Consider the following 144,179-nt stretch of genomic DNA (forward strand, 5'->3'; position numbering starts at 1 on the left):
AGTAAACAATGCAGATGTAGAAGCACGGTGGCTAGGAAAAAACACCTAGAAAGGCCAAAGCCTAGGAAGAAACCTAGAGAGGAACCAGGCTCTGAGGGGTGGCCAATCCTCTTCTGGCTGTGCCGGGTGGAGATTATAACTGTACATAGTCAAGATATTCAAACGTTCATAGATGATCAGCAGGGTCAAATAAAAGTAATCACAGGGGTTGTAGAGGTGTAACAGAGGGTGCAACAGGTCAGCACCAGTAGTAAATGTCAGTTGGCTTTTCATAGCTGAGTATTCAGAGTTCGAAACAGCAGTTGTGGTAGAGAGAGAGAGAGTCGAAAACAGCAGGTCCGGGACAAGGTTGGCACATCCGGTGAACAGGTCAGGGTTCCATAGCCACAGGCAGAACAGTTGAAACTGGAGCAGCAGCATGATAAGCCTGACTGTGGACAGCAAGGAGTCATCGGGCCAGGTCATCCTGAGGGAGAGAGAATTAGCGGGAGCATACTTAAACTCACACAGGACACTGGATAAGACAGGAGAATTACACCAGATATAACAGACTGACACTAGCCCCCCGACACAAACTATTGCAGCATAGATACTGGTGGCTGAGAAAGGAGGGGTCGGGAGACAATGTGGCCCCGTCCAACAATACTCCCGGACAGGGCCAACCAGGCAGGATATGACCCCACCCACTTTGCCAAAGCACAATGCCCACACCACTAGAGGGATATCTGCAAACCACCAACTTACTACCCTGAGACAAGACTGAGTATAGCCCACAAAGTTTGTCCCACACGGCACAAACCTGAGGGGGTGCCAACCCGGACAGGAAGATCACGTCAGTGACTCAACCCACTTAAGTGACGCACCCTTCCTAGGGATGGCATGGAAGAGCACTAGTAAGCCAGTGACTCAGCCCTCGTGATAAGGTCAGATGCAGAGATTCCCAGTGGAGAGAGGGGAACCTGCCAGGCAGAAACTGCAAGGGTGGTTCGTCGCTCCAGTGCCTTTCCGTTCACCTTCGCTGAAGAGATGAGTCTTTAATAAAGACTTAAAGATGATGATACAGCATTGAAAAAGACCTACCACTGACCAAATGTCTCTTTGTTTTCCAGTCCAACAGGAGTGCATCTCTCAGACCATTCTGTGCATGGATATCCTGTGTCAGTGTGATCTGAGCGCGAGGACTACAACACCTCGAGCCCGTGAAGACAGGTCAGTAACTAATCAAATATGATACAATATTGTTCAAAACATTTAATTTGTAGATGCTTTTACCCATGTTTTAGACATAAGGCTTGACATGTGGAACATCAGGCTTACTCCACTTTGAAACAGTGAAGGATCAACGCTAGAGGTCGACCGATTTATGATTTTTCAACGCCGATACCGATTATTGGAGGACCAAAAAAAGCTGATACCGATTAAATCGGACGATTTTTAAAATGTTAATTTGTAATAATGACAATTACAACAATACTGAATTACACTATTTTTAACTTAATATAATACATCAATAAAATCAATTTAGCCTCAAATAAATAATGAAACATGTTCAATTTGGTTTAAATAATGCAAAAACAAAGTGTTGGAGAAGAAAGTAAAAGTGCAATATGTGCCATGTAAAGAAAGCTAACATTTAAGTTCCTTGCTCAGAACATGAGAACATATGAAAGCTGGTGGTTCCTTTTAACATGAGTCTTCAATATTCCCAGGTTAGAAGTTTTAGGTTGTATTTCATATACCTTTGACTATTGGATGTTCTTATAGGCACTTTAGTATTACCAGTGTAATAGTATAGCTTCCATCCCTGTCCTCGGCCCTACCTGGGCTCGAACCAGGAACACATCAACAACAGCAACCCTCGAAGCAGCGTTACCCATACAGAGCAAGGGGAATAACTACTCCAAGTCTCAGAGCGAGTGACGTTTGAAACGCTATTAGCGCACACCCCACTAACTAGCTAGCCATTTCACATCGGTTACACCAGCCTAATCTCGGGAGTTGATGGGCTTGAAGTCATAAACAGCGCAATGCTTGAAGCACAGCAAAGAGCTGCTGGCAAAACGCACGAAAGTGCTGTTTGAATGAATGCTTACGAGCCTGCTGGTGCCTACCATCGCTCAGTCAGACTACTCTATCAAATCATGGACTTAATTATAACATAATAACACACAGAAATCTGAGCCTTTGGTCATTAATATGGTCGAATCCCTTAACTATCATCTCGAAAACAAGACATTTATTCTTTCAGTGAATTACGGAACAGTTCCGTATTTTATCTAACGGGTGGCATCCATAAGTCTAAATATTCCTGTTACATTGCACAACCTTCAATGTTATGTCATAATTACGTAAAATTGTGGCAAATTAGGTGGCCCAAACTGTTGCATATACCCTGACTCTGCGTGCAAATGAACGCAAGAAAAGTGACACAATTACACCTGGTTAATTGTGACTAGGGGGCAGTATTTTCATTTTTGGAAAAATAACGTTCCCATAGTAAACAGGATATTTTGTCAGGACAAGATGCTAGAATATGCATATAATTGACAGCTTAGGATAGAAAACACTCTACAGTTTCCAAAACTGTAAAAATATTGTCTGTGAGTATAAGAGAACTGATGTTGCAGGCGAAAGCCTGAGAAAAATCCAATCCGGAAGTGCCTCATGTTTTGAAAGCGCTGCGTTCCAATGCTTCCCTATTGAGCAGTGAATGGGCTATCAACCAGATTACTCTTTCTCTGTATTCCCGAAGGTGTCTACAGCATTGTGACGTAGTTTTACGCATTTATGTTGAAGAATACCCGTAAGCGGCTACATTGCGCAAGTGGTCACCTGATGGCTCCCATAGTGACTCTCGCGTAAACTAATTGTTCCGACGGATATATTATCGAATAGATATTTGAAAAACACCTTGAGGATTGATTATAAACAACGTTTGCCATGTTTGTGTCTATTATGGAGCTAATTTGGAATATTTTTCGGGGTTTTCGTGACTGCAATTTCTGGGCGATTTCTCAGCCAAACATGAAGAACAAACGGAGCTATTACGCCTACAAAAATAATATTTTTAGAAAAAAGGAACATTTACTATCTAACTGGGAGTCCCGTGAGTGAAAACATCCGAAGCTCATCAAAGGTAAACGATTTAATTCGATTTGCTTTTCTGATTTCCGTGACCAAGTTACCTGTTGGACAAAATGCTATGCTAGGCTATCGATAAACTTACACAAATGCTTGTCTAGCTTTGGCTGTAAAGCATATTTAGAAAATCTGAGATGACAGGGTGATTAACGAAAGGCTAAACTGTGTCTCAATATATTTCGTTTGTGATTTTCATGAATAGGAATATTTTCTAGGAATATTTATGTCCGTTGCGTTATGCTAATTAGTGGCAGGCGATGATTAAGCTCCCGCATGCGGGATGGGTAGTCACTAGAGGTATTGCCTGCTAACCTGGATTTCTTTTAGCTAAATATGCAGGTTTAAAAATATATACTTCTGTGTATTGATTTTAAGAAAGGCATTGATGTTTATGGTTAGGTACACATTGGACAGGACAGTCCTTTTTTGCTAATACACACTGCATCGATTATATGCAACGCAGGACACTCTAGATAAACAAGTAATATTATCAACCATGTGTAGTTAACTAGTGATTATGATTGATTGATTGGTTGTTTTTTATAAGATTAAACCTAACTAGCAACTTACCTTGGCTTACTGCAATCGTGTAACAGGCAGGCTCCTCGTGTAGTGCAATGAGAGGTAGGTGGTTAGAGCGTTGGACTAGTTAACTGTAAGGTTGCAAGATTGAATCCCCGAGCTGACAAGGTAAAAATCTGTCGTTCTGCCCCTGAACAAGGCAGGTAACCCACCGTTCCTAGGCCGTCATTGAAAATAAGAATGTGTTCTTAACTGACTTGCCTAGTTAAATATAGATTACATTTAAAAAACGGCCAAAAATACCGATTTCCGATTGTTATGAAAACTTGAAAATCGGCACTAATTAATCGGCCATTCCGATTAATCGGTCGACCTCTAATCAATGCCACCCTCAGCTGAGATCTGCTGGAAGTGATGTACTCTCACGGTCTCTCACTCTGGGGGTAAGATACTATTTAAACATCAAGGAAATACATTCCCACTGTGCCCATGATAAAATGCAATGTGAATTGTGTTGTACTACTGAATGAAACTGAGGAGATGCACTCAGACCAGACTTTGTGATTGGCTGCTTTGAACAAAACTTGAATTTAATATAGCCTACTCTAGGAGCCTATTGTTTGTGTATGATTCATTGTTCACTTGTTTTTCATCAATGTCAGGTACAGACAGGGATGACTGGGACCTACAGCAAGTAAGACAGGGGGTAAGAAATAATTTGAACATCACAGATATCAATTCCCTCTGTGCCCATTCCAAAGTTAACTAAATTACATTAGTTGGCTGCTTTGACCAAAACTTGTATGTAATATAACCTATTCTGGGAGCCTAGTGTGTGTGTATGAACTATGTGGAATATTTTTAGACCTTAGGCTTCCCTGAAATCAGGTACTGACAGGAGGTCCACACAACGAAGAAGCAGGTGTCCCTTCCAGTGATGTGGAGCTAACCTTGGACCTAGTGCCAGTAAGGATGGTCTTGACAGAGGCGGTAAGACCCTCCTGCCTTGATATATAAATTCTTCGACTTCACTGCCTCATCAATTTATTTAATTTTTTGTATTTTTATTTAACTAGTCAGTTAAGAACAAATTCTTATTTACAATGACGGCCTACAAAAGGCCTCCTGCGGGGACGGGGGCCTGGGATTAAAGTAAATAAATACAATATAAATATAGGACAAAACACACATCACAACAAGAGACACAACACTACATGAAGAGAGACCTAAGACAACAACATAGCATTGCAGCAGCACATGACAATACAGCATGGTAGCAACATAACATCAACAACATAGTAGCAACACAACATGGCAGCAGCACAAAACATGGTACAAACATTATTGGGCACAGTCAACAGCACAAAGGTCAAGAAGGTAGACACAACAATACATCACACAAACCAGACAACTGTCCATAAGAGTGTCCATGATTGAGTCTTTGAATGAAGAGATTGAGATAAGTGTCCAGTTTGAGTGTTTGTTGCAGCTCGTTCCAGTCACTAGCTGCAGCGAACTGAAAAGAGGAGAGACCCAGGGATGTGTGCGCTTTGGGGAGCTTTAACTGAATGTAACTGGCAGAACGGGTGTTGTATGTGGAGGATGAAGGCTGCAGTAGATATCTCAGATAGAGGGGAGTGAGGCCTAAGAGGGTTTTATAAATAAGCAGCAACCAGTGGGTCTTGCAACAGGTATACAGAGATGACCAGTTTAAAGAGGAGTATAGAGTGCAGTGGTAAAGGTCCCTTGCGTCATAGGGACACTTGACCTCCACCACTGCTGTGGTGCCCACCAGACCATCTGGTGAGGCACCCAGGATCCCAGATGCTGTGACCCAAAGCCCTGACTCCTGCACATCAATACCTGTAGCCATTTTGGATGCCTTGATGCTTTCCTCTTCATTATCTGTGTCCCACTTTACAGACGACACTCTATCCAACAACTGTGATCTGAGGACCCTTTTTAGCAGCAATGGAGTAACACGCTTGGCCCTAACCACTGCTCCAGAATTGCTGACTGTTAACCTCCCTCTCCTCATGGTGTGCCAGTTGCGGTTGGTGCGCTGGCCAACTGTTGCCTCCTGTATAGCCTCCTGTTGCTTCCTCAACAGCGCTATGCCAGAATGCCTGCATGCCCCAGGTGCCCTTGTTTTTAACCATTTCTGGTACAGACAGGGAGGGTAGCGGTTGTTCTGGCTCAGGTTCAAGGAGACATGGCATTCCACTGAACCTGCCCCAGAGACGGTTCCTTAGCCACTGAAGATCCTCCTCTGTGGGCTCTCGGGACAGAGGGTTGTAGTCTTCGGCCGGGTACAGGTCCTCCACTGACGTCACCTGGTTGGGCAGGGCTGGCTTCCTCCACTCGCATTCCACATCCGTACAGCCGATACTGTGAACCGTCAAAATAGGCTGCATGGCTACACTTATGCAAATGCATCCGTGGAGCTCATGTGGTAAAGAGAATCCTCTGGTCACCTATAGAGACCTACCAATCATATAGTAGGAAAGATCCTATAAATCAAGACTGTGAATGCATGTACCACCCTGAATAAATAAATGCTGTGCCTTTGAATATTGTTCTCTGGTACAGGCTGGATGTCTAACAAAGTTCATTCAGAATATTAATAGATTTTCTCATTAATGACAACATTCTAGAACTGATATATCACTCATCTAAGTCTAGAATTCTTTCCTTGTAGAATGTTGACAGCTGTTGACAGCTGTATAGAACACATTGTATTACTAAGATGCTCAAACTTAACTTAATAGTTACACTCACCAACACAGGATAAACTTTATCCCTCATGCTGGCCCTGACCAAACCAGTAAGTCTCACTATAGCTGCACCTCTCCACGTTGCCAGATTTACAGTATAGTGGTCTTCTCCCCTTTTAATGCTCTTATGCTCATCCTTGGAAAAACACCATAAGGGCTGACAGACAAAGTCCACATACTGTACAAACAATTATCTAGGTTAAGTAATAAATATTTTTTATACAGTGGGGCAAAAAAGTATTTAGTCAGCCACCAATTGTGCAAGTTCTCCCACTTAAAAAGATGAGAGGTCTGTAATTTTCATCATAGGTACACTTGAGAGACAAAATTAGAAAAAAAATATATCCAGAAAATCACATTGTAGGATTTTTAATGAATTTATTTGCAAATTACAGTGGAAAATAAGTATTTGGTCAATAACAAAAGTTTATCAATACTTTGTTATATACCCTTTGATGGCAATGACAGAGGTCAAACGTTTTCTGTAAGTCTTCACAAGGTTCACACACACTGTTGCTGGTATTTTGGCACATTCCTCCATGCAGATCTCCTCTAGAGCAGTGATGTTTTGGGGCTGTTGCTGGGCAACACGGACTTTCAACTCCCTCCAAAGATTTTCTATGGGGTTGAGATCTGGAGACTGGCTAGGCCACTCCAGGACCTTGAAATGCTTCTTACGAAGCCACTCATTCGTTGCCCGGGCGGTGTGTTTGGGATCATTGTCATGCTGAAAGACCCAGCCACGTTTCATCTTCAATGCCCTTGCTGATGGAAGGAGGTTTTCACTCAAAATCTCACGATACATGGCCCCATTCATTCTTTCCTTTACACGGATCAGTCGTCCTGGTCCCTTTGCAGGAAAAACAGCCCCAAAGCATGATGTTTCCACCCCCATGCTTCACAGTAGGTATGGTGTTCTTTGGATGCAACTCAGCATTCTTTGTCCTCCAAACACGACGAGTTGAGTTTTTACCAAAAAGTTATATTTTGGTTTCATCTGACCATATGACATTCTCCCAATCTTCTTCTGGATCATCCAAATGCTCTCTAGCAAACTTCAGACGGGCCTGGACATGTACTGGCTTAAGCAGGGGGACACGTCTGGCACTGCAGGATTTGAGTCCCTGGCGGCGTAGTGTGTTACTGATGGTAGGCTTTGTTACTTTGGTCCCAGCTCTCTGCAGGTCATCCACTAGGTCCCCCCGTGTGGTTCTGGGATTTTTGCTCACCGTTCTTGTGATCATTTTGACCCCACGGGGTGAGATCTTGCGTGGAGCCCCAGATCGAGGGAGATTATCAGTGGTCTTGTATGTCTTCCATTTCTTCAAATCAAGCTGCTTACCTATTGCAGATTCAGTCTTCCCAGCCTGGTGCAGGTCGAAAATATTGTTTCTGGTGTCCTTTGACAGCTCTTTGGTCTTGGCCATAGTGGAGTTTGGAGTGTGACTGTTTGAGGTTTTGGACAGGTGTCTTTTATACTGATAACAAGTTCAAAGAGGTGCCATTAATACAGGTAACAGGTGGAGGACAGAGGAGTCTCTTAAAGAAGAAGTTACAGGTCTGTGAGAGCCAGAAATCTTGCTTGTTTATAGGTGACAAAATACTTATTTTCCACCATAATTTGCAAATAAATTCATTAAAAATCCTACAATGTGATTTTCTGGATTTTTTCATTTTGTTTGTCTCATTTTGTTTGTCATATGATGAAAATTACAGGCCTCTCTCATCTTTAAGTGGGAGAACTTGCACAATTGGTGGCTGACTAAATACTTTTTTGCCCCACTGTATACTGCTCTGCTAACTAGCTAGCTAAAGATTAGTCAGTGGCTAGCTAAGACAGAAAGGGGACGGAATAAGTTCAACACTTTATTCAAATAATTTTGATACAGCACGTGGATTCATCATGGATTGGGCACAGGTCTCTGATCGTGCTGGTGAACGGTTGCTGACAGAGTCAGAGTTGATGTGCAGGAGCTTCGGGCAGGAATTTGTAGTTTTGCTGAAGTCTTCTCTGTTAATTAGCGTTTCATTTTTTGTTGTAAATTGAGGCGTATATATTGATTAAACTCACCTTGTCCGAGAGATGGCTATACATGGCTATCAAAACGTGACTCCAAGGTTAGCCTACACCAGACACATACTTTGTTTAAAAATAAAACAAATTGTGGAAAAAAGATTGGAACAATTTCCGTGTTTGACCGCAAGGTTTTAAGGTTATTATGAAGCGTCCACTGTGCCGCACTATTGTCTATCACAGTATGAGTCATAAAAATCTAACCATAAATTGTAACTTTGCCCATTTTGTACTTGACCTCTATAGATGCAGACCCGAAGACATTCAAGCGGCACTTTGAGAGCAAGCATCCAAAGTCTCCAATGGTCCCAGTACTGGTAGATGTACAGGCCTAAGTCAATCAAATCAAATGTATTTATAAAGCCCTTCTTACATCAGCTGATGTCACAAAGTGCTATACATAAACCCAGCCTAAAACCCCAAACAGCAAGTAATGCAGGTGTAGAAGCACATGACCACACACATTCAAATGGACCTACAGCAGGGGTAAGATTCTTCCGTCATTTACACACAGTAGACACAATGTAAACCACCAAGTTGAGAACAAAATGCTGTCCTCAATGCTTATGTTGTATTATGTCGTGACTTTACTTTCATTAATCTGATTACTTATTTATCGAATCAATTAACTACGTTTAATTGTTACCTGATTTAAATGAATAATGTAACAATTAGCTCATGAGGAATTTGGCGCAACAGGAGAGCGGTTGTTTAAAGACTTACCATCTCCCAAATTAAACTCTGAAGGTCTTTACCTATCACATCCATAAAACAGTCAACGTATTAATCATAACCTCTTATCATATCATCATTCTGAACAGTCGTAACCTCCTTGCAACTGCAAAAAACCCAGCCTTACTTATGATTCAGCACTTCACAATTTGGTTGAATTATTTATTTACTAGCAAACTAAATGATAACGCAGGATAAACATACACACTTAATACATTACAAAAAGGAGAGGGAGGGAGAGAGAAAGACACTTATCATTGAAACATTTTACGAACTACTTCCACAGTAATCATATACTTTGCACACGAAACGCCTGAAGTAGTCCTGAATCTTCTACTCACTCTGGAAGATGCTTATTTGAAGATAGGCTAGCCAGCCATGTAGATGGTTCTCGGTGGTGATGAGAGTAGTTAAATACGTTGGTTTGAAGAGTAGTAGAATGGTCCCAATTCGATTTTCTAGATACTTTCCAGAGGACAGTTAAGTAGCGGTGCCAGTGTTTGTCCGGGAGGTGACGTTATTGTCTCTACCTCGTGTTGACACTTCAGAGTTCGAACCACTTTGGACGTGAGCTGCAGCTGCATGCCTCTCTGGTTTAAATGTTCATTTCTTTGCCCATCCTTTTATACACTCGGGTCGAAAGGGGCGGTTCCATCAGGCTGACACACTCTCTGACCTCACTCGTGTGTGGCTACTCACTGTGCAAAGTTTATAGAAAACAAATCTCTGATGGCTCCTAAAATCACAACCATATCTTAACAAAAATGCATGCATCATATTTAATGCACAATATAAAGGATGGAGACTTCGTACATGTAGTGTATATACTTTTAAAGTTACAGTAGTTCCTCTACAACATTTTTAATGACATCACAAAATAATATAAAATGAGTTTTCTATAGCTTGCCTCTGACCATTCCCCACGTTCTCTGTTAGAAATATTGTTAGAGTTTCGGCGGAACAACCCTCTTGAGACAAAGCACAATCCTTGGTGAATTTGGAGAGGGAGACCCTGGATCCCTCCTTTAACTTACAACAGGGCGTGAGGTATCAACAACCCCCCCCCCCCCCTTTTGGATACATTCATGCCAATTGTCTATGGCTCAATTTGTGGAGATCACTCATCGCCTTTAATGTTGTGATTCACTGGCACACGATGACCACGATTTGAATGCTGCAACTGAGACGGAACACACGCTGAGACCCCGAGTATGATTGGACTTGGGCCGGATATTTGTGACACCCACCTAAAAGGGGTGCAGAAGCACACCAGCTTCCCATTTTATGTTTATTCCATGGCCAACCATCTCTCTAGCTACTTCTTATTCCACACTATGCCTTTAATGTCTCATAGTCCCTCAACTTTGGAACTCTCCATCTTATCTCTATAAACCCATCCTACCTTAACCCATTTTCCCTGTGCTGCTTCCTCCACTTGATTTTCTCCTGATTTTGATATCATCTACACTCAGTAACACGTTTAAAAGTGTTGTTTTGAAAAAACAAAACTGTGCACTGCTGTCCTCCTGGTAAATGTGCTGCTCACAATTGACAGCAGAAACATGGACCTGTTAAATTGAAAAGAAGGGTGTTGATATAGCTGCGTTTAGGCATAGCTTCCTTGTTCTGAGTCTGTTAAGTGTGTTTCTCATTGTGCTGGAGTTGAACTAGTATTTTATATAAAACCTACCTTACGCATCCAGTTTTTCCATTTTCCACCAAAATCACAATATGCGGTTTACATTGTGTTATTTGTGCTGGTCTAATTCCTTAAAAGGAAAAGCAGAATCTCTCTTGGATAGTAATAATAGTTCATATGGTGCTCTTTGATGCCCCAGTTTTGGGGCATTTATGAATAAATGTTTACTTAAATTCAGATGTTTATATGTTATTGATTTCTTTACAACAATGTAATTGTTGGAGTTCAGGTGAAGGATGAGTGACTGGGTGCATTCTTGTCATATAAATATGCTTATTCATTCATGATGTTTGATACATTCTGCAATGAGTTAATCTGGCTTTGAATCTGCAACAGAACATGTCAACAAGTTAGGTCTGAATTTATTTAAAACAGCAGTGCATTCTGACACAATGAATTGAATCTTGTTCAAATAGTTGGCAGAAATGATAAGGTATTAAATAAAGCTCTCCACTGGTTGAAGGAGAAGAGGATCTGGTAAAATAAAATTTAAAAAATGCCTTTTTTCTAATGTGCTAATATCATTGTAGGTAGCTAGCTAGCTGTATTTGTATTTGTATTAATTATGGATCCCCATTAGCTGCTGCCAAAACAGCAGCTACTCTTCCTGGGGTCCAGCAAAATTAAGACAGTTTATATAATTTTTAAAACAATACATTCACAGATTTCACAACACACTGCGTGCCCTCAGGCACCACTACCACATATCTACAGTACTAAATCAATGTGTATGTATAGTGCGTATATAGGTTCTTTGCAAAAACCTATCCTAGTATTTGTGGATCATCATAAATATCTGACTGCTACTAGAATAGTATTTTGTACAAGACAAGACCAAATGCATAAATAAAACAACCAATATTAGTTAAATAAAATATGTAAGAGTAAATTAAAATGTTCAATATATCTTTCGATTTGGATCAAGGTAGCTAATGACTAGCTAGCCGACAGCAAAGGTTTCAGTTAGAGATGACCTGCAGGAGCTTGCAGGGATTTGTCATCTTGCATAATGTCTACTTTGATGCTAATTAACATTTACGAATCTATCAGTAAATCGAGCTGAATATTGATCACCTTTTTCCCAAGAGATTTGCATGGTTATCAAAACGTCACGCAACAGCCAACAATAAAAACACAACCCATGTTTGACGTATTTAAAAAAAAATCCACAATGGATAAAACGAATGGTGGAAAAATAATTGGAACCATTTCTGTTTTGACCGCTAGGTTTTATGGGTATTATGACACGCCCATAAAAATAATTGGAACCACAGTGGGCGTGTCATAATACCCATAAAACCTAGCGGTCAAAACAGAAATGGTTCCAATTATTTTTCCACCATTATTTTTCCTCAATTCTAGGGGTGTGCCGATCTCGTCGTACTTGTATTCTTAATCATATTCGTTTTATAAAACTTGATAATCATAATCAGATTTACTCGTGATTGGAACACCTGAAAGTGTGCTTTAAATGCCTGGTAAAGCCTATACTTTAAGTGTGCATTACTGCGCTATCACTCAGATTGTATCTTTATGTTCCTTCACTCATTCACACACATTGTTCAAAGCTAAATGACCCTGACAGATGAAAATGCACATAAGGGCTATTTACTTACTCAGTCCTATTCAATTATCAACAAATTAGGCCAATAAATACCCTGATGAATGACTGGCTACTACTGCCTGTGTTTATTCCAGACAGATTTAGATTAAGGTAGGCTAATTTGCTTGCCCCATATATTGTTTCACTTTAGAGAGGATACATTTTTTTCCTCTCTCGACATTTATGCCACAACATTTGTTAAATAAACATTCCTGGATGAGAATAAATAATAATAACAAGAAGAATGGTCTTGAATCACGACATAATTTTCAGCAATGGAAAAATTAAACCGACAGACTGATTGATTGAATTTATTTGACAATTTGTCAAATAAACTCAGTAAAAAAGTAAACATCCCTTTTTCAGGACCCTGTCTTTCAAAGATAATGCGTAGAAATCCAAATAACTTCACAGATCTTCATTGTAAAGGGATTAAACACTGTTACCCATGCTTGTTCAATGAACCATAAACAACGAATGAACATGCGCCTGTGGAACGGTCGTGAAGACACTAACAGCTTACCGACGGTAGGCAATTAAGGTCACAGTTATGAAAACTTAGGACACTAAAGAGGCCTTTCTACTGACTCTGAAACACACCAAAAGAAAGATGCCCAGGTTCCCTGCTCATCTGCGTGAACGTGCCTTAGGCATGCTGCAAGGAGGCATGAGGACTGCAGATGTGGCCAGGACAATAAATTGCAATGTCCGTACTGTGGGATTCCTAAGGCAGCGCTACAGGGACACAGGGCAGACAGCTGATCATCCTCGCAGTGGCAGACCACATGTAACAACACCTGCACAGGATCGGTACATCTGAACATCACACCTGTGGGACAGGTACAGGATGGCAACAACAACTGCCCAAGTTACACCAGGAACGCACAATCCCAGTGCTCAGACTGTCCGCAATAGGCTGAGAGACGCTGAACTGAGGGCTTGTAGGCCTGTTGTAAGACAGGTCCTCACCAGACATCAGCGGCAACAACGTCGCCTATGGGCACAAACCCACCATCGCTGGACCAGACAGGACTGGCAAAAAGTGCTCTTCAATGATGAGTTGCGGTTTTGTCTCACCAGTGGTGATGGTTGGATTCGCATTTATCGTCAAAAGAATGAGCGTTTACACCGAGGCCTGTACTCTGAAGCGGGATCGATTTGGAGGGGGAGGGTCCGTCATGGTCTGGGGCGGTGTGTCACAGCATCATCGGACTGAGCTTCTTGTCATTGCAGGCAATCTCAACGCTGTGCGTTACAGGGAAGACATCCTCCTCCCTCATGTGGTACCCTTCCTGCAGGCTCATCCTGACATGACCCTCCAGCATGACAATGCCACCAGCAATACTGCTCGTTCTGTGCGTGATTTCCTGCAAGACAGGAATGTCAGTGTTCTGCCATGGCCAGCGAAGAGCCCGGATCTCAATCCCATTGAGCACGTCTGGGACCTGTTGGATTGGAGGGTGAAGGCTAGGGCCATTCCCCCCAGAAATGTATGGGAACTTGCAGGTGCCTTGGTGGAAGAGTGGGGTAACATCTCACACCAAGAACTGGCAAATATGGTGCTGTCCATGAGGAGGAGATGCACTGCAGTGCTTAATGCAGCTGCCTTGTCTCCCTTGTCTCACATATCCTTCATACAGTGAGGCAAAAAGGTATTTAGTCAGCCACCAATTGTGCAAGTTCTCCCACTTAAAAAGATGAGAGGCCTGTAATTTTCATCATAGGTACACTTCAACTATGACAGACAAAATGAGAAAAGAAAATCCAGAAAATCACATTGTAGGATTTGTAATTAATTAATTTGAAAATTATGGTGGAAAATAAGTATTTGGTCACCTACAAACAAGCAAGATTTCTGGCTCTCACAGACCTGTAACTTCTTCTTTAAGAGGCTCCTCTGTCCTCCACTTGTTACCTGTATTAATGGCACCTGTTTGAACTTGTTATCAGTATAAAAGACACCTGTCCACAACCTCAAACAGTCACACTCCAAACTCCACTATGGACAAGACCAAAGAGCTGTCAAAGGACACCAGAAACAAAATTGTAGACCTGCACCAGGATGGGAAGACTGAATCTGCAATAGGTAAGCAGCTTGATTTGAAAAAATAAACTGTGGGAGCAATTATTAGGAAATGGAAGACATACAAGACCACTGATAATCTCCCTCGATCTGGGGCTCCACGCAAGATCTCACCCCGTGGGGTCAAAATTACCACAAGAACGGTGGGCAAAAATCTCAGAACCACACGGGGGGACCTAGTGAATTACCTGCAATTAGCTGGGACCAAAGTAACAAAGCCTACCATCAGTAACACACTACGCCGCCAGGGACTCAAATCCTGCAGTGCCACACGTGTCCCCCTGCTTAAGCAGGCCCGTCTGAAGTTTGCTAGAGAGCATTTGGATGATCCAGAAGAAGATTGGGAGAATGTCATATGGTCAGATGAAACCAAAATGTAACTTTTTGGTAAAAACTCAACTCGTCGTGTTTGGAGGACAAAGAATGCTGAGTTGCATCCAAAGAACACCATACCTACTGTGAAGCATGGGGGTGGAAACATCATGCTTTGGGGCTGTTTTTCTGCCAAGGGACCAGGACGACTGATCCGTGTAAAGGAAATAATGAATGGGGCCATGTATCGTGAAATTTTGAGTGAATACCTCCTTCCATCAGCAAGGGCATTGAAGATGAAACGTGGCTGGGTCTTTCAGCATGACAGTGATCCCAAACACACCGCCCGGGCAACGAAGGAGTGGCTTCGTAAGAAGCATTTCAAGGTCCTGGAGTGGCCTAGCCAGTCTCAGCCCCATAGAAAATCTTTGGAGGGAGTTGAAAGTCCGTGTTGCCCAGCAACAGCCCCAAAACATCACTGCTCTAGAGGAGATCTGCATGGAGGAATGGGCCAAAATACCAGCAACAGTGTGTGAAAACCTTGTGAAGACTTACAGAAACGTTTGACCTCTGTTATATACCCTTTGTTGGCAATGACAAAGTATTGAGATAAACTTTTGTATTGACCAAATATTTATTTTCCACCATAATTTGCAAATTCATTAAAAATCCTACAATGTGATTTTCTGGATTTTTTTAGTTGTAGTGTAGTTAAAAATAGTTGCAGTGTACCTATGATGAAAATTACAGGCCTCTCTCATCTTTTTAAGTGGGAGAACTTGCACAATTGGTGGCTGACTAAGTACTTTTTTGCCCCACTGTATATAAAACAATCAATCCCTAATATATACAAGAAAATCACAATATAATAAACAACAGGTAGCAAAAGGCAGACCATAAGCTAACCCGGGCATTTCCTTCTCAGCCACATACTATAATCTTATGACTCACTTTTGAGACATACTACTATTTAGCCATTTTTTCAGTGAGAACTTGAAACTACCTAATTATTTTAGAAGACTATTGCAAATAATGGCAGCTGAGTATGAAAAAGTTGATTTCCCCATACCACTTTTAAATCTAAAAGGAACAACGTCAGTTTCACTCCTTCTCGTGGAATAGTTATGGTTATCCCTTAATAATTTAAAGACAAAGTAGACCTACAAAACAACAAAAAAGTAGGCCAAAACAACCATACTGTATGGCCTCTGCAAGGTCTACAAAAAATAACTAGATTGAACAACAATGACAAGCTATAGATTCTGATTCATACATTATGTTTGGAGAAGGGTGAGACTTGTGCCCTGAGACAAGTGACAGAGTGAGTGAGTGAAAAGGCAGCGCGTGTCTGTCTGGGGAAATGAGAGCAGACGGAGAGTGGCTTGTTCTAATCCAATCATTGCAGCAGGTTCAACGGATACTCCACCAGTTTCTTTTCAGACAGAAGAACTAGACAATAGTTGTTTGGAGCACACAGTGCTTCACACTGTTTGAGTGAAAGAGAGATGCGTGCTGGCAGCTAAAAAATATATTTTTTCAGATTTGCGGATAATTACAAAAAATACTAATGTCATCATCTTATTTGGGAAATTCTCCATATCCGTTATGATACTTGTTTTGTCTGAGTACTCTGCAAACCCCTACTTAATTCCCCCTAGTTACGCTCACTTTTTTGGCAGAAACTAGCTACCACTCATTTGTTGCAAAGTTGTTATACTACACTCAGTGCATATTATAAAAAATGTCAGGTTTGAAGATAATCACTATTTAGCTAAAGTTTGTGATGTGAAACTCAGGCTTTCTGAAGCCTTTGGGGCTTTCACCAAATTGTGCCGAAAAACAGTTAATTACTCAGAGCTTTTAATACCCATATTCACATTAGTGACACCTGCTGGTCAGCAATGAAAAGCAGTATATGATGTTTACATGCAAGTGTAGAAAATGCTTGAATATTTCCTCACACTTTTTAGTTAACTGTTCCTTTAATTGCACTTTTAGTTAACGGTCCCACCAAGACACTCTAGACCCAAACTGCTACAGACCTGTATCTATCCAACCCTGCCTTTCTAAGGTCTTCGAAAGTCAAGTTAACAAACAGATTACCGACCATTTCGAATCCCCCGTACCTTCTCCGCTATGCAATCTGGTTTCAGAGCTGGTCATGGGTGCACCTCAGCCACGCTCAAGGTCCTAAATGATATCATAACCACCATCGATAAAAGACAATACTGTGCTGGCAGTATTCGTCTGTAGTCCGGACCTCTGGCAGTCTCTATGGGGGTGCCACAGGGTTCAATTCTTGGGCCGACTCTCTTCTCTGTATACACCAATGATGTCGCTCTTGCTGCTGGTGATTCTCTGATCCACCTCTACGCAGACGACACCATTCTGTATACTTCTGGCCCTTCTTTGGACACTGTTTTAACTAACCTCCAGACGAGCTTCAATGCCATACAACTCTCCAACTGCTCTTAAATGCAAGTAAATTCTTCCATTTAAAAATCTCCTTGCCAACAAAGAGGCTTCTCCTCTTGGCCTTTCGGTCCAAAATTCAAAACCGGATGAAGCCAACCCTCTCAGCACTCTTAGCACGGAGCGCCTTGACAAAATTGTCAAGAACAACTTTTGCACCTTTGACCCCATTCCAGGGAAGCCAAACAACACAGACATTCTTATCAGACATAAAATATGTATTGGATGGCTACCCAAACACTACGGGTACTGAAATGCTTTAACTGTTGAATCAAACATTGAATAGACACATGACAAGGTTCATCCGTCTACAACTATATTTTAACATTATAGATTACAGTTACAGTTTTTTGGTTATCCCTTACATGTAAAACCTGTTTTCAAAATGCCACCAGCTGTCCATCACTACTGTAAATAAAAACACAGCATCTTGTTTACATTCTTTATTGTAACCACAATGTCACAAATCATTTGCATCTACCTTTCCAATTACTTTTAGAGTTTGGGATTTACAAATGTGTGCTTTTCATGTCATTTTTCGTTAATTCCAGTTAGGATTTAAGTATAACATTTGAGTGGTGGCTTTAGTGAGAGGTGTAATGCTTTAATATTCAATCATATCTGCCCTCCGAATTCATATCGAAGGAGAATTTTTCACGCCCTTATTAGTTACATTGTTTAAGTTTGAACGTGCAGACTGGCACTAAGAACAGCGGGAAAGTTTCCCTAGTCAACGCCATTATTAGCGCAATGCCCTTCCCCATGGGCTAGGTCCGTCTTCTGTGCGCGGCTCTATCGCCCATCCCATGGCCCCTGCCTTGAACCTTGCGCGCCCACGGCTATTTCAGTGGATACAGCTGGAGAACTGCAAGGCAATCCCATTGTGCGCCACTCGGGAGCCACTCGGGAGCCATGACCTATATGTCCTGCTAATACTAGGGTTAATAATATATCTGTGAGAAGATCCAAGGGGCTTTTATATAATTCTAAATTAATAATAATAATAATCGCTTTGTTTAAAAAAATATATTTTGGAAATGATTTTGTTTTCAAATAACGTAAAATGAGCGAGAAAAAGGTCATTCTTGAACATGGGGTGAAACATTGTTATTCATTTGTAATTCAATTATTGTTACTAATTTGTAATTAAAGCCAGTTTGTTATTTAGAATTATTTATTTTGGTTTTTAGAGGGAGAGAAACCAAAAACCTTAAGTCATCTTATGGATCTGCCAGTCGAGGCCGGCATGTGTATTGAACCAGCATCTGTAGCAACACAGCTTGCACTGCGATGCAGTGTCACCGCTGCGCCACTAAGGTGCTGTACAATATAACCGGTCGGGAGAGGCCACAGTACTACAGAGACACAGTAGCGCCTTGGGACCCAAAAGCATAATCAGTGCTCTAACCCCCCCTTGGGCTGGGCTGGAGCAATGAAGTAGTGACTCAGGGTACAGTACTAAACCACAAATTACCTCTAAATCCCAGAGAATAGTCACAAAACTTTTAGTGGAGCAACCACTGTACCAAGCAGTCAAACAGGGAAATGGCTTCAATTTTTCCACCATTCATTTTTCCCATAGGGAATTTTAGAAACACTTAAAATAATTGTGTAAATTTACCCTGGCTTGACGTTTTGACAACCATGTAAATCTCTCTCGGACAATATTACATTTATTATTATATTCGGCTCGATTTACGTTCAGATTCGAAAATGCTAATTTACATCAAAGTAGACATCATGCAAGACTACAAATCCCTGCAATCTCCAGCACATCTTCTCTAGCTGACACCTTTGCTAACAGGTATTGTGTCAATTTAAAACTTGCACAAGACAGTTCAAATAATTGTCAATTTAATCCAATGAACCATTGCCTTTCTGTTCAAAATTATGTAACAAGACTGCCCAAATGTGTCTAATAAACTTTTCAAGTACACTCTCCTCAAACAATATCATGGTATTCTTTCACTGTAATAGTTACTGTAAATTGGACAGTGCAGTTAGCTTAAATTCGTGTTAATCGTTCTGCCAATATCAGATATGTCTATGTCCTGGGAAATGTTCTTGTTTACTTATAACCTCATGCTAATCGCATTAGCCTACATTAGCTCAACTGATCCTGAAGAAATTAAAGAAATGTAGCCAATTTCTTAATTACTACATTTGACTACCATTAGATAGTTAATCCAGAGATTCTTACCAGAATGATGGTCTCATCCAGACCATCATGGCATTTGTAGCTCTTCATGATAGCCGCATTAGCATCTAATTAGCGGTTCATTTTTTTGTGTGTGTGTGTGGGGGTGGGGGGGGGGGGTAAATACAGGCGAATATATCGCGATTTTAGAGATATACAAGGTTATCAAAACGTCTCGCCAGGGTAAGCGTACCTACACGAAACACAGCCCTTATTTTAAGAGTTTATAAAACCCCCTATGGGAAAAATGAATGGTGGAAAAACGATTGGAACCACTTCCTTGTTTGACCTCTGGGTTTTATGGGTATTATGACTCATACTGTGGTACTCTATTGAGTCTTAACATAGCAATCAATGGTTCAGTACAGTGTATTGATACATACTGTACCATAGATCTGGCAGACGACTGCGATGAAATTTCTCTGGACCGCGACCACAGATTATTTATAGCATGCGTCATTAGATGAGCACGGAAAAAAAGAAGCAACAACAGTGTTTCGCACTCATACATATTTCTCAGCACATCAAGGTTGTTTATATTATTGTCTGTTTACACGGTGTATACTGTTTTGGGATTTAAAAAGGTACCTTTGCAGTTACATGTAGCCATTGTTAGTTTGTATTAGCAACGTGGAAGAAAAGATATTCGGAGCTTCAAAACGAGAGGCCTGCTAGCTACTGTTTGCTTGTTGCAACAAGAACCAGCTACAAGAAACCCTCACGAGTTGGTCTTGTTTGAGCAGAAACGTTTTCCAAAAATTTCAGGTACGTTAATGTTCTCTACTTGTATATCTGAACGTTGTATTTCGTAACACGTTGTATAACTAGTTAATTAACTTGCATACAGTATCTTAGTACAGTAACTATCTACGTGTGTGGTCATAGATTGCTACAGTTGTTACCTCCCCTGTCCATCTGTGCTAGCTAGCTAACGTGGTCAAGTCAAATAGGGTCTTTGGTCAAATGAACAATCTTAGCTAACCAAGATCAGCCGGTGTGTCAAACACACAGGCCGGTCGGATTTAACTAACTAGTAATGTTATGTGGAGTAAACTGAAACGTAACTGTTCGCTAATTAACTAACTATGTTAGCAGCATGTGTTGGCTAGCTAATGTTAGCGTAGGCAGCAAGTTGTGGTACAATAAATGCAAACAAACTTGCATCAACGAAGTGGAAATCCACGGTTCTCGTAAGACTAACGCCGTTTATTATGACCATGTTTAAATTATCTTCCCCTTTAGTGCTCAATCATCATGGCTGATGACTTTGACATAGAAGCAATGCTTGAGGCTCCATATCGAAAGGTGGGTTTTGGCCTAAGGTATTGTTTGTGATTGTAATGCACTTTATTGTAAATACTGTGGTGGTCTATGTCACTTCTTTGCCCCAGACCCAAAATTTCTAGCCTATTCTATGTGTGTTTCTGATGTGATGCTGCAGTTCCTTTTCAGACTATGAATAAATGCCCATCTATCTCTTTTTGTAGACTTGCCTAACGATATCTCACCTCTACTTCCATGAATTCCAGTGTGATCTGTCAAAAAATGAAGGTAGTAATTGCCCAATGTATTGCTGTACTGTGGTCCCCTTGGTAACATAATTGTGGTCATTGAATGGCCAGTCTACAAGGCGAATGCAGTGGATGCACAATAACATTTAATTGAGGGACTGGGTTCTTGATCAGGCCTAGTTGGCATTCTCCTTTATCTCAACAACTGGGCTAATGTTTTGTGCATGGACTATGCCGAACCTGTCAACAAATGCCTAAACCATCTTCTGAGCATGTGGGTGTTAACCAAGAGTTTGACAGCTGTCAAACAATGTCTGTCACAAATCTGAGAAGTTTGTCAAAAAGTAGAAAAGTGTTCAGAATAGATTCCGTATTTTAGCCTACATGGCAGACGATTGTAGGCCAAACCATCTGACTGTTTCACCTCACATACAGCCTTTCTGCTTTGTGATAAACTGCAGAACTTTAGCCAGCTCGATTAGAAAAACACAAATGCCCATCGGGCCTGGTCGAGAAGCCAGTTCCTTTAATTTAAAAGACATACCATGGAGAGAGTATTCAAATATCTGTATGCATGGTGTGGTTGTTCCACATGATTGACTTTACCCTGCTATTGATTTAAGACCGATATAGTGAAATCGGCCTCTGTAAATGATAAAGGTTTGGTAATTTAATTTTACCTTTATTTAACCAGGCAAGTCAGTTAAGAACACATTCTTATTTTCAATGACGGCCTGGGTTAACTGCCTGTCCAGGGGCAGAACGACAGATTTGTACCTTGTCAGCTCTGGGGTTTGAACTTGCAACCTTCCGGTTACTAGTCCAACGCTCTAACCACTAGGCTACGCTGTCGCCCCGGTAAGCTGACACATTATAGAAAACATGATTGCATGGCCTTTACTTTCAGTACATGAGATGTGTATGGTTAAGTACAGGACGCAGGTATGTTAGTTCACAATGTTCACTCTCATTTCTCATTCCAGTGAGGAAGGAAGTGTGGATTTTGTCGTTACACTGCATTCACCAAAAAGTTATACATTTTACATAACCTGTATAACTGAAAATGGCTTTTTCTCCATGGTTGACCAGAATGTAATTTTTTTGCATGCTCATTCACGAGGAGTACATGTTTATTTATTCATAAGTCCATTATATTTGCCACACTTTGATGTAAGGCCTATATTTAATAGAGTACAAACAGTAGGAAACATGGAACTCTTCTATGCTGCTGGCGACAGTACCAACTAAGGAGTTTCATATACCTCATCTTATATTTAATCATGACTTTCCTTGGTAGTTGATATTACTAAGCAGTGTGAATCCCTGTTTGCTTCAGGGCGAGATGTGTGACAGAGGTGGCATCGAGCTCTTACAGTCCACGAACGAAAATTGGTGAAGATCACTGGAATGGCACCCCCCCACTGGAAATCGATCAGTTTTGGGTTGCTAGCATGGCCACATTGGTCTTAGGCAAAGAATAGCCTGGGAACTGATCTGGATGGGGCTGCTTAAGAAAAATGCACCAGAGATATGACTTTAGATATGGATAATTACTCATAGAACTTGACTAGATGCTAAATGTCTCATCGACAGTATGATTGGAGAGAGAGAGAACAAGTGAATAGACACTATTTTAAAGCCCCTAACTGTAGATCTCTGTCCCCATGTAAACTTTAGCATGAATACTTTTTTAAACAATTATTATATCTTCTCTTGTTCCCCCCCGTTTATCCTGACAACTTCAAATGTTGCCTCTTCGTCCTCGTGCTGTTCTTCTATCGACCCTGCTTAGGATGAGATCAAGCACAGTAGTCCAAATGGGCACAAGGAACACAGCAAGAAGTAAGTGAAACAGACATGGTGTAGTAACAAGCAACGCTCACCCAAATCTATTTATTATTTTGACAATTGTTCTAAAATGTTTATTGATCTTTACTTATTCACTGCCTCACATTGAGTCATTCTCTTTCCTCAGGAAAAAAAAGAGCAGGAGTCGAAGCAGAGACAGGAAGAGAAGCAAAAGCCGGGATCGCAAGAAGAGCCATGACCACAAGCGGAGCCGCAGCCACGAGCGAAAGCGGAGCCGCAGCAGGGAGAGGCGCCGGAGCAGAGAGCACAGCGGCCGCTACAGGGACCACAAGACCACCTTGTATGTATGCATGCCTCATCTGGTGTCAGTATTTCCCTTCAGTCTGCATCACCCTAGTTTTAGAGGCTGCTGCCCTATGTACATAGTCATGGAACACTGGTCACTTTAATAATGTTTACATTCTGTTTTACCAACTTCATGTATATACTATTCTAGTTGAGGCCTTTCCTATTTAACTATTGCTGTACATATACTATTCTTCAGATACACTACATATTCTATCCATGTTGTCTTTATATATATACAGTGGGGCAAAAAAATATTTAGTCAGCCACCAATTGTGCAAGTTATCCCACTTAAAAAGATGAGAGAGGCCTGTAATTTTCAGCATAAGTAGACAGACAAAATGAGAAAAAAAATCCAGAAAATCACATTGTAGGAATTTTAATGAATTTATTTGCAAATGATGGTGGAAAATAAGTATTTGCTCACAGACCTGTAAGTTCTTCTTTAAGAGGCTCCTCTGTCCTCCACTCGTTACCTGTATTAATGGCACCTGTTTGAACTTGTTATCATTATAAAAGACACCTGTCCACAACCTCAAACAGTCACACTCCAAACTCCACTATGGCCAAGACCAAAGAGCTGTCAAAGGACACCAGAAACAAAATTGTAGACCTGCACCAGGCTGGGAAGACTGAATCTGCAATAGGTAAGTAACTTGGTTTGAAGAAATCAACTGTGGGAGCAATTATTAGGAAATGGAAGACATACAAGACTGATAATCTCCCTCGATCTGGGGCTCCACGCAAGATCTCACCCCGTGGGGTCCAAATGATCACAAGAACGGTGAGCAAAAATCCCAGAACCACACGGGGGGACCTAGTAAATGACCTGCAGAGAGCTGGGACCAAAGTAACAAAGCCTACCATCAGTAACATACTACGCCGCGAGGGACTCAAATCCTGCAGTGCCAGACATGTCCCCCTGCTTAAGCCAGTACATGTCCAGGCCCGTCTGAAGTTTGCTAGAGAGCATTTGGATGATCCAGAAGAAGATTGGGAGAATGTCATATGGTCAGATGAAACCAAAATATAACTTTTTGGTAAAAACTCAACTCGTCGTGTTTGGAGGACAAAGAATGCTGAGTTGCATCCAAAGAACACCATACCTACTGTGAAGCATGGGGGTGGAAACATCATGCTTTGGGGCTGTTTTTCCTGCAAAGGGACCAGGACGACTGATCCGTGTAAAGGAAAGAATGAATGGGGCCATGTATCGTGAGATTTTGAGTGAAAACCTCCTTCCATCAACAAGAGCATTGAAGATGAAACGTGGCTGGGTCTTTCAGCATGACAATGATCCCAAACACACCGCCCGGGCAACGAATGAGTGGCTTCGTAAGAAGCATTTCAAGGTCCTGGAGTGGCCTAGCCAGTCTCCAGATCTCAACCCCATAGAAAATCTTTGGAGGGAGTTGAACGTCTGTGTTGCCCAGCAACAGCCCCAAAACATCACTGCTCTAGAGGAGATCTGCATGGAGCAATGTGCCAAAATACCAGCAACAGTGTGTGAAAACCTTGTGAAGACTTACAGAAAACGTTTGACCTCTGTTATATACCCTTTTGTTGGAAATGAGTATTGAGATAAACTTTTGACCTCTGTCATTGCCAACAAAGGGTATATAACAAAGTATTGAGATCAGTATTTGGTCAATAACTAAAGTTTATTTTCCACCATAATTTGCAAATAAAATCATAAAGAGTCCTACAATGTGATTTTCCTGATTTTTTTTTTCTCATTTTGTCTGTCATAGTTGAAGTGTGCCTATGATGAAAATTACAGGCCTCTCTCATCTTTTTAAGTGGGAGAACTTGCACAATTGGTGGCTGACTAAGTATTTTTTTGCCCCACTATACATACATGCATGCATACATTCATACATACATACATACATACATACATACATACATACACAGTTGAAGTCGGAAGTTTACATTCACTAAGTTGACTGTGCCTTTAAACAGATTGGAAAATTCCAGAAAATTATGTTGTGCCTTTAGAAGCTTCTGATAGGCTAATTGACATAATTTGAGTCAATTGGAGGAGTACCTGTGGATGTATTTCAAGGCCAACCTTCAAACTCAGTGCCTCTTTGCTTGACATCACGGTAAAGTCAAAAGAAATCATCCAAGACCTCAGAAAATATTGTAAACCTCCACAAGTCTGGTTCATCCTTGGAAGCAATTTCCAAATGCCTGAAGGTGCCATGTTAATCTGTACAAACAATAGTACGCAAGTATAAACACCATGGGACCACGCAGCCGACATACCGCTCAGGAAGGAGTCGCGTTCTGTCTCTTAGAGATGAACGTGCTTTGGTGCGAAAAGTGCAGCTCTATCCCAGAACAACAGCAAAGGACCTTGTGAAGATGCTGGAGTAAACAGGTACAAAAGTATCTATATCCACAGTAAAACAAGTCCTATATTGACCTAACCTGAAAGACCTCTCAGCAAGGAAGAAGCCACAGCTCCAAAACCGCCATAAAAAAGCCAGACTACAGTTTGCAACTGCACATTGGGACAAAGATTGTACTTTTTGGAGAAATGTACTCTGGTCTGATGAAACAAAAATAAGATTGTTGGCCATAATGACCATTGTTATGTTTGGTGGAAGAAGGGGGAGGCTTGCAAGCCGAAGGACACCATCCCAACCATAAAGCACGGGGGTGGCAGCATCATGTTGTGGGGGTGTTTTGCTGCAGGGGGGACTGGTGCACTTCACAAAATAGATGGCATGATGAGGATGGAAAAGTACGTGGATATATTGAAGCAACATCTCAAGACATCAGTCAGGAAGCAAAAGCTTGTTCACAAATTGGTCTTCCAAATGGACAATGACCCCAAGCATACTTACAAAGTTGTGGCAAAATGGCTTAAGGACAACAAAGTCAAGGTATTGGAGTGGCCATCACAAAGCCCTGACCTCAATCCCATAGAAAAGTTTTTGGCCGAACTGAAAAAGCGTGTGTGAGCAAGGAGGTCTCCAAACCTGATTCAGTTACACCAGCTCTGTCAGGAAGAATACGCCAAAATTCACCCAACTTATTGCGGGAAGCTTGTGGAAGGCTACTCAACACATTTGACCCAAGTTAAACAATTTATAGGCAATGCTACCAAATACTAATTGAGTGTATGTAAACTTCTGACCCACTGGGAATGTGATGAAAGAAATAAAAGCTGAAATAAGTAATTCTCTCTACTATTATCCTGACATTAAACATTCTTTAAAAAATGTGGTGATCCTAACTGACCTAGACAAGGGATTTTTACAAGTATTAAATATCAGGAATTGTAAATAACTGAGTTTAAATGTATTTGGATAAGGTGTATGTAAACTTCAGACTTCAACACTAATGTGTGTGTGTGTATATATATATATCTATTGTACCAGTCAAAAGTTTTAGAACACCTACTCATTCAAGGGATGGATTTTCTCCATCTTTGTCTCAGCCATTGATGGAAAGCTATGCCTTTCTGGTCAATTTAAAATCAAGCTGAATGTGAGTGAAACTCACATTACCTTGCACAATTTTATTGCTCGCATAAACTTATTTGGCAGATGTTGTTGCGGGTGTAGCAAAATGCTTGTGTTCCTAGCTTCAACCGTGCAGTAATATCTAACAATACACACATCTAAAAATGTTAAGCATGGAATTAAAAAAATAGAAATTTTAGGACGAGGAATGTCCAAGTCCGGAGTATGAATGTACGTCTCATTTAAGGGTTTTTCTTTATTTTTCATATTTTCTACATTGTAGAATAATAGTGAAGACATCAAAACTATGAAATAACACATATGGAATCATGTAGTAACCTAAAGTCTATTTATATTTGAGATTCTTCAAAGTAGCCACCCTTTGCCTTCACAGCTTTGCACACTCTTGGCATTCTCTCAACCAGCTTCACCTGGAATGCTTTTCCAAGTTCCCACATATGCTGAGCACTTGTTGACTGCTTTTCCTTCACTCTGTAGTCCAAACTCATCCCAAACCATCTCAATTGGGTTGAGATCAGATGATTGTGGAGGTCAGGTCATCTGATGCAGCACTCCATTAAGCTCCTTCTTGGTCAAATAGCCCTTACACAGCCTGGAAGTGTGCTGGGTCATTGGCCTGTTGAAAAACAAATTATAATCCCAGTAAGCGCAAGCCAGATGCAGCGTATCGCTGCAGAATGCTGTGGTAGCCATGCTGGTTAAGTGTGCCTTGAATTCTAAATCAATCACAGACAGTATCACAAGCAAAGCACCATCACACCTCCTGCTGGTAACTAATAAACATATCCTCTGCGGCAGAGGTAACTCTGGGTCTTCCTTTCCTGTGGCGGTCCTCATGAGAGCCAGTTTCATCAGTGTCCCTTGAATTCTAAATACAGTGCCTTGCGAAAGTATTCGGCCCCCTTGAACTTTGCGACCTTTTGCCACATTTCAGGCTTCAAACATAAAGATATAAAACTGTATTTTTTTGTGAAGAATCAACAACAAGTGGGACACAATCATGAAGTGGAACGACATTTATTGGATATTTCAAACTTTTTTAACAAATCAAAAGCTGAAAAATTGGGCGTGCAAAAAAGTGTATTAAGCCACTTTTGTTCATCACATTTGATATAGCAGTGGCTTCAACATTGAACGTGGCTACTGCCATACTGGTTGCTCCGTCAATGCGGCTTTTGCCCACGAAGACAGTTTTGGGGTATCGTGACCATATTACAGAGTTCAGACAGTCATTTGCATTCTGGGTTCCTCCGTGCTACATTCTTTTGAGGTTATCATTTGACATTCTATGATAAACAGTTACCATTTCTGTGCAACCTCTCACATTTTTTTAAATTATGCCCTCCAAGGTTTTTGTGACAGGGTGGATCTTCATTTCTATGGCTCTCTGGTACCAGCACAAATGCTCACAACTGTCCCGTTGTTGGAAGTGAATCCTCTCTTGTGCCAAGTGCCATCAAAGGATACATGAATGTCTATGATGGCATCCTCATCTTCCTTCAGCAACTCTGCTATGTCTGGGTCTATATCTGCATATGCTCTTCTAATTATCTTTGCAGCACTCTCCATTGACTGTAGCCCTCTCTGAATATCTGCAACTAAAGTGGGGGGGGACTTATGTCTGTCGACATTAGTCATAACTGCAGGACTAAATATCAGCATGTTACCCATTGTAAATATTAGCATATCTGCATGTAGTTACTTTATTTAAAACTAATTTCTCTCTAATCACATTAGGCTACAGCCCTATGACACTGTGGGCCTATGTGACAGTCTCATTGTATAGTTATGTTTTCCTATCACTCTGTTTTATTAACTTTGAATACATTTGCTGGAGCAAGGAAATAAATATTATTTATACACAGCAAGTCACCTGACAATATTGGTCTACTCTCCCTTTTTATTTACCTGTCATTCTCCTGTCATGTCTCCATGAGCTGAGATGCAAGGAAGGAATCCCTAGGACTTATTTTCTTGAGCTGCATAACCAAGTCCAAGTTCGTGGGCTAGAAGAACCATCCTCACATTTCTATCAAATGCCACATCTCCCCTGGAGCACTCCTGCAGCCTGGAGGAAGTGGAAACACACCTCAAAATTCATCACGAACACCTTCACAGTCTGCACATTCTATCACGACAGAATCCCTGGTTGGTGGGGTCTATGGTGATTTTTCAGTCCAGTGTTTAGACCCTTAGGGCAAATCAAATTGGTATATTTGTGATGTGGAATAAAATACACTGTTGGCTGGCTGATTGCTGCTAGTTGTCATCTTCATCTCGACTAATTTGCGTCTCTAAGTCTGTACTAAGTACACACCGCTGAGGTGCCCCAGTGTTGAGGATAAGCGTGGCAGACGTGCCTTACCACCTTGGGGCGGCCCGTTAAGAAGTCCAGGATCCAGTTGCAGAGGGAGTGTTGAACGCTGAGCTGTAGTCATTCATTGTTTTATTTAGCTAGGCAAGTCTGTTAACAAATTATTATTTACAATGACAGCCTACCGGGGAACAGTGGGTTAACTACCTTGTTCAGGGGCAGAACAACATATTTTTACCTTGTCAGTTTAGGGATTCGATCCAGCAACCTTTCAGTTACTGGCCCAACGCTCTAACCACCTAGGCTACCTGCCACCCCAAATGAACAGCATTCTCACGTGGGTGTTCCTTTTGTCCAGGTGGGAAAGGGCAGTGTGGAGTGTGATTGAGATTGCGTCATCTGTGGATCTTTTGGGGCAGTATGCCAATTGGAATGGGTCTAGGGTATCCGGGAGGATGGTGTTGATGTGAGCCATTTTCAGCCTTTCAAACCACTTCATGGCTACCGACGTGAGTGCTACGGGGCGGTAATCATTTAGGCAGGTTACCTTCGCTTCCATGGGCACAGGGACAATGGTGATCTGCTTGAAACATGTATGTATTACAGACTCAGTCAGGGATAGGTTGTCAGTAAAGACACTTGCCAGTAGGTCCACTCATGCTTTGAGTACACATCCTGGTAATCCATCTGGCCCAGCGGCTTTGTGAATGTTGACCTGTTTAAAGGTCTTGCTCACATCGGCTACTGAGAGCGTTCTCACACGGTCATCCAGAGCAGCTGGTGCTCTCGTGCATGCTTCAGTGTTGCTAGCCCCGAAGCTAGCATAAAAGGCATTTACCTCATCTAGTAAGCTTGCGTCACTGGGCAGCTCGCATCTGGGTTTCCCTTTGTTGTCCGTAATAGTTTTCAAGCCCTGCCACATCCAACGAGCTTCGGAGCCGATGTAGTAGGATTCAATCTTAATCCTTCATTGACTCTTTGCTTGTTTGATGGTTCATCTGAGGGCATAGCGGGATTTCTTATAAGCAGCCAGATTAGTGTCTAGCTCCTTGAAAGCTGTGGATGTTGCCTGTAATCCATGGCTGCTGATTGGGATATGTACGTATTGTATAAACTGCCTTAATTTTGCTGGACCCCAGGAAGAAAGCGGCAGCTAATGGGGATCCATAATAAATACAAATGCGTACGGTTTCTGTGGGGACGATGTTGTCGATGCACTTATTGATGAAGCCGATGACTGAGGTGGTATACTTCTCAATGCCATTGGATGAATCCCGGAACATATTCCAGTCTGTGCTAGCAAAACAGTCCTGTAGTGTAGCATCCATGTCATCTGACCACTTCCGCATTGAGCGACTCTTGTACTTCCTGCTTTAGTTTTGGCTTGTAAGCAGGAATCAGGAGGATAGAATTATGGTCAGAATTGCCAAATGGAGTGCAGGGGAGAGCTTTATATGCATCTCTGTGTGTTGAGTAAAGGTGGAATAGAGCTTTTATTTGATTTATTTTCCCCTCTGGTTGCACTGATTTAAGTTTGCCTGCATTAAAGTCCCTGGCCACTAGGAGTGCCACTTCTGGATGAGCATTTTCTTCTTTGCTTTTGACCTTATTGAGTGCGGTCTTCGTGCCAGCATCTGTCCGTGGTGGTAAATAGACAGCTACGAATAATATAGATGAGAGCTCTATTGGTAGATAGTGTGGTCTACAGTTTATCATAAGGTACTCTACCTCAGGCGAGCAATACCTCGAGACATCTTTATTATTAGACATCGCACACCAGCTGTTTTTGACAAAAAGACACACACCCCCCACCCCTCGTCTTACCAGATGTACAGTTTAAGTCGAAGGTTTACATACACCTTAGCCAAATACATATTAACTCAGTTTTTCACAATTCCTGACATTTAATCCAAGTAAAAAATCCCTGTCTTAGGTCAGTTAGGTCACCACTTTATTTTAAGAATATGAAATGTCAGAATAACAGTAGAGTGATTTATTTCGGCTTTTATTTCTTTCACCACATTCCCAGTGGGTCAGAAGTTTTACATACTGAATTAGTATATGGAAGCATTGCCTTTAAATTGTTTAACTTGGGTCAAACGTTTCGGGTAGCTTTCCACAAGCTTCCCACAATAAATTGGGTGAAATTTGGCCCATTCCTCCTGACAGAGCTGGTGTAACTGAGTCAGGTTTGTAGGCCTCCTTGCTCGCACACGATTTTTCAGTTCTGCCCACAAAATGTATACGGGATTGAGGTCAGGGCTTTGTGATGGCCACTCCAATACCTTGACTTTGTTGTCCTTAAGCCATTTTGCCACAACTATGCTTGGGGTCATTGTCCATTTGGAAGACCCATTTGCGACCAATCTTTAATATACCACACCATGATGCTGCCACCCCCGTGCTTCACGGTTGGGATGGTGTTCTTCGGCTTGCAAGCCTCCCCTTTTTCCACCAAACATAACGCTGGTCATTATGGCCAAACAGTTCTATTTTTGTTTCATCAGCTCCTTCCTGAGCGGTATGACAGCTGCGTGGTCCCATGGTGTTTATACGTGCGTACTATTGCTTGTACAGATGAACGTGGTACCTTCAGGCATTTGTAAATTGCTCCCAAGGATGAAACAGACTTGTGGAGGTCTACAATTGTTTTTTCTGAGGTCTTGGCTGATTTCTTTTGATTTTCCCATGATGTCAAGCAAAGAGACACTGAGCTTGAAGGTAGGCCTTGAAATACATCCACACCTCCAATTGACTCAAATGATGTCAATTAGCCTGTCAGAAGCTTCTAAAGCCATGACATCATATTCTGGAATTTTCCAAGCTGTTTAAAGGCACAGTCAACTTAGTGTATGTAAGCATCTGACCCACTGGAATTGTGATACAGTGAATTATAAGTGAAATAATCTATATGTAAACAATTGTTGGGAAAAATACTTGTGTCCTGCACGAAGTAGATGTCCTAACCGACTTGCCAAAACTATAGTTTGTTAACAAGAAATTTGTGGGGTGGTTGAAAAACGAGTTTTAATGACAACAACCTGAGTGTATGTAAACTTCCGACTTCAACTGTAGCGCCTCTGTTCTGCCGGTACATGGAAAATCCCGCCAGTTCTATATGATCTGTGTCGTCGTTCAGCAATGTCTCGGTGAAACCTAAGATATTACAGTTCTTAATGTCCCGTTGGTAGGATAATCGTAATCGTAGGTCATCAATTTTATTTTCCAATGATTGCATGTTAGCAAGTAGGACGGATGGTAGTGGAAGTTTACTCGCTCGCGGCGGATTCTCAGAAGGCAGCCCAATCTGCGTCCTCTTTTCCTTCGTCTTTTCTTCACGCAAATGACAGAGATTTGGGCCTGTTCCCAGGAGAGCAGTATATCCTTCTCGTCGGACTCGAAGGCACACCTGTTAATTGAAATTCATTCCTGGTGACTACCTCATGAAGCTGGTTGAGAGAATGTCAAAAGTGTGCAAAGATGTCATCATGGCAAAGGGTGGCTACTTTGAAGAAACTCAAATATAAAATGTATTTTGATTTGTTTAACACTTTTTTTTGGTTACTACATGATTCCATATGTGTTATTTCATAGTTTTGATGTCTTCATTATTATTCTACATAGTAGAAAATAGTAAAAATAAAGAAAAACCCTTGAATGAGTAGGTGTGACCAAACGTTTGACTGGTACTGTACTCCGGACTCGGACATTCCTCGTCCTTATATTTCTATTTTTTTTCTTCCATTCTTAACATTTTTAGATGTGTGTGTATTGTTAGATATTACTGCACTTACTTCAATAACATGTGCCAAATAAGTGTATGCGAGCAATACAATTGAACAGGGAAATGTGAGTCTCATTCACATTCAGCTTGATTTTAAATTGACCAGAAAGGCATAGCTTTTCGTCAATGGTTGAGACAAGTATGGGGAAAATCCATTTATCCTTGCAGGGTAAAGCCGGGTGTACACTACATGACTTTCAAAATCCTAACATCTCGTCGCCTCTCACATTAAACTATCTGTCCTGTAGTTTTTTGTCTTGTCAACGTAGTGGTGCACACACTAAACAATGTGGCACAGATCGGAGGAAGGGGGATGCCTAGTCAGTTGTAAAACTGAATGCATTCAACCCAAATGTGTCCTCCACATATAACCCAACCCCTCTGAATCAGAGAGGTGTTCGGGGCTGCCTTAATTGACATCCATGGCGCTAAGGGGCAGAATCACAGATGTTTACCTTGTCAGCTCTGGGATTCTATCCATCAACCTTTTGGTTACTGGCACAACGGCACAACCCTCCTACCCACCAGGCTACCGGCCGCCCCACACCCTTGGTCATGAGGATTCTTGACACTGCGCTGTCTCGCGAAAACAAATATGTAATTGTAAACATATTCAGTCAGACATTTGCTCTTGCCATGCGGAGTTGAAATATCTAGCCAATACCTTTAAAAAAATATATATTATTATTATTTATTTTTTGTGATATCCAATTGGTAGTTACAGTTTTGTCCCATCGCTGCAACTCCCGTATGGGCTCGGTCGAGAGCCGTGCATCCTCCGAAGCACGACCCCGCCAAGACGCACTGCTTCTTAACAATGCTTGCTTAACTCAGATGGTTGCATAACCCTTTCTCCGGGAACTGGGAGGTAGTGTGAAAACTACTGTGTTCCCTGGCGCTCGCAGTGCAATCCTTTAGCAATGGAGCCGGGTTGCAAATCTTCCCCAGCTAGTGGGGTGTGTAGGTGCTGAGACTTGTATGCCTCTGGCAAGAATGCCTTCTGTTGGCATGCAGTGTTTTCTACCAGCGCCGTCTGTCGGCTATACAGCAGACTAGTCATTTTTAGCCGGTTACTTTTTAGGCTTTTCTTCAAATCGCTAGTCAGAAAATAGTCTGCAGAGCCCTATCCTGCTAGAATGAACAATATGCATCTTCTAGCGATCTATTGATGGGACACAAAGTGTATTGCAGATAGCTGAGAATAATGCCAATGAAATGGAATCTTGAAAAAAAGTGCAACTGCCAACCCTACCACTGTGTAGTGAGGTCAAAAACAAGAGCCGCTGTATAGTGGATAGGTATAACAAACGTAGAGGAATTCTTCCTTATCAACCCGTTCTACCTAGAGAGATGTCTATGCTGAACTGGAGAGAGGGTAGGGCAAAGAGCATGGAGTTCTTTGTGAACTGCCTCTTATAGGCTAGGGTGCTACTCCTAGGCTTTCCAGTCCTCCAGCCTACCATGGGGCTTGAGAGGTCAGAATTTCACTGTGATAGCAGCAAAGGACTGTTTGTGTCTGTGTCTACCCTGGTTCTGGGACTTCGCCTGGGTATTAAAAGTCGGCTTTTCCGTTCTCCGTCCCCCTTGGTCCGGCGGGACATTGGACCACTCGATGCAGAGTTTGGCCGCGGCTTGCTTGCAGATGTCGATGAGCGTGTAACCTGGGAGGGGTTGGCAACCTTGTTACCGTCTGTGCCCTTGGCTAGGTGCCTGGGGACAGGTGCTGTGCTTGAGAGGGAGGTTGCGGGGGCTCCCCCTCACTTGCTCCATCCTCGGGCTCAAAGTTGGAGAAGCTGCTATTAGCTTTAGCCTCCTATCTCCCCTTCTCTCAAGATTGTGTCTTCGTTAAATGAGGGAAGAGAATTAAGGTTATCCATTTCCTCTGCCCAGCTTTGTACAGACGAGCACTTGTCCCTTATCCTGGGGGGTGGCTCGGATGTGGGGGTGCACAGAGCAGGAATAATCTTTTTTAGTCTCCTTCTCTTGCTAACCTTCGACAGTGTACTGCAGTGCAGACACGACTCTGGGTAGTCGACTGTTTCTTGAGTATGCTTGTGTCCTAAACAGGCAAAGCATAGAGATTGCTCTTTCTCTGAGATGCGAGAGCAACAGGGGGTAGAGCTGGGGCTCAGGTGCCTGTCTTGGGTCATCCTGGCAAGGGTAAGCGGTAGCAATGACTCTGTGGAGAGGTTAATGGCACCCAGTAAGCCGGAGAGCACCGCAAGGTGGAGTTGCTCTGTAGGCTAGCAGTGGTGTAAAGTGCTTAAGTTAAAATACTACGTATCAACTTCTTAGGGCTGAAATCCCATTAACGGGATCGATATGACAACAGCCAGTGGGCGCCAAATTCAAAACAACAGAAATCTCATAATTAAAATTCCTCAAACATACATGTATCTTATACCATTTTAAAGGTTATCTTGTTGTTAGTCCCACCACAGTGTCCGATTTCAAATAGGATTTACAGCGAAAGCACCACAAATGATTATGTTAGGTCAGAGCCAAGTCACAAAAACACTCAGAGCCATTTTTCCAGCCAAAGTGGAGTCACAAAAAGCAGAAATAGAGATATAATTCATCACTAACCTTTGATGATCTTCATCAGATGACACTCATAGGACTTCATGTTACACAATAAATGTATGTTTTGTTCGGTAAAGTTCACATTTATATTAAAAGAATCTCAGTATACATTGGGTGCGTTATGTTCAGTAGTTCCAAAAACATCTGGTCAATTTGCAGAGAGCTACATCAATTTATAGAAATACTCATCATAAATGTTGATGAAAATACAAGTATTATACATGGAATTAAAGATATACTTCTCCTTAATGCAACCGTTGTGTCAGATTTTAAAAAAGCAAATCATGCTATAATCTGAGAACGGTGCTCAGAGAACAAATATATATACCCGCCATTTTGGAGTCAACAGAAGTCAGAAATAACATTATAGATATTCACTTACCTTTGATGATCTTCATCAGAATGCACTCCCAGGAATCCCAGTACCACAATAAATGTTTGATTTGTTCGATAATGTCCATTTATGTCCAAATAGCTACTTTTGTTAGTGCGTTTGGTAAACAGATTAAAACTCACGAAGCGCGTTCACTAGTTGCAGACGAAATGTCAAAAAGTTCCATTACAGACCGTAGAAACTTGTCAAACGATGTATGGAATCAATCTTTAGGATGTTTTTAACATAAATCTTCAATAAAATTCCAATTGGAGAATTCCTTTGTCTTCAGAAAAGCAAAGGAACGGGAGATACCTCTCATGTGAAATGCGTGTGACCAGACCTCTGACTCATTCAGCTCTCATTCGGCCCCACTTCCCAGTAGAAGCATCAAACAAGTTTCTAAAGACGGTTGACATCTAGTAGAAGCCTTAGGAAGTGCAAGATGACCAATATCCCACTGTATCTTCGATAGGGGCTGAGTTGAAAATCGAAGAACCTCAGATTTCTCACTTCCTGGATGGATTATTTTAAGGTTTTTGCCTGCTATATGACTTCTGTTTTACTCACATTCAAACAGTTTTAGAAACTTCAGAGTGTTTTCTATACAAATATAATAATAATAATATGCATATATTAGCAACTGGGACTGAGGAGCAGGCAGTTTACTCTGGGCACCTTATTCATCCAAGCTACTCAATACTGCCCCCCAGCCATAAGAAGTTAAGTAGGTTTTTTTGGTATCTTTACTTTACTATTTATATTTTTGACAACGTACTTTTACCCCACTTACATTCCTACATTCCTATCCTACGCTCTGCGGTGGAGTCCTTGAACAGGTAAGTAGTAGAGCAGAGGTCCTAGTCAGTAGCTGAAGAGAATAGAGGCTCTTAATCATATACGTAAGGAAGCCAAAAAGAATGGAAGCTGGGAGCGGACTACGGACCCTAATGTGAAGTGTAGTGGTCCACTATTGGCCGTTGCTCCTGTCTCTCTACGAGAGATGTGTGATTGGATATTCATGGACTCCGCTCCTAAAAGCGGACGCTACCCATAATTGAGAGACCTAACGAGTAATTGAAATAGAATTCATTCTAGGTAATACAATACAACATCAACGTCACACTGGCTTCTTATCTGGTGAGCTCTCATTGGCTATTGCTTACCACCGTTGTCAAAACTTGTCGTTGCACATCTCACTACAAGAGCATTGCATATTTTGTGCTGATAAAATTAAAGGCTGGAAAATATCTGGACGGTTCAAGGACTGGATCAGTGGCACTCAGATTGTGTCTCTGAGGGAGGAGAATTGACGCTTACATTAAACGAGTATCAGTGACGGCCGCGTGCCTCGAGTAGGCAATGACATGGGGATTTTGTCTTCAATCTCTAAAATTGTGTAGTGTACATCTGGCTTAAGGGTTTTGTTCAAGAGAAGAGATACGGAATAAAGAGTTCCGACCTACAGTGTATTGACTGGCATACTTTAAGGTCTGGAGTGCCTTTTCCCTCTTATGAGATCAGTAGTAGTGGACTGAGATTAACCTTGTTTTCAATCGCAGCTCTGGGCCGAAATTTAATGGTGGTTCCAGAGGGAAGATTGGCCCCCCACCTGTCATCAAGCTAAGGTTTCTATTTCACAATTTTTCTGTTGTTTGTGTGGGTAGTTTTGTGCTGTGTATGTGTGAATGTGATGAAGCAACTCAAATAGATGCTAATGGAACCCTTTCTTTCAGCCGAAGACGTTCCAGAAGCCGAAGCCCTTTCAAGAAAGAGAAGAGTCCTGTGAGGCAAGTGTTCCTTGGGGAGATGACGCAAAAGAGCTCAATCAGGTTGACGTTCCACTTTTAAAGCTTGTGTACCCTTGTTCGACAAAGTAGGCTTACCATTTTGATAATACCTTGTTGACAGACATACAGTGGGGCAAAAAAAGTATTTTGTCAGCCAACAATTGTGCAAGTTCTCCCACTTAAAAAGATGAGAGAGGCCTGTAATTTTCATCATATGTACACTTCAACTATGACAGACAAAATTAGACATTTTTTTTCTCCAGAAAATTACATTGTAGGATTTTTTATCAATTTATTTGCAAATTATGGTGGAAAATAAGTATTTGGTCACCTACAAACAATCAAGATTTCTGGCTTCTTCTTTAAGAGGCTCCTCTGTCCTCCACTCGTTACCTGTATTAATGGCACCTGTTTGAACTTGTTATCAGTTTAAAAGACACCTGTCCACAACTTCAAACAGTCACACTCCAAACTCCACTATGGCCAAGACCAAAGAGCTGTCAAAGGACACCAGAAACAAAATTGTAGACCTGCACCAGGCTGGGAAGACCGAATCTGCAATAGGTAAGCAGCTTGGTTTGATCAAATGTGGGAGCAATTATTAGGAAATGGAAGACATACAAGACCACTGATAATCTCCCTCGATCTGGGGCTCCACGCAAGATCTCACCCTGCGGGGTCAAAATGATCACAAGAACGGTGAGCAAAAATCCCAGAACCACACGGGGGGACCTAGTGAATGACCTACAGAGAGCTGGGACCAAAGTAACAAAGCCTACCATCAACACACTACGCCGCCAGGGACTCAAATCCTGCAGTGCCAGACGTGTTCCCCTGCTTAAGCCAGTACATGTCCAGGCCCGTCTGAAGTTTGCTAGAGAGCATTTGGATGATCCAGAAGAAGATTGGGAGAATGTCATATGGTCAGATGAAACCAAAATAGAACTTTTTGGTAAAAACTCAACCCGTTGTGTTTGGAGGACAAAGAATGCTGAGTTGCACCATACCTACTGTGAAGCATGGGGGTGGAAACATCATGTATCGTGAGATTTTGAGTGAAAACCTCCTTCCATCAGCAAGGGCATTGAAGATGAAACATGGCTGGGTCTTTCAGCATGACAATGATCCCAAACACACTGCCCGGGCAACGAAGGAGTGGTTTCGTAAGAAGCATTTCAAGTTCCTGGAGTGGCCTAGCCAGTCTCCAGATCTCAACCCCATAGAAAATCTTTGGAGGCAGTTGAAAGTCCGTATTGCCCAGCAACAGCCCCAAAATATCACTGCTCTAGAGGAGATCTGCATGGAGGAATGGGCCAAAATACCAGCAACAGTGTGAGAACCTTGGGAAGACTTACAGAAAACGTTTGACCTCTGTCATTGCCAACAAAGGGTAAATAACAAAGTATTGAGAAACTTTTGTTATTGACCAAATACTTATTTTCCACCATAATTTGCAAATAAATTCATTAAAAATCCTACAATATGATTTTCTGGATTAATTTTTTTTTTTGGTCTGTCATAGTTGAAGTGTACCTAATTACAGGCCTCTCTCATCTTTTTAAGTGGGAGAACTTGCACAATTGGTGGCTGACTAAATACATAAAAACGGCTTTACCACATAAGAGTAATTCAATGCTTTGTTTCTACAGGCAGCCAATAGACAACCTGACTCCAGAGGAAAGGGACGCTCGCACAGTGTTCTGCATGCAGCTGGCAGCCAGAATCCGACCACGTGACCTGGAGGAGTTCTTCTCTGCAGTGGGAAAGGTGAGTGTCTTTACTTGTAATGTCATTGTCATTCTTGCCGAAAAAAAATGTGGCCACCGATTTGCTAAGCATTTGCACCAGGTGAGATGTTTGCTCCAGTTTTTTTCAGAAAGCTATTTAACACCAAAGTAAACATGAAACTTTGCAATTTACAATAGTTTTTTATTTATTTATTCTAACCTTTTAGTTCAAGCCTCAATGTTTTATTTAGAAAAGATGGGTGTTAAAAATGTAAATGTATTTAGGTGTTATTCACAGCCAACAAGAGCAATGGATTTAGCAATGTCTTCTCTTCTTATGCTCCATACATTCTAAAACAGATTATTTTGTTAATTTTCAAGGTGAGAGATGTGCGCATGATCTCTGACAGAAATTCGAGGAGGTCGAAGGGGATTGCTTACATCGAGTTTGTGGAGGCCAACTCGGTGCCACTGGCTATAGGATTGTCTGGCCAGCGACTTCTGGGGGTGCCAATAATTGTTCAGGCCTCACAGGTAATGGTTAGTAATCATCTCACAGAGATTTTATTCTTTCTATTTATTTTAACTAGGGCTGTCAATGTTAACGTGTTAATTACAGTTACATTTTGAAATCTTCATGCCGCAATTAAAAAATAACACATTTAAAGAGCAACTGCCCCTAAAAAACAAATTCTCATTTAGAAAACAGCCTATGTGTCATCAATATGAGTCAAACATTTATTCTATCAAAATTGACTACAAAGTGTAAATAGAATAATTATATTGAATTGAAAACCGTGGTCTTGACTGCTTCACAACATAAATGAAGGTTGTAATACCTGATCGTAATACCTGTGGTAAATTTGAGTTGACTTTGGATATCCTTATTGGGCTAGTTGGGAACCATTGGCAAATTACACAATGTACATGGGAAAATGTGTTAACTGTAAATTGTAGACATGCCTATACAAATATTAAAAGCATTTAATGAGAACTAAAAGGTGTACAACATGAAAAGATTGTCTCATATACATTGTAATTTATTGACAGTCCCTAGCACCGGAGATGATCTATCCAAAGTTCAATTAATTTTGCCACGGTCACACACCAACCGGCTGAAGCTAAGTGGCTAAATAATTTGGCTAACTTGTCCCACCTACAAACACACACATGAGTCACCCACATCAAACCACCCCCTGAATTCAGTCATGGCCACTAACTAGCATTTCTTAATTAACCAAATCTTAAACGAGGCCAAATCATGAAGTGCAGTCACCCTTTAATCGCATATCAATTTTTTTAGACCACAGTCTGTTTCCGCACACATTCCTTTGAGCTCACACACTCTTTGCTCTCGACAGCTAGCAACCTTTCTTGTGGTGGAGAGACCATCCACTATGCGTGCAGCTTTCAGCTACAAATGTTAAGGAAAACTTACAGAAAGTTCAACCATAAACACTTTCTCAGGTACTTCTTTAAATCACAGCAAAAACATATTTGCACAGAAGTAGCTCGTCAGTTATGCTAACATTAGCTAGCTGGCTAACCAAACAAGAATATTTAGAATGCCATGGCTGATTGCCTCTAGATTCAACACTAATTTCCCACAATGATTTGAATTAAAACAGAACTTCAATTCCATTTAGCTATTGTTTTTGTTGTCTCATTTCTAGTACAGTAGCAGCTTGTGACTAGTTCATGTTGGGCATGGATAAGAAGTAGCATAGGCTAGATCTAATAGCTGTATGATATTTTACATTTATATCACACCTGAGGCGAGTTCAACAAGGCTTCTGTTTGTGGTGAACATGTTGCCAGAGTAACAATTTCAGTTGAATGAACATTGCAAAATGTTATGGTGAAGCATCAAACATTTACTTTTTGTAAGGATTACTGTGACTTTTTAGCAACAATGTTCAAACTGAAAATGACTTCGCTATTCCTACTAAATATAGTGGAAAGTCTACATAGCCAATTAATATATTTTGCGCCAGTTAAGACCTGAAACACACACTTATGTTCGCGGCACACTACCTTCTCAGACTGTTAGCTAATGTTACGAACGGTCGCTGCTAACACAAAACAAATTGATTATGTTAACTATTTCCCTTGTTGAATGCACCTTGGCTGAGATGTTATTGTCTTAGAAAACAGTTTATTTTGAGGTTTCGGTGAGGTTCTGTTGACATGCATTGAAACGTGTGGCCTTTTCATGGATTTCTTTTCCAAATTACTACCAATGAACATACAAATTTCCTAAAACTTCCTAATACTAAACATAAAATACTTTAAATAAGGTTTGGGACATCATTGGTCTATTACATTTCAGCAAGTAGCAGGTCTATTACGCACCAGCAGCTAGAATTTGTCCATCCACAATTCAACTGTGGGAACATGGCAGCTATCAACAGCAGACAACTGAAAGAGCTGGCCGGTACTATACGAGAGATTGTTTGTGAGGAGATTACCTCTGCCCTCGATTTAAAATGAAAACCTGTAAATGAATCACTGGTAGTGCTCACTGCTAAATTGGATACCTGTTCAACCGAAGTGTAAAGTCTGGAGAAGACAGCCAATGCGACACAGGTGCGACTGAAAACAGCGCAAGCTATGTTTGAAGGGATAATCAAACTCTTAAAAGAGGAAACAAGTATCTGAAAGACTACAACTTGTGTTGGGTGGTACTTCCTGCTCTGGGCCACAGTCTCTTGGTGGGCTTTTTTGAAAAGGAGGCAGACACTAACAACACAATCCTTTGTTTAGGGACAATGAGGGGACATTGGGAGCTGCTTTTGAGAGGAAAGCTCAGTCAACATAGTGAATGGGTTGGGGGCCTAAAGTTTTAGGAGGGCAGTTCTTACACAGTATGAAATCAGAGTGTCTTGTTTGTAAATAATGCATGGGAAAGTATTGTAGGATTTGGCTATACCGACATCTATGGATAACATAATTGTGTTTGTCAAACAGGTAGGCCTACCACGTTTTTGAATAGGAAGAAATAGGCTCAAATTCTATATGTAATTCTATGATTAGGCCCATAACATTTTTTGGTGCGCGCGTGCACATATAGTGGGCATAAAGGAATTTTACTTTATCGGAAAGTTACAATGTTTCAATCACTGTGCAGCCAACTGCCTATAGTAGGTAACAGTTTATTTCCAATAAAGACACCTGTTATCACACATGGCACGACCCCACCATTGTTACAATTAGAATAAAAATAACATATTATCATTTATCATATTATCATTTAATAATCCTGTAGAACTGTAAAAAGAGTGAGATCATTTGAACTTTGGAAACAAGTGCTTTCGTAAATGCATGGCGGGCCTCGTTTTGCTGGAGCAGCGTAAAATAAGTTTTTTGTCAATGACCCAGCCTTAACTAATTTTGTTTATTTACATATCGAATTGGATTGTCCAACATTAAATTTCATAATTTCTTCATTTTGTGGCCCACATAGTGGCCTCTTCCCTCTGCTGTTGTGCTGCATTGCAGTCAGAAATGTTTTCTCTTGGTAGCTTCTCCATATCAAAGATACCCAGCATTTCCACATTCAGCCTGTCGGTGGTCCCATGTAGCGCAATGTTCTGGGTGGCCATTACGCGTATCAGGGCTATGAGCCTCTGCAGCACCTGCTGCCAATGGAGAGTCTCTCCGTCAATAGCCCGTTGGGATTGGGCATTGATAGTTTGCTTGGACACCAGCCTGTTCTCCAGCATTTTGCTTGGAATAAATGAGCCATGGTCTCTCCACTCTCACCCCGTTTCCCATCCTCCTATTGTAGTGGGCCACCGAAAATATTTGTCTCATCTCTTGGGAAATTCCACACCTTATTCTGATATTGCCCAGCATGCACTAAAATGTCCCGTAAAGATCCATTCATATCTTTTGGCCACTCCCCGGGATCGTTTATGTTTTTTGTCTGGGAGTTGGATTTAGCAATAGCAGCACCACTGTCATCGGGGACGTAGAAAGACAAATCTGAGTCCGTGTCCCAGATAGTAGGGTCTCCGCTGGCATTGTTTGGAGGTGTGGCTCAACTGGTGCGACAACCTATTCTTGTCCACCCAGAGAGCAGTCATCATAGGGGGAAATGGATGGCTCGGAATCCTCCTGTTCGCCCTCTTTGCTGCTAGAACTAGCGAACGGGGGCTCGTCTGTCTCTGAATTTATGTCCTTGGAGACTTGTTCTCCACAATGGCTTAATGGACATTGCTGCACGCTGATACATTTCAGCAGCGAATCTCTTAGACTTCTCTCATTATTTCTACAATATTTTTTATATATATTTGCTTCCTGATAGTTTTTGTCTCTTAGACATGGTAGTAAATTTGGTTGCAAATCTCTGAACTTCGGGAGAAGTGGGAATGGGGTGGGAATGGGAACTGCAGCAACAGCTATGAGCTTGGGTACCGCTGGCGGTGTAGTAGCCGATCAGGGGTACCGGAGGGCAGCAGCCAATTTCCAAATTGCCGCCCCAAATTCAAGTGACCGCTTCAAATCAAATTGTATTTGTCACGTGCTGAAAACAACCTTACAGTGAAATGCTTACTTTACAAGCCCTTAACCAACAATGCAGTTTTAAGAAAAATACTTAATAAAATAAGAAATGAAAGTAACAAATAATTAAAGAGCACCAGTAAAATAACAATAGCGAGGCTATATACAAGGGGTACTGGTACAGAGTCAATGTGTGAGGGCACCGGTTAGTCGAGGTAATATGTACATGTAGGTAGAGTATTTAAAGTCACAATGCATAGATAATAAACAGAGAGTAGCAGCAGCGTAAAAGAGGGGGTGGCAATGCAAATATTCTGGGTAGCCATTTGATTAGGTGTTCAGGAGTCTTGTGGCTTGGGGTTAGAAGCTGTTTTAGAAGCCTCTTGAACCTAGACTTGACGTTCTGGTACCGCTTGCCATGCGGTAGCAGAGAGAACAGTCTATGTCTAGGGTGGCTGGAGTCTTCGACAGTTTTTAGGTTCTTCCTCTGACACCGCCTAGTATAGAGGTCCTGGATGGCAGGAAGCTTGGCCCCAGTGATGTACTGAGCCGTACGCACTACCCTCTGTAGTGTCTTGCTGTCGAACCTTTTTAGGATCTATGCCAAATCTTTTCAGTCTTCTGAGGGGGAATAGGTTTTGTCGTGCCCTTTTCATGACTGTCTTGGTGTGCTTGGACCATGTTAGTTTGTTGGTGATGTAGACACCAAGGAACTTGAAACTCTTCACCTGCTCCACTACAGTCCAGTCGAGGAGAAATGGGACGTGCTCAACCCTCCTTTTCCTGTAGTCCACAATCATTTATTTTGTCTTGATCACGTTGAGGGAGAGGTTGTTGTCCTGGCACCACAAAGCTAGGTTTCTGTCTCGTTGTTGTCAGTGATTAGCCATTTGGCCACTGTTGTGGCCAACTTACATTTTTTACCTTTATTTAACTAGGCAAGTCGGTTAAGAACAAATTCTTATTTACAATGACTGCCTAGGAACAGTGGGTTAACTGCCTTGTTCAGGGACAGAACGACAGATTTTTACCTTGGCAGCTCGGGGATTCGATCTTGCAACGTTACGGTTACCGGCCCAACGCTCTAACCACTAGGCTACCTGCCGCCCCAACTTAATGATGGTGTTGGAGTCGTGCCTGGCTGTGCAGTCATGAGTGAACAGGGAGTACTGGAGGGGACTGAGCACGCACCCCTGAGCGGCCCCATCAGCGTGGCGGATGTGTTGTTACCATTACCACCTGGGGATGGCCCGTCAGGAAGTCCAGGATCCAGTATCCAGTTGCAGAGGGAGGTGTTTAGTCCCAGGGTCCTTAGCTTAGTGATGATCTTTGAGGGCACTATGGTGTTGAACGCTGAGCCGTAGTCAATGAATAGCATTCTCACGTAGGTGTTCCTTTTGTCCAGGTGTGAAAGGGCATTACGGAGTGCAATAGAGATTGCATCATCTGTGGATCTGTTGGGGCGGTATGCAAATTGTAGTGGGTCTAGGGTTTCTGGCATAATGGTGTTGATGTGAGCTATGACCAGCCTTGCAAAGCACTTCATGGCCACAGATATAAGTGCTAAGGGTCGGTAGTCATTTAGGCAGGCTACCTTAGTCCCTGTGCCCAATAACTTTATGGTGGCTGCTTGAAATATGTTGGTATTACAGACTCAGACATGGAGAGGTTGAAAATGTCAGTGAAGACACTTGCCAATTGGTCAGCGCATGCTTGGAGTACACGTCCTGGTAATCCATCTGGTCCTGCGGCCTTTTGAATGTTGACCTGTTTAATCAATAAAGTAAAAATTTGACGTACGTATCTGATCATCGTGCTTATTACTGGCAGATACAGATGTCAGAATCTCCTTTAAAGAGCCACAGGATGGCGCTTTAGTGGTTCCTTACTAGAAAATCAACCATTTTAAACTGAATTAAATGAATTAGTATTGATTAACAAAACATTTGTTGATGATCCTCTGATTCTATGGGGCGCCATCAAAGGTTTTAATAAAAACAACGCAACTGCATTTGCATCTGGGCTGAATAAATCACAGCTAAAGAAGATATCAGAATTGGAAAAGTTGTTAACAACGTTAGAGCGTTCTCAACAAACTTTTTTTGGATTAGGTAGCTACTACTCTCTTCAAATTCGTGTCAGAACTAACTCTATTAATAAGACAGAGCGAAATTGCTATCCATCGAGTTGGACTCGCAGTAATGGTCAGTTAGCGGATATTGCAACTATTGAATCTGATTCGGGTGAATTTTCAACCAAAGATTTTCCCGTTTCGATAAAGAATACACCTCTTGTAAATCCACACCAAGCCAGATATATCTTTTAAAAATAATTAAGAACTCCTCTTCTCTCAACTGATGAAGCCGGTGTGCTAGGAGCCCAAATCTCTCTCTATGAACTCAAAAGGGCATTTGATAACATGAATAAAGGTAAATCACCTGGTTGTGACTGTATTCCTCTTGAGGTCGATTTAAAATGTTGGGTTCAATTAGGTCCACTGTTACCTGAAATTATTATTATTATAGCAATCGGAAGAGAAGGGCCTTCATCAGGGAGGTGACCAAGATCCCAATGGTCACTCTGGCAGAGCTCCAGAGTTCCTCTGTGGAGATGGGAGAACCTTCCAGAAGGACAACCAACTCTGCAGCACTCCATCAATCAGGCCTTTAGGGTAGAGTGGCCAGACGGAAGCCACCCCTCAGTAAAAGGCACATGACAGCCTGCTTGGAATTTTCCAAAAGGCACCTAAAGACTCTCATACCATGAGAAACTAGATTCTTTGGTCTGATGAAACCAAGATTGAACTCTGACCTGAATGCCAAGCGCCACATCCCTTGGAAACCTGGCACCATCCCTGCGGATCAATGGAAAGATGAACGGAGCAAAGTAGATAGATCCTTGATGAAAACCTGCTCAGGACCTCAGACTGGGGCGAAGGTTCACCTTCCAACAGGACAATGACCTTAAGCACACAGCCAAGACAACGCAGGAGTGGCTTCGGGACAAGTCTCTAAATGTCCTTTAGTGGCCCAGCCAGAGCCCGGACTTGAACCCGATCGAACATCTCTGGAGAGACCTGAAAAAAGCTGTGCAGCAATGCTCTCCATGCAACCTGACAGAGCTTGAGAGGATCTGCAGAGAAGAATAGGAGAAACTCCTCAAATACAGGTGTGCAAAGCTTGTAGCGTCATACCCAAGAAGACTCGAGGCTTTACTCGCTGCCAAAGGTGCTTCAACAATGGGTCTCAATACTTATGCAAATGTGAAAACTACAAAGCAAATAAAAACGTGTTTTCTTCCCCTATAATCAAAATATATTATACCTAATTAGCTTCAAATTTGAACTTGAATTTCTTACATTTCTTATGATTAATTAATTAAGTTATGACTCATCTCTGCGGTTAACTCTTTTCATTCTTTTAAATAATTTGACAGCCTTTTATTTAAACAGCCTGAGGCAATCTGCACCGTTTCCCTACGTTCACTTTGTGTGTGCTTTCTCTAGGCTGAGAAAAACAGGGCTGCTGCCATGGCCAACAACCTGCAGAAGGGCAACGCTGGCCCAATGAGACTCTACGTCGGATCCTTACACTTTAACATCACAGAGGAGATGCTACGAGGAATATTTGAGCCCTTTGGAAAGGTAAGAGGCGTTGTACAATGTACCGTAGGCTTCGCATAAATGTCAACATTGGGGAAGCCGTTTTTTCACACACACCACAAAAATCACCTTTCTAATAACGCATTGCATGCATCCATCACATTTGCAGACTAACATAAGGTAAAATGCCTAATGTGATGAGTAGATTTGTGAACCGTAGGCCAAGTCATTGTTATAAGTATATATAACTCAATGAATGTTTGCAAAAATTACTGTTCTGAACAGAATGCAGGTGAGCGATTGCAGGGGTTAAAATTCTCCATCACTGCAATAAAAATCTCTGGGGGGTGGTTTAGAGATGACATAACCTAATCCAGAAGCATGACTGTTCTACGAAATATATTCCCAAATATTTATCTTCTCTGTTAAGCACTGTGCACTGAACTGACATGTGTGACTGTTACTGACGAACAGCTCTTTGCGCAATACCAAGTGTCGGCTGGAGTGGTGTAAATCTCACCGCCTTTGGACTCTGGAGCAGTGGAAACGCGTTCACTGGATGGTGATGAATCACGCTTCACCATCTGGCAGTCCGACAGAAGAATCTGGATTTGGCGGATGCCAGGAGAATGCTACCTGCCCCAATGCATAGTGCCAACTGTAAAGTTTGGCGGAGGAGGAATAGTGTTCTGGGGCTGTTTTTCATGGTTCGGGCTAGGCCCCCAGTGAAGGGAAATCTTTATGCAACAGCATACAATGAAATTCTAGACGATTCTGTGTTTCCAACTTTGTGGCAACAGTTTGGGGAAGGTCCGTTCCTGTTTTAGCATGACAATGCCCCCTTGTTCAAAGTGAGGTCCATACAGAACTGGCCTGCACAGAGCCCTTACCTCAATCCCATCGTACACCTTTGGAATGAATTGGAATGCCAGCTGCGAGCCAGGCCTTACTGACACCACGATGTTCAGAAGAAGGGAATGAAATAGTCTATAATGTGGCGCTCAACCCAACTGTGTAGCCTACTGCAGCTAATCGCAAAGCAAATCAAAGCCACTACTTTTAGCATTCAGGTAAGGATGTAACTTTCCAGTGCTACTATTTTTGCCATGTAATGCTGTTATTAAAACAAAATCAGACAACCCCATAGTAGAGTAGTTGACCTATTTACATAGTCGGCTTGTTGTGTGTTCTGTAAGATATATTCCTCTCGAGGCACATTCAAGTTGCGATAGGGAGGCGAACCTGCATTCTGACAAGCAGTTAATGCACAACAATTGTTAATAAATGTACAAAATGATCCTCTTTCCCTAAAAGCATGACAGTCATCATCACTTTCTTACATGGAAGGGGAGGTTAACCCTGCTCCGTGTGTTGCATTGAGCAAACCTAGAGCTGAGCAGAAGCGTTTATTAGGATATGCATGCAGGGCCTGGGAAAAATAAATATTTACCCATTTCATCCAATTCTATGTCATTTCACATGACTGGAGAAATTAGCATATTTTTTATACCACAACATGACCGAAAAGACAGGCTACCCGACAAACTGAGATAAATAAAAACAACATCGTCTTGAATGCAACCAATTGCGTAGTCCTTCAAAAAGAAGGGGGAGACAGATTGTAGGTCTACAACATATCAGTGCTATGTAGACTTTAATCTGTAATCCATTTCCTTCCACCAGATTGAGAGTATTCAGCTCATGATGGATAGTGAGACGGGGAGATCCAAAGGATATGGCTTCATCACTGTAAGTAGCACATTCAATCCAGTCAATGGATGCACACAATACTACGATTATTGTGAATACTCAGAATAATGAAATTGTTCGATTAAAATGTTTACATGCTTTGCAAGTAGAACAATTTCCCTTACAATCCGATTTCCATGGACATATATTATAATCTGATGGGAAATAAACGTTATATCACAACGACCATATTGTTAATGACTGGGAATTCCCAGGGATCTCATTATACGATGTTATCACGATAATTAGGTGCGGATACGATATATATTGTGATTCTATATGCATTTCAATTCTATATGTACACTATTTATACAAAAGTATGTGGACACCCCTTCAAATTAGTGTATTTGGCTATTTCAGCCGCACCCCTGGCTGACAGTTGCACACGTGCAATCTCCATAGACAAACATTGGCAAGTAGAATGGCCTTACTGAAGAGTTCATTGACTTCGAATAGGGCACCGTCATAGGATGCCACCTTTCCAACAAGTTAGTTCGTCAAATCTCTGCCCTGCTAGACCTTCCCCGGTCAACTGTAAGTGCTGTTATTCTGAAGTGGAAACCTCTAGGAGCAACAACAGCTCCGACCGCGAAGTGGGAGACCATACAAGCTCACAGAACGGGGGTGCTGAAGCGTGTAGCGCATACACATCGTATGACCTTAGTTGCAACACTCACTAACGAGTTCTCAGACTGCCTCTGGAAGCAATGTCAGCACAATTACTGTTCGTCAAGAGCTTAATGAAATGGGTTTCTATGGCCGAGCAGCCATACACAAGCCTAAGATCACCATGCGCAATGCCAAGTGTTGACTGGAGTGGAAACACGTTCTCTAGAGTGATGAATCACGCTTCACCATCTGGCAGTCCAACAGAAGAATCTGGGTTTGGCAGATGCCAGGAGAACGCTACATGCCCCAATGCATAGTGCCAACTGTAATGTTTGGTGGAGGAGGAATAATAGTCTGGGGGCTGTTCTTCATGGTTCGGGCTAGGCCGCCAGCAAAGGGAAATATTTAAGCTACAGAATACAACAACATTCTAGACTATTCTGTGCTTCCAACTTTGTGGCAACAGTTTGGGGAAGGCCCATTCCTGTTTAAGCATACCAATGCCCCTGTGCACAAAGCGAGGTCCATACAGAACTGGCCTGCACAGAGCCCTGACCTCAACCCCATCAAAGACCTTTGGAATGAATTGGAATGCCGGATGCGAGCCAGGCCTAATCGCCCAACATCAGTGCCGACCTCACTAATGCTTTTGTGGCTGAATGGAAGCAAATCCCCGCAGAATTGTTCCAACATCTAGTGGAAAGCCTCCCCAGAAGAGTGGAGGCCATTATAGCAGCAAAAGGGGACCAACTCCATATTAATGACCATGATTTTGGAATGAGATGTTCGACAAGCAGGTGTCCACATACCTTCGTCATTGCAATTCAATACTGCAGTTTTATTGCGATTCAGTGTTCCGAACATATTGCTTGTGCTCATTGCGGTTAAACCATGTGCCAACATTATAAGCAAGAAAACATTGAATGTTGGGTTCAACTTGGCTTTCCATGGAATGCGTTCTGTTATAACATGATTAGCTACAGTGTGTTTGTGTCAGGAGCACCTTCCAGTATAAATTTAAAAAACGCCAATAATGCATGTAGTCCATTTTTAGAGCCCACATTATTCTGACATATTTTAGAATGTAGTAATAATGTGGTTGTCAATGCTTAATGCCATTGGGAAGACAATTCATTATTGTTATTGTTAATGCATACTTTTTTGCATGCATTTTTTGGGGGGAGTGCTTTTTCTTTATTACTACAATTAAATATAAAATTGAGGTCCTTGAAAATGACAATTAAGTGCGTAAGAAACTCCTTGAATTTGACTCTTCAATGTCTTTATGAATCCTGATTGGTGTGCATGAAAACATAGTCAATTCATTTTCTCTCCAGTTCTCAGACACAGAGTGTGCCAAGAAGGCTTTGGATCAGTTGAACGGCTTTGAGCTGGCTGGCCGGCCGATGAAGGTGGGCAATGTGACTGAGCGCACAGACGCCTCCAACGCCAGCTCCTTCCTGGACAACGACGAGCTGGAGAGGACAGGCATTGACCTGGGCACCACTGGGCGCCTGCAGCTCATGGCCAGACTGGCTGAAGGTAAAGCCAGAGAGAGCCCAGGGCCTGTATTCACAAATAATTCTGAGGAATCATGTAAGGGATGGTTCATAATGTACAGAATGAGGATCTGCAAGGAAAGGGGGAGGGTCATGTCATTTGTAATTGATGAAAGCAATGTCAGCACAATAATAATTTCAACATTTCTCAGTGTTTTAGAATTAGTTGCTTATTAGGCCTGACGCTGCCCCTCATCTCTGATTCTGAGCTGAGCACGCAATATCAAGTGCGCCTTTAGGTATTTAGTGTGGTGTCAATCAAATGATCCATAGGCTGTACGAAGTGCATGCTCGGAGAAGCAGAGAGCAAAGTAATATTTTGATGAAAATGAACTTAATTGAGTCATTTGCACTGCTGGTAAATAAAACGAGGCTGCATTACACACTACAATGGATATTCCAACCCTGAGCCCGGACAGCTTTTTTTTTGTGCTGCCGAACCAGTGACTGTGCAGTGTAGGCAGTTCAGGAGGAGAGACAAAGGCTTTTTCCCCAAATATATAAAAAAAATAATTCTAAATGTAATATCGTGCGTGCGGACTAGCCTATATATTCTGTTCAGTTTGAGAAGGAGAGCGCTTTAGATGGTAAGTAGGACCGGAGGTAAACTTTGATAGCTTGCTACTACTATAATTGATATGATTAAAAACAATGTTTCTTGCTTATTGACCTCACAATAACCTCACAATAATCCAGATTCGAGTAACTTGCATTGTGGTGCTGAAACTTGCAGTGGCAGCGTGGCGAAATCTAGCGGAAATCGACAGCTCATCAAATCAAATTTTATTGGGCACATACACATATTTAGCAGATGTTATTGCTGGTGTAGGGAAATGCTTGTGTTCTAGCTCCAAAGGTGCAGTAATGTCTAACAATTCACAACAATACACACATCTAAAAGTAAAAGAATGGAATTAAGAAATATATAAATATTAGGACGAGCAATTTCAGAGGGCATTGAGTAGAATACAGTATATACATATGAAATTAGTAAACATTATTAAAGTGATCAATGATAACATGTCCTATGTACATTGCATTTGGAAAGTATTCAGACCCCTTGACTTTTTCCCAATTTTGTTACGTTGCAGCCTTATTATATGACAGACTGTTAGTGATCCCTCTAAATTACATAAAGGGGTGCCCCAATGTTTGATACTCGGCCCACTACTGTTTACAATGTATATCATATACAGTGCCTTCGGAAAGTATTCGGACCCCTTGACTTTTTTCACATTTTGTTACGTTACAGCCTTATTATAAAATTGATTAAACACACAATACCCCAATAGCTATTTTCAGGTCTCTCCAGAGAGGTTGGTTTGGGTTCAAGTCCGGGCTCTGGCTGGGCCACTCAAGGACATTTAGAGACTTGTCCCGAAGACACTCCTGCGTTGTCTTTGCTGTGTGCTTAGGGTCGTTGTACTATTGGAAGGTGAACCTTCGCCCCAGTCTGAGGTCCTGAGTGCTCTGTAGCAGGTTTTCATCAAGGATCTGTCTGTACTTTGCTCCGTTCATCTTTCCCTTGATCCTGACTAGTCCCCCAGTCCCTGCTGCTGAAAAACGCCCCTACAGCATGATGCTGCCACCACCATACTTCACCGTAGGGATGGTGCCAGGTTTCCTCCAGACGTGACACTTGGCATTCAGGCCAAAGAGTTCAATATTATTTCTCATGGTCTGAGAGTCTTTAGGTGCCTTTTGGCAAACTCCAGGAGGGTTTTCATGTGTCTCTTACTGATGAATGGCTTCCGTCTGGCCACTCTACCATAAAGGCCTGATTGGTAGAGTGCTGCAGAGATGGTTGTTCTTTTGGAATATTCTCCCATCTCCACAGAGGAAGTCTAGAGCTCTGTCAGAGTGACCGTCAGGTTCTTGGTCACGTCCCTGACAAAGGCCCTTCTCCCCTGATTGCTCAGCTTGGCCGGGTGGCCAGCTCGAGGAAGAGTCTTGGTGGTGCTGTCTCTGAGCTCTATGGACAATTCCTTTGACCTCATCGTTTGTTTTTTGCTCTGACATTTACTGTCAGCTGTGGGACATATGTGACCAACTGGCTCAAATCGGTGTTATGTAGAGCTACAAAATGGAATATCATACACTGTATTTTTGAGGAAGAATGGGAAAGTAATTCTGCTTTGAAAGCTGATAAACTCGTATAATCACTTTTGAGAAAATGGCCTTTGAATGTTGTTCACTGGTCTTTCTGAAGTGCTGCTTGATGAGGCCAAAGCACCAGTCAGGGGGCAAACTTGATGTGGCCTGTGATCAGGAAGTGAAGGTCCAGACTGATGGAGCTTGTGTGTGGTCCGCCAGGCCCAATACCAGAGCACAAACCTGTTCTTGTTTTGGCCACCACAGTTGCGAGGAGTTAAAAAGTAGATGGGACCTAGCGGCAGAAGGATAGTGCACCTGCAAACAAGAAAATTACATTAAGTTAATGAAAAGAAAATGTAATGTAAAACGTAATATTTTTTTATGCATCATTATCATGTTAGTTTCACTTACCTACAAATGTGCAGACCAGCAGCACTGCATACAGAAACATCTTGTAAACTGGAAGTAAAAATGATAACACACAGCCCGACTACACATACCTCTGGAACATACAGAAATAATGTGAGATCAATAAAAGTAGTGCCAATCATGTTGGAGGTCAATTAAATAATCAAAATGTGTTGTTTATGCTTTACATACCAAGTGTTGTCATCGATTCCTTGTAGAGACGCCACACTGCTGCTTTTGTCACATGGGATGGCAGCAGCTTTCCACCAAAGTGTTTGTGTCCTGGGAGGAGAGTCAGGCGGGTTCTACTAATGCTGAAAGATAAATTCCAGATACAAATATTTTGGCATTATTATACAATAGATAGCCGTAATCACCGTCAGACACACCTGGCTAACTTGGTGGGTGATCATCTGGCGAAGTGGAGTCTTTTGTTTAGACATGCTAGCTAAACAATGAACCATAATCCTAATCCATAGAGTACTAGCAAGACAAACCAATTGTCATAGCTGGCTACAGTTAAAGAAATTGGTTAAATTTTTTGGCGATGTTTACTGACACAGACCAAATTCAAACGGTGTTGAGCGTTCGTAAATTAATCGGTTATTCTACGCTCAGGTACACAGACGAGAGTGCTCTAAAACAGTTGTTGCAATGATGGTCTATTAAAATGCATACTGGAGTCTTTTGTTTGGCCCTAATATGTCTGTTACATCTTCTTTTTACCATCACCCACTCTCCTGGCACTACGTCATGTCCCCCCTCGGGTGTTATTCCCCATGCCTCTTTTACTTGTATGCCATAGTTAATAGTTAAGCATTGTGTCACTCATAAAGTGAACGTCTGCTTTTCTCAAATCTAGCGTGCCTGGTAGTGACATGGGAGGACCTGTGACGACCCCAAACAGACTCAACCCTGTGGTTTTGTTATGTGTTGCCCGTATACTAAATAATACAATGCATCCGGCCATGCAATCCCTCCTTGATGCATCTTTGAAAGTCTCTCTTTCAAAACTTAATTTGTGCGTTCTACCTGCCCTCTCGATCGAGGATGGTACGGGCAGTGTAGTTGCCAGTCTATGTTCAGAAGACAAGCTACGTCCTGACACACTTTTCCTGTGAAATGATAGCTATCCTTGGTTGGAATCTAATTGTTCCGGAAATCCCCATCTGGGAATGATTTCTCAGTCAGAATTTTAGCTGTGTGTTGTGCAGTTCCTTTTTTTGTAGTGTTGGCTTCAACCCATCATGAGAAACGATCAACAACAACCAGCACATCTTCATATGTCCTTTACATTTGGGCAGTGTGATTTTGTTAAGCTGTAGATGTCTGAAAGGTCCTGGTGGAGCAGGCGCTCGTCGTGTCTGTACTTTCCCTCGGCCCTTGGTGTTGTTTTCCATACAAATGTTGCAATTCGCCACAACATCCTCAGCCTCTTTCAGCACACCAGGATTCCACCATTTGCCCACAAAACAGTGAACTATCTTGTCCACACCAATGTGTGCCAAAGAGTAGATCTGTGTCACCAAGTAGGGTAAGAGTGCATTTGGCGCTACACATCTCAGGTTGTATTTCCACACACGTTCTTGAATGAGTTTGCACCCTGCAGCCATCCATTCCCACACTTTATCATTTGGTGCACTGCTTTGGATGTTTATAATGTGTTGCAATGTATCCAAGGTGTATTTCCTAATCAGTTTTATGTGACAGCCAAATCATTACCTTTACTCTCGTCTGTAAATATTTTTCCATGTGCTTTCATTTTCAAAATTGCAACTTGTCCAGGTAACTGGAGAGCATTCAGTAGAGCCATCACCTCTGGTCCATTCTTCACAGGAACTCCCAGTGATGTCATGAATCCTCAGTTTTTCCATATTTTTCCTAAATCCTGGGTAACGCTCAAAGCATACCTGGAGTCTGTGTAGATATTAGCTGTTTTTCCTTCAGCCGGTTTGCATGCGTCTGTCAAAGCCACCAATTCTGCCACCTGTGCAGGTAACGTGTCTGTCACTATCACATTGTTCACTGTAGTAACTGCCCAGCCTGCCTTCCTCACACCCCTCTCCACAATGCTTGAACCATCTTTGTAGAACGTAAACTCAGGGTTCTCCAACGGATGACTTTTAGTAAACCCATCGGAAAGCTGTTTCATATGTCTCCCCCCCCACTCCTGTTGCTCTCATCTTCTTGCCCGTGTACTGAGGACATATATGTTTTGCATAAGATATGGGCAATACAGTGACTTCAGTGCCCGTATCTACTAAACAATCTACTGCAAAGTTGTTAACCATCATGTTCACATATATTCCATCCGATTTCATATGTACACCAGCTGAGATGGGATGTAAGAGGGGGTCTGTTAGTTTACCTCCACGACATCCAGCAAACTCCCCTGCTGACTGCTAAGCCGGAGAGAGCTTCATAAATTTGCACATCAGCATTGTGTCATTGGGGCTGTTGTCCTGTGTACATTTTCCCTTAGACAGATCATGCTTCTCCTCGCCATTCCTCATAAATATTTTATTTTCCAACATTCTCGATGCCAGAAATCCAGCAATAATGACATACACCAGGTTTCTCTTCTGCTGAACGAATAATGTTGTTGGTTTCACTTAGAACCTGCACAACTCTGATGACAGCAGGTTTATTGTGTTGATTGATGTCTCTGTCCAGTTGTGACAGCCTGTCGATGATGTTGCCGTAGTTTTGTTCCTCCCAATCAGTAGTTGTGGGAAAAAAAGTTTTTTGCAAATCATTGTGTATGGATTGCACCATCTGATGTGTGATTGCCCATTTTTGGAGGAATTGAGTGCATCTTCATCTTCCATGTCAGGTAACCCTCTGTGTCTAACCACCTCTGCTTTGAACCTTTCTTCAAATTCAGCAAATGGTTGTTTCAGTGTTTGGACACATTTGGACCACCAATTGGTGGTTGCATTGGTCAGACCCTTAACTTATTGGTGACAGGGGGCAGTATTTTCACGTCCGGATGAAATGCATGCCCAAATTCAACTGCCTGCTACTCATCCCCAGAAGATAAGATATGCATATTAGTAGTATATTTGGATAGAAAACACTCTGAAGTTTCTAAAACTGTTTGAATCATGTCTGTGAGTATAACAAAACTTATGTAGCAGGCAAAACCCCGAGGACAAACCATTCAGATTCTTTTTTAGGTCACTTTCTTTTCAATGAGATTATATTGAGAATCCAGATTTCTAAGGGACCTTCTTGCAGTTCCTATTGCTTCCACTGGATGTCAACAGTCTTTAGAAATTGGTTGAGGTTTTTCCTTTGTGTAATGAAGAAGTATGGCCATCTTGGACGAGGATAACTTGAAGTGTACTGTTAGATAGAGACGCGTGACCAGAAAGCTAGCTACTGTTTGTTTTCCTCCTGTATTGAACACAGATCATCCCGTCTTCAATTCTATCAATTATTTACATTAAAAAATAACTAAAGTTGTATTACAAAAGTAGTTTCAAATGTTTTGGCAAAGTTTACAATTAACTTTTGAGATCTTTTGTAGTCACGTTGCTCAAGTTGGAACCGGTGTTTTTCTGGATCAAACGCGCCAAATAAATGGACATTTTGGATATATATCGACGGAATTAATCGAACAAAAGGACCATTTGTGATGTTTATGAGACATATTGGAGTGGCAACTAAAGAAGCTCGTCAAAGGTAAGGCATGAATTATATTTTTATTTCTGCGCTTTGTGTCGCGCCTGCAGGGTTGAAATATGCTTCTCTCTCTTTGTTTACTATGGTGCTATCCTCAGATAATAGCATCGTTTGCTTTTGCCGAAAATACTTTTTGAAATCTGACATGTTGGCTGGATTCACAACAAGTGTAGCTTGTGTCCCACATATCCCAGAGAGGTTAAGGAAATAATGTATGGCTCTCCATCCATCGGCCAGATCTTGCTCTCCACCACCCACAGCTCTATACAACTTTACGCCATGTTCACGGTTGTTCAAAACAAAGGCTAATAACTGTAACCCATCATAAGGATGTAAATTGTAGAGTTTCTTATCACTTCAAATGGTCCCACGTCTTCATACCCACGTCTCGTGGATGCTTCAAAGTCTTTGACAATTCGTCCAACTGTTTTGGAGATGCTGATTTATGTGTGATTACTGTCACTGGAGGTCTGTCTTCACTTCCTTTAACAGCCTGTGTTCTGGTTGGCCTAAGACATCGTTCCTCAACGCTGTCAGAATCTGTTGACTCAAAGCCAGGCAGTGCTGACCAGATGCCTGAAACCCGATCTGCCTTGCACAATTCAATGTGAGGGTAGATGGAGGGAACAGAGAACCCACAGGTGGGGTCAAATCTAGCCTTCAATATCGCTTGTTTCATAGTCTGCTAAGCATCATGATCTACTTTTACATAATGTTGTTCAGTGGCAAAGGTAATAATGCTCTCAAGAGAGCGGCCTTATGTGAGCTTAGGGAGGAGATAGTTGCTTTTCTCTGCGATTGCCGCCACAAGAAAGCCAACACATACAGAATCTAGCATCAGGAGGATTTCTAAGGGATGTGAAAGATTCAGCAGTTGCTTTTCTCTGCGATTGCCGCCACAAGAAAGCCAACACATACAGAATCTAGCATCAGGAGGATTTCTAAGGGATGTGAAAGATTCAGCAGTTGCTTTTCTCTGCGATTGCCGCCACAAGAAAGCCAACACATACAGAATCTAGCATCAGGAGGATTTCTAAGGGATGTGAAAGATTCAGCAGACTGCTGACATTACACCTCTGGCTAAAAGATTACTGTAGCTCTGCTGGAGTCACTTTTATTAATATCTTTGATACCTTCTTGAAATAGAAGATCCTCTCAAGGAATGACGGAGTCCATCCTAATCATCTTGGCTCCTGGACTCTGTCCACGCATTTCAAGGCTGTGTTGATACAATGACTGGTAAATGATCCAAGACCAGCTCAGTTAAACCCTACCATTGTGACAATGAGTCGTCATAATGCTGCATCAAATGTACATGATCTTAGGGGCATTGGCAAACACAATGTAAGTCATTTAATTTATGTACCCCTAATTGCACCTAATACATCTGTTTATCCTACAGCTATTGTAAGCAGTAATCATGAGCCTATAAACCAGAGTTACATTGTTAGCACTGAGGCGGTGTGCAATAGTAAGAAGACCACTTAGTGCAGGGTGAGCTGCATAATCACTCAAATGTAAATAACATGAGTAAGTCTACCTCTGATAAGCTTCCCAGTAAAGCATTAAAAGCAATCAAGCAACCCAGAAAAGTGCTAAAAAAAATGGCCCATATTATCATATGTAGCCTAAGAAACAAGGTCCATGAAGTCAATAACTTGCTTGTAACAGATGACATTCATATTCTGACTATCTCTGAAACTCACTTAGGTAATACATTTGATGATACAGTGGTAGCAATACATGGTTATAACATCTACCGAAAAGACAGTAATGCCGACGGTCTATATTCAGAACCACATTCCTGTAAAGCTTAGAGATGATCTAATGTTATATACTGTTGAAGTAATATGGCTACAGGTTCATTTGCCTTACCTAAAGCCCATTCTGGTGTGAAGCTACTATAGACCACGAAGTGCTAACAGTCAGTATCTGGATAATGTGTGTGAAATGCTTGATAATGTATGTGATATCAACAGAAGTATATTTTCTGGGTGATTTAAATATTGACTGGCTAACATCAAGCTGCCCACTCAGGAAAAAACTTCAAACTGTAACCATTGCCTGCAACCTGGATCAGGTTGTCAAGTCAACCTACCAGGGTAGTTACAAACAGCACAGGAATTCAATCATCAACATATATTTATCACATTTTTACTAACGCTGCAGGTATTTGCTTTAAAGCAGTATCCAAATCCATAGGATGTAGTGATCACAATATAATAGCCATATCTAGGAAAACCAAAGTTCCATAGGCTGGGCCTAATATAGAGAATAAGAGGTCATACAATAAGTTTTGTAGTGATTCATACACTGCTCAAAAAAATAAAGGGAACACTAAAATAACACATCCTAGATCTGAATTAATGAAATATTCTTATTAAATACTTTTTTATTTACATAGTTGAATGTGCTGACAACAAAATCACACAAAAATTATCAATGGAAATCAAATTTATCAACCCATGGAGGTCTGGATTTGGAGTCACACTCAAAAGTAAAGTGGAAAACCACACTACAGGAACTGAGAATGGTCTGTGGTCACCACCTGCAGAACCACTCCTTTATTGGGGGTGTCTTGCTAATTGCCTATAATTTCCACCTGTTGTCTATTCCATTTGCACAACAGCATGTGAAATTTATTGTCAATCAGTGTTGCTTCCTAAGTGGACAGTTTGATTTCACAGAAGTGTGATTGACTTGGAGTTACATTGTGTTGTTTAAGTGTTCCCTTTATTTTTTTGAGCAGTGTATGTTGATGATGTAAAGAATATTTGCTGGTCTGTGGTGTGTAATGAAGAGCAACCAGACACTGCACTTGACACATTTATGAAACTACTTATTCCAGTTACTAATAAGCACCCACCCATTAAGAAAATTACTGTAAAAACTGTTAAATCCCCCTGGATTGATAAGGACTTGAAAAATGGTATGGTTGAGAGGGATGAGGCAAAATGTATGGCAATTAAGTCTGGCAGCCCAACTGATTGGCAAACGTACTGTAAATTAAGAAATCATGTGACTAAACTAAAAAAAAGAAAGTACTCTATGAAACAAAGATAAATTATACAAAGAATGATAGTAAAACGCTTATGGGCATCTTGAATGAAATTTTGGGGGGGAAAGCCAACTCGGCTGCTTCATTCATTGAATCAGGTGGCTCATTCATCACAAATCCCACTGATATTGCAAACTACTTGAATGCCTTTTTCATTGGCAAGATAAGCAAACTTAGGGATGACATGCCAGCAACAAACGCAGACACTACACATCCAAGTATATCTGACCAAATTATGGAAGACAAGAATTGTACTTTTGAATTCCGTAAAGTCAGTGTGGAAGAGGTGAAAAAATTATTGTTGTCTATCAACAATGACAAGCCACCAGGGTCTGACAATCTGGATGGAAAATTCCTGAGGATGCTGGCAGACGATTTTGCCACTCCTATTTGCCACATCTTCAATTAACCTTTCTAGGGTAGGCGTTCCGCTAGCGGAACCCCTCTACAACATTCCGCTGAAAAGGCAGTGTGTGAAATTCAAAAATATTTTTGGGAAATATGTAACTTTCACACATTAACAAGTCTAATACAGCAAATGAAAGATAAACATCTTGTTCATCTACCCATCGTGTCCGATTTAAAAAATGCTTTACAGCGAAAGCACAACATATGATTGTTAGGTCAGAGCCAAGTTAAAAAAATATAAAAAAATATTTTTTTAAATCCAGCCAAAGATAGGAGTCACAAAAAGCAGATGACACTCATAGGACATCATGTTACACAATACATGTATGTTTTGTTTGATAATGTGCATATTTATATCCCAAAATCTCAGTTTACATTGGCATGTTACATGCAGTAATGTTTTGATTCCAAAATTCTGATTTTGCAGAAATACTCATAATAAACATTGATAAAAGATACAACTGTTATTCACAGAATTAAAGATAGACTTCTCCTTAACCTGTTAAGACTCTAGGGGCAGTATTTCATTTTTGGATAAAAAGACGTGCCCGTTTTAAGCGCAATATTTTGTCACGAAAAGATGCTCGAATATGCTTGGAATTGATAGTTTTGGAAAGAAGACAGTCTTATGTTTCCAGAAATGCAACGATTTTCACTGTGAGTCCCTTAGAACAAATGCTTCGGGCAAAACCAAGATGTATGACCGACCAGGAAATGCACAGGATTTCTGAGGCTACGTTTTCCATGATCGCCTTATATGGCTGTGAATGCGACAGGAATGAACGGACTCTTTCTCTTGTTTCCCCAAGGTCTTTGCAGCATTGTGACGTATTTGTAGGCATATCATTGGAAGATTGACCATAAGGGACTACATTTACCAGGTGTCCCGCTTGGTGTCTGCGTGGCAATCGGTGCGCAAAAGTCAGGTCCCGGTATTTTTCCATTCAAATCTCAGAACAAACCAGGCTACAAGGACGGTGCTTTCAATGGAGAGAAATATGACAAACCACCTTCAGGATTGATTCAAACAACGTTTTCCATGTTTCAGTCGATATTATGGAGTTAATTCGGAAAAAAGTTCGACATGTAGGTGACTGAATTTTCGGTTAGTTTCGGTAGCCATATGCATAGTAACAAAAGGGAACGATGTGTCCTACACAAGAATCTTTCAGGAAAAACTGGACATCTGCTATGTAACTGAGAGTCTCCTCATTGAAACATCTGAAGTTCTTCAAAGGTAAATTATTTTATTTGATTCCTTGGCTGGTTTTTGTGAATATGTTGCGTGCTAAATGCTAACGCTAATGCTAAGCTAGCTATCACCACTCTTACACAAATTAGTGATTTTCTCTGGTTCTAAAGCATATTTTGAAAATCTGAGACGACAGGATTGTTAAGAAAAGGATAAGCTTGAGAACAGGCATATTTATTTCATTTCATTTGCGATTTTTAGAAATCGCTAACGTTGCGTTATGCTAATGAGCTTGAGGCTGTAGTTACGCTACCGCATACGGGTTTGGTCGGACTATGAGGTTAATGCAACCGCTGTGTCAGATTTTTTTTTAACTTTACGGAGAAAGCATAATCTGAGAACGGCGCTCAGAGCCCAATCCAGCCAGAGAAATATCCGCCATCTTGGAGTCAACAGAAGTTAGAAATAACACCATAAATATTCACTTACCTTTGATGATCTTCATCAGAAGGCACTCCCAGGAATCCCAGTTTGACAATAAATGACTGATTTGTTCCATAAAGTCCATTATTTATGTCCAAATAGCCACTTGTTGTTAGCGTGTTCAGCACAGTAATCCATCTTCATGAGGTGCAGGCACTTCGTCCAGACAAAAACTTGAAAGGTTCTTTTACAGTCCTTTAGAAACATGTCAAACGATGTATGGAATCAATCTTTAGGATGTATTTAACATAAAACATCAATAATGTTTCAACCAGAGAATTTCTGTCTGAAGAAAAGCACTGGAAGGAGAGGTAACTCTGTCGGGAGCGCGCGTCATGAGACAAAGGCACTATGCCAGACCACTGACTCTAACAGGTCTCATGAGCCCCTCCTTTATAATAGAATCATCATTCAAGTTTCTAAAGACGGTTGACATCTAGTGGAAGCCGTAGGAAGTGCAACTTTATCCATATCCCACTGTGTGTTCGGTAGGCCAAGCTTTGAAAAACTACAAACCTCAGATGTCCCACTTCCTGGTTGGATTTTTCTCAGGTTTTCGCCTGCCATGTGAGTTCTGTTATACTCACAGACATCATTAAAACAGTTTTAGAAACTTCAGAGTGTTTTCTGTTAAATACTAATAATAATATGCATATATTAGCATCTGGGACAGAGTAGGAGGCAGTTCACTCTGGGAATGCTATTCATCCAATAGTGAAAATGCTGCCCCCTATCCCAAAAGAGACAGAATGGCCTTTCACAACCATCAGTCTTAGATTGTTGTCAATGCATTCAGTTTAGGATCACGGGATTTACATCTCTGTGCACTAGGCTAATCTATTGGGATCGTATGTCATCCATACTCAAAAGTAAATCCTGGGTAGTTAATTTTCCTTAACATTTTAGCTACATAGGTGCCTAGAATTAGAAGATGTTTACTTTATTATTAGGTACATTCTTGGCCAGCTGAAAATACAATGATGCTGTCTTTGCTAAAGTTTGTGCTTGCTGAACTGACTCTGCTCAAATACTAGAGAATAGTGGGCCTGGAAACACACACGATTGGTAGGCATTGATGTCGATAGATCCCTTTCATTACTGAAAAATAAGCAATATTTTAGTTCAAATATATTTTCTTTGTAGAGCTTTGTCGTCAAATAATGATCATGGCTATTCCTATCCTTTTTACTTTGGGAGACCTGTACACATTCAGCCCAATGTAGTGTGAAGTAGCTAGCTAGCTAATCAGATGCGTCAGAAATGTAACAGAAGGTCAATGATACATATAGTTAGGGCTGTTACCATGACTGTATTACAGCCACACCAGCGGTCACGAGTCAAGACTGCAGTCAAATTCCATGTGACCGTTTGCATCCTGCAACACTAACTCTGTGACACTGTAAAGTCCATGGAGAATAAGAACACCTCCTCCCAGCTGCCCACTGTACTGTAGATAGGAAACACTGTCACCACTGATAAATCCACTATAATTGAGAATTGCAATAAGCATTTTTCTACAGCTGGCCATGCTTTCCACCTGGCTACCCCTACCCCGGTCAACAGCACTGCACCCCCCACAGCAACTCGCCCAAGCCTTCCACATTTCTCCTTCTCACAAATCCAGTCAGATGATGTTCTGAAAGAGCTGCAAAATCTGGACCCCTACAAATCAGCCGGGCTAGACAATCTGGACCCTTTCTTTCTAAAATTATCTGCCGAAATTGTTGCCACCCCTATTACTAGCCTGTTCAACCTCTCTTTCGTGTCATCTGAGATTCCCAAAGATTGGAAAGCAGCTGCGGTCATCCCCCTCTTCAAAGGGGGGGGGCACTCTTGACCCAAACTGCTACAGACCTATATCTATCCTACCCTGCCTTTCTAAGGTCTTCGAAAGCCAAGTCAACAAACAGATTACCGACCATTTCGAATCTCACCATACCTTCTCTGCTATGCAATCTGGTTTCAGAGCTGGTCATGTGTGCACCTCAGCCACGCTCAAGGTCCTAAACGATATCTTAACCGCCATTGATAAGAAATATTACTGTGCAGCCGTATTCATTGATCTGGCCAAGGCTTTCGACTCTGTCAATCATCACATCCTCATCGGCAGACTCGACAGCCTTGGTTTCTCAAATGATTGCCTCGCCTGGTTTACCAACTACTTCTCTGATAGAGTTCAGTGTGTCAAATCGGAGGGTCTGCTGTCCTGACCTCTGGCAGTCTCTATGGGGGTGCCACAGGGTTAAATTCTTGGACCGACTCTCTTCTCTGTATACATCAATGATGTCACTCTTGCTGCTGGTGAGTCTCTGATCCACCTCTACGCAGACGACACCATTCTGTATACTTCTGGCCCTTCTTTGGACACTGTGTTAACAACCCTCCAGGCAAGCTTCAATGCCATACAACTCTCCTTCCGTGGCCTCCAATTGCTCTTAAATACAAGTAAAACTAAATGCATGCTCTTCAACCGATCGCTGCCTGCACCTGCTCGCCTGTCCAACATCACTACTCTGGACGGCTCTGACTTAGAATACGTGGACAACTACAAATACCTAGGTGTCTGGTTAGACTGTAAACTCTCTTTCCAGACCCACATCAAACATCTCCAATCCAAAGTTAAATCTAGAATTGGATCCTATTTCGCAACAAAGCATCCTTCACTCATGCTGCCAAACATACCCTTGTAAAACTGACCATCCTACCAATCCTCGACTTCGACGATGTCATTTACAAAATAGCCTCCAATACCCTACTCAACAAATTGGATGCAGTCTATCACAGTGCCATCCGTTTTGTCACCAAAGCCCCATATACTACCCACCATTGCGACCTGTACGCTCTCGTTGGCTGGCCCTCGCTTCATACTCGTCGCCAAACCCACTGGCTCCATGTCATCTACAAGACCCTGCTAGGTAAAGTCCCCCTTATCTCAGCTCGCTGGTCACCATAGCATCACCCACCTGTAGCACGCGCTCCAGCAGGTATATCTCTCTGGTCACCCCCAAAACCAAATCTTTCTTTGGCCGCCTCTCCTTCCAGTTCTCTGCTGCCAATGACTGGAACGAACTACAAAAATCTCTGAAACTGGAAACACTTATCTCCCCCACTAGCTTTAAGCACCAACTGTCAGAGCAGCTCACAGATTACTGCACCTGTACATAGCCCAGTTATAATTGAGCCCAAACAACTACCTCTTTCCCTACAGTATTTATTTTATTTATTTATTTATTTTGCTCCTTTGCACCCCATTATTTTTATTTTTATTGCACCCCATTTATTATTCTACTTTGCACATTCTTCCACTGCAAATCTATCATTCCAGTGTTTTACTTGCTATATTGTATTTACTTTGCCACCATGGCCTTTTTTTGCCTTTACCTCCCTTATCTCACCTTATTTGCTCACATCGTATATAGACTTGTTTATACTGTATTATTGACTGTATGTTTGTTTTACTCCATGTGTAACTCTGTGTCGTTGTATGTGTCGAACTGCTTTGCTTTATCTTGGCCAGGTCGCAATTGTAAATGAGAACTTGTTCTCAACTTGCCTACATGGTTAAATAAAGGTGAAATAAAATAAAATAAATTAAAAGGGTCACAGTAATTAGGCTTCTCCAAGCTCCTATGCTGCTGATTTTCACTAGTAGCCTTCCAAACTTGCTAACTGATTGGTACTCAGCACTCTATTGTCCCTCTAATCACTCTGACATCAATGCAATTGTAATCAAACACTTCATGAGAGCCCATGAGCTCATGTTGCGCAAAATGTCTACAGTCTATGCAATTGCCTCTGTTAAAAATAACCACCCTTGGCCTTGATGACAGCTTTGCACACTCTTGGCATTCTCTCAACCAGCTTGATAGAGTTCCCACATATGCAGAGCACTTGTTGGCTGCTTTTCCTTCACTCTGCGGTTCGACTCATCACAAATCATCTCAATTTGGTTGAGGTCGGGGAATTGTGGGGGCCAGGTCATCTGATCAGCACTCCATCACTCTCTTTCTTGGTCAAATGCACAGCCTGGAGGTGTGTTGGGTCATTGTCCTGTTGAAAAAAATGATATGCCATCCCATCTGGTTTGGGATTAGTGGGACTATCACTGCAGAATGCTATGGTAGCCATGCTGCTTAAGTGTGCATTGAATTCTAAATAAATCACAGACAGCGTCACCAGCAAAGCACCCCCACACCATAACACCACCTCCTCCATGCTTTACGGTGGGAAATACACATGCAGAGATCATCTGTTCACCCACACCGCGTCTCACAAAGACACAGCGGTTGTAACCAAAAATCTCAAATTTGGACACTATACCAAAGAACACATTTCCACCGGTCTAATGTCCATTGCTCTTGTTTCTTGGACCAAGGAAGTCTCTTAATATTGGTGTCCTTTAGTTGTGGTTTCTTTGCAGCAATTCGACCATGAAGGCCTAATTCACACAGTCTCCTCTGAACAGTTGATGTTTAGATGTGTCTGTTACTTGAACTCTGTTAAGCATTCATTTGGGATGCAATTTCTGAGGCTGGCAATGCTCATGAACGTATCCTCTACAGCAGCGGTAACTCTGGGTCTTCCATTTCTGTGGCGGTCCTCATGAGAGCCAGTTTCATCGTAGCACTTGATGGTTATTACGACTGCACTTGAAGAAACTTTCAAAGTTCTTGACATTTTCCGTATTGACTGACCTTCGTATCTTAAAGTAATGATGGACTGTCATTTCTCTTTGCTTATTTGAGCTGTTCTTGCCATAATATGGACTTGATCTTTTACCAAATAGGGCTTCTGTATACCATACCTACCTTGTCACAACACAACTGATTGTCTCAAACGCATTAAGACTGAAAGAAGGCACACCTGTTAATTGAAATGCATTCCAGGTGACTACCCCATGAAGCTGGTTGAGAGAATACCAAGAGTGCAAATCTGTCAAGGCAAAGGGTGGCTATATGAAGAATTTGTTTAACATTTTGGTTACTACATGATTCCATGTGTGTTATTTCATAGTTTTGATGAAGGTACCACATTCATCTGTACAAATAATAGTACGCAAGTATAAACACAGTGGGACCACGCAGCCGTCATACCGCTCAGGAAGGAGACGCGTTCTCTGCGAAAAAGTGCAAATCAATCCCAGAACAACAGCAAAGGACCTGGTGAAGATGCTGGAGGAAACGGGTACAAAAGTATCTATATCCACAGTAAAACGAGTCCGATATTGACATAACCTGAAAGGCCACTCAGCAAGGAAGAAGCCACTGGCCCAAGACCTCCATAAGAAAGCCAGACTACGGTTTGCAACTGCTCATGGGGACGAAGATTGTACATTTTGGAGAAATGTCCTCTGGTCTGATGAAACAAAAATAGAACTGTTTGGCCATAATGACCATCATTATGTTTGGAGGAAAAAGGGGGAGGCTTGCAAGCCGAAGAACACCATCCCAACCGTGAAGCACGGGGGTGGCAGCATCATGTTGTTGAGGTGCTTTGCTGCTGGATGGACTGGTGCACTTCACAAAATAGATGGCATCATGAGGGAGTAACATCTCAAGACATCAGTCAGGAAGTTAAAGCTTGGTAGCAAATGGGACAATGCCAAATGGACAATGCCCCCAGGCATACTTCCAAAGTTGTGGCAAAATGGCTTAAGGAGAACAAAGTCAAGGTATTGGAGTACCACCACAAAGCCCTGACCTCAATCCCATAGACAATTTGTGGGCAGAACTGAAAAAGTGTGTGCAAGCCAGGAGGCCTACAAACCTGACTCAGTTACACCAGCTCTGTCAGGAGGAATGGGCCAAAATTCAGCCAACTTCTTGTGGGAAGCTTGTGGAAGGTTACCCAAAACGTTTGACCCAAGTTAAACCATTTAAAGGCAATGCTACCAAATACTAATTGAGTGTATGTAAACCTCTGACCCAGTGGGAATGTGATGAAAGAAATACAGCTGAAATAAGTCATTCTCTCTACTATTATTCTGACATTTCACATTCTTAAAATAAAGTGGTGACCCCAACTGACCTAGACAGGGAATTTTTACGAGGATTAAATGTCAGGAATTGTGAATAACTGAGTTTAAATGTATTTGGCTAAGGTGTATGTAAACTTCCGACTTCAACTGTAGATATTCACGGTTTATTTTGTCTGGTTTAGCATCCCAGATGATTTGAAAAATGTATCATCAGGAGTAGGCAGCGCCATAAATAATTGAGTAAACTGAGATATGACTAAGGAGTTAATCAGGGCAATGATTCCATAACAGAAAGGTATTTAACTCTCCATGGACACCTTTGTTTTTAAGCCTTGCATTTCAAATCCTCTAATGTTGTTATTGGACCTGATTTTAATAGCTAGCATTTCAATGGCGGCAGGGTAGCCTAGTGGTTAGAGCGTTGGGACTAGTAACCGAAAGGTTGACAAGGTACAAATCTGTCGTTCTGCCCCTGAACAGGCAGTTAACCCACTGTTCCTAGGCCGTCATTGAAAATAAGAATTTGTTCTTAACTGACTTGCCTAGTAAAATAAAGGTAAAATACAAATAAAAATGGCCATAAAAAACAGATACGGTGACAGCGGACACCCTTGTTTAACTCCTCTTGACAATTCAAAACTCTCTGAGAAGTAGCCATTATTTACTATTTTATACCTGAGGTTACCATACATTTTTTTTACCCATTTTATAAGAGAATTACCTCAATTAAAAAAATCCAAGCATTTATAAATAAAATCAAGTCTTACTTTATCAAATGCCATTTCAAAATCCGCTATACATACCAGGCCTGGCTCCTTAGATGTTTCATGATGTTCTATTATTTCTGGTAGTTATTGTATATTATCTTCAATGTATTGTCCATGTATAAAACCTGTCTGATCAGGGTGAACAATACCTGGTAAAAACCCTTTTAATTCTGAGTGCTATGCATTTCGTTAGTATTTTTGCATCACAACATTGAAGTGTGAGGGGCCTCCAGATTTTTAGATAGACTGGGTCCTTATATTTGCCATCTGGGTCTTGTTTTAATTATAGAGAAATCAGACCTTCCTGCTGAGTACCAGACAGACTAATCCATATTTTATCACCATCATAATTACCTTTAACATCATCGAGAAACACATCCCAGCATTTCCATAGCAATTGACATTTCACATGATCATGAAAGAGACCTTGCATTACTCTAGAGATGGCTTCACTACTTACATCAGCTGATATCTCAAAGTGCTGTACAGAAACCCAGCCTTAAAACCACAAACAGCAAGAAATGCAGAGGTAGAAGCACAGTGGCTAGGAAAACTCCCTGAAAGGCCAAAACCTAGGAAGATACCTAGAGAACCAGGCTATGAAAGGTGGCCAGTCCTCTTCTGGCTGTGCCGGGTGGAGTACAAATGTATTCCCTACAATATGTTATTATTCCCCAATGCCCCTATTCTGATATCTTCCCCTTGTTTGTTGTAAATATATATAAGCTTGTAGACAAATGCATAAAAAAGATAGGCAAACAATAAACACATTAAATTATAAAACAGTTCTCGACAATAGAGAAAAGAGAGAGTGAGAGAAGAGAGCGAGATCAGGTGTGTGTATGTATAAGTCTGTATGTGTAAGCAAGCATGTAACTGAGTATGTGTGTGTTCATATCCACTTAATAATGTTCATATATTTTTACAGTTCCCATACTTTCTTTTTTTCGTAACCTGAAGTCCCTGTAGAATTTAGTACAGCCATGGTGATATGGAGCTGTCTCGGAATAGCTGTCCATCTATAAAGAGTTTGTCCACAATGAGAAAGGTATGCTTAGCCTTCTCCCTTTGTTGCCTTTGTACCGGATACAGTCTCTCATGGTGTTCGATTATCTCCCTTGGAAATTGGTCATTGAGACAAAAATGTGGTCCCTTTAAGCTCCCTTCCCCTGCTTTTGATCAGCTCCTTTTGTTGGTAGTGTTCAAATTTTGCGATGATCGGTCGGGGACCCTTGGTCTTGTTGCTCCGAGCTCCAAGTCTGTGTACTCGGTGGAAAGCCACCTTGTTTCAAGTCTCTATAGGAAGTTTCAAGGCTGATTGCATGAATTCTCTGATCCCGCCCCTCTGGATTATTGGATGCGTCCTCAGGAATCCCAGAAGAAGAAAAAAGATTTCAAGCATGCTACGACTTTGTATGTCTAGCGACTCCTTCATTAGCCTGTTTTCCTTGAGTAGACAATCCATGTTGGAATCGTGGATTTTTACCTTGGCTGTGAGTGCCTTGTTTTCTCCTTGGAGCGTGAGAATTTCACTCTGGCTGAACTCCAAACTCCCCCTCAGCCCTGCTACCTCCTCATACAACTTTTCCAGTGTTGCATGGATTCCAGCCAGAGCACTAGCCTCTACTTCAACGGGAAGTAAATCATCCTTGTCTGTAGATAAATCTGTTTTTCTTTTTTTTGCCAGGTTAAAGTTATTTTGTGAGGTAGTCGGATCTTTCCATGATGGGAGTATGTTGTTCCTCCATAGCGTAAAGCTGTTGGTTCTCGTCGATTTTCCTCAGGATCTCCTTAGTATCCAGATTGGCTCTTTACTGCAACCAGTTGTTTTATGAAAGATAACAATGAGTCTTTCCCACCACGACGACAGGTGCCTGTAGTACAGCCAGCTATCACTTGCGGTATTCATGCAAAAAAATGGAACACAAACTTGCAGTCCCAGCCGTAAAGGCTAACCACGTCGTGAAAACCTTAGCAACAAAATTTTATTTCTGATTAAAATCGATTTAATGAAACAATTTTAGTATAAACAACAAACCGAGTGTAGACAGTACAATGTTCTGTTGCGCACTCTGATGACATATCTGATGACGTATATCCGTCTCTCAAAATACCCAGATCATTTACAGGTGATGCTCAAAGACGATCTGGGCTTTATAATTCTCTAATGTACTTGTCCTCTTGCTTAGTTGTGCACCGGGGCCTCCCACTCCTCTTTCTATTCTGGTTAGAGCCCGTTTGCGCTGTTCTGTGAAGGGAGTAGTACACAGCATTGTACGAGATCTTCAGTTTCTTAGCAGTTTCTCGCATGGAATAGACTTCCTTTCTCAGAACAAGAATAGATTGACGAGTTTCAGAAGAAAGTTCTTTGTTTCTGGCCATTTTGAGCCTGTAATCGAACCAACAATTGCTGATGCTCCAGATACTCAACAAGTCTAAAGAAGGTCAGTTTTATTGCTTCTTTAATTAGCACAACAATTTTCAGCTGTGCTGTCATAATTGCAAAAGGGTTTTCTAATGATCAATTAGCCTTTTATAATGATAAACGTGGATTAGCTAACAGAACTTGCCATTGAAACACAGGAGTGATGGTTGCTGATAATGGGCCTCTGTACGCCTATGTAGATATTCAATACAAAAATCTGCCATTTCCAGCTACAATAGTTATTTACAACATTAACAAAGTCTACACTGTATTTCTGATCAATTTGATGTTATCTTAGTGGGAAAAAATTTGCTTTTCTTTAAAAATAAGGACATTTCTAAGTGACCCCAAACTTTTGAACAGTAGTGTATGTGGATACCAAAATTTGTTTCAATTTCAATAGTTTTCTGGAAGAAATTGTGCATTATTTGAAAAAAGTGCAAGGGTGCCAATATCTTTTCAACAGAAAATAAATCTTGTCTTGGTCAGATTTGAGTTGAGCTAGCTAGCCCAGTTTGAATGCAAATCCGAGGTTCAGTAATTTTGGGCTGGTTTCTAAGGTTATTTTGGTGTGGCAGGTATCCTAATGGTTAGAGCTTTGGGCCAGTAACCGTACGGTTGCTGGATCGAATCCCAGAGCTGACGAGGTAAAAATGTGTCATTCTGCACCTGAACAAGGCAGTTAACCCACTGTTACCCCAGTAGGCACTCATTGTAAATAATAATTTGTTCTTAACTGACTTGCCTAGTTCAATGAAGGTTAAAAAATATTAATAATGTTTTCCGTTTTTGCCTGTTGGCTCTCCAAAGTTCCCAATTTCTTTGGGTTTGATTGCGCAGCTGCCATAACTGTAAGCTATACACTAGCGAAAGCGAAGACTCTATGGCCCAAATATATTAAATTGTGTCAGCTGAGCTCATAGTGGAACTCATCATTCATTACATTATTCAGTATGTGCAGCACTAAATCTGGTGGGAATACTGACCCGACAGTGGAAATGAATGGAGCGGTTTCCAGGCAGGCTGGTGGGGCAAAATTATCACAGATGAATCACATTGGCGACTTATTATAGCTTTTGAGCATTAAAAAATACTAAAAGCTACATAATTCAGCTTTAAGAACCGTATCATAAAGTGTGAACAAGGACGAATGTCAAGCCCAATGTCTTCTGTCTTTCAGGCACGGGACTGCAGATTCCCCCAGCAGCACAGCAAGCCCTGCAGATGGGTGGGGCCATTGCTATTGGTGCCATGGCCGCTGTATCAGGTAATAAAATTATGATTAATTGGACAAGCCTATCTGACTGCCATTATTGCTTTTCTCTGAGCTATTTGGAGAAGGCTAATATCATCCAGCATTGATCAAATCTGTTGGTTTGCAAGTAAGACACTGATTGGTTGATTTGGTGTGAGGAGCTGGTCTGTTGTGAGACTCGTGTCAGAATTAGGCTGGATTGAACATAAATAAATAATAAGGAACATTAATAAATGTAACATTTCTAACACAGAGTTTAGTTATTTTAATGTGATATGATGCATTTTTACACTTTAAAAAAAAAACTTTTAGCTGCCATGAATCCTGCCATGAATATGAACATGAATACAGCTATGAACCTACCCTCACAGCCACTTGCTACACACTGTTTCCAGCTGTCTAACATGTTCAACCCTCGGTCGTAAGTATTTAACATTTAATCAAGTTGTTCAATCTAGCATATTCATATCCCAAGGAGGCCAGCTGATTTAAGTACACAAACTTAAGACTTCTTAGACCTTAAGATGTTATTTGTTCCCATAGACTGGTTCCCAATCACTAGTCCTTTATGGGTGATAATTTCCCATCTGATTTTACAGTGAAGATAACCCAGGCTGGGATGTTGACATTCAGCATGATGTCATTGAGGAATGCAACAAACATGGAGGAGTTGTGCACATATACGTTGACAAGAATTCCACTGACGTAAGACTTTTAAGTGTATTTGAATGGTTTTGAAATGGTTGCTGTCTTAAATAGCAACTCAATAAAGTTATTATAATTTTTTTAGGGCAACGTGTATGTGAAATGTCCATCCGTTCCTGCTGCCATGGCTGCAGTAAACGCATTACATGGTCGATATTTTGCAGGTAAGAGGGACTGACTAAAGAATGTGGTACTCAATTATGAATTGTCATTGACGCAGTCATTTAAAAATATATATGTTTTTTTCTAAACTGTCATAATATCCTTAACATTTTCTTCACAGGTAAAATGATCACAGCGGCATACGTCCCTCTCCCAACATATCACAACCTTTTCCCTGACTCTGTGAAGGCTACCCAGCTCCTGATCCCTCTTGCTCACTGATGATCTCTCACAGCAAGACACGAAAAACCCAGATTGGTGGGACACTGTATAATAGATTTTTTTCCCCTTCAATTTTCTCTCTTTAAAAGTTTGACATTTTACAGTCTGTGGTCGTTTTTTCATTCCTGCAAGTTATGGCAGTATGTTTTTATTTTATGTTAGTAGCTGAAGTAAAATCGTCTTCTTTTTTGGCTTTCCATATGCAAAAAATAATCATAGCTTTACTTGCATAGCCACGTCCAAACATGTGTTGGGCATTGAGGGTGGAGTTTCAGCCAGTCTAAGAGTTTATTGGTTAATCTGGACAATTTACCATTTTATATTTTGTGAAGCTTATTCTTGTTCATACATTCTTGTGCTTGAAAGCTTTGATGGGCATGTTTTCCCTGATGAAGTGTACAACTTACAGTTGAAATCGGAAGTTTACATACACTTAGATTGGAGTCATTAAAACTTGTTTTTCAACCACTCCACAAATTTCTTGTTAATTAACAAATGTAAAAATTATAGACCTCCACAAGTCTGGTTCATATTTGGGAGCAATTTCCAAACGCCTGAAGGTAACACGTAAATCTGTACAAACAATAGTACGCAAGTATAAACACCATGGGACCACGTAGCCATCATACCACTCAGGAAGGAGACGCGTTCTGTCTCCTAGAGATGAACGTACTTTGGTGCGAAAAGTGCAAATCAATCCCAGAACAACACCAAAGGACCTTGTGAAGATGCTGGAGGAAACGGGTACACAAATATCCACAGTAAAACGAGTCCTATATCGACATAACATGAAAGGCTGCTCAGCTAGGAAGAAGCCACTGCTCCAAAACCGCCATTGAAAAGCCAGACTACGGTTTGCAACTGCACATGGGGACAAAGATCATACATTTTGGAGAAATGTCCTCTGGTCTGATGAAGCAAAAATAGAACTGTTAGACCTTAATGAATATCGTTATGTTTGGAGAACAAAAGGGGGAGGCTTGCAAGCCGAAGAACACCATCCCAACTGTGAAGCACGGGGGTGGCAGCATCATGTTGTGGGGGTGCTTTGCTACAGGAGGGTCTTGTGCACTTCACAAAATAGATGGCACAATGAGGTAGGAAAAGTATGTGGATATATTGAAGCAACATCTCAAGACATCAGTCAGGAAGTTAATGATTGGATGCAAATGGGTCTTCCAAATGGACAATGACCCCAAGCATACTTCCAAAGTTGTGGCAAAATGGCTTAAGGACAACAAAGTATTGGAGTGGCCATCACAAAGCCCTGAACTCAACCCTATAGAAAATTTGTGGGCAGAACTGAAAAAGCGTGTGTGAGCAAGGAGAACTGCAAACCTGACTCCGTTACACCAGCTCTGTCAGGAGTAATGGGCCAAAATTCACCCAACTTCTTGTGGGAAGCTTGTGGGAGGCTACCTGAAACGTTTGACCCAAGTTAAACCATTTAAAGGCAATGCTACCAAATACTAATTGAGTGTATGTAAACTTCTCACCCACTGGGAATGTGATGAAAGAAATAAAGCAGAAATAAATCATTCTCTCTACTATTATTCTGACATTTCACATTCTTAAAATAAAGTGGTGATCATAACTGACCTAAAACAGGGATTTTTTACTAGGATTAAATGTCAGGAATTGTATAAACTGAGTTTAAATGTATTTGGCTAAGGTGTATGTAAACTTCCAACTTCAACTGTAGATACCCAGACATAAGAAAAGAGGATGTTGAATCTTTTTGGAAAGCAAAAATAAAATTCAAACATTGCAGTTTCGTTTATACATCAGAATATTTTTGGCCATTGTGGAGAGGTTGGAGTCTGTTTGATTGAGCTCCATGAGCTCTGGAAACGTAATGACTGATTTCATTTGTGGTCGTTTAGAGACCATTTGGTTTTTCAGTATATGTTTTCTAATCAAGATTAGATTTTATAAAGACCTTGATTAAAATGTATTTTAGTTACACTCAAGTAGTTTCTTTCCTTGCTCAATACTGTCTGTAGCACATCATTCTATGATCCTCCCATTTGGTATAAGCATATATAATATACCCACAAAATATATACACTTCTAAGAAAATCAAAAACTTAATTGGAAAAAATGTCAATGCTGATGAGACATAGAATCCCAAAACTCGGGAGTTACGGAGTTTACTGGTCAGCCGAACAGGCAATATCGATATGTTATTAAAAATCTTCTGTAGGCAACAGACTAGTGTAAAGGTTGCTTTAAAGGGGCAATCTGTGAATATAACTTAGCTTAGTTCAACTGTCATGCCCCATCCCTCATCTCTTTACCAAAACAGTGGTGGGGTGAAACATTTTGTGTGAGGGAAAAAAAACTTGTGAAAAAACAATATTCGGCTAAACAGTTAAAACATGTTTAAACAATTTAAGATTTTCCCACAAAATGTACTGTTTATTTCAAAGTAACAAACATTTAGGTATTACGAACAACGTCCATTACCAACTTATCTGAGATCCTACTGTAATTAAGCTTTGGTATGAATTTGGAGCAAAACTGGACTAAGAATTTGTTTTTAACTGAATTGCCTAGTTAAATAAAGGTTCAATAAATAATAATAATAATAAAAATATATTCAGTGGGGAGAACAAGTATTTGATACACTGCCGATTTTGCAGGTTTTTCAACTTACAAATCACGTATAGGTCTGTAATTTTTATCATAGGTGCACTTCAACTGTGAGAGACGGAATCTAAAACAAAAATCCAGAAAATCAGATTGTATGGTTTTTAAGTAATAATTTGCATTTTATTGCATGACATAAGTATTTGATCACCTACCAACCAGTAAGAATTCTGGCTCTCACAGACCTGTTAGTTTTTCTTTAAGAAGCCCACCTGTTCTCCACTCATTACCTGTATTAACTGCACCTGTTTGAACTCGTTACCTGTATAAAAGACACCTGTCCACACACTCAATCAAACAGACGCCAACCTCTCCACAATGGCCAAGACCAGAGAGCTGTGTAAGGACATCAGGGCTAAAATTGTAGACCTGCACAAGGCTGGGATGGGCTACAGGACAATAGGCAAGCAGCTTGGTGAGAAGGCAACAACTGTTGGTGCAATTATTAGAAAATGGAAGAAGTTCAAGATGACGGTCAATCACCCTCGGTCTGGGGCTCCATGCAAGATCTCACCTCGTGGGGCATCAATGATCATGAGGAAGGTGAGGGATCAGCCCAGAACTACACGGCAGGACCTGGTCAATGACCTGAAGAGAGCTGGGACCACAGTCTCAAAGAAAACCATTAGTAACACACTATTAAAATCCTGCATTTTACGCAAGGTCCCCCTGCTCAAGCCAGCGCATGTCCAGGCCCGTCTGAAGTTTGCCAATGACCATCTGGATGATCCAGAGGAGAAATGGGAGAAGGTCATTGATAGAGGAAAATATAGTTTAGATGATCAATTATGTATACATTAATGATTAGAACCCTTCTATGCTAATACTTATGTTATGATTTGAAAAGTATGGGTTCTTAATTGTACTGTTACTGAAAATGTAAGCAGAAATGAATTGTGTCTGTGTCTCCTGGGAAAGTTTGAGAAAAAGGGATAAGATCGTTTTTCAAACAGATAAGAATGTTTTGGTTGGATTCCATTAGGGGAGAGAAGTATATCCTTTAGACAGGTTGGAATGTAGATTTATGAGGGGAGTGAAACTATCTCCAAGACTGAATACTAAGCCATTGTAAGGCTGGGAGAGGGTGTGAAACTGATGACGTCATTTTATGTTCACTTTCTTTAAAATGTAATGTTCTTTGTATTTTGGGTCAGTACTCTCTCGTAATAAACGCTGTTACCTTTGGCTTTTAAGACTGGTCTCATTCTACTTCATGCATAATTAATGAACTTATAATTCATTAATGAATTAGAAATGAGTGCTAATTGATTTTGGCAATTAAAGAATAAAAGGAATTTAGAATTCCTCTATCAGTCATGTGGTCTGATGAGACAAAAATAGAGCTTTTTGGTCTAAACTCCACTCGCCGTGTTTGGAGGAAGAAGAAGGATGAGTACAACCCCAAGAACACCATCCCAACTGTGAAGCATGGAGGTGGAAACATCATTCTTTGGGGATGCTTTTCTGCAAAGGGGACAGTACGACTGCACTGTATTGAGGGGAGGATGGATGGGGCCATGTATCGCAAGATCTTGGCCAACAACCTCCTTCCCTCAGTAAGAGCATTGAAGATGGGTCATAGCTGGGTCTTCCAACATGACAACGACCCGAAACACAGCCAGGGCAACTAAGGAGTGGCTCCGTAAGAAGCATCTCAAGGTCCTGGAGTGGCCTAGCCAGTCTCCATACCTGAACCCAATAGAAAATCTTTGGAGGGAGCTGAAAGTCCATATTACCCAGTGACAGCCCCGAAACCTGAAGGATCTGGAGAAGGTCTGTATGGAGGAGTGGACTAAAATCCCTGCTGCAGTGTGTGCAAACCTGGTCAAGAACTACACGAAACGTATGATCTCTGTAATTGCAAACAAAGGTTTCCGTACCAAATATTAAGTTCTGCTTTTCTGATGTATCAAATACTTATGTCATGCAATAAAATGCAAATTAATCACTTAAATCATACAATGTGATTTTCTGGATTTTTGTTTTATATTCCGTCTCTCACAGTTGAAGTGTACCTATGATACAAATTAGAGACCTCTACATGCTTTGTAAGTAGGAAAACCTGAAAAATCAGCAGTGTATCAAATACTTGTTCTCCCCAATGTGTATATATTAACAAACCTAGCGCAATGGTCAATTTTTCTGCAGCACTGTCGAGTTGTGCGTGTCAAATATATTTGCTATTTTCAAAGCGGGTTAATGATGGGCGCAATAGTTAGTTTGACGATTGCTTGACCACTTCCAGGCCAATGAACGTCCTCTATGGCTTACAGTTTTTTTTATCACTTTGGTGCAATTTTCACAACCCTTAACAAAAACCTCAAAACAGATTATCGAAAAGGCAGTTGCTTAAAACTCTAAGCACATTTTCAATTGACTAAGTACATCAAACTAAATCATAGTCACTTTTTCACAATTTAATCAGTGTTTCATCTAGAAATACATGTTTCACATTGCAATACATGATCCTATAAAGTAATTGCCTCAAATGTACTACTATGATGATTGCTATGATGATTTAAGTTCACAGTAAATGTTTAAAAAAAATTGGATATTGAAAAGATTAGAGATGCACTGGATGTAACAAATTAAATCAAAGTTTATTGGTTACATAAAGATTAGCTGATGTTGCGAAATGCTTGTGTTTCTAGCTCATTCAGTGCAGTAACACAATATCAATACTCAAATAATCCAAAAAATCCACACTGCTTTCCTAAAATTGAATTGGCCGATACAGTACTGTAATACTGTAATATATGCAATTTACTTAGCAGACACATTTATCCAAATGACAACAATCCACCATTGTGGTATGTGACCCCAGTTGGATTCAAACCCACAACTCTGGTGTTGCTCGTGCCATGCTCTTATCAAGTGAGTCACAAACAGACCACAACAATACATGCAGTGTCTTCAGAAAGTATTCATACCCCTTGACTTATTCCACATTTTCTTGTGTTACAGCCTGAATTCAAAATGGATCAAATATATTTTTGTTTCTCCACCCGTCTACACACTACCCCATAATGACAAAGTGAAAACATGTTTTTATAAATGTTAGCAAATTTATTGAGAATGAAATAGAGAAATATCGAATTTACATAGAGTAACAGTCAAACGTTTTCTTTATTTTTTGTATTTTCTACATTGTAGAATAATAGTGAAGACATCCAAACTATGAAATAACACATATGGAATCATGTAGTAACCACAAAAGTGTTAAACAAATAAAAATATATTCAAAGTAGCCACCCTTTGCCTTGATGACAACTTTGTACACTCTTGGCATTCTCTCAACCAGCTTCAAGAGGAAGCTGGAATGCATTTTGATTAACAGTTGTGCCTTCTTAAAATTTCATTTGTAAAATGTATTTTGTTCTTAATGCGTTTGAGCCAATCAGTTGTGTCGTGACAAGGTAGAGATGGTATAGGGATAGTCCTATTTGGTAAAATACCAAGTCCATATTATAGCAAGAACAGCTCAAATAAGCAAAGAGAAATGACAGTCCATCATTACTTTAAGACATGTCAATCTGGAAAATTTCAAGAACTGTAAAAGTTTCTTCAAGTGCAGTCGCAAAAACCTTCAAGCACTATGATGAAACTGGCACCAATGAGAACTGCCACAGGAAAGGAAGACACAGAGTTACCTCTGCTGCAGAGGATAAGTTCATTAGAGTTACCAGCCTCAGAAATTTCAGCCAAATAAATGCCTCACAGAGTTCAAATAACAGACACATCTCAACATCAACTGTTCCAAGGAGACTGCGTGAATCAGGCCTTCATGGTCGAATTGCTGCAAAGAAACCACTACTAAAGGACACCAATAAGAAGAGACTTGCTTGGTCCAAGAAACACGAGTAATGGACATTATTCCCAAGGCAATCTGTCCTTGGGTCTGGAGTCCAAATTTGAGATATTTGGTTCCAACCGCCTTGTCTTTGTGAGACACAGAGTTGATGAATGGATGATCTCCACGTGTGTGGTTCCCACCGTGAAGCATGGTGTGATGGTGCTTTGCTGCTGACACTGTCAGTGATTCTATTTAGAATTCAAGGCACACTTCACCAGCATGGCTACCACAGCATTCTGCAGCGATATGCCACCCCATCTGGTTTGCGCTTAGTGGGACTATCATTTGTTTTTCAACAGGAAAAGAACCCAAAACACACCTCCAGGCTGTGTAAGGGCTATTTGACCAAGACAGAGAGTGATGGAGTGCTGCATCCGATGACCTGGCCTCCACAATCACCCGACCTCAACCCAATTGAGATGGTTTGGGATGAGTTGGACTGCAGAGTGAAGGAAAAGCAGCCAACAACTGCTCGGCATATGTGGGAACTCCTTCAAGACTGTTGGAAAAGCATTCCAGGTGACTACCTCATGAAGCTATTTGAGAGAATGCAAAGCTGTCATCAAGGCAAAGGGTGGCCACTTTGAAGAATCTAAAATAAATTTTAGTTTAATTTGTTTAACACTTTTTTTAACATGTGTAATGTGATAGTTTTGATGTATACTATTATCCAACAATGTGTAAAATAGTGAAAATAAAGAAAATCCCTTCAATGAGTAGTGGTATCAAAAATATTGACTGGTACTGTAAGTACTCACAACCCTAAGTCAATACTTTGTAGAACCACCTTTGGCAGCGATTACAGCTGCGAGTCTTTCTGCGTAAAGTGTCTAAAAGCTTTCCAAACCTGGATTGTGCAAGATTTTCCCATTATTATTTTCAAAATTCTTTCATAAACTCTGTTAAATTTGTTGTTGATCATAGCTAGACAACCATTTTCAGGTCTTGCCTTAGATTTGTAGGTAGATTTAAGTCAAAACTGTAACTCGGCCACTTAGGTACATTCACTGTCTTCTTGGTAAGCAACTCCAGTGTAGATTTGGCCTTGTGTTTTAGGTTGTTGTCCTGCTGAAAGATGAATTCATCTCCCAGTGTCTGGCAGACTGAACCAGGTTTTCCTCTAGGATTTTACATGTGCTTTGCTCCATTCTGTTTTTTTTTTAAATCCTGAAACACTCCCCAGTCCTTAACTAATACAAGCATACCCATAACATGATGCAGCCCCCAAACGAATGTGTTATGGCTTTACACCCCCTGCTATAATGTGGCTAATGAGTTACTTTTCTAACAGAACACAGAGGGTGTTCTTTAATGGAAGCCTCTCAAATATAATCCAGTTAGAATCAGGAATTCCCCAGGGTAGCTGTTTTAGGCCCCTTGCTTTTTTCAATGTTTACAAATGACATGCCACTGACTTTGAGCAAAGCCAGAGTTTCTATGTATGCGGATGACTTAGCACTATACACGTCAGCTACTACAGCAACTGAAATGTCTGCAACACTCAACAAAGAGCTGCATTTAGTTTCAGAATGGGTGGCAAGGAATAGGTTAGCCCTAAATATTTCCAAAACTAAAAGCATTGTATTTGGAACAAAACACTCACTACACCCTAAACCTCAATAAATCTTGTAATAAATAATGTGGAAATTGAGCAAGTTGAGATGACTAAACTGCTTGGAGTAACACCAGATTGTAAACTGTCATGGTCAAAAAATATTGATGCAGTAGTAGCTAAGATGGGAGAAGTCTGTCTATAATAAAGTGATGCTTTGCCTTCTTAACAACACTATCAACAAGGCAGGTCCTACAGGCCCTAGTTTTGTCGCACCTTGACTACTGTTCAGTCGTGTGGTCAGGTGCCGCAAAAAAGGACGTAGGGAAAATGCAATTGGCTCAGAACAGGACAGCACAGCAGGCCCTTGGGTGTACACAGAGAGCTAATATTAATAATATGCATGTCAATCTCTCCTGGCTGAAAGTGGAGGAGAGATTGACTTCATCACTACTTTTATTTATGAGAGGTATTGACATGTTGAGTGCACCGAGCTGTCTGTCTAAACTTCTAGCACATAGCTCGGACACCCATGCATACCCCACAAGACATGCCACAAGAACAGACTATTGGAGGCACATCGTACTACATAGAGCTATGATTACATGGAACTCTATTCCACATCAAGTAACTGACACAAGCAGTAAAATTTGATTTTAAAAAACAGATTAAAAAAACACCTTTTGAAACAGCGGGGACTGTGAAGCAACACACTCACTGGCACAGACACATGCATATACACACACACATAGTAACATATGCACTATACATACACATGGATTTAGTACTATAGATATATGGTAGTGGTGGAGTAGGGGCTTTGGCAGCAGCTAATGGGGATCCATAATAAATACAAATACAAATACAGATGAAGTAGTCATTCAAAAAGCATGTTAAACACTATTATTGCACACAGAGTGAGTCCATGGAATTAGTATGTGACTTGTTAAGCACGTTTTTACTCCTGAACTTATTTAGGCTTGCCATAACAACTTACTTATTGACTCGGGACATTTCAGCTTTAAATTTTTATTAATTTGTAAAAAGGAAAAACATAATTCCATGTTGGTATTGTATGTAGGCCATTGACAAAAAAAAACTCAATTTTATCCATTTTAAATTCAGGCTGTAACACAACAAATTGTGGAAAAAGTTTTAGGGGCTCCCGAGTGGCGCAGTGGTCTAAGGCACTGCATCTCAGTCCTAGAGGTGTCACTACAGACCCTGGTTTGATTCCAGGCTGTTTCACAACTGGCCGTGATTGGGAGTTCAATAGGACGGCACACAATTGTCCCAGCATCATCCGGGTTACGGTTTGGCCGTGGCAGGCCGTCCTTGTAAATAGGAATTTGTTCTTAACGTACTTGCCTAGTTAAAATAAAGGTTAAATAAACATTGTCTGAATACTTTCTGAAGGCACTGTAAGTACAATATTGTAAGATACAATACACGATTACAAGACGGAATGTATTCAGATCCCTTGACATTCTCCACATTTTGTTACATTACAGCCTTATTATAAAATTGATTATTAGAAATTTTTTAGAAATGTTTGCAAATGTTTTTTTTAAAACAGATACCTTATTTACATAAGTATTTAGACGCAAAATTGAGCTCAGGTGCATCCTGTTTCCATTGATCAGCTTTTTGATCAGCCTAGAAACATTCCATTGATGTTTCTAAAATTTGATTGGAGTCCACCTGTGATAAATTTGAATGATTAGACATGATTTGGAAAGGCACACACCTGTGTAAAAAGTTTTACAGAGTTGACCGTGCATGTCAGAGCAAAAAACAAGCTATGAGGTAAAAGGAATTGTCCGTAGAGCTCAGAGACAGAATTGTATCGAGGCACAGATCTGGGGAAGGGTATCAGAAAATGTCTGCAGCATTGAAAGTCCCCAAAAACACAGTGGCCTCCATCATTCTTAAATGGAAGATGTTTGGAACCACTAAAAAATACTCTTCCTAGAGCTGGCAACCCAGCCAAACTGAGCAATCGAGGGAGAAGCGCCAATAACCTGATGGTCACTCTGACAGAACTCTAGAGTTCCTCTGTGGAGATGGGAGAATCTTCCGGAAGGACAACCATCTCTGCAGGACTCCACCAATCAGGTCTTTATGGTAGTAGAGTGGTCAGACAGAAGCCGCTCCTCAGTAAAAGGCACATGACAGCCCACTTGGAGTTTGCCAAAAGGAAACCAAGATTGAACTCTTTGGCCTGAATGCCAGGGACTGGGAGATTAGTCAGGATCAAGGGAAAGATGAACGGAGCAAAGTACAGAGAGGTCCTTCATGAAAACCTTCTCCAGAGCACTCAGGACTTCAGACCGGGGCGAAGTTTCACCTTCCAACAGGACAATGACCCAGGAGTGGCTTCAAGAAAAGTCTCAATGTCCTTGAGTGGCCCAACCAGAGCCCGGACTTGAACCCGATCTAACATCTCTAGAGAGACCTGAAAATAGCTGTGCAGCAATGCTCCCCATCCAACCTGACAGAGCTTGAGAGGATCTGCAGAGAAGAATGGGAGAAACTCCCCAAATACAGGTGTGCCAAGGTTGTGGCGTCATACCCAAGAAGACTCGAGGCTGTAATCTCTTTCAAAAGTGTGTCAACAAAGTGCTGAGTAAAGGGTCTGAAAACGTACGTAAATGTGATATTTGCATTTCTAAAAACCTGTTTTTGCTTTGTCATTATGGGGTATTGTGTGTAGATTGATGGGGGGGGGGGGGCTGTTCAATCCATTTTATAATAAGGCTGTAACACAGCAGAATTTGGAAAAAGTCAAGAGGTCTGAATACTTTCCGAATGCACTGTATGATTGCCATCCCCATAAGTGTACCACCCTCCTTCAGGCCATGGATGAGGCATGCAATGACTTCAATCAAGATCTATCTCAGGCTTAGATTCACCAGGCCAAAATATTTTTTCCCAGGTGCATGAACAATGAGGATATTTTCTGTGATTTCAATAAGAACCTATGGCCAAAGGCTCGAGACAGGCTTGATTCAAACTAGTGCCTGTTAAACATAGTTTAATTTATTTAATTTGATTACATCGTGAAAGATGTCTTCAATGATCATTATGGAAATGTGATGCTCAGTAAATTTGTATGGGTAGTTTGTGTATTGCCTAATTTGAAAACGGTGTAATGTACTGTAATTTACAGTGCTGTAGCATACTACTTTCAAAGGTCAATATAGATTATGTTTTGCTGTTGGATTTACTGGTTATTACAATAACTTAATTCAAAATATCTAATATGTATTATTATTTATTACAAATGCCAATGCAGCATCTATTTTTCCTGTGGTCCATCAAAATTAAGGCAGTTAAAAATCAAATCAAAATCAAATCGAATTTTCTTTGTCACATACACATGGTTAGCAGATGTTAATGCGAGTGTAGCGAAATGCTTGTGCTTCTAGTTCCGACAATGCAGTAATAACCAACAAGTAATCTAACTAACAATTCCAAAACTACTGTCTTATACACAATGTAAGGGGATAAAGAATATGTACATAAGGATATATGAATGAGTGATGGTACAGAGCAGCATAGGCAAGATACAGTAGATGGTATCGAGTACAGTATATACATATGAGATGAGTATGTAAACAAAGTGGCATAGTTAAAGTGGCTAGTGATACATGTATTACATAAGGATGCAGTCGATGATATAGAGTACAGTATATACGTATGCATATGAGATTAATAATGTAGGGTAAGTAACATTATATAAGGTAGCATTGTTTAAAGTGGCTAGTGATATATTTACATCATTTCCCATCAATTCCCATTATTAAAGTGGCTGGAGTTGAGTCAGTGTCAGTGTGTTGGCAGCAGCCACTCAATGTTAGTGGTGGCTGTTTAACAGTCTGATGGCCTTGAGATAGAAGCTGTTTTTCAGTCTCTCGGTCCCAGCTTTGATGCACCTGTACTGACCTCGCCTTCTGGATGATAGCGAGGTGAACAGGCAGTGGCTCGGGTGGTTGATGTCCTTGATGATCTTTATGGCCTTATTATAGTTATATTCCATTTTAAAAACATTACAATACATTTCACAACAAATTTCACAACACATTAACTGTTTGCCCTCAGGCCACTACTCCGTCACATATCTGCAACACAGAATCCATGTCTACATGTGTGTATAGTGCGCATGTTGTCATACAGTGCCTTGCGAAAGTATTCGGCCCCCTTGAACTTTGCGACCTTTTGCCACATTTCAGGCTTCAAACATAAAGATATAAAACTGTATTTTTTTGTGAAGAATCAACAACAAGTGGGACACAATCATGAAGTGACATTTATTGGATATTTCAAACTTTTTTAACAAATCAAAAACTGAAAAATTGGGTGTGCAAAATTATTCAGCCCCTTTACTTTCAGTGCAGCAAACTCTCTCCAGAAGTTCAGTGAGGATCTCTGAATGATCCAATGTTGACCTAAATGACTAATGATGATAAATACAATCCACCTGTGTGTAATCAAGTCTCCGTATAAATGCACCTGCACTGTGGTAGTCTCAGAGGTCCGTTAAAAGCGCAGAGAGCATCATGAAGAACAAGGAACACACCAGGCAGGTCCGAGATACTGTTGTGAAGAAGTTTAAAGCCGGATTTGGATACAAAAAGATTTCCCAAGCTTTAAACATCCCAAGGAGCACTGTGCAAGCGATAATATTGAAATGGAAGGAGTATCAGACCACTGCAAATCTACCAATACCTGGGAAGATGGTTAAAATTGATGGGAAGATGGATGGAGCCAAATACAGGACCATTCTGGAAGAAAACCTGATGGAGTCTGCAAAAGACCTGAGACTGGGACAGAGATTTGTCTTCCAACAAGACAATGATCCAAAACATAAAGCAAAATCTACAATGGAATGGTTCAAAAATAAACATATCCAGGTGTTAGAATGGCCAAGTCAAAGTCCAGACCTGAATCCAATCGAGAATCTGTGGAAAGAACTGAAAACTGCTGTTCACAAATGCTCTCCATCCAACATCACTGAGCTCGAGCTGTTTTGCAAGGAGGAATGGGAAAAAATTTCAGTCTCTCGATGTGCAAAACTGATAGAGACATACCCCAAGAGACTTACAGCTGTAATCGCAGCAAAAGGTGGCGCTACAAAGTATTAACTTAAGGGGGCTGAATAATTTTGCACGCCCAATTTTTCAGTTTTTGATTTGTTAAAAAAGTTTGAAATATCCAATAAATGTCGTTCCACTTCATGATTGTGTCCCACTTGTTGTTGATTCTTCACAAAAAAATACAGTTTTATATCTTTGTTTGAAGCCTGAAATGTGGCAAAAGGTCGCAAAGTTCAAGGGGGCCGAATACTTTCGCAAGGCACTGTATGCGTGTGTCTGTGACTGTGTGTCTCTTCATATTCCCTGTTGTTCCATGAGGTGTATTTTTATCAGATTTTTTTATCAGATTTTACTGCTTGCATGATTTACTTGTGGAATAGAGGAATAGTGATGTGGAATAGATGTGATATGAGTAGAGTTCCATATACTGTGCACCTGTGTTCTGGACTTGGGGACAGTGAAAAGACCTCTGATGGCATTATATTCTGTTTTGGTGAATAAACCAATGTACTCATTATATTTCACAGTAAAAATATGTTTTGGATCAATAGATGTGTGGTGAAAGATGTCTACAAAGAAAATGAATGCACAATGAAAGGTTTTGAATGTAAGAGTGGCTAGTACAAGTGTTACCCGTTTGGAGTTTTGTACTAAGAGTTTTGAAAATTCACCACATACTTGAAAATAGTACCAAAGCGATAAAAAAAACTGTAATACTGATTCGCGGTTGTCTCAAGTTGTGTATGCTGTTGACGGTTTGCGTTATCATCAACTCCAATTTGGCTTGAGGGCACGGAATATTCACATATTAGTGGATTGATGCCTTTATTAAATAGCATACAGTAACGAATAATAGCAACAGTAGAATTGCATACAGTTTTGCTAAATATGTTTGGTGTTTGCAGTCCACACTGTTCTAGATGGCTTCATCATGTACTGTTGGTATTTTACACATTACATTCACGCATCTCCAAAAGTAAAAATATTATGCTTCTATAAATGGTATTGTATATGTGAGGTACATACTCAATAGGCAAGATATCTGCTGTTGATATGGTATTATAGGACTGAACAATGTAAATAAGTTGGATGAGCCCCAGCTATCAATGAGGTATCGGTCCAGAAGCCTCTTCGGGGGGGCTGGAACTGATTGAATCGGCCCGGAATCGGGTGTCGGACTCGGCCCGGAATCAAGATAAATGACTGCTCAGAATCAGCTAAGTACGTCGGGCCGTTTCCGTCTATCGGAATTCAGCTGACTTTGCCGGCATTTTACCAGAATCCCCTAGAAGCAGCCCGATGCAAATATAAAAAAATGTATACAAAATTACCTGATTTGTCATTTTAAATATTACTATTATACCTTTTATACATATAAATTATACCCATCCACAAAAAAAAAACATTTTGTCAGAGGAAACACCATACACCTGGTGACTGTGTCAGCGTGCATGCGCCTGGCCCGCCACAGGAGTCACTACAATGCGATGGAACAAGGACATACCGGCCTGCCAAACCCTCCCCTAACTCGGACGACGCTGGGTTAATTGTCCGTAGCCTCATGGGTCTCCCGGTCACGGCCAGCACGGGTCTTGAACCAGCATCTGTAGAAATGCAGTTTTCACTGCGATGCAGTGTCTTAGACCACTGCACCACTCGGGAGGCTCCATCCACAAAGTGTTTAATGCTTATCAATTGCCCTGCACAAAGTATCAAAATACTACCACAGGACTCTAAAAGAATTTCATTTAAATGTTAAAGGTATTTTTTGATCACAAAAACTGAGGAAATATGGAAAAATAAATAATGAAATGTTAATTATATAAAGCAGCACATGTAATTATCTGCCAGAGAGTAGCCCCAATCGTCCCGAGCCCCAAGTAATACATTTGGGCCAGATAATTCACACCGGAATCGGCCCGAGCCCCAAGTAAAATATACATTTGGGCCAGATAACTCTCACCGGAATCGGCCTGAGCTCAATCCCCACATCCTAGCCATAAGTAATACTGCCGAAGGCGGCCCAGACTCAGGGCCACATGACGTCAGCCGAGACTGACTCTCAGCCGAGTGCCCCGACTCTCAGCCGGAATCGGCCCAGATCCACTGTGCTAGCTGGGGTGTATATGTGAAAATGGGGATAGATACAGAAACACGCGAAATGAAGAAGGCTATGCAGGTGTGAAAATTGTTTAAACCTCCAAAACTGCACTCACGAGTAAAAAAAAATTAAAATCTTGATAGGCTGCTTGGCATATGCATAGCCTGGATAAAAAAGACGCAATGAAGCATTGCTGTTGAACTCGGCTTCGTTATAGTTGGTAAGCCTACAGAGGACTTTCTAATCAAATAGAACAGAAAACAACTGAAATATTTCAAAATATGAGGGTCACCGGCATCATCACATCTCTCTTGGAAAATGTCAGAGCCCCAGTTTGACAAGAGCGCCATTCTTAGCGCCAGCCAAAAATAGAGCCCCTTATCCCCCTTAATGTCTGATCTTTAATTGGCTTACATGTTGGCACTATTTAAACGGATTACAACAATTGTTATGTCATCCCTGTACATCCTTGCCAGGTCCTGAGGCAAGCTGAGCATTTTCGACAAGCGCCTTGGGTCCACAGTACCAAAGCCATCACTCCCTAAAGCATGTCGGATCAGATGTGTTGCAGAGTTCTCATCCTCTAAAGCAAAAATGGCTCTGCTTTTCCTCTCCTGGAGCAACCTGTGCATCTGTCCCAGTGTGAAAGACAGCCCAGATACAGGTTTCTGCCAGTGTAGACCAGTCAGATGTTCTCCTATGACCTGCACCACAGTTTGCCTGTGCATCAGCTCCCATAGTCCATCAGTTGCCATGATCAGAAACTTGTCCTTTGGCCTCAGTGTGTGGATTGTCACCTCTGGCTCAGCAATGAGATATGGTGGCGTGTGGTAGTTAGGTGGGGGCATCTTAAACTCATTGGCCGACAAGATGTCTGGTCTTGTTTCATACACCCGGTTCAACATTTCACCACTCCATTTAAACTTCATGTCTCCGAACCCTCTGAAGGGCATGAGGAGGCCCAGTAGCCTGTCGTGTTTGACTACCGTCTTGTGTTCGAGCGCAGGGTGCTCCGATAGAACCCTCTGCAACTCGTCTGCGTTTTGGGCATTGTGGTCGTTACTGATGGTGTGTGCTGACCAGGTCCCGTTCTCCTCTTGGACTCCCAGCACGGCCCTGCTATCCCCCAGGTTGGCCACATGCAGGTCATCTCCATCCACATGGACGACACATGCTGTGCACCCTGACAGAGCCACCCGAAGAGGGGTGAAGTGGGAAAAGGGGTCCCCAAAGTCCACCTGGGCCTCAAGTGAAATGTCATTGTCCAACCTCTTGAATGCATTCATCAAAGCCGTTTGGACGTCCCTGTCCTCATCCTCCTCTAGATCGATCCTCTCTTGCCAGTACGTTCTAAGGCTGTTGAAGTAAAGCTTCCCAGAGTCTCTGCTGGTATGGTCATTTGGGTGCTTGTGCCACTGTAGCATGGGTAACACCGGCCTTTCATTCTCAACTGCATCCTCAATGTCCATTAAGGTCTTCACTGGGAGTAGAGCCACAGCAATGTAGTAGAAGAGCCTTTCACTGACTGCCTGGGCGCACGCATAACCTGCATGTCCATCGAAAACCCCCAAAAGCATTCCCCTACTCTGGAGACAAGTCGCTGCACTCCTGCGGTCCTCATTCAGAGAATTTGATGCCAAGATGTTACTATCTAACCCTAAAATTGAGTTAACAGAGTTTCGTCCATCATATCCATTGACTTTATAACTGTACTCATTAGCTTTTAAGATGTGGTTTATTTTAGAAAGAGGCATCTGACTGCTCTGATGGTTGTCTCTGTATTTTCTCCCATTGATTGTTTCTGCTTCGTAGTTGATACCGATCAAATCTACTGGAGGTCTGGAGGAATGACACAGTCTAGTATCAAAGCCAAGTAATTTAATTTGGGTCAAGCAGCTTTTCCTTATCAGTCTTAACCTGTACATGGCCCAGTATTGTTTGAGGTGTTGAAAGCAGAGCGGAGGTACCATCTTTAGAACTTGGAGTTATCAAACGCCACCTGTCAATGAAGCAAGCATGTCAATAGAATTTAATTGAATGTGATTTACAGTACTCTGAGGGTTCACCTAAATTGAAAAATCCCCCCAGGATGCTTCTTCCCGAGAGCTAAAGAACCATATCACGTTCTGCACATCTGTTACGCACAAATCAGTCTACTGGCAGCCTATGTGGAATGTGCGGTATCCTTTGTGGAATGTATTTTAAGACATGATTTGTGTACATTGTTGTTGATTTTATGCTTTCTTACTTCCCATTAGTTGATGTAACCTATGAACCTTGATGTAATCGTCATATATATGCTGCCATATCCTACCCTGAAAAGATAATGTTGTTTATAGTTACAACAGACATGAGACAATTATAAGCGTCTGTGACAGCATGAGCAGTGCCATTGAGGCTACAACTCATACGAATCCCGACCCAGTTGACTACTTTGTCTACTTTAAAATGCCTGAAGCATGGTGGACGCCCTCAATGACACTGCCCATGCTAAAATGGCCACTCAAGGCCTCTATCATTCTCTGTGGTTACAGTAGACAAAGAAGTTTGAACAACATGCCTTTCACCGTAAAGTAGCACATGTGCAGAAGGTACAGTTGTTCAGCTATTGGGAAGAGGCTTCAACAAAATCAGGTCACACAGCCACTGCATTCTTCTTTTAAGTACACTCTTTCCAAAAGTTTTTTTCTATCCAAACTATTCGTTCTCAATCTTATTTCATTGAAAGAATGTGTTAATTATTGACAATGACCCTTGAGACATGATTAGACTATTACATACTAGACTACATGTAGACTGTAGTAGTAAACCGGTGCAACAGACAACAATTGACAGTTCTGTGTAGCGTTACAGCACTTTATTTTACTGTTTGAAGTTGAAGTTCTGTACCCATCCTCTCCACATAATTTTCAATTGACCACAGAGCTTGAACTTTCAAGACATTCAACTTTCATGTTTTAAATGTCCTTATACATTTAAAAGTATACACAAGAACACCTTTAGACATTTGGCTCATACTTGGTCACCTTACCTGCTGTAGCTGATGAGTTACTCTGAGCAGTTCTTGAGAACAGAACAGTTAGGTTATATTTTAACTTGGGTAGACTACTTTGTTCCCATGCTTAATATAATGTAGGATGAATCTGTTTTGGATGATTATAATGTGCTGTCAGAAGCTGATATTTCCTCCCCAAAATGTGACTGTAGACAGGCTCTCAATTGTAAGAATTGGTTTGAGTATACAGAACATCACATGTGCAATAAAGTGTGACCTTTGAAATGAGCATATTCATATCTGGTCTACAAATAGGTAATCTATAAACCAATGGGAGCTTGAAAGACATGTATTGTAAATATTGCATAAAATCCATGGGACAATGGATGAATGGCAGGTAAGGGAATATCATAATGAATTTTAAAAGCCTCATATCATCCCAAAGTTCTCTGACTTCTTTACTTCTCTTTTCTACTTCTGTACACATTTATTCCTTCACTCACACACACAAAATCAACAATTTGGCCAATATTTAAGGACGACCAAACAAACAAAGGGGTTTGCAAACTCTGGACGAATCCATATGACCTCTATTTCAATTGGTGGATATAATAAACTTCCGTTAAATGCCACGTCCGTAAACGTACAAACATTGAGAATGGACCAATTAAGTGTCTACATATAAGCAGTCAGTACACCCATGTCTTGTCCTTTCCGTCTTGTGTTGGGAGAGGCGATTCACCTTATTTAAGGACCCGGAAACAAAACTGTTATGTTTGTTCTTTATATAATGACAAACCGGGCGTAGGTTTAACTCCTTTTAATGAACATATACTTCAGCTAGAAAACACAATTTTTAGCCATGCAAGGCATTCTTCAACCACCTGCCCCCCGGACAGCCTGGTGGGTAACGTAGTCTAAATGTTATTAACACATAACAACACATCTTCTTTCCTTTAAAAGAAAACTACTTTTCCATGTAACTACACGTCACATTTTCAATAACACACATGTCTTTCCCCAAATTTTTAATTTTTATATATATATATTTTTAACTAAATATAGTCTGTCCAACAATACTCTATTGTGGCTCTATTTCTTTTCACATAAACAAAACATTCAGTCCAGGTGCCACTTTTTTGTCCTTTTTGGTCGTTCTGCTGAAATGCTTCCTTAAACAGTTGGACAGCGTTCATTGTCAGTCAGGGTGTTCTGACTGAATTGTCCATTGCTAAAGGCATTTAACGCTTCAGCAGTATCCTCCTGATGAACCTCAGTTCCTTGAGTGAATGGCTGAAGCCTTAGATCCACTCTGTTTCGTCTCAGTTGTGATCCATGCTCCATTTGGGTCTCATAGGATTGCGGTGCAACTTCTTTCTGCACACACCCTTGCTGCATCCAGGTTCCTGTAGTGATGTCTCGGAGTCGTACATGATCTCCAGGTTTCAGTTCAGGTAAGTGTCTTGCACTTTTGTCGTGTCGCTGTTTTTGTTTGTCTTTCTGTTTTTCCTTCGAGTTTGACTTTGTGAGCACCTCTGGGTGTTAGCAAGTCCTCATTGATGGGTAGGTTGGTTCTGATGCGACGTCCCATCAACATTTGTGCAGGTGAAAGTCCGTTCTGCAGCGGTGCGCTGTGGTAGATCATCATAGTTTTTAGAAAATCCTCCTTTCCATCGTGTGTCTTTTTCATCAGACCTTTGACAATTTTGACTGAACTCTCTGCTAAGCCATTGGAACTTGGGTAGTTGGGGCTGGAGATGTTGTGTCGGAATCCCGAGTCGTTAGCGAACGATCGGAATTCTGAACTTGAGAACTGCGGGCCATTGTCAGAGTACAGTTCAGACGCAACCCCATGTCTTGCAAAGACTGATTTTAGGTAAGTGATTACAGCTCTGCTGGAGGTAGTTGGCAGTGTGGCTATTTCAGGGTAGTTTGAGTAGTAGTCGGTAACAACAGTGTGACTTTTGCCATTTCAGTCAAAAAGGTCAACTCCAACTTTGTAGTAGGGTCTGTTGGGTACTGAATGAGGCATTAGCGGCTCTGCTTGCTGTTTTGGTCTGTAGATCAAACAGATTTCACATGAAGCAGTGGTCTGGCAGATTTCCTGGTTCATTCTTGGCCAGCACATTACTTATCGTACTCGTCGTTTGCATTTTTCCTCACACAAGTGGCCCTTGTGTATTTTCTGTAGCATTTCTTTTCTCAGTGTTTTTCTGTGTGTCGAAGCTCTCCTTCTTGTCGACTGCTCGAGAAAGAGTGTCGCCGGCGACCATAAACTTTCCCGGGGTCAAGATCATCTTCACATAATACTTTTGCTTTCTGATCAACATTCTCTGGATTCTCATTGGACAATCATTCAGTGGCTTAGACATGATTGACACCAATGGTTTGTGGTCGGTTTCTACTTCAAAGTCTCGTCCGTAGACGTATTGGTGAAACCTTTCGCAAGCGTATGTGCTCGCCAGTAGTTCTTTCTCTATTTGTGCATACCTTGTCTCTGCGCCTGTCAAGGCTCTGGACGCATAAGCGACGGGTTACCATGTGTCGTCATGCAGTTGAGGAAGTACTGCTCCCAAGCCAAACTGTGACTCGTCTGCAGAATTCCTTGTGCTTTTCTCTGGATCATAGAACATGAGCACGGGCTCTTCTGTGATTGTCTTCTATAGGTTTTTGAAGCAGTTTTCCTGTTCATGGGACCATTCCCATTTGTTTTTCTGTTCCAGAAGACATATGAGTGGAGCGGTGTGATACTGTTGCGTCTAGGTGGTAGGTGTAGGAGTCAGGCGCAGGAGAGCAGGGATGTCTGAGAAGCGTGTTTTAATAGGAAAGTCCACCAACACAGGAATGGCACAATCGAAAAGGTACAACGCCCTCGACAACAGAGAACCCGTACAAACGCACGGAGGAACAAACAAAGTTCCGACAATCATACACTTAAGAATCTGTGAAAACAAATAACGGCATAACCTAACCGAGCACATCACAATGAAAGACTAATCCCGCACAAACTTAGGCAGGCAACAGGGTACATAAATACACACAGAAATGTATGCAAATTAAACCAGGTGTAAAAAAGAACCAAAGACAAAACAAACAGAAAAGGAAAAAGGGATCAGTGATGGCTAGTAGACCGGTGACGCCGAGCGCCGCCAGAACAGGGATAGGAGCTACCTTCGGTAGAAGTCGTGAAAAGCAGACTGACTGACAGTTGAGGTATGAACTTTACAAGGTAGGTGATCATGCCCATGAAGCGTCACACATCGTGCTTGTTCTTCGGGCGCTCCATGTTGTTGATGGCTGATGTTTTCCTCAGGTCTGGTTTGACTCCGTCCTCTGAAAGTCTGTCTCCCACGAAGGTAAGTGTTTTCACACCAAACTCGCATTTGTCCTTGTTTGGTTTTAGGTTGACTTTCCGTGTCATCTCCAGCACATATCCCACTCTCGCATCGTGTTCTTCTTTTGTGGACCCCCAGACGATGATGTCATCCATCATGGTCTCCACTCCTGGAATCGAAGATCATGTGGATTGTCTTGTGGTAGACCTCTGGCACTGAGAGAATCCCATATGGTAGACAAAGAAATCTGTACCTACCCTCAGGTGTGTTGAATGTGCATAACCTTGAGCTTGCATCGTCTAGCTTCATTTGCCAGAATACTGAACCACTTTGCTCCAGCAAACTGCGACATTATCTCTTCTCTGGTTAGCAACTTGAAATGCTTTTTCTTGATTGCTTTGTTGAGATCTCTCAGGTCTAGACATATCCTGAGATCGGCATTCTTTTCACCACAATAACCAGTAAGCTTACCCAGTCTGTAGGTTCATACATTTTTGTGATGACGTCCATCTTTTCCATCCGTCCGAGTTCCTCTTTGAGCTTTTTCCTCAGTGTAAATGGAACTTTTCTGCATACAGGCACAACTGGAGTAATTTTGTCATCAGTACATATTTTGTGTTCTTCTGGTAAACGTGACATTCTGGCTTGGTACAAAGTACTCCTCATATTTAGCCATTAGCACAGTCAATGTCAAGTTTGCCTCGTCTTGCTGAAAGCTATTGTAAATGTCCAATGCATCCTCTCCAATAACATGCAGAAAAATGGAAGCTTTCCATTTTTTATCATCTCCCCCTGCACCACTGGCTGCTAGATAGATATTGAGTCTCTAATTGAAACGTTTCCAGTTGTCAGCTAGATTGCCTGCTAACTGCATAGGAGTAGGAGGACTAAGCCTATCCATGACGGAGAACAGGAACAGTGTCAATTTCTCTTACTTCAGTATGTTGCTCATCAACTTGCTCGTCAACAGATTCCAATGCAGCCTCGCTCTCGCTGCTGTCACTCTCGCGGCTCGTTGCCCTCACTCTTGCAAGCTAGCATCTTCGACTACTCATGTCACTTGATTTGTGGTAGAATGTTCAATTTTCTTCTCTGAAATTTGCAGTTACTCCTTTCTTTTCTCTGTCTCGTCTTAGCTACTACCAATCTGACACCATGATATGTTTTTTCCTTGTAAATGACAAACGGGGCTTACGTTTAACTACTTTGAATGAACATATACTTCAGCTAGAAAACTCCATGTTTAGCCATGCAAGGCATTCTTCAACCACCTGTCCCCCGCATAGCCTGCTGGTGTAACAGTATAGCTTCCATCCCTCTCCTCGCCCCTACCTGGGCTTGAACCAGAGACCCTCTGCACACATCAACAACAGCCACCCTTGAAGCATCGTTACCCATCGCGTCACAAAAGCCACAGCCCTTGCAGAGCAAACTACTTCCCCTCATAGCCTGTTTCCTCTCTAGGTTTCTTCCTAGGTTTTGGCCTTTCTAGGGAGTTTTTCCTAGCCACCATGTTTCTACACCTGCATTGCTAGCTGTTTGGGGTTTTAGGCTGGGTTTCTGTAGAGCACTTTGATATATCAGCTGATGTAAGAAGGGCTATATCTCTCCAAGATGGCGTAGCAGTCAGACGTGTGTTTTGTCTTGTCCCGTCCTGTATAGTGTAAATATAGTTTTTCCTCGTTTTTTTTCTGTATATATTTCGTACATACTTTAATCTCACTTTCCAACTACAGGCTGAATATACTCTCCTGCAACCCGCATCACCCAATGTGGTACGGATCTGCTTTTTCTATACTTTGAATCGGAACCCTCGTCAGAAGCTAGCCGCTAACTAGCTACTAGCTAGCCACTGCTAGCGGTCTTCAACGCTAACTAGGACACCAGCGCGACATCTACCCAAAGCATATCAGACTGCTTTTTCTCTACCACATCTCCGGATTCCTACCGCAAGCTCTGAACCTTTATACCGGATCATCGAAAATAGCTAGCTGCAATCCGAGTGGCTACTCCTGGCTAACGTCTCTGTCCCAGAGCAAGCACCAGTTAGCCTGGAGCTAGCCTCGAGCTAAGCCCATCTCCCGACTAGCCGAAGAGGTCCAAAAATACCTAATTTGCCAATTGGCCTGGACCCTCTACTGACCCTCTACTGCCGACACGGAGCCCCGCCGATCCATCACGACTGGTCCGCCGACATAATCGTCCGAGGGGGTTTCAACAGGCTTTTCCGCTGCGACATCGCCAAAGATCCATCTGCTGGCCAAGGCCCGCAAGCTTTCTGAATCGCTGTATCTCCAGCTCACCGCATGAAGAGGAATAAACAGACTCACCCCATCGCGACGTCCCCCAAAGGTTAACTCTCTAGCCCTCGCTATCTCCCTGCTTGCTAATTCGGCCTGCTAACGGCTAGCTTGTCAAGCTCCGGTCCGCTAACTGCTACCTTGTCTAGCTCGGGCCTACGAACTGTTAGCTTGTTAGCACAGGTCTGCTAACCGTCTGAACCACCGCGTCCCAATCACTCTCTGACCCCATTTACTTTCTATCTCTTTTTGATTTTTAATTTGTTTATACCTTCCGGAAACCTGCCTCACCCAATGTGATACGGAATCGCTATTACTTTTACTCTTATTTTTATTTTTATGACACACTCAAGAACCTCCAGACGCTAACCAGCTAACTAGCTACAAGCTAGTTAGTCATTGTTAGTTTTTTTAAAAACCTGGATAACACTCGCCAGCCCAGCCCCCCTGCCCATCCACCGCTGCCCCCTGGACACTGATCTCTTGGCTACATAGCTGACGCACGCTGGACTGTCCATTAATCACGGTACTCCTTTCTGCTTGTTTGTCTTACCTGTCGGCCCCGTTGCCTAGTCAACGCCATTTTACCTGCTGTTTGTTGTGCTAGCGGATTAGCCTCGCCTACTGTTTTTAGCTAGCTTTCCAAATTCAACTCCTGTGATTACTGTATGCCTCGCTGTATGTCTCTCTCAGATGTCAATATGCCTTGTATACTGTTGTTCAGGTTAGTTATAATTGTTTTAGTTCACAATGGAGCCCCTAGACCCACTCTGCATACCCCTGTTACCTCCTTTGTCCCACCTCCCACACATGCGGTGACCTCACCCATTACAACCAGCATGTCCCGAGATACAACCTGTCTCATCATCACCCAGTGCCTGGGCTTACCTCCGCTGTACCCGCACCCCACCATACCCCTGTCTGCGCATTATGCCCTGAATATATTCTACCATGCCCAGAAACCTGCTCCTCTTATCCTCTGCCCCCAACGCTCTAGGCGACCAGTTTTGATAGCCTTTAGCCGCACCCTCATACTACTCCTTCTCTGTTCCGCGGGTGATGTGGAGGTAAACCCAGGCCCTGCATGTCCCCAGGTACCCTCATTTGTTAACTTCTGTGAGCGAAAAAGCCTTGGTTTTATGCATGTCAACATCAGAAGCCTCCTCCCTAAGTTTGTTTTACTCACTGCTTTAGCACACTCTGCTAACCCTGATGTCCTTGCCGTGTCTGAATCCTGGCTCAGGAAGGCCACCAAAAATTCAGAGATTTCCATACCCAACTATAACATCTTCCGTCAAGATAGAACTACCAAAGGGGGCGGAGTTGCAGTCTACTGCAGAGATAGCCTGCAAAGTAATGTCATACTTTCCAGGTCCATACCCAAACAGTTCGAACTACTAATTTTGAAAATTACCCTCTCCAGAAATAAGTCTCTCACTGTTGCCGCCTGCTACCGGCCACCCTCAGCTCCCAGCTGTGCCCTGGACACCATTTGTGAATTGATCGCCCCCATCTAGCTTCAGAGTTTGTTCTGTTAGGTGACCTAAACTGGGATATGCTTAACACCCCGGCAGTCCTACAATGTAAGCTAGATGCCCTCAATCTCACTCAAATCATCAAGGAACCCACCAGGTACAACCCTAACTCTGTAAACAAGGGCACCCTCATAGACGTCATCCTGACCAACTGGCCCTCCAAATACACCTCCGCTGTCTTCAACCAGGATCTCAGCGATCACTGCCTCATTGCCTGTATCCGCCACGGAGCCGCAGTCAAACGACCACCCCTCATCACTGTCAAACGCTCCCTAAAACACTTCTGTGAGCAGGCCTTTCTAATCGACCTGGCCCGGGTATCCTGGAAGGACATTGACCTCATCCCGTCAGTTGAGGATGCCTGGTCATTCTTTAAAAGTAACTTCCTCACCATTTTAGATAAGCATGCTCCATTCAAAAATGCAGAACCAAGAACAGATACAGCCCTTGGTTCACTCCAGACCTGACTGCCCTCGACCAGCACAAAAACATCCTGTGGCGGACTGCAATAGCATCGAATAGCCCCGTGATATGCAACTGTTCAGGGAAGTCAGGAACCAATACACGCAGTCAGTCAGGAAAGCTAAGGCCAGCTTCTTCAGGCAGAAGTTTGCATCCTGTAGCTCCAACTCCAAAAGTTCTGGGACACTGTGAAGTCCATGGAGAACAAGAGCACCTCCTCCCAGCTGCCCACTGCACTGAGGCTAGGTAACACGGTCTCCACCGATAAATCCACGATTATTGAAAGCTTCAATAAGCACTTCTCAACGGCTGGCCATGCCTTCCGCCTGGCTACTCCAACCTCGGCCAACAGCTCCGCCCCCCCGCAGCTCCTCGCCCAAGCCTCTCCAGGTTCTCCTTTACCCAAATCCAGATAGCAGATGTTCTGAAAGAGCTGCAAAACCTAGACCCGTACAAATCAGCTGGGCTTGACAATCTGGACCCTCTATTTCTGAAACTATCTGCCGCCATTGTCGCAACCCCTATTACCAGCCTGTTCAACCTCTCTTTCATATCGTCTGAGATCCCCAAGGATTGGAAAGCTGCCGCAGTCATCCCCCTCTTCAAAGGGGAGACACCCTGGACCCAAACTGCTATAGACCTATATCCATCCTGCCCTGCCTATCTAAGGTCTTGAAAGCCAAGTCAACAAACAGGTCACTGACCATCTCGAATCCCACCGTACCTTCTCCGCTGTGCAATCTGGTTTCCGAGCCGGTCACGGGTGCACCTCAGCCACGCTCAAGGTACTAAACGATATCATAACCGCCATCGATACAAGACAGTACTGTGCAGCCGTCTTCATCGACCTCGCCAAGGCTTTCGACTCTGTCAATCATCATATTCTTATCGGCAGACTCAATAGCCTCGGTTTCTCGGATGACTGCCTTGCCTGGTTCACCAATTACTTTGCAGACAGAGTTCAGTGTGTCAAATCGGAGGGCATGCTGTCCGGTCCTCTGGCAGTCTCTATGGGGGTGCCACAGGGTTCAATTCTCGGGCCGACTCTTTTCTCTGTATATATCAATGATGTTGCTCTTGCTGCGGGCGATTCCCTGATCCACCTCTACGCAGACGACACCATTCTATATACTTTCGGCCCGTCATTGGACACTGTGCTATCTAACCTCCAAACGAGCTTCAATGCCATACAGCACTCCTTCCGTGGCCTCCAACTGCTCTTAAACGCGAGTAAAACCAAATGCATGCTTTTCAACCGATCGCTGCCTGCACCCGCATGCCCGACTAGCATCACCACCCTGGATGGTTCCGACCTTGAATATGTGGACATCTATAAGTACCTAGGTGTCTGGCTAGACTGCAAACTCTCCTTCCAGACTCACATCAAACATCTCCAATCGAAAATCAAATCCAGAGTCGGCTTTCTATTCCGCAACAAAGCCTCCTTCACTCACGCCGCCAAGCTTACCCTAGTAAAACTGACTATCCTACCGATCCTCGATTTCGGCGATGTCATCTACAAAATGGCTTCCAACACTCTACTCAGCAAACTGGATGCAGTCTATCATAGTGCCATCCGTTTTGTCACCAAAGCACCTTATACCACCCACCACTGCGACTTGTATGCTCTAGTCGGCTGGCCCTCGCTACATATTCGTCGCCAGACCCACTGGCTACAGGTCATCTACAAGTCCATGCTAGGTAAAGCTCCGCCTTATCTCAGTTCACTGGTCACGATGGCAACACCCATCCGTAGCACACGCTCCAGCAGGTGTATCTCACTGATCATCCCTAAAGCCAACACCTCATTTGGCCGCCTTTCGTTCCAGTACTCTGCTGCCTGTGACTGGAACGAACTGCAAAAATCGCTGAAGTTGGAGACTTTTATCTCCCTCACCAACTTCAAACATCAGCTATCCGAGCAGCTAACCGATCGCTGCAGCTGTACATAGTCTATTGGTAAATAGCCCACCCATTTTCACCTACCTCATTCTCATGTTTTTTTTTTTTTAATTATTTACTTTTCTGCTCTTTTGCACACCAATATCTCTACCTGTACATGACCATCTGATCATTTATCACCCCAGTGTTAATCTGCAAAATTGTATTATTCGCTTACCTCCTCATGCCTTTTGCACACATTGTATATAGACTGCCCATTTTTTTTTCTACTGTGTTATTGACTTGTTAATTGTTTACTCCATGTGTAACTCTGTGTTGTCTGTTCACACTGCTATGCTTTATCTTGGCCAGGTCGCAGTTGCAAATGAGAACTTGTTCTCAACTAGCCTACCTGGTTAAATAAAGGTGAAATAAAAAATTAAAAAATAAAAATATAAATACATTTGATTTGATTCAAGGTCTCAGAGCGAGTGATGTCACCGATTGAAACGCTATTAGCGCGCACCCCGCTAACTAGCCATTTCACATCGGTTATACTGGGTAACGTAGTCTAAATGTTATTAACACATAACAACACAAAAACAATGTCAGAATGTTCTGTTTTGTGGAGGACTTCCGTTGTGGCATTCTTGTCGTTTTGCGAACGTTAGCTAGCTAGCTGCAATCTGCAAATCCTGACAACTTTGTGCGGGAACATCTCTTCCCACTCAACAACCACATATGGCAAGGAGAACAAGCAGGTGGCCTACACATGGATAGAGAGCTGTGGGTTTAGTCTGGAGAGTAGAGGCACAGTAGTGAGTGTCAAGAGCCATGGCTTTCTGCAAGCCCCGATGGAGTGTTAAACTCTCAAGAACTTCTAGAAATCAAATGACCTGTTCTGAGTAAGAAGTGTGAGTCTGACTGAACTGTGTGAGCCTGGCTGAACTGATGATGTTATCCCTAAACTGAAGGCATTCTATTTCACAGATATGCTGCCAAGGATTGAATAGGAGTTCCAGTCAGGCAGACTAACTCTGTGCTCCAAACATGTTCATTTGTGGTATCTGGGCTTGGGTCATAATACTTTGTTTTTGAAAAGTTCTTATTTTGTGCCAAGTAAAGCTCACTCTGTCAGCTCCACCTTATTATCGAAGCATAAATCTTGGTGTTTTTTTTGTCTTGCACAGTTCTCTTCATGTGCACATTTACCTGATAATATTTGCATAATTCTTCTTGTTTTTTTTGTCTCGCCTTGTACAGCTTGCTTCATACATGTTTATCTAATGCCTAAGGATAACTCCTTATGATTTATACATATTTTTATTGTACCTTGTATAGCTCTTTCTTCTCATATGGCACTCCATGAACTTACCTAAGCATACCGTAACTCATCTCCAAGAGTTTAAAATGTGTTTTCAGTTTGATTCTGGGTTTGGTTTTCAAGGTCACAAATGAACAAAACAGTGTGGCACTTGAAAAACAGTTGTCTTCCTTCTTGGTCTGTTAGACATGTTGGTGTTGAAGAAAATGTATTTGAAATAGATTGTAGAAGGCATGATAGTGGCACCTAGTGGATGCCTGTAATTATCAGGAACAGGCAAAGTTACAGTACATTTCAAATGTAGGGCCATTAAAATGATTCAGATTAAACAGGACATACAGTGGGGCAAAAAAGTATTTAGTCAGCCACCAATTGTGCAAGTTCTCCCACTTAAAAAGATGAGAGAGGCCTGTAATTTTCATCATAGGTACACTTCAACTATGACAGACAAAATGAGGAAAGAAATCCAGAAAATCACATTGTAGGATTTTTAATGAATTTATTTGCAAATTATGGTGGAAAATAAGTATTTGGTCAATGACAAAAGTTTATCTCAATACTTTATTATTTACCCTTTGTTGGCAATGACAGAGGTCAAACGTTTTCTGTAAGTCTTCACAAGGTTTTCACACACTGTTGCTGGTATTTTGGCCCATTCCTCCATGCAGATCTCCTCTAGAGCAGTGATGTTTTGGGGCTGTTGCTGGGCAACACGGACTTTCAACTCCCTCCAAAGATTTTCTATGGGGTTGAGATCTGGAGTCTGGCTAGGCCACTCCAGGACCTTGAAATGCTTCTTACGAAGCCACTCCCTCGTTGCCCGGGCGGTGTGATTGGGATCATTGTCATGCTGAAAGACCCAGCCACGTTTCATCTTCAATGCCCTTGCTGATGGAAGGAGTTTTTCACTCAAAATCTCACGATACATGGCCCCATTCATTCTTTCCTTACACAGATCAGTCGTCCTGGTCCCTTTGCAGAAAAGCAGCCCCAAAGCATGATGTTTCCACCCCCATGCTTCACAGTAGGTATGGTGTTCTTTGGATGCAACTCAGCATTCTTTGTCCTCCAAACACCACGAGTTGAGTTTTTACCAAAAGTTCTATTTTGGTTTCATCTAACCATATGACATTCTCCCAAACTTCTTCTGGATCATCCAAATGCTCTCTAGCAAACTTCAGACGGGCCTGGACATGTACTGGCTTAAGCAGGGGGACACGTCTGGCACTGCAGGATTTGAGTCCCTGGCGGCGTAGTGTGTTACTGATGGTAGGCTTTGTTACTTTGGTCCCAGCTCTCTGCAGGTCATTCACTAGGTCCCCCCGTGTGGTTCTGTGATTTTTGCTCACCGTTCTTGTGATCATTTTGACCCCACGGTGTGAGATCTTGCGTGGAGCCCCAGATCGAGGGAGATTATCAGTGGTCTTGTATGTCTTCCATTTCCTAATAATTGCTCCCACAGTTGATTTCTTCAAACCAAGCTGCTTACCTATTGCAGATTCAGTCTTCCCAGCCTGGTGCAGGTCTACAATTTTGATTCTGGTGTCCTTTGACAGCTCTTTGGTCTTGGCCATAGTGGAGTTTGGAGTGTGACTGTTTGAGGTTGTGGACAGGTGTCTTTTATACTGATAACAAGTTCAAACAGGTGCCATTAATACAGGTAACGAGTGGAGGACAGAGGAGCCTATTAAAGAAGAAGTTACAGGTCTGTGAGAGCCAGAAATCTTGATTGTTTGTAGGTGACCAAATACTTATTTTCCAACATAATTTGCAAATCCTACACTCCTACATTGTCTGTCATAGTTGAAGTGTACATAAGATGACAATTACAAGCCTCTCTCATCTTTTTAAGTGGGAGAACTTGCACAATTGGTGGCTGACTAAATACTTTTGTGCCCCACTTTATATATATATACACACACACACAGTATATTATGTGGATAAAATTATAGTGTATAAAGTTACATTTCAGTTGTATGAACAATCTCACTGTTCAGTCGGCATCCTCATGGATGATCTCACCCTGCATGTTAACAAATGCTGAACAGATTCTAATGACTTTGTCAATTTTGTATGTCAGGTTGATGGGAACAGTCTGGGAGAGGATTTTGAACACGTGTCGTCTGATAACTCTCAACATGTGTATGCACATTAGCTATCCTTCTCGTGCTTGTGACATCCTCATCAGACAACTGGTCTGAATTGTGTTCTGGATTGCCTCCCTAGGAAGTCATGGAATGTAGATCCTCATGTGCTCCTCCACTTGTGTCAATCCAATAGGAAAGGATTCTGCTCACTACTCCCTGGGACACAGCAAAGCATTCAGCAAAATCACCCTGGAGTAGATTCGGCTTCATCAAGGTTATCAGTATTTGATCAGTGATATGCATCTTGAAGTTAGCCGTTAAGGATTTTTGCAGAAATGCTACATGGTCAAAGAAAACACCAAGAGGAAGGCCAGTATACAACACTGAGCTAGTGTCATTCTTCAGGATGGTGTGGGTCAATGGCTCTGCACTACCACATTGGATTTGTTTGTGGCAGGTGGGCTTGTTGACTGGTTCTCTTGACACGTAATTGTGATCAGTCAGTGCTGGAACCTCCCATTAAGTATCAGCATCTTTATGCTGCTGTGGCATTGGTACACTCAGATCAGAATCTGCATCACCACAGTTGTCTTCATCTGTCAAACAAACATGAGAGAGACCACAAGTTTAACAAAATAAAATACACAGACAGCCTACTGGTCATTGTTAGGTTAAAAAAAAGAAAACACTTGAAACTTTAATAATTTAGATAGATTCATGAGCATCCACAGTGGCATGCCAGCAATGATGGAGATAATCATGGCATTGGGGAGACATTGTCAAACAGAAGTTGTTGGATAGCTAACACTGTGAGGACTAACTAGCTAGGCTAGTTAGCAAGCAACTCTGTATCAACTCTGTATAGCTAGCTATGTGAGTATGTTAGGCAACAGTTAGCTATTTACAGTATGTTAGGACTTACACCATGCCCAAAACGGATGCGCGTGTGCGCCATCATGCGCAAATTGATTTTGTCCCCCCACACCAAACACGATCACGACACGCAGGTTTAAATATCAAAACAAACTCTCAACCTAATATATTAATTTGGGGACAGGTCGAAAAGCATTAAACAATTATGGAAATTTAGATAGATAGCTTGCTGTTGCTTGCTAATTTGTCCTGCGATATAAACATTGAGTTGTTATTTTACCTGAAATGCACAAGGTCCTCTACTCCGAAAATGTATCCACATAAAACGATCAACCGAATCGTTTCTAGTCATCTTTCCTCCTTCCAGGCTTCTTTTTCTTCTTTGGACTTTATATGGCGATTGGCAACTAATTTTCATAATAAGGTGCATTACCACAACCGACCTCAGTTCATCTTCCAATCACCCACATGGATATATGTTCCTAAAAACCAATGAGAAGATGGCACGTGGGTATATGCTTCTAAAAACCAATGAGGAGATGGGAGAGGCAGCGCGTTCTGCGTCACAAATAGAATCAACTTCTATTTTAGAGCCTGGCAAAGCAGATGCTCGTTTGCGCGTGCGAGCAGTGTGGGTGCAATGATTGAATAACATGTATGTGTACATTTATTTTGCAGCGCTCGTGAAAGCGACCAGTGTGGTCAGTAAGTTTGGAGTGGCTACCTACTACTAACATAGTTAGCTAAGCTAGCTAACTTCTGCCTGATTCAGGACACCCCATCTGTGACGATAGTTTGCTTGAGTAGCAGCTAGCTAACAGCTGTACAGTACCTGTCTTTGTTAATGTCCTGATGATATGTCGCCTTCTGGTCTGTACTGAAGCATCATACCCCAGCCACTTCTCAGGGAAAGGATAGAATGGACACATTACATTTTTAAAGCTTTTTAAAAATAAAAACTAGTTCATTGCATCCTCCGTGCAGCCCAGTTTCATAATATGACCATATTTCCCAGCTGCTTGTCATTTTTTTGAAGTAGTCACGAAACAGCAGGCCTTATTTTAGGACATTTTTCCCCCTGCCAACTCCTATTATTTATATTGAGCACCTTGGCACCAACTCGCCTTTCGAGTTCTACGTCACAATGCCTGCTTCGTTATTGTTGGCAATGAGACCTGCTCATGTTATTTATAGTTAAAATGTAAACAACAACAAAAAATACTCATGGAACTCTGAGGTTGTCCCATTGTTTCCTATAGGAGAAATATAGGCATGTCTGTGTTGTCGGACGACATGCTCAGTGTTGTCGGACGACATTTTAGTCATGAGAATCTCCTCTTTCTAATTATGTAAGTCTGGGCAGCGAGCTCGGTTGTCATCAAATGCTAGCCCCAAAATACATTTTGCTCTTGGAACGCTGAGCTCCCCCCATTGTTTTCCTAGGTAGAGGCATGCCGGTCTATTTCTCAAATATCTCATGTGTATATTTAGATTTTTCGAGTTGAGCACCATTTTAATCAAGATAATCTCTTCTTTGAAAATTATGTAAATCTGGGCAGCGAGCTCGTTTGTTATCGATCACTAGACCAGAAATAGTCCGAAGTTTTCATTTTCCCCCTACTTTCTCATTACGCAAGCATAAGCACAGTTGACACCATCAAGGTACGGATGTTACGAACAGATTGTTGTGGTAAAATAAAAAGTGATAAATTTTTTTTGTGCCATTTAGGCGAAATAGAATTCTAAGCATCACTCCAGTCAAAACAGGCTCTGCGAACGTTTGATACCATTCATTTTCTATGGGCTCGTGCTAGTGTTCCAGTTTAGCCAACGTTTTTCAGCCTTGGGTGAATTTTGACTTGTTCTATTGTCCAGCCTAGAAAGGATGCTCTTCAGTTGGCCTCTTGTCCACGAAGTGATAGGGTCGGTTTGGTGGTTTCTTCAAGTTCAATGCTCAAAGCCAAGATACTCCTCATCCTTAGGAGGTGGGTGCAAATCAAAAGGCGCTTCACAACTGTACTCCAATCTCAAAAAAGTTTGGTGGTCAAAACCCTCCTGCTCCATAAACAGCTTCCGTTTCTGCCAGTTATTGTGGCATCCCCTTACCGAATTTTTTGTGAATTCATGTTTGGGAAGTTGTGAGAAGTGATAGCGACCCTGCCCATATTTCCATCGAAAATGAGGTGAGTACGGACCACCCCAAAAAATTGCAATCAGTTGGTCAGAAAGTTCAAATCAATGTTTCATATTGTGGTGTAGATGAACTGCATTGAAAATGACACAATTAACGCAAGATCACATTTCCAGCACGGCCGAAAACCAGACCTCCCTTGCCCGCCATAGGAAGCAAATTGTAATTAATAAAGAATAAGTGAGCATTGCATTTGCAGCTCCTAAATCTGAACCAGCTACTGCAACTCGTGGCTCAGCTGGCTACCTTGACTGGCTAAGGCTAGCCTGTAATCGCGCTGCTAGCCCGCGAGCCCGTTCCAGGTGGACTTCAATTGCTTCTTCATTTATGGGTGTATTACAATGGAGAGTTAACAGAACATATTAGCATAATTTGTTCAGATTATTTGATGATTTATTGGCCTCTACTCTTAATTATCAGTATTACAGGGCTTACCAACTCTGTTCCTGGAGAGCTACCATCCTGTAGGTTTTCGCACCAAACCCAATAGTAACTAACGTGATTCAGCTTATCAACCAGCTAGTTAGGTGCGCTAGATAAGGGTTTGAACAAACACTCCCATTCAAACCCAGAATCCTATACCCCAGCTAGCACAGTAGATCTGGGCTGATTCCAGCTGAGATTCGGGGCACTCGGCTGAGAGTCAGACTCAGCCGATGTCATGTGGCCCGAGTCTGGGCCTCCTTCGGCAGTATTACTTATGGCTAGGATGCGGGGATTGAGTTTGGGCCGATTCCGGCGTGAGTTATCTAGCCCCAGTGTATTACTTGTGGCTCAGGCCGATTCCGGTGTGAGTTATCTGGCCCAAATGTGGCTACTCTCTGGTAGATGATTACACGGGCTGCTTTATATAATTAACATTTCATTATTTATGTATTTTTCCATATTTTCTCATTGTTTCTGTGATCAAAAAATAAAATTAACATTAAAATGATTCATTAAGGCCTCCCGGGTGGCACCGTGGTCTAAGGCACTGAGATTCTGGCTTCGAGCCCAGGCTCTGTCGCAGCCTGCTGCGACCTTTAGGCCCATGGTGCGGCGCACAACTGGCCCAGCATCGTCCGGGTTAGGGAGGGTTTGGCCGGGCAGGGATATCCTTGTCTCATCGCGTACTAGCGACTCCTGTGGCGGGCCGGACGCAGTGCACGCTGACCAGACCACCAGGTGTACGGTGTTGTCTCTGACACATTGGAGTGGCTGGCTTCCCGTTGGATGTGCATTGTGTCAAGAAGCAGTGCGGCTTGGCGGGGACGCATGGCTCTCGACCTTCGCCTCTCTCTAGTCCTACAGCGATGGGACAAGACAATTGGATATGGCGAAGAGGGGGTAAAAAATAAAAATAATAATACAATTATATGATTCTGAGCAGTCATTCATTTGGTTCCGGGCCGAGTCCGACACCCCGATTCCGGGCCGATTCAATCAGTTCCAGCCCACAGGAAGAGGGACTTTTCTGGGCCAATTCCTCATCGCTAGCTGGGACTGGATTTCTCCAGACCTCCAACACGATTCAACGAGACAAGATTTGGAAGGATGGCCACGCGAGGCTAGTGTTGAACATAGCAGCTAACCACATACAGGTGGTGTCCTGCCTGATTACGTTGAAGACATTGCACAACCAATGGTTGTGAGCCAAGTCATCGACTGTCGGGGATTACAGGGTAGCCTAGTGGTTAGAGCATTGGACTAGTAACCGAAAGGTTGCAAGTTCAAATCCCTGAGCTGACAAGGTACAAAATCTGTCGTTCTGCCCCTGAACAGGCAGTTAACCCACTGTTCCTAGGCCGTCATTGAAAATAAAAATTTGTTCTTAACTGACTTGCCTAGTAAAATAAAGGTAAAATTAAAACATTGCTATATCATATGATGTGGTTAGGTGATAGGTTAAACACCTGTCCAAGCTTTGCAAGATCTGGCAGGCGTCTGCAATGTAGTCAGGCAGGAGTGATATAGTGGTATAGCAATCTAATGCCTGACTGCGCAGTCGATGACATGGCATGCAAATTATTATGCAACTATTGGTTAATGCAATGCATTATCTGCAATTTGGTCAGGGCCTGGAACATGACCCTCAACTAGCTGAATCAGATATGTTAGGTTAGGGTTGGACTGAATACCCACAGGATGGTAGATCTCCAGGAAGAGGGTTAGGTAGCTCTGTTGTAACCTATGTAAGTACTAAGTTGTATTTATTGGTGCGGACCTGAACAAAATGTCCTTTTGCAATGGAAAACTAAAAACAACCGTTTCTAATAGGACAAGTTCAGGTAGTGCCTTGCCATTTCAGTCCGCTTTCATTCTGTTTGGTGCCTTGTGAATACTACCCTGTACTGCCTCCAACCAAGTCCCAGGCTTTTGTGGACACTGCCCCACAACAGCTCATTTGCACTTCTATAGTTTCCGTTTTGTTTTTGTGTAGAGAGCATGTCTGACCCAGATTCTACATTATGAATTCAGAAAGACTGCTCACAGGAAAGATCAAAGGGAATAATGTGACGGAATGGTGTGGCCTCCCATCTCGTCTGTGTGAGTGTCTTTAGATTGGTCTGTTACACTGGTCACAGCAAGACTCTTTATTGCCACACAATTAGAATTGATGGTAATTGCTTTTGGTACAGCATGATAGACAAAAACTCCCACAAGGTTTAAGTTAGAATTTATTAGTAGACAAGTAGAACATTTTAAGGCACAGTGTGAATTGCATTGACTCTTGAATTGCAATTAACAAAATATTATAGAACAGCAAAGATACATGAAAAAACAGACATTATACAGCTTTGCCAGGAAAATAACCTCAACGTCAACAAAACAAAAGAGCTGATCGTGGACTTCAGGAGACAGCAGATAGAGCACGCCCCCATCCACATCAACGGGACAGCAGTGGAGAAGGTGAAAAGCTTCAAGCTCCTCGGCGGACACATCACTGACAATCTGAAATGGTCCACCCACACAGGCAATGGGGTGAAGAAGGTGCAACAGCGCCTCTTCAATCTCTGGAGGCTGAAGAAATTTGGCGTGGCCCCTAAGACCCTCACAAACTTGGAGGGTCAAACGCATCACCAGGGGCACACTGCCTGCCCTCCAGGACACAAATGTCACAGGAAGGCCAAAAAGATCAACAAGGACATAAACCACCTGAGCCACGGCCTGTTCACCTCGCTATCATCCAGAAGGCGAGGTCAGTACAAGTGCATCAAAGCATGGACCGAGAGACTGAAAAACAGCTTCTATGTTAAGGCCATCAGACTGTTACATAGCCATCACTAGCCGGCCTCCAACAAGTACCCTTCCCTGAACTTTCACTAGCAGGATACCACCCGGTTACTCAACCCTGCACCTTAGAGGCTGCTGCTACATCAACATGGATTCACTGGTCACTTTAATAATGGAACACTGGTCACTTTAATAATGTTTACATGCTGTTTTACTCTTTTCATATGTACAGTGCCGTACGAAAGTATTCGCCCCCCTTGAACTTTGCGACCTTTTGCCACATTTCAGGCTTCAAACATAAAGATATAAAACTGTATTTTTTTGTGAAGAATCAACAACAAGTGGGACACAATCATGAAGTGGAACGACATTTATTGGATATTTCAAACTTTTTTAACAAATCAAAAACTGAAAAATTGGGCGTGCAAAATTATTCAGCCCCCTTATATGTTAATACTTTGTAGCGCCACCTTTTGCTGCGATTACAGCTGTAAGTCGTTTGGGGTATGTCTCTATCAGTTTTGCACATCGAGAGACTGAAAATGTTTCCCATTCCTCCTTGCAAAACAGCTCGAGCTCAGCGAGGTTGGATGGAGAGCATTTGTGAACAGCAGTTTTCAGTTCTTTCCACAGATTCTCGATTGGATTCAGGTCTGGACTTTGACTTGGCCATTCTAACACCTGGATATGTTTATTTTTGAACCATTCCATTGTAGATTTTGCTTTATGTTTTGGATCATTGTCTTGTTGGAAGACAAATCTCTGTCCCAGTCTCAGGTCTTTTGCAGACTCCATCAGGTTTTCTTCCAGAATGGTCCTGTATTTGGCTCCATCCATCTTCCCATCAATTTTAACCATCTTCCCTGTCCCTGCTGAAGAAAAGCAGGCCCAAACCATGATGCTGCCACCACCATGTTTGACAGTGGGGATGGTGTGTTCAGGGTGATGAGCTGTGTTGCTTTTACGCCAAACATAACGTTTTGCATTGTTGCCAAAAAGTTCAATTTTGGTTTCATCTGACCAGAGCACCTTCTTCCACATGTTTGGTGTGTCTCCCAGGTGGCTTGTGGCAAACATTAAACGATACTTTTTATGGATATCTTTAAGAAATGGCTTTCTTCTTGCCACTCTTCCATAAAGGCCAGATTTGTGCAATATACGACTGATTGTTGTCCTATGGACAGAGTCTCCCATCTCAGCTGTAGATCTCTGCAGTTCATCCAGAGTGATCCTGGGCCTCTTGGCTGCATCTCTGATCAGTCTTCTCCTTGTATGAGCTGAAAGTTTAGAGGGACGGCCAGGTCTTGGTAGATTTGCAGTGGTCTGATACTCCTTCCATTTCAATATTATCGCTTGCACAGTGCTCCTTGGGATGTTTAAAGCTTGGGAAATCTTTTTGTATCCAAATCCAGCTTTAAACCTCTTCACAACAGTATCTCGGACCTGCCTGGTGTGTTCCTTGTTCTTCATGATGCTCTCTGTGCTTTTAACGGACCTCTGAGACTATCACAGTGCAGGTGCATTTATATGGAGACTTGATTACACACAGGTGGATTGTATTTATCATCATTAGTCATTTAGGTCAACATTGGATCATTCAGAGATCCTCACTGAACTTCTGGAGAGAGTTTGCTGCACTGAAAGTAAAGGGGCTGAATAATTTTGCACGCCCAATTTTTCAGTTTTTGATTTGTTAAAAAAGTTTGAAATATCCAATAAATGTCGTTCCACTTCATGATTGTGTCCCACTTGTTGTTGATTCTTCACAAAAAAATACAGTTTTAAATCTTTATGTTTGAAGCCTGAAATGTGGCAAAAGGTCGCAAAGTTCAAGGGGGCTGAATACTTTCGCAAGGCACTGTATATACTGTACTCTATTGTATTCTAGTCAATGCCACATCGACATTGTTCATCCTAATATATATTTTATAATTCAGTTATTTTACTTTTAGATTTGGGTGTATTGTTGAATTGTTAGGTACTACTGCACTGTTAGAAACAGCTAGAAACAAGCATTTCGCTACACTCGCAATGACATCTGATAAAAATGTGAATGCAACCAATAACATTTGATTTGATTTGAATTTACCATAGAATAATGTAGATGGTCAATTCAGATCAAATCTAATGTATCTACCAGTATAGAGTCTGATAGTAGAATGTAGGAAATAGTTGGAATGGCTTTGTCCTAGCAGGTGGAACTGAGAAGCTGTGAACTGGAGGGAGGTCGTGAAGGAGGTGCGATTGTCTTTGAGGTGTTCTGTTAAAGTCATGGCCAAAAACTTGAGGGTAGAGCTGGGGAGCAGAGTTGCAAAATATAGCCATCTGCATTGTACTTGCTCAAGCTCCTTCTCCAAGTCTTTGGTGCAGCTGACAAGCTGAACATCACCATACTCCAGCACAGCATACTAGAATACATGAACACTTGTGATATTCTTATAATTTTCTTATAATCCATATACTGTATATCAGCACCATGTCACCAGGTCAAATTCCTGGCACATGTAAATGTTGTTGGTGAAGTTTGTTCTGATTTTACAGCCCATTGTTACAAAGTTATTTACAAACAGAAGTAAAATCACCATGTCAATAGCAACACAACACAGTAACATAACAATAGTGTACTGCATCAGCCAACATATCATGGAAACAACCTCACTAGTAAGTCCTAGCAATAATTAGTGGAGTAGGTTTTTAGTGTGTTAATGTCTAAGGGCACAGAGTTTATACTGAAACATGCCTTATTGCATCATACGGTACCGATGGCTGGATGTGAATAATGTGAAGTCAATATCATCTGCCATTGGACTTGTGTAATCTTGTATTATGCCTTAGGGATATCTTTGCTGATTATGGCCCACTTCTCATATGAAGTCTGTGATATGTATACTGATCCATATATAACACTGAATTAGGATATATCTTAATTAACAAGTGTCATTCTATTCTTAGGACAAAGAAGATCGTACATTTTTCATGATCAAAGAGAGTTCTTGAAAGCCTTATTTGACCAGGGAATGACAAATAGAGTGTGGTGGAGGTGGGGGTCAATAATATTCTGTTTTGTATTCTGTGAAAATAAGTGTAGTAACCTGGTATATTTATGTTTACCAGTAGATGGCAGTATTGACTCAAGACAAGGGTTTTGCTTTCCGTTATCCGTAGCCATTTCCTATGTCTGCCTATATAACCGTGATTAAGAAAGCTTCAGGTAGTTTAAGCCAGGTGCATTAGTGAATGTTATTCTAAATTACAATTAAATACTAACCGTACTTACGTGTCATGAGTCATCAACCTAAGAAGCCTTTAAGGATAACACATATTTGGCGACGAGGGTAACTATGGAATCGGGTAGACGGGTAGGACAAATTATTGACTGTGTGAGGGGAGAGAGAATCGGAACAGATGGCTTTGGCAACAATAGGCCCATCATTTGATCCTAAAAATCAGGAATGGGAGGAGTACGGTGAAATAATGGAACATTGATTTGCTGTTCATGAAATAACTCATGCCGCTATACAGAATGCAGCTTAATGAGAAACCTGTTGAGCCCAGATAAACCAGGAGAAAAGTAATTCATAGATTTAGTCGAGTTATTCAAAAATCCAGTGGTGGGCCGTCAGGGCCAGCAAGGCCTTCTCTGCTGGCCTAAACATCATCAGAATAAATATATATTTTTTAAATATATTTTCCCACAAATATGTATTAAATTATTCCCCAGAGTAAGAGTTACACTCTTCATTTCATAGCGATCCTCTTGGTTGCACTGCTTCCAGCCCCAGGTTGAGATTTGGAGGGCTGGTCTTTATGTTAGATCTTTTATCCAATCATATTCAGCCATCATGTGTTGCCAGGGGTCTAAAATCTGCCCTCAGGCCTTCAGAATCAACAGTGTGGGCACTTGTAGCTTAAAGTGAATGGAAATTAAAATTTAGTGTCAACCAATCAGCTTTAGAGTTGGCTATTGTACGCCTGCTGGCTGGCTCCAGTGTTACACAGGAGCCAGCTAGCAGGCGTAGTGTGTGCACGTCTTTTGATTGGATTACCAATATTAAGAGGCAGGTCCTATATGGGCAGGTCTCAGAACTAGGAAACTGAAATTGATCAACGAATTAATTTGCGTACTACTAAGCTGTTTTTTCAACCCACAATGGCGGAAGGAGAAGATATCGATTTGGTCGAGGATATAATTATAACGCCATTCTCAAGACAAACTTTTCAAGAAAAGTTAGACATTGTCAGGAGAGGTAGACGCCGACGCTACAAAGCCTGTCACAGGCGGGAAAGGGGTTCGTTCGCCACTTTCAACTATGGGCGCTATCAATTACTCACAGGCTCCGAGAAGCACTGCAAACTGTACTGCTGGGAATGCCTATTATTTGCAAGTGATCGATTTGGTGTTTGGAGCCACACTGGCTTTGCAAACCTGAGTTGTCTAACCAAGGCAGCAACGAGACACCAAAGTACGGCTGGGCACTTACAAGCAATGGTGCTTTTGAAAACTTTTGGGGACACCCGAGTGGATCTACAGCTCAACGAACAAGCGCGCAGGGCAACGAAGCTGCACAATGAAAAGGTATTGTACTCTTCCCCTGCAATTGTCTGAATAAAAATGTCAATTTCAAGGTGACGCAACGCCTGGTTATACTGCGTTTCTGTCTAAATGTATAGTGTCTAGAGCCATGGCATCATAATGATGGTAATAAGGGGTGGATTAATTCGGGTGGGACTGTGTAGGACTTCACTGAAGGCCCAGGCCCCAGAACCATGGCATGCTACTGCAAAAATCTCTTCAACCCCAAACCCAGTGAGATAGTACAAAGATTCAAGTTCGATTCACACATGAGAAAACCTACCGAATCAGTGGAGGAATATGTGGCTGAGTTGAGAAAACTAGCATTGGACTGTAACTGTGGGATTACATTATCGCAAATGCTACGCGATCGGCTGGTGTGTTTGGATTAATGATGACAGGATACAAATACGCTTGTTAACAGAGCCTAATCTCACGTTTAAGAATGCACTCAAACTGGCCCAGGTCATGGAGTCCACGAACAGAAATGCACTGGATTTGCAGGCAAGGGGTGCAACTTTGTGCCATACAGTAAAAGAGAGCAGCTCTGAGCGAGTTGAATTTCAAAGAACGGAAAGCCGGGGGGCAGCAGCAAAAAGAGACTGTTATCGTTGCAAAGGCAAACACGCAGCGTTTGACTGTAAATTCAAACGTGAAAAGTGTTATGCATGTGGGATAATAGGCCACATGGCGAGGGCGTGCCGCAATAAAAAAAAAAAGGCATGGGCTGCAGAAAAGAGAACAGAGAACGGACAGAAAACCGAAATCTCTGCTCTAGCTACCTCTAATGAAGTCATAGAAAGGGAAAAATGCGTGGACACAGAGCAAGCATTCTCAATGTACAGTGTACAGGAGGCAAATATGAAAAAGGTGAAGCCTTTCATTGTTGAAATGGGAATAAATGGATTTAAGGTACCGTTTGAAATAGACACAGGATGTAGTGTCACACTGATGAACAGCTAGAATTCCAGTTCCATTCAGGGATCTGGATCAATTCTTAAACGAGGACAGGACATTGGAACGTTCCCCAGAGTTGCAGTTGGACAAACCACCTGAGACCAACAATGCTCAAGTTCCTGAGACCACCAGTCAGGGACGACCTCCTGTGAAGTCTCCACAAAAGGTTCCACCATCAAGGGGAGAAGAGCTGGTGGCACCAGCTACACCACCTCTGAGGCGCTCTATTAGAGAGAGACGTCCGCCAGACTTTCAGATCTCAAAAAGGAGATCATGTTTGAAAAAAAATGTAAATATGAAAATGGCATAGCTCAGAAAGGAATTAAGTTGGGTTATTAGCGTTAAAGGGGTGGGGTGGTAACCTGGTATATTTATGTTTACCAATAGATGGGGCGGCAGGGTAGCCTAGTGGTTAGAGCGTTGACTAGTAACCGAAAGGTTGCAAGTTCATATCCCCAAGCTGACAAGGTAAAAAAATCTGTCTTTCTGCCCCTGAACAGGCAGTTAATCCACTGTTCCTAGGCGGTCATTGAAAATAAGAATTTGTTCCTAACTGACTTGCCTAGTTAAATAAAGGTAAAATACATTTTAAAAAGATGGCAGTTAATCCTCAAGACGGGGGTTTGCTTTCGGCTATCCGGAGCCATTTCCTATGTCTGCCTATATAACCATGATTAAGAAAGCTTCAGGTAGTTTAAGCCAAGTGCATTAGAGAATGTTAATCTAAGTAACAATTAAATACTAAACTGTGTCATGAGTCATCAATCTAGATGGATAGATAGAGGTATACTGTAGGTGCTGGGTTACGGTAAACCGTAACCCAGCACCTACAGTATACCTCTATCTATTTGTCTGTCTGACCTTGTCTTGTGAAGTATGTCCTGTTATATTTATGTTGTATTTAAGTGAAGTGTTGAATGTCCTGTGATGTGTTATATGTGTGCCATTTATTCCCAAACAAATTCCTCTATGGAACAGTTAAGTATCTATTCATCCATTGTTGTCGGGCGTTTGGATTCCCTTACCTGGTCCCAATGCACTCCCTACCCTTTCCCTTGACTAGCTATCAGAGGGTTATGACTTCGAATTCATAAAAAAATAACATGCAAATCCTGGATCCTATTCTCTGCTGTTGTGATAATAATGTTGATTCTTATATTATTTGATATTTTCCAGTAGCTATGTGTTTTGCCTCTAGTTTCATATTGCCTGGTAAAATCCAGATTCAAACTACCCTTCACTGCCCCTCTGTGACACAATAAAGATAATTCATAGTATATAAGGGCTCCCTTTTCAATCAAATGCTTGATAAAAAGCTGAGTTGGTGGATTTACTCTGATTCTTTACTATTGTGTTGTCTTCCTATTGTTTCCTCTAGAATTGTAAACTAAGCTCTACAAATGCTATGTCAGCTTACAACCTGTTTATGAGGGACCACCTTAAAGCTACAGGTTTGTGCAGGTTTGGCTTTAATTACCTGCTTGCAATTTTCAAGAGCAAGGCGGGCATTCAAGTATTGTGGACTGTATCCATTTCTCAATCTGTATGTCTTTGATGTAGGTTAATTATTATTAGATTAATTAACAGAGGGGTTTCTCTTAGGAGTTATGGCAGGTACACAGGGCAAATGCCAGGCAATAGCACCTGCCACAAAAGCCCATTACAGTGAGGTGGCAGACAAGCTACCTACAGGAGGTCAGGAGTTGAAGGGGAACCTGAAGCCATTAAAAGTCAAAGATTATTTAAGACAGTTGGGGCCTCCAGAGTGGCGCAGTGGTCTAAGTCACTGCATCGCAGTGCTAGCTGTGCCACTAGAGATCCTGGTTTGAGTCCAGGCTATGTTGCAGCCGGACGTGACCGGGAGACCCATGGGGCGGTGCACAATTGGCCCAGCGTCGTCTGGGTTAGGGGAGGGTTTGGCCGGCAGGGAGGTTCTCGTCCCATCACTCACCAGTGACTCCTGTTGCAGGTCGGGTGCAGTGCACGCTGACATGGTTGCCAAATTTATGGTGTTTCCTCCGACATATTGGTGCGGCTGGCTTCCGGGTTAAGCGGGCATTGTGTCAAGAAGCAGTGCGGCTTGGCTGGGTTGTGTTTCGGAGAACACACGACTTTCGACCTTCGCCTCTCCTGAGTCCGTACGGGAGTTGCAGCGATGGGACAAGACTGTAAACTACCAATTGGATACCACGAAAAAGGGGTAAAGAAAAAATCAAACAAATAAAAAAGGACAGTTAAAATCAATGTGGGCAATATATAGGGTCACAGTAGTAAGTCATGATATTTTGAAACTTTTACTTTAAAAAAGTAATGTATTTGATAGTTGGAGTTAGATTTGAGATACAGATTTAAGATACAGAGAACAGGCATTTTTCTTGTTGAAGGATTTCAGTCTTTTCGACCTATAGGCATTTTTAGGCGTAGAAGCCCGACGAACCGGCAAAGGCGTGGAAGCCTGGCCAGCCAGCTGAGGCGTGGGAGCCTGATATCCCGCTGAGGCGTGGGAGCCTGGCCAGCCAGCTGAGGCGTGGGAGCCTGATATCCCGCTGAGGCGTGGGAGCCTGGCCAGCCAGCTGAGGCGTGGGAGCCTGATATCCCGCTGAGGCGTGGGAGCCTGGCCAGCCAGCTGAGGCGTGGGAGCCTGATATCCCGCTGAGGCGTGGGAGCCTGATATCCCGCTGAGGCGTGGGAGCCCAACTAACTGTTTTGAGGCGTGGGAGCCTGATGGGCTGGCTGAAGCATGACCTGGGGTGGGCGCCTGCCAAGCCCACCGAGGCAAGACGACCTCTTGAGCCAGCTAAGGAGCTAGCTGAGGCACCCCCGTTCCCTCGGCGATGGCACCCGGACCCGACGTCACCAACCAAAACTCCTTGATGCTTCTTTTAGTGGTAACTGCATTCTGTGAGGACAGACGCTGGGAGACGAGAAGCAAGTACAGGGAGTGAACATTTAATTATCAACAGACATGGAACAGGACATAGGACAGGACAGCATCTGGACATGAACACATAACGACATTAATGCTGACACAGGGAACAAGCGGGTAAGCAGACAGTTATAGACGGGGCAATCAACAAAGGAAGGGAGTCCAGGTGAGTCCAATGAACGCAGCTGCGCCCTTGAGCACCAGAGAGGAAGAGCGGGAGCAGGCGTGACATATCTACCATTTTGGAGGCAGGCCATGGCCTCAAGTTCAGAATAAGTAAGATGCAATGCTCTCTACAATGTTTCAATTCAAGTTGATTTAAGTTTCAGGAAATAGTGCCAATGGAACAAGACCCTGGGCTATGAGTCCAGGCCCAGATCAACACTGCATCTATGTGGTCTAATGGCCAACATCACAATAACAAGAGACAATCTGTGCTATTACATTTACATTTAAGTAATTTAGCAGACGCTCTTATCCAGAGCGACTTACAAATTGGTGCGTTCACCTTAAGCAGGCCAGAGGTGGATGAACGCAGTGCCCTTGTTTGGGTGTAGGGCCTGATCAGAGCCTGGAGGTACTGAGGTGCCGTTCCCCTCACAGCTCCGTAGGCAAGCACCATGGTCTTGTAGCGGATGCGAGCTTCAACTGGAAGCCAGTGGAGAGAGCGGAGGAGCGGGGTGACGTGAGAGAACTTGGGAAGGTTGAACACCAGACGGGCTGCGGCGTTCTGGATGAGTTATTACGTATAGTAGGCCTGCCTATACTAGGGTTAGTAGTAGTTTCTGACCTGTCATGGTATGTAGGACATTGGTCACCAGCCCTGATCCTGGAGAGCCATGGGGTGTGAAGTCTTCTGTCCCAGCTAACACTAGGAGGACTAATACACTGGAGGTTTTGTAAGTGTTGGACTTGACCCCACTGCTTACCCCACAGATCCACATGGTTGAATAGTGTCTACTGTCCTGTTGCAGGTAGGCTAGCTATATAATTACTCTACAACATAGCTACAGGTTTAAGAGCAGGTATGGTAAGTAGACTAGGCCTACTTATTATAGGCAGGATTGGATGATGACCACTTAGTACCCACAGGGCAGGTCATAAGTTACCTTGGCTTTAAGGGGATGCAAAATCTGCACCTGCAACATTATTGTAAGTTAAGACTGACTCCTCAGTGTGTTTTAGCATTAATAACTGCATCAAAACCAGAAATGTTCATTTGCAAATATGTTACATTATGTATCTTATTAATTACATATGTACAGTTCATTCGGTAAGTATTTAGACCCCTTGACTTTTCCCACATTTTGTTAAGGCACGGCCTTATTCTAAAATGGATTAAATCTATACTATTTTCCTATACAATCTACACACAATACACCATAATGACAAAGCGAAAAGTTTTTTAGTAGTTTTTGCAAATATATTAAAAATAAAAAACAGAAATACCTTATTTACATAAGTATTCAGACCCTTTGATATGAGACTAGAAATTGAGCTCAGGTGCATCCTGTTTCCATTGATCGTCCTTGAGATGTTTCTACAACTTGATTAGAGTCCACCTGTAGTAAATTCAATTGATTGGACATGATTGGGAAAGGCACACACCTGTCTATATAAGGTCCCACAGTTAACAGCGCATGTCAGAGAAAAAACCAAGCCATGAGGTCAAAGGAATTGTCCGTAGAGCGCAGAGAAAGGATTGTGTCGAGGCACAGATCTGGGGAAAAGTACCAAAACAATTCTGCTCCATTGAAAGTCCCCAAGAACACATCATTCTTACATGGAATTAGTCTTCCTAGAGCTGGCTGCCTGGCCAAACTGAGCAATCGGGGGAGAAGGTCCTTGCTCAGTGTCATGTAGAGTAGGCCAGAAGGCTAAACTGAAAAACCTAACCTCTATCAAATAAAAAGATGTCGGAGCCGCAAAAGTACTTCTGTGCGAGGGTGTTTATTTACATAGTGAATCAGGAAGAATAACAACGGTACTGCAATCTGAAGTATACATTATGGGGACAGCTTAAAAACAATACTGCCCCTTGAACTGAAAGAGAGGCTCCTTTTGTAGGGGAAGCTCCTCCCATCAGAGCATACCAAGCACTAATTAATTAAGCAATTGCCATCAAAGCCTACATTTTCCAATCAGCTAAACATATTGAATTATATACATTGCAACACATTTCTCATGATACAATAAACCAATATAACACATTTACACAATCTCATCCCTACTGACATGGAGTCTTCCAATATGCCCATTCACATGAACGAGCCATTCGGGACAGGCACTAGAGTCGTGGCCAAAGGTTTTGAGAATGACACAAATATTCATTTCCACAAAGTTTTCTGCTTCAGTTTCTTTAGATATTTTTGTCAGATGTTACTATGGAATACTGAAGTATAATTACAAGCATTTAATGAGTGTTAATTACATGAAGTTGATGCAGAGTCCAAATTTGCAGTGTTGACCCTTCTTTTTCATGACCTCTGCAATCCACCCTGGCATGCTGTCAAGTAACTTCTGGGCCACATCCTGACTGATGGCAGCCCATTCTTGCATAATCAATGCTTGGAGTTTGTCAGAATTTGTTTATTTTTGTTTGTCTACCCGTTTCTTGAGGATTGGTCTGGGGAGTTTCCTGGCCATGGACCCAAAATATCACTGTTTTGTTCCCCGAGCCACTCAGTTATCACTTTTGCCTTTTGGCAAAGGTGCTCCATCATGCTGGAAAAGGGGCATTGTCACCAAACTGTCACCAAACTGTTCCTGGATGGTTGGGAGAAGTTGCTCTCGGATGATGTTGTGAGTGAGCCCACTGGCAGAATTGTGAGCCCACAGGCAAAATTGTGAGTGAGCCCACTCCCTTGGCTGAGAAGCAACCCCACACATGAATGGTCTCAGGATGCTTTACTGTTGGCATGACACAGGACTGATGGTAGCGCTCACCTTGTCTTCTCCGGACAAGCTTTTTTCCCAGATGCCCCAAACAATCGGAAAGGGGATTCATCAGAGAAAATGACTTTACCCCAGTCCTCAGCAGTCCAATCCCTGTACCTTTTGCAGAATATCAGTCTGTCCCTGATGTTTTTCCTGGAGAGAAGTAGCTTCTTTGCTGCCCTTCTTGACACCAGGCCATCCTCCAAAAGTCTTCACCTCACTGTGTGTGCAGATGCACTCACACCTGCCTGCTGCCATTCCTGAGCAAGCTCTGTACTGGTGATGCTCCGATCCCGCAGCTGAATCAACTTTAGGAGATGGCCCTGGCGCTTGCTGGACTTTGATGGTCCTCGCGCTTGCTGGAATTTGTTCTTAACTGACTTGCCTAGTTAAATAAAGATCAAATTAAAATAAACTGGCAGCAATATCCTTGCCTGTGAAGCCCTTTTTGTGCAAAGCAATGATGACGGCACGTGTTTCCTTGCAGGTAACCATGATTGACAGAGGAAGAACAATGATTCCAAGCACCACCCTCCTTTTGAAGCGTCCAGTCTGTTATTCGAACTCAATCAGCATGACAGAGTGATCTTCAGCCTTGTCCTCGTCAACACTCACACCTGTATTAACGAGAGAATCACTGACATGATGTCAGCTGGTCCTTTTGTGGCAGGGCTGAATTGCAGTGGAAATGTTTTTTGGGGATTCAGTTTATTTGCATGGCAAAGAGAGAATTTGCAATGAATTGCAGTTCATCTCACTCTTCATAACATTCTGGTATGTAAATTGTCATCATACAAACTGAGGTAGCAGACTTTGTGAAAATTAATATTTGTGTCATTCTCAAAACTTTTGGCCACAACTGTACAAATCCAGCCCAATTACCCTAGCTCTGGTCCTTATCCCAGCATACCCAGAAGCTACAGAGATGGAGAGAGAGGAACAGAACCAAACAAACAACGTGCTCATCCATAACATTGATAAGTACAATAAACGTTGCTTAAATTAAACACGAATGCATGTCTGTATATTCTTTATACCATAAACTGTTACTGACGGGAGGTAAGAATAAAGTGTGAAATGTATGTACTGAGATAGAGAAGTTAACAATGTGGGTCGACACACAAGTTAACGTAGCTGATAATGGAGCAAGGAGGCGCAATGAATGTGTGTGTGTTAGTGTACCAAACGCTGCCCACGGCCTGTGACGGACTTCTCCGTCACACTCAGGGAGGTGACCAAGACCCCGATGGTCCCTCTGACAGAGCTCCAGAGTTCCTCTGTGGAGATGGGAGAAACTTCCAGAAGGACAACCATCTCTGCAGCACTCCACCATTCAGGCCTTTATGGTAGTGTGGCCAGACGGAAGCCACTCCTCAGTAAAAGGCACATGATAGCCTGATTGGAGCTGCCAAAAGGTACCTAAAGGACTCTGACCATGAGAAACAAGATTCTCTGGTCTGATGAAACCAAGATTGAACTATTTGGCCTGAAAGCCAAGTGTTACGTCTGGAGGAAACCTGGAACCATCCTACGGTGAAGCATGGTGGTGGCAGCATCATGTTGTGGGGATGTTTTTCAGTGGCAGGGACTGGGAGACTAGTCAGGATCGAGGGAAAGATGAATGGAGCAAGTACAGAGAGATCCTTGATGAAAACCTGCTAGAGAGCTCAGGACCTCAGACTGGGATGAAGGTTCACCTTCCAACAGGATAACAAAGCACACAGCCAAGACAACGCAGGAGTGGCTTCAGGACAAGTCTCTGAATGACCTTGAATGAGCCAGCCAGAGCCCATACTTTAACCCAATCTAACATCTCTGGAGAGATCTGAAAATAGTTGTGCACCGACGCTCCCCATCCAACCTGACAGAGCTTGAGAGGATCTGCAGAGAAGAACGGTAGAAACTCCCCAAATACAGGTGTACCAAGCTTGTAGCGTCATTCTCAAGATGGCGGCAGGGCAGTTTTGCTGAGCGTGTTGTGTCACACGTTGTTTAAAGTTTTTATTACTTAGCAAAACTGTTATAGGCTGCGAGAGTTGTCATTAAAAAAACAGGTAAAATCTAAAATACATCTGTGCTGTGACTGACGTCTAGACACGTTTGCATGGTCAGATTTTTTATCTGTGTTTCGCCATTCTACTGGAGTCTTCTGACTCCTCTCCTGCCTTGCTGTGCGGTGGAAGACGGAGGTCGGTATCTGCGCTGTGACATATCATCTAGATGAGCTGGCCTTCCTAGCCCAGGATGCCCCTGCTGGGTGGACTAGCCACCGGTGATTAGACAGTCTACTGGGCCCGCTCTTCCTCACTGTGCTGGGCCCGCTCTGCCTCACTGTGCGGTAGCCTACTGCAAGGCGACTGGGAGCATTGACCAGATCCACACACTGGGCGAAATCCCTGTCTGTACATTCCTGCAGCGGCTGTTGAATGCGCTGATTGTTCTAAGGCAACAACGCTCTGGTACACACTTGCTTTCTAACTCTACTAGACCTGTAGGCTAAAGCTGAAATTTTGGGGGAATATAATGTTTCAAAAGATTGACTCAGTTTACATTTGTTTTCTTTTTGTTTTGGTGAATTGTTGGATTCAGTGGTAAAAATGTGTATTTTTGTACAAATGGTTTTAATTGCTGCCTACATAGGGTATGGCTCATTGCATAGTCTAAATTATCAAAATAAATCTAATCTCCCTAACCCTGAGATACCGCTAAACCGTACTTTCACTGATCGAATAGCAATTTTCATCTTTCAGAGGGATCCGATTGTGTTACCATTTGACTCCTACTGGGACATGTTCATAAAACTTTCCCATATACAGGGTTTGGTCTGGCTAGAAACAAATCAAGGTGTTTTATTATTCTTCTGCTTTTGGTGTCTGGACACATTCACCCAAACCCAGGCCCATTGGCTATGGAGGAACTTCCCACTTCAAATGATTTTAAAACTAAATCAGGGTTGGCACTGATGCATATTAATGTGAGGAGTTTGATGCCAAATTGGACATGATAAAAGTCTGGGTCCTCACTGCTGACCCAGGTGTCTTAGTACTGTCCGAGACCAGGCTTTAAGAAATCTGTTCTAAATCAGTTTATAGGCTTGGATGGTTATAATGTTTATCGATGTGACCGACAAAGTAAGGGTGGAAGTATAGCCATGCATATTACAGACATTTATGTGGTTACTGAACTAAGGTCTTTATCTAAACCATTTTAGCATTTTAACTGCAGTTATCGAAAGCTGTGAACTTAGATTTGATAGGATGTTATAGACCTCCATCTGCAAAAGTAGAATCCCTGGATTCTCTGGTTGAACTGATGCGTGGTTGGAGGAAAAATGAAATGTCCTTATGGGCGATTTAAACTGGGATTGGTAATTTTCAAACTCCGAGGCCATAAGAGGACTGTGCAATACATTACATTTTACTCAAATTATACATTGTCACAAGACTCAATCGCAAAGACAGTCAACACTTATTGATGTTATTCTAACAAGCAATCCGCATAAATACTCTGCTGTTGGTATTTTTGCTAATGAATAAAGTGATTTACATAAAGATGGAGATCCGACCCAGTTGGGCAACTATCGTCCCATATCTAAACTGTCTGCATTGGAAAAAGTTTTGGAAAACCTAGTGAACTCACAGTTGAATGACTTTCTTCATAATAACTCAGTTTTATCTCAATTCCAGTCTTGTTTTAGAGCCAAGCATAGTACAATTACTGCCCTAGTAAGGTTGTAGGTGATATTCTAGATGTTCAGGACAATAAAAATCGCGGTGTTTCACTTTTTATTGACTTTTCGAAGGCCTTCAACACTGTTGACCATGCCTTGCTGTTGTATAGACTAAAAAAGGTTGGTTTAAGTGTTGATGCATTGGATTGGTTCTAAAACTACCTTCTGACAGAACACAGTGTGTAGCTCAGGAGGGTATGACATCTGAATTATACAGTAGCTAGAAAAATTATGTGAACCCTTTTTAATTACCTGGATTTTTGCATAAATTGGTCATCAAATTTGATCATCATAAGTCACAGCAATAGACAAACACAGTGTGCTTAAACTAAAAACACACAAACAATTAGACATGTTCATGTCTTTATTGAACACACCGTGTCAACATCTATGTGAACCCTTGGATTTTCTAGCTGAATTATATGTTCATTCAAAGTTAAACGTAAGCCCCGTTTGTCATTATACAAGGAACAAACATAGCATGGTGTCAGATTGGTAGTAGCTAAGACAGACAGAAAAGAAAGGAGTAACTGCAAATTTCAGAGAAGAAAATTGAACATTCTACCACAAATCAAGTGACATGAGTAGTCGAAGATGCTAGCTTGCAAGAGTGAGGGCAACGAGCCGCAGCAGCGAGAGTGACAGCAGCGAGAGCGAGGCTGCATTGGAATCGGTTGACGAGCAAGTTGATGAGCAACATACTGAAGTAAGAGAAATTGACACTGTTCCTGTTCCCCGTCATGGATAGGCTTAGTCCTCCTACTCCTATGCAGTTAACAGGCAATCTAGCTGACAATTGGAAATGTTTAACCTGTTTTGGAGACTGGTTTTTGTTCAGAATTTCGGATGACTGACGTGCCCAAAGTAAACTGCCTGTTACTCAGGCCCAGAAGCTAGGATATGCATATACCTGGTAGCATTGTATAGACGTTTCTAAAACTGTTAAAATAATGTCTGTGAGTATAACAGAACTGATATGGCAGGCTAAAACACGAGGAAAATACAACCCAGAATTGTTTGTTTTTTAGGTCACAGGCCATTTCAATGCTAACCTATGGTAAATACAAATAGATAGGACCCAGATTGCAGTTCCTATGGCTTCCACTAGATGTCAACAGTCTTTAGAAAGGGTTTCGGGCTTGATTTTTGAAAAAAATTAGCAAGTAGTTGGAAAAACTACAAGGTGTCTCTCATTAGAAAAGTAGTCTTGTTGACGTGTGAATGAGGTGCGCAATCTTCGTTATTTAACTTCCCTATTGAACATACTATTCTCTGTCTTAAATGTTATTATTTAGATATTAGAGTACCTGAGGATGAATTAGAAACATCGTTTGACTTGTTTGGACGAACTTTACCGGTTACTTTTTGGATTCGTTTGTATGCATGTTGAACGAGTGGATTACTGAGATCATTGGTGCCAACTAAACAGACTTTTTTGGATATAAAGATGGACTTTATCAAACAAAACAACCATTCATTGTGTAGCTGGGACCCTTGGGATTGCAAACAGAGGAAGATCATCAAAGGTAAGTGATTTATTTAATCACTATTTGTGATATTGTAATGCCTGTGCTGGTTGAAAAAGTATTTTGATGTGGGGCGCTGTCCTCAGATAATCGCACGGTATGCTTTCGCCGTAAAGCCTTTTTGAAATCTGACAACGCGGTTGGATTAACAAGAAGTTAAGCGTTTAAATAATGTATGACACTTGTATTTTCATGAATGTATAATATTACGATTTTTGTATTTTGAATTTCGCGCTCTGCAATTTCCCCGGATGTTGTCGTAGGTGTCCCACTAGCGGTTCATGCGCCCAAACAGGTTTTAAGGCAGAGATGAGATGATGACAAATTGAAAGCTTCCATTTATCTGCATGTTATTGGAGTGAATGCATTGAACATTAACAATAGCTTTCTGCAAGATGAGGCAAACTTGACATTGACTGTACTAATGGCTAAATTTGAGGAGTACTTTTTACCAAACCAGAACGTCACGTTTGAGAGATACAAGTTTTTCTCTCATGATCAGAAACTGGGAGTCAGTTTTGACCAGAATTTGGCTGAGCTGAACACACTGAGCAAAACGTCTGAACTTGAAAATATGAAAGACTCACTAGTGGAAGACAGGATAGTCTGTGGCACTCTTGATAATGAACTCAAGGAGAGATTGCTGCGTGAGCAAGATTTTACTTTGGATAAAGCAGTGAATGTGTTGAGCAGCTGAAACCATCAGAGCACAAGCTAAAGAGCAGGGATGAGACGTCAGTGCATGCAATAAAAAGAGAGGAGCAACAGACACAATGCCTTAAAAAACAAAAACAATAAAGAGAGAAATCAAAGTACCACATGCCAAAAAATTGCCCTGCATATGGCAAATCATGTAACAACTGTGGGAAAAATAATAATTTCTCAAAATGCTGCAAAGCTGAGGCTACAAAGAAAAAGGTTCACACAGTCAAGGAGGAGATTGAAGAATTCTTTGATGATTCTGTGGAAATATGCAATGCAGTAAAAGCTGAATGGATTGTGTCATTGACTGTGAATGAAACTATAATAGGATTCAAGCTTGATACTGGAGCACAGGTAAACCTGTTGTCTCTGGACGACTACAAAACACAGAAAGTGAAGAGCAAAATACACCCAGTGAAAATTAAGGTTACTGGTTATACTGGGGAGAACGTACCAGCCAAAAGAAGCTACATAGTAACTTTACAGCACAAATGAAAACAGTTCAAAGCACAGCTGCTGATCGTGGAAAAGAGTGTACAGCCTATTCTAGGAATCAATGCATGTGAAAAGCTCAATTTGTTGAAAAGAGTATGTAGTGACATCACAGACTGAACTGACCAAGAATCACTATTGGCTGAGTATGAGGACATGTTTGAGGGTCTTTGATGTTTACCAGGAGAACACAATATGTACTGATGACAAAATTAATCCAGTTGTGCATGCATGCATGCAGAAAAGTTCCATTTGCACTGAGGAAAAAGCTCAAGGAGGAACTCGGACGCATGGAAAAGATGGATGTCATCACAAAAATGGATGAACCTACAGACTCTGGGTAAGCTCACTGGTTATTGTGGGGGAAAAGAACGCCGATCTCAGGATATGTCTAGACCCGAGAGATCTCAACAAAGCAATCAAGAGCAGTATTTCAAGTAGCCAACCAGAGAAGAGATAATGTCGCAGTTTGCTGGAGCAAAGTGGTTCAGTAAGCTTGATGCCTCTTCAGGATTCTGGCAAATGAAGCTAGACGATGCAAGCTCAAGGCTATGCACATTCAACACACCTGAGGGCAGGTACAGATTTCTTTGTCTACAATATGGGATTCTCTCAGCGCCAGAGGTCTACCACATGACAATCCACATGATCTTCGAGCACATTCCAGGAGTGGAGACCATGATGGATGACATCATTGTCTGGGGGTCCACAAAAGAAGAACACGATGCGAGAGTGATACAAGTGCTGGATCTGACACGGAAAGTCAACCTAAAACTAAACAAGGACAAATGTGAGTTTGGTGTGAAAACACTTACCTTCGTGGGAGGCGTACTTTCAGAGGATGGAGCCAAACCAGACCCGAGGAAAACATCAGCCATCAACAACATGGAGCCCCCGAAGAACAAGGACGACGTGAGATGCTTCATGGCATGATCACCTACCTTGCAATGTTCATACCTCAACTGTCTTCTGGAACAGAAAATGAACGGTAATGGTCCCATGAACAGGAAAACTGCTTCAAAAATCTAAATAAGACAATCACAGAAGAGCCAGTGCTCAGGTTCTATGATCCAGAGAAAAGCACAAGGATTTCTGCAGATGCGTCAGTTTGGCCTGGGAGCAGTTCTTCTGCAACAGCATGACGACACATGGCAACCCGTCGCTTATGCGTCCAGAGCCTTGACAGGCACAGAGACAAGGTATGCACAAATAGAGAAAGAACTACTGGCGAGCACATACACTTGCGAAAGGTTTCACCAATACATCTACGGACGAGACTTTGAAGTAGAAATCGACCACAAACCATTGGTGTCAATCATGTCTAAGCCACTGAATGATTGTCCAATGAGAATCCAGAGAATGTTGATCAGACTGCAAAAGTATGATGTGAAGATAATCTATACCCAGGGAAAGATCATGTACGACTCCGAGACATCACTACAGGAACCTGGATGCAGCAATGGTGTGTGCAGATAGAAGTTGCACCGCAATCCAATGAGATCCAAACGGAGCATGGATCACAACTGAGACGAAACAGAGTGGATCTAAGGCTTCAGCCATTCACTCAAGGGACTGAGGATCATCAGGAGGATACTGCTGGAGCGTCAAATGCCTTTAGCAATGGACAATTCAGTCAGAACACCCTGACTGACAATGAACGCTGTCCAACTGTTTCAGGAAGCACTTCAGCAGAACGATTAAAAAGGACAGAAAATGGGCACCTGGACTGAATGTTTTGTTTATGTGAAAATAAATAGAGCCACAATGGAGTATTGTTGGACAGACTATATTTAGTTGAACAAATAATAATAATAATACCTCAGGGGGACAGGGCAGGTGCTTGAAGAATGCCTTGCATGGCTAAACAATGAGTTTTCTATCTGAAGTATATGTTAAAAGTAGTTAAACCTACGCCCCGGTTTGCCATTGTACAAGGAACACTTGTCAAAGCAACATTGAGGGTTAGGTGGTTAACAGTCTAATATTGGCTATCAATGTTGAAAGAAACTAACTATAACTTGTTTTAGCGAGCAACACAAGACAAGTTTAGAGTTTGTCTTTGTCAAGTTGAATGGGAAGAACAAGACAGAAAGACAACAGTAGACGGAATATCCAAGCCTCACAGAAGACGGCAGGCATGCTAGCTAGCTAGCTACGACGAGAGCCAGAACAGCATGGATACACAAGATGTTGCGAGCTCAAGCAAGAGAAAGAACAAAACTGACCAGGATGAAATCCTTGCAACCTCTTTACCTCAAACCCCATTTCAAAATTTTAAAAAAGTGAAAAAGGACATCTCTATATCTGAACTTTTCTCTGCAATCCAGTCCCGGTCCACTAAACAAAATGCCACGTTCTCCAAAGTGTCCATCATAGAGCGGGCTACCGAAGGAACATCACAGAAGGTCGATAATGTAACGATCGTTGTAGGTGGAAGAAGGAGGGGACCAAGGTGCAGCGTGGTACGTGTTCATGATCTTTTAATGACCCTGAACAGTAGAACAAAATTTTTAAAAACGGAACAAACGAAACAGTCATGTCTGGTACAGAGACAGAGACAGAAAACAACTACCCACAACTCAAGCGCGAACACAGGCTGCCTAAGTATGGTTCTCAATCAGAGACAACGATTGACAGCTGCCTCTGATTGGGAAACATACCAGGCCAAACATATAGAATGCCCACCCCAACTCACGCCCTGACCAACCTAAAATAGAGACATAAAAAAGGAACTGAGGTCAGGACGTGACAGTACCCGCCCTCCTCAAAGGTGCGGACTCCGGCCGCAAAACCTAAACCCATAGGGGAGGGTCTGGGTGGGCATCTGTCCGCGGTGGCGGCTCTGGCGCGGGACATGGACCCCACTCCATCTTAGTCTGGGCCCACTTAGGTGGCGCCTTTGGAGCGGCGACTCTCGCCGCCGACCCCGGACTGGGGACCCTTTCAGCGAGCGCCGGAGTGACGGGCGGCTCTGGCGGCTCCTGACTGACGGGGGCTCTGGCGGCACCGGACTGGAGGGAGGCTCTGGAGGTGCTGGACAGGCGGGAGCACCAGGAAGGAGTATACGGAGAGACAGCCAGGTGCGTGGGGCTGCCACAGGTGGCCTGGTGCGTGGAGGAGACACCGGATGGACCGGACCGTGGAGGCGCACTGGAGGTCTCGAGCACCGAGCCTGCACAACCTGTCCTGGCTGGATACCCCCTGTAGCCCGGCAAGTGCGGTGGGGTGGAACAGACCGCACTGGGCTGTGCTGGCGAACCGGGGACACCATGCGTAGGGCTAGTGCCATATAACCCGGGCCGAGGAGACACACTGGAGACCAGATGCGCTGAGCCAGCTTCATTCCTCCTGGCTCGATGCCCACTCTAGCACGGCCAATACGAGGAGCTGCGATGTAGCGCACCGGGCTATGCGTGTGCACTGGGGACACCGTGCGCCTCACCGTTGGCTCAGGTCTCCTACCTGACTTAGCCACACTCCCCGTGTGCCCCCCCCCCCCCCCCCCCCACATTACATTTTTGGGGCTGCCTCTCGTGCCTGTTGCGCTGCCGTGCTAACCCTTCATATCGCCGCCGCTCGGCTTTAGCTGCCTCCAGCTATTCCCTGGGGTGGCGATATTCCCCAGCCTGTGCCCAGGGTCCCTTACCGTCCAAAATCTCCTCCCATGTCCATTCCTCCAGATAGCTCCTCTCCTCCTTCTCACGCTGCTTGGTCCTCTTTTGGTGGGTAGTTCTGTAACGATCGTCGTAGGTGGAAGAAGGAGAGGACCAAGGTGCAGCGTGGTACGTGTTCATGATCTTTTAATTACCCTGAACACTAGAACAAAAATAACAATAATCAGCTGCCTCTGATTTGGAACCATACCAGGCCAAACACATAGAAATAGAAAAATAGAACAAAACATAGAATGCCCACCCCAACTCAGGCCCTGACCAACCTAAAATAGAGACATAAAAAAGGAACTAAGGTCAGGACATGACAGATAATTTGTCAGAAACTGTCAATCAGCTTCACAAAATTATGAGCGAGAACAAGGAAAAGATAACATTCCTAGAGAATGAGCGTAAGAAACTGCAATCACAAAATAATGAGCTGTGTGAGAATGTAGCTGAACTTCAAAGGTACTCTCGCAGGCGGAATCTGAAAAATCCAAGATGTAAAAGAGGTAGAGGGAGAGGATATTAGGGAAGCACTCATTAATATCCCAGGAAAGTTGGCTCTGCGCATCAAAGACAGGCTAAGAGACGTGATTAATGTGGTACATCGACTTGGGAAACGAAGATCTGATGGACCCCCTCGCAATGTCATCTTGCGCTTAACTATGCACCATTACAGGGACATCATCTGGAAAATGGCCAAGGGGAACAAAATTTCTGGACGAGATGAAGCTCCGCATCAAAGAGGCTCTGATACCGCAGGATCAGACTGCCAGGGAGACACTGTGGCCGCTTATACAGAAGGCACGACAAGAGGGAAAGAAGGCTGGGTTCAAGGGCCCACATACATTTATCGAAGGAAGAATGATTACTGGGTAACTCTGTTGACATGAACCATACTGGAACTGTGAGTACTGCCAAGAGTACATTTAATGTACTGCCAAGAGTTAATGTACCGTGCGAACTACAATTTATGAACACTTGCCAACTAAAAAAAAGGAAGTAAATAGATTTGTTATTCTGTTAACCTCTTGCTCCTACCTGACACGCAGGCGTCCCATCTAGACATCTGGAAATGCAAATGCGCTACGCTAAATGCTAATAGTACTAGTTAAAACTCAAACGTTCATTAAAATACACATGCAGGGTAGTGAATTAAAGCTACACTCGTTGTGAATCCAGGCAACAAGTCAGATTTTTAAAATGCTTTTCGGCGAAAGCATGAGAAGCTATTATCTGATAGCATGTAACACCCCAAAAGACCCGCAGGGGACGTAAACAAAATAATTAGCATAGTCGGCGCTACACAAAACGCACAAATAAAATATAAAACATTCATTACCTTTGACCATCTTCTTTGTTGGCACTCCTAGATGTCCCATAAACATCACTATTGGGTCTTTTTTTCGATTAAATCGGTCCATATATAGCCTAGATATCGATCTATGAAGAATGTGTGATCAAGGAAAAAAATTTGCGTTTTATAACGTAACGTTTTTTTATAACGTTTTTTAAAATTAAAAAAGTTGACGATAAACTTTCACAAAACACTTCGAAATACTTTTGTCATGCAACTTTAGGTATTAGTAAACGTTAATAAGCGATCAAATTGATCACGAGGCGATGTATATTCTATAGCTGTACAATGTTTTCAGGAGAGACAGGATTGAAGGAAGAGGAGGGGGTGTGATGATTTACATTAAAGAACATATCCGATGTAAACAAATTGAGTGGTCATGTGATAATGAACTAGAATGTATCGGCCTGAACGTTACACTGTCTCCCCAAATGTCTTTTACCCTCATTGGAATGTATAGGCCACCTTCCACCAAAAGTGTGTTTTTTGATCAGTTTAATACCATGCTTAGGGAATGTGATTTTGGGAAAGAGGTCATCTTAATGGGAGATTTTAACATTAATTATGAAGAAAAGTGTTGTAGGAAAACGCTCAAACGGATCACTAATACCTTTGACCTTACACAGCTAGTTAAAGGGCCAACCAGGGTGACTTGTTGCTCTAAAACACAGATTGATTTGGTGTTCAGTAATAAACCAGAGAGAGTGACTAAATCATTCAATATGGTTACTGGGCTGTCTGATCATAATCTGACACTTATAGCCAGAAAGCTGTCTAAGAGCAGGTTTAACCTCTCTACTGTTAGAAAGCCGGATCAACTCAGAATACCTAAGAGTGAATTAAACTATTTTGAAAAAGCAATTAGGGGAATAAACTGGAATGATCTCTTGTCCTATACAGACGTGGAAGCTGATAGTCAGGTTTTTCTATCCACAATCCAGACTACAATAAATGGCTTCCTAAAGAAAATCAAATCCAAACCTGGCCAAAAGAGCACTCTTCCTTGGCTAAATGGAGAAATCTGGAAATTGATGAAAGAACGAGATTATGCTCTAAAAATAGCCCTAAAATCTAAATTAGAGCATGACAGACGTAGGTTTACCATGTTGAGAAATAAGGTGATAAAAGAAATCAGACGGGCCAAGGCAAACTTTTTTATTAACATAATTGGTGAAGCAAAGGGAAATTTAAATTGATATGGGAGAATCTAAAAAAGTTAACAGGGAAAGACCATAGTAACACTGCAAAAAGACTAGAAATCATGGTGAATAACAATCTAACACAGGATGCAGTTGAAATAGCAACAGCCTTCAATTCCTACTTTATTGACTCTGTCAGGTTACTGACACAGAACCCATCCACTGATTTCATGGGCTCAGTGCTAGTGAATGACACTCAACCTGTCTTCATCATAAGGGAGGTTTCTGAGTCAAAGGTGAACAAGGTGATTAGCTCACTAAAGAACTCTAAAGCCAAAGATGTGTTTGGGATGGACTCTACCTTTCTTAAAAACTACAAAGAGTCACTCATTGGCCCCATTACTAAGGTCACCAACACATCTATTGGTCTCTGTGTGTTTCCAAGGGTATGGAAGTCGGCCATAATAACGGCCATCTTTAAATCAGGCGACCCTGCTGACGTGAGTAACTACAGGCCCATTAGTATACTACCTGTGGTGTCAAAGGTTGTTGAAAAGTGTGTAGCAGAACAACTGATTGCCCACCTCAACAACAGCCCCTTCACATTACACTCCATGCAGTTCGGCTTCAGAGCGAAACACTCCACAGAAACGGCCAACTGCTTTCTTCTGGAAAATGTGAAGTCCAAGATGGACAAAGGGGGTGCTGTTGGGGCTGTGTTTCTGGACCTAAGGAAGGCTTTTGATACTGTTAACCATGAGATTCTCATCACAAAATTGTCCAAGTTCAACTTTTCCCCTGATGCCTTGAGATGGATGAAATCATACCTTGAAGGCAGAACTCAGTGTGTCAGAGTGAGCAATGAGCTGTCGCCCACTCATAGCTATGATGTGGGCGTGCCCCAAGGGTCAATACTGGGGCCCCTCCTGTTCAGCCTGTACATTAATGATCTGCCTTCTGTCTGTACTGGGTCTGAAGTTCAAATGTATGCAGATGATACAGTGATATATGTGCATGCAAAGAGCAAACAACAAGCTGCACAAGAACTCACTACTGTAATGGTCCAGGTTACAAAGTGGCTCAGTGACTCGTGTTTGCATCTCAATGTGAAAAAAACTGTTTGCATGTTCTTCACAAAGAGGGCAACAGATGCTACTAAGCCAGATGTCTATGTGTCAGGGGAGAAGCTCCAGGTGGTATCCGATTTTAAGTACCTTGGCATCATACTTGATTCCAACCTCTCTTTTAAAAAGCATGTGAAAAAGGTAATTCAAATAACCAAATTCAACCTAGCTAATTTCCGATTTATACGAAATTGTTTGACTACAGAGGTAGCAAAACTGTACTTCAATTCTATGATACTCCCCCACTTAACATACTGCTTGACTAGTTGGGCCCAAGCTTGCTGTACAACATTAAAACCTATTCAGTCTGTCTACAAACAGGCTCTCAAAGTGCTTGATAGGAAGCCCAATAGCCATCATCATTGTCACATCCTTAGAAAGCATGAGCTCTTGAGTTGGGAAAATCTTGTGCAATACACTGACGCATGTCTTGTATTCAAGATCCTTAATGGCCTGGCTCCCCCTCCACTCAATATTTTTGTTAAACAGAAAACCCAGACATATGGCAGCAGATCCACAAGGTCTGCCATGAGAGGTGACTGTATAGTTCCCCTAAGGAAAAGCACCTTTAGTAAATCTGCATTCTCTGTGAGAGCATCCCATGTCTGGAATACACTGCCATCAGACACACATAACTGCACCACATATCACACTTTCACAAAATGCTTGAAGACCTGGCTAAAGGTCAATCAGATTTGTGAACATGGTCCCTAGCTGTGTGTTGCCGCTTTCCATGTTGTCTGTTGTCTGTAGCTTGTGAGGTGTGGAAACACTTTGTTGCTTTTATGAATTTTGTTTTGCTGCTTTTTGTTCTATGTTGCTCTGTCTGTATGCTATGTCTTGCTTGTCCTATGTTGCTATGTCTTGCTTGTTCTATGGTGCTATTGTCTATATTGTAATTGTTTTTAATAACCTGCCCAGGGACTGCGGTTGAAAATTAGCCGGCTGGCTAAAACCGGCACTTTTACTGAAACGTTGATTAATGTGCACTGTCCCTGTAAAAATAAAATAAACTAAACTAAAAAACGTCTGGAAATAATGTCCGGGTAAATCTCAACCAAAATATCCGGTCGGAGACCGGAAGAAAGGCGTTGCCTTGCATCTGTTTGACCAAGAAACAAATAGTAGGCAAATGACAAGACTCTAGACATCGTGTGGAAGCTGTAGGTATTGCAACCTCGGCCCCATTAAATGTGGTTCACCTTTATCAATGGGTTGAAGTGGCGCATGGATATATTTTTCCATTTTCAGTGATCAGATTTTCCTGCACTTTTCGATGAAACGCACATTCTGTTATAGTCACAGCCGTGATTTAACCAGTTTTATAAACGTCTGAGTGTTTTCTATCCACACATACTAATCATATGCATATACTATATTCCTGGCATGAGTAGCAGGGCGCTGAAATGTTGCGCGATTTTTAACAGAATGTTCGAAAAAGTAGGGGGTAGGAGTAACAGGTTAACCACCGCTACCTCAGCTGAGCGTAGTTTTCGGTCAGAGTAATCCTCTGGTTCACTGTTTGTTGTATTGTTCACGTTACTACTTCTGTTACTGTATCTATTTTTTGTTCTTTCTTTTTTTTATGCAGGAGTTCGTTTTCAACTCACTCAGTATTGTTAGTCTGAATGCTAGGGGTTTGAGAGATCTTACAAATTGTAAACGCAGTAATGCAGATTTTGTCCTTCAGGAAACTCATTCGTGTGAAAGTGGCGAAATTTTTTGGAATCACAATGGGGAGACATGGCCTATTTCAATCATTGATCAAACCATTCTGGTGGTGTTTTGACACTTATTCACAAGTTTAAAGGTAACATTCTAGAATCAACATCTTCACAGGATGGGAGATGGGTCATAGTAACTGTTAAACTTGACAATGATATTTTCATCATGTGTAATGTATATGGACATGCTCTAAATAAAACCCTTTTTACCCAATTTACCAGAAAATTACAGGATTTAAGCAACAAATACTCAGAGACTTTTCTAATTATTTCAGGGGATTTTAATGAAACACCTGATGAATCTGTTGATCGTTTTCCTCCTAGAACTAGTCAAAGCCTTCATAATAGCAATATCATCACTACATTATGTCATGTATTGTCATGTTATGTCTTGTCCCTGTGCTTTCTCTTCTCTTCGTTTCCCCCTGCTGGTCGTATTAGGTTACTTTCTCTCTCTCTCTATCGTTCCGTTCCTGCTCCCAGCTGTTCCTCATTCTCCTAACGACCTCGTTTACTCTCTCACACCTGTCCCCTCTTTTGCCCTCTGATTAAGTCTCTATTTCTCTCTCTGTTTCTGCTTCTGTCCTTGTCGGATTCTTGTTTGCTTTGCCCTTGTCCCGTCCTGTCGTAATCTGCCTCTTCATCAGATGCTGCGTGTGAGCAGGTGTCTCTGTCCTCTACGGCCCGCGCCTACCCGGAGGGACCAGCAGTCTGTTGCCGCTAGCCCTGCTATTCTCCTCTACTACTAGAAGGGGGACTCTCCTGTAAAGATAGAGGATTTATGTTTTCCCTGTTTGGACATCTCCTGTAAAGATTGAGGATTTATGTTTTCCCTGTTTGGACATTAAAAGACTCTGTTTCTGTTAAATCGCTTTTGGGTCCTCACTCACCTGCATAACAGAAGAATCCGACCAAGAATGGACCCAGCGACTTCGGATCCTCTCTACTCAGCCGTCGAGATCCAGGGAGCGATGCTAGGCAGACACGAGCAGGAATTGTCTGCTGCTCGACATGCCGTTGAGACCCTGGCCGCCCAAGTCTCCGACTTCTCGAAACATATTCACAATCTCCGCCTCGATCCACCGGCTACTTCCAGGGCTTCCGAGTCTCCGGAGCCCAGAATTAATAACCCACCGTGTTACTCTGGGGAGCCCACTGAATGCCGCTCGTTCCTCACCCAGTGTGATATTGTGTTCTCTCTCCAGCCCAACACGTACTCCAGGGGTACAGCTCGTATCGCCTACGTCATATCTCTCCTTACTGGACGGGCTCGTGAGTGGGGCACGGCAATCTGGGAGGCAAGGGCTGAGTGTACTAACCAGTATCAGAACTTTAAGGAGGAGATGATACGGGTTTTTCATCGTTCAGTTTTTGGGAAAGAAGCTTCCCTATGTCAAGGTAATCGATCCATAACGGACTACTCTATAGAGTTTCGCACTCTTGCTGCCTCCAGTGACTGGAACGAGCCGGCGTTGCTCGCTCGTTTTCTGGAGGGTCTCCACGCGGAGGTAAAGGATGAGATTCTCTCCCGGGAGGTTCCTTCCAGCGTGGATTCTTTGATTGAACTCGCTATTCGCATAGAACGACGGGTAGATCTTCGTCACCGAGCTCGTGGAAGAGAGCTCGCATTATCCGTTTCCCCCCTCTCCGCATCACTACCATCTTCCTCCACTGGCTCAGGTGCTGAGCCCATGCAGCTGGGGGGTATTCGCATCTCGACTAAGGAGAGGGAACGGAGAATCACCAACCGCCTCTGTCTCTATTGCGGTTCCGCTGGTCATTTTGTCATTTCATGTCCAGTAAAAGGCCAGAGCTCATCAGTAAGCGGAGGGCTACTGGTGAGCGCTACTACTCAGGTCTCTCCTTCAAGATCCTGTACTACCTTGTCAGTCCATCTACGCTGGACCGGTTCGGCAGCTTCCTGCAGTGCCTTGATAGACTCTGGGGCGGAGGGCTGTTTTATGGACGAAGCCTGGGCTCGGGAACATGACATTCCTCTCAGACAGTTAGGGGGAGCCCACGGCCATGTTCGCCTTGGATGGTAGTCCTCTCCCCAGGATTCAGCGTGAAACGCTACCTTTAACCCTCACTGTCTCTGGTAATCATAGCGAAACCATTTCTTTTTTGATTTTTCGTTCACCTTTTACACCTGTTGTTTTGGGCCATCCCTGGCTAGTGTGTCATAATCCTTCTATTAATTGGTCTAGTAACTCTATCCTCTCCTGGAACGTCTCTTGTCATGTCAAGTGTTTAATGTCTGCTATTCCACCTGTTTCTTCTGCCCCCTCTTCACAGGAGGAGCCTGGTGATTTGACAGGGGTGCCGGAGGAATATCATGATCTGCGCACGGTCTTCAGTCGGTCCAGGGCCACCTCCCTTCCTCCTCACCGGTCGTATGATTGTAGTATTGATCTCCTTCCGGGTACCACTCCCCCCCGGGGTAGACTATACTCTCTGTCGGCTCCCGAACGTAAGGCTCTCGAAGATTATTTGTCTGTAGCTCTCGACGCCGGTACCGTAGTCCCTTCCTCCTCTCCCGCCGGAGCGGGGTTTTTTTGTTAAGAAAAGGACGGGACCCTGCGCCCCTGCGTGGATTATCGAGGGCTGAATGACATAACGGTTAAGAATCGTTATCCGCTTCCCCTTATGTCTTCAGCCTTCGAGATCCTGCAGGGAGCCAGGTTTTCACTAAGTTGGACCTTCGTAACGCTTACCATCTCGTGCGCATCAGGGAGGGGGACGAGTGGAAAACGGCGTTTAACACTCCGTTAGGGCACTTTGAATACCGGGTTCTGCCGTTCGGTCTCGCTAACGCTCCAGCTGTCTTTCAGGCATTAGTGAATGATGTACTGAGAGACATGCTGAACATCTTTGTTTTTGTTTACCTTGACGATATCCTGATTTTTTCACCGTCACTCCAGATTCATGTTCAGCACGTTCGACGTGTCCTCCAGCGCCTTTTAGAGAATTGTCTTTATGTGAAGGCTGAGAAGTGCGCTTTTCATGTCTCCTCCGTCACATTTCTCGGGTCTGTTATTTCCGCTGAAGGCATTCAGATGGATCCCGCTAAGGTCCAAGCTGTCAGCGATTGGCCCGTCCCTAAGTCACGTGTCGAGCTGCAGCGCTTTCTCGGTTTCGCGAATTTCTATCGTCGTTTCATTCGTAATTTCGGTCAGGTGGCAGCTCCTCTCACAGCCCTTACTTCTGTCAAGACGTGCTTTAAGTGGTCCGTTTCCGCCCAGGGAGCTTTTGATCTCCTCAAGAAGCGTTTTACATCCGCTCCTATCCTTGTTACACCTGACGTCTCTAGACAGTTCATTGTCGAGGTTGACGCGTCAGAGGTGGGCGTGGGAGCCATTCTGTCCCAGCGCTCCCATTCTGACGATAAGGTCCACCCTTGCGCGTATTTTTCTCATCGCCTGTCGCCGTCAGAACGTAACTATGATGTGGGAAACCGCGAACTGCTCGCCATCCGCTTAGCCCTAGGCGAATGGCGACAGTGGTTGGAGGGGGCGACCGTTCCTTTTGTCGTTTGGACTGACCATAAGAACCTTGAGTACATCCGTTCTGCCAAATCAAATCAAATCAAATCAAATTTTATTTGTCACATACACATGGTTAGCAGATGTTAATGCGAGTGTAGCGAAATGCTTGTGCTTCTAGTTCCGACAATGCAGTGATAACCAACAAGTAATCTAACTAACAATTCTAAAACTACTGTCTTATACACAGTGTAAGGGGATAAAGAATATGTACATAAGGATATATGAGTGAGTGATGGTACAGAGCAGCATACAGTAGATGGTATCGAGTACAGTATATACATATGAGATGAGTATGTAGACAAAGTAAACAAAGTGGCATAGTTAAAGTGGCTAGTGATACATGTATTACATAAGGATGCAGTCGATGATGTAGAGTGCAGTATGCATATGAGATGAATAATGTAGGGTAAGTAACATTATATAAGGTAGCATTGTTTAAAGTGGCTAGTGATATATTTACATCATTTCCCATCAATTCCCATTATTAAAGTGGCTGGAGTTGGGTCAGTGTCAATGACAGAGTGTTGGCAGCAGCCACTCAATGGTGGCTGTTTAACAGTCTGATAGCCTTGAGATAGAAGCTGTTTTTCAGTCTCTCAGTCCCAGCTTTGATGCACCTGTACTGACCTCGCCTTCTGGATGATAGCGGGGTGAACAGGCAGTGGTTCGGGTGGTTGATGTCCTTGATGATCTTTATGGCCTTCCTGTAACATCGGGTGGTGTAGGTGTCCTGGAGGGCAGGTAGTTTGCCCCGGTGATGCGTTGTGCAGACCTCACTACCCTCTGGAGAGCCTTACGGTTGAGGCGGAGCAGTTGCCGTACCAGGCGGTGATACAGCCCGCCAGGATGCTCTCGATTGTGCATCTGTAGAAGTTCGTGAGTGCTTTTGGTGACAAGCCGAATTTCTTCAGCCTCCTGAGGTTGAAGAGGCGCTGCTGCGCCTTCTTCACGACGCTGTCAGTGTGAGTGGACCAATTCAGTTTGTCTGTGATGTGTATGCCGAGGAACTTAAAACTTGCTACCCTCTCCACTACTGTTCCATCGATGTGGATAGGGGGTGTTCCCTCTGCTGTTTCCTGAAGTCCACAATCATCTCCTTAGTTTTGTTGACGTTGAGTGTGAGGTTATTTTCCTGACACCACACTCCGAGGGCCCTCACCTCCTCCCTGTAGGCCGTCTCGTCGTTGTTGGTAATCAAGCCTACCACTGTTGTGTCGTCCGCAAACTTGATGATTGAGTTGGAGCGTGCGTGGCCACGCAGTCGTGGGTGAACAGGGAGTACAGGAGAGGGCTCAGAACGCACCCTTGTGGGGCCCCCGTGTTGAGGATCAGCGGGGAGGAGATGTTGTTGCCTACCCTCACCACCTGGGGGCGGCCCGTCAGGAAGTCCAGTACCCAGTTGCACAGGGCGGGTCGAGACCCAGGGTCTCGAGCTTGATGACGAGCTTGGAGGGTACTATGGTGTTGAATGCCGAGCTGTAGTCGATGAACAGCATTCTCACATAGGTATTCCTCTTGTCCAGGTGGGTTAGGGCAGTGTGCAGTGTGGTTGAGATTGCATCGTCTGTGGACCTATTTGGGCGGTAAGCAAATTGGAGTGGGTCTAGGGTGTCAGGTAGGGTGGAGGTGATATGGTCCTTGACTAGTCTCTCAAAGCACTTCATGATGACGGAAGTGAGTGCTACGGGCGGTAGTCGTTTAGCTCAGTTACCTTAGCTTTCTTGGGAACAGGAACAATGGTGGCCCTCTTGAAGCATGTGGGAACAGCAGACTGGTATAGGGATTGATTGAATATGTCCGTAAACACACCGGCCAGCTGGTCTGCGCATGCTCTGAGGCGCGGCTGGGGATGCCGTCTGGGCCTGCAGCCTTGCGAGGTTAACACGTTTAAATGTCTTACTCACCTCGGCTGCAGTGAAGGAGAGACCGCATGTTTTCGTTGCAGGCCGTGTCAGTGGCACTGTATTGTCCTCAAAGCGGGCAAAAAAGTTATTTAGTCTGCCTGGGAGGGAGCAAGACATCCTGGTCCGTGACTGGGCTGGGTTTCTTCTTGTAGTCCGTGATTGACTGTAGACCCTGCCACATGCCTCTTGTGTCTGAGCCATTGAATTGAGATTCCACTTTGTCCCTGTACTGACGCTTAG

General features: G+C 42.4%; 2 protein-coding genes across 7 annotated transcripts; one reads left to right on the forward strand and one right to left on the reverse strand.

Annotated features, from left to right (window-relative positions):
• Nucleotides 1-19,910: 19,910 nt before the first annotated feature.
• Nucleotides 19,911-78,042, forward strand: LOC115135069 (RNA-binding protein 39-like). 6 transcript variants are annotated; one of them, XM_029669339.2, is made up of 17 exons: nucleotides 19,913-20,374; nucleotides 20,852-20,914; nucleotides 21,097-21,160; nucleotides 22,913-22,962; nucleotides 23,096-23,269; nucleotides 37,385-37,450; nucleotides 37,559-37,654; nucleotides 39,262-39,379; nucleotides 39,721-39,879; nucleotides 47,348-47,485; nucleotides 49,127-49,192; nucleotides 51,139-51,343; nucleotides 73,037-73,123; nucleotides 73,424-73,532; nucleotides 73,711-73,816; nucleotides 73,902-73,980; nucleotides 74,100-78,042. In XM_029669339.2, the coding sequence occupies exons 3-17, from the start codon at nucleotides 21,128-21,130 to the stop codon at nucleotides 74,198-74,200; spliced, it is 1,587 nt and encodes a 528-aa protein (XP_029525199.2). In that variant the 5' UTR covers nucleotides 19,913-20,374; nucleotides 20,852-20,914; nucleotides 21,097-21,127; the 3' UTR covers nucleotides 74,201-78,042. The 6 variants fall into 6 exon arrangements, with proteins under 6 accessions (XP_064882384.1, XP_029525191.2, XP_064882381.1 ...); XM_029669331.2 differs by lacking the exon at nucleotides 21,097-21,160 and having other exon boundaries at nucleotides 19,912-20,374; nucleotides 39,721-39,873; XM_065026309.1 differs by lacking the exon at nucleotides 21,097-21,160 and having other exon boundaries at nucleotides 19,912-20,374; nucleotides 37,559-37,616; nucleotides 39,266-39,379; nucleotides 39,721-39,873.
• A 9,422-nt stretch (nucleotides 78,043-87,464) lies between these two features.
• Nucleotides 87,465-92,684, reverse strand: si:ch211-15p9.2 (uncharacterized protein LOC562650 homolog). Its single transcript, XM_029686684.2, has 2 exons — nucleotides 92,483-92,684; nucleotides 87,465-91,450 (listed from the first exon to the last, which is right to left on the reverse strand). Exon 2 carries the CDS (start codon nucleotides 91,419-91,421, stop codon nucleotides 89,862-89,864), a length of 1,560 nt encoding a protein of 519 aa, XP_029542544.1. The 5' UTR covers nucleotides 91,422-91,450; nucleotides 92,483-92,684; the 3' UTR covers nucleotides 87,465-89,861.
• Between the last annotated feature and the right edge of the window lie 51,495 nt (nucleotides 92,685-144,179).

Source organism: Oncorhynchus nerka, linkage group LG2 (genome assembly GCF_034236695.1).
Source record: "Oncorhynchus nerka isolate Pitt River linkage group LG2, Oner_Uvic_2.0, whole genome shotgun sequence".
Lineage (NCBI taxonomy): Eukaryota > Metazoa > Chordata > Actinopteri > Salmoniformes > Salmonidae > Oncorhynchus > Oncorhynchus nerka.

Bases quoted from the DNA above. Each gene is read 5' to 3' on its own strand.
- LOC115135069 (XM_029669323.2), top strand. From the start codon at position 20,864: ATGGCTGATGACTTTGACATAGAAGCAATGCTTGAGGCTCCATATCGA. The intron at 49,193-51,138 runs GTAAGTAGCACA...TTTTCTCTCCAG, and splicing joins AAGGATATGGCTTCATCACT to TTCTCAGACACAGAGTGTGC. The intron at 73,533-73,710 runs GTAAGTATTTAA...CTGATTTTACAG, and splicing joins AACATGTTCAACCCTCGGTC to TGAAGATAACCCAGGCTGGG.
- si:ch211-15p9.2 (XM_029686684.2), bottom strand. From the start codon at position 91,421: ATGGTACCTCCGCTCTGCTTTCAACACCTCAAACAATACTGGGCCATG.